Source organism: Engraulis encrasicolus, chromosome 5, assembly GCF_034702125.1.
Source record: "Engraulis encrasicolus isolate BLACKSEA-1 chromosome 5, IST_EnEncr_1.0, whole genome shotgun sequence".
Taxonomy (NCBI): domain Eukaryota; kingdom Metazoa; phylum Chordata; class Actinopteri; order Clupeiformes; family Engraulidae; genus Engraulis; species Engraulis encrasicolus.
In genome coordinates this window covers 36285103-36405102 of record NC_085861.1, presented here as the reverse complement: position 1 = coordinate 36405102, position 120000 = coordinate 36285103, and the positions used below count along the sequence as shown (strand labels likewise).

The 120000-nt window shown below is 43.0% G+C and overlaps 1 protein-coding gene and 2 long non-coding RNA genes across 4 annotated transcripts; 1 reads left to right on the top strand and 2 right to left on the bottom strand.

Moving 5' to 3' along the window:
* Positions 1 to 20950: 20950 nt before the first annotated feature.
* On the bottom strand, positions 20951 to 24085 carry LOC134448516 (uncharacterized). Its single transcript, XR_010034781.1, has 3 exons — positions 23928 to 24085; positions 21632 to 21712; positions 20951 to 21388 (listed from the first exon to the last, which is right to left on the bottom strand). It is a non-coding gene; the product is annotated as an uncharacterized LOC134448516 (long non-coding RNA).
* Positions 24086 to 44608: 20523 nt separating this feature from the next.
* On the bottom strand, positions 44609 to 45968 carry LOC134449337 (uncharacterized). Its single transcript, XR_010034941.1, has 5 exons — positions 45958 to 45968; positions 45507 to 45659; positions 45136 to 45352; positions 44941 to 44985; positions 44609 to 44707 (listed from the first exon to the last, which is right to left on the bottom strand). It is a non-coding gene; the product is annotated as an uncharacterized LOC134449337 (long non-coding RNA).
* On the top strand, positions 44670 to 48492 carry LOC134449336 (sodium/potassium/calcium exchanger 1-like). 2 transcript variants are annotated; one of them, XM_063199223.1, is made up of 5 exons: positions 44670 to 44742; positions 46959 to 47112; positions 47398 to 47790; positions 47994 to 48032; positions 48179 to 48492. In XM_063199223.1, the coding sequence occupies exons 2-5, from the start codon at positions 47031 to 47033 to the stop codon at positions 48265 to 48267; spliced, it is 603 nt and encodes a 200-aa protein (XP_063055293.1). In that variant the 5' UTR covers positions 44670 to 44742; positions 46959 to 47030; the 3' UTR covers positions 48268 to 48492. The 2 variants fall into 2 exon arrangements, with proteins under 2 accessions (XP_063055293.1, XP_063055292.1); XM_063199222.1 differs by lacking the exon at positions 44670 to 44742 and having other exon boundaries at positions 46696 to 47112.
* Positions 48493 to 120000: the final 71508 nt, after the last annotated feature.

Below are 120000 nucleotides of genomic sequence, written 5' to 3'. Positions count from 1 at the left end.
AACTGACAGACATTAAAGTGCAAGACAGGACCAGTAACAGTATTCAAGTATTGAGAAATAATAAAGTGATGAACAAATAAATAGAGCTTTGTCAATGTGGGGGCGTAGCAATGGTGTGATGCATGTTACAGGGCCCAGGCAGTTATTGTGAGATACTGCAGGTAAAGGTGCAGTCACATTGTGTTTGTGTGTGTGTGTGTGTGTGTGTGTGTGTGTGTGTGTGTGTGTGTGTGTGTGTGTGTGTGTGTGTGTCAGTGGTGTAGTCTACTGTTTAGAAGTGGGTATACTGTATATTCGGCCAGACATAGGCTCGGTGGTTACCAAGCTAGGGCTCGGGACGCCACCCCCTCGCGACCAATCTAAGTGACAAAAATGTTTGCGTCCATGTATCAGAGTTGTTGTACAAGGCACTTGAGCAAAGAGGCTATATGGTACGAAAATGTATTGCATCTCAATATCTCAATTTCCAACTCTCCATCGGAAAGATGTTCAATAGTCATGCCCTAATGCCCTAGTAAAATCTATTCTATCTATCTATAACAGTTCTTCGTCATTCATTTTACTTTTTAGATTAAGCACCTTGAGTAAAATGTGACAGTGCTTATAATATAATATAATATAATATAATATAATATAATACATTAGAATACAATACATAATATAATATAAAATAATATAATACAGTATAATGCATAGGCCTATACCTGCTCTTGGATGTCAATAGATTCCTGGAGTATTTCCCTAGTGTATACTGCCATCTAGTGGTCAGATTTCGGAACTGATCCTGGTCACGAATGATGGCTTACCCACTGGTGTTTACATTCACCTGAATTGGTTGGATAAAAAATCCAACAAAGTTTTGTTGTGCAAATCTGAAGTTTGTACTTTCTGTGAAGTAAAGGTCATGAACTTGGGAAACAATTAAGGTAAGCGTACCCATTAAGCCCATGTACCCTTTAAGCCCACTTTCAACTTTGAGGTCAATTTAAAGAAAGGGAAAAGGTGAATTTTGTTGTTCATCACCCTATCCAATTAAAGGGTTTAGTAACTGACAAAATGTTTTTTATTGCAAACAAATCACATTTTTTATCGTCGAGTTACCCCCGTCCAAGTGAACCCAGTCTCAGGACTACTGACAAGAAGTTGCCTCAAAACTTTGCTGTTTTGGGACATGTCAGAAATCATAGAATTTCAGCTAGTTTAAGTAAAATATTTTGAAAATACTTTCATATTTAGTGAACTAAGAGGTAAATGTAATGATTTTTATATATATACATGCAGTGTTTCACTAAATTATAGCATTTCCCTTCAAATGGAAAGATGTGTTTTATGAGCGAGCAAACGCCGATATTCTCTTGATACAACCACACACCATCTTTATCTTACTCTACCGTAAGACTTAAGGTGGTTAGGTATGAATTCTAAGCATATTCCAGTTTGTTTGGCATTGATCTTTAAAGAAATGCATCATGAAATGTTTTTGTGGAGTTGATTATTTCCATAAAATAGCTTTTTGTATAGGCGGGCTTAATGGGTACAAGGTGGGCTTACAGTCGGTCCCCCTACAATGCACACCCTTTACCGAGGTAATGCCACGTCATCCACCTCGGTACGTACCGGGCCTAGCTGCAGTGTACCCAAACAACCGCCGGGTGGCACTTGGGAGCGCTCGCTATACGCTTTACCACGTGGTAGTCTCTCTCTCTCTCTCTCTCTCTCTCTCTCTCTCTGGCCTACAGCTTACCTATTGCAGCGCTCCCGTGTGAGCTTGGACGTCCAAAATGTTTATTACCATATGGAATATTTTACGATGCTGACGGCATATTAATATACAAGTGAGGAGTTCGTTGACAGTTTCCAATTCCCCTCATGTGGCGCACAGTGCTCCGCATGTAGCAGGATCGATAATGATGGTCAGGGCGCACAGCAGTGCTTGGGTTGCTATGTTTTTTTTCCCTGGAATACTGTCGCCGATTAGATAGAAATATTCCTGTTATGAACCCGAGTTTAGTAGGCTAGATATCGCGCAGTGAACGAGGCAGCCTGCAAACAGTTTGAAGCGCAAGGTGGCTGTAACAAGTTAGAAAGTAGCCAAACTCTGTTGCTTGGTAACCTTTTTAAATTATGAGCGTTCCACGAACTATCTTTCTTTGCGCACGCTATAAAATGGCAATAAACATGTTATTTTAAACTACTGGTTAACTATTTATGCTTTCTAATGTTGGTAAAAGCCGTATAATAAGCGGGATAATGTATTGTCCACACGTGACTATCGGAAAATATTTCCCTTCGAAGCGTAATAACACCCCTCCGCCTTCGGCGTCGGGGGTGTTATTCGCCTCGTCGGGAAAATATTTTCCTATAGTCACGTGTGGACAATACATTATCCCTTACATATTCACCAGCACGCACCGATTCAGCGGATAGCCTAACAACATGCCTATAAATTGTGTGAGAACACCTCCAGGAAGTAGAGTCATAAAAAGAATAGCCTAAATAATGTAATGAATTTTCTTTTTCTTTTTTTTTTTTTTTAAAATGATGATCGGATGAATTGCATTAATGTGCAAGCTCTGACAAAATGCAAATTGAGTGTAGCCAGAAGCCATACCGATTATCGCATGGCAAGATTTGAAACGTCTAATATTGCAACTTCAGACTTGTTGTCTGGCTGTGGATACTTTTTTTCGTTTGGTAAAAATTACTGAGAGTGCAATACACCTCACCGCAGTAGGCCCTAACCTAACAGCGCTTCGTTTGAGCGTGTAAGCGTTGGCTATTTATCACACATCGCCAACAGCTGGGGCGATAACCTAACCTACACTTCCCTAATGAATTTAATGTTGTCACATTGGCAAAAATTAGCAAGCGACTGATATTGCTGTTTTCGTGCTCAAATTAAGTGTAACCAACTGTCGGGTTATGTGTCGCAGGTGAGAAAGTGCGCATTTTTCCAGCGACACCTCTCCTTGTTACCAAATACCCTGGAGAGTACTGTACACCACAAATAGGCCTACGCCAAGACACAAATATTGAGTTTTAAAATAATATTTATTAACTAACAGAAATCTAAAAGAGTCCCGGGGCACCCCAAATCTATACAAGTCCGAAATTCCAAATTTCATTGGAGATCCCCCCCACAGTCACCCGTTCCGAAGGAGGCGGAGGAGCGGTGGCCAGATGTCCATCCATTGCGAGGCTGGGGAGACAGGAAGAGCTTGGTGACAGTAGGCTTGATTCCATAGGCAGTCCAAATGACACTCACTTCCATAATTAAGTAGGCTACGCAGGTAATCGCTGCACTTATTCCATACTCATACTCCACTCTCCATATAGAGAGAGAGGGGAAATATATGCTGGGAAATATATGCAATGTCATCTCATAATCATGCACACACACACACACACACACACACACACACACACACACACACACACACACACACACACACACACACACACACACACACACACACACACACACACACACACACACACACTGTTTGGAGAGGACGCATTTAAACTGTAACAGTTTAGGCAGTAGGGGAGAGCAGGGACTCATGAAACTCGGGACGAATGAAACACTGCGATTTACTCGAAAACTTTAACATCGCCTATCCGAAAGTATGAAAAGTCAAAGTTGTCAGGTTTACAGGCAAAAGGGATTTAAGTGTCAGTAGACACTGTCGGGACGAATGAAACACCCGTTTCATCCGTCCCTCTCGCCCATTGACTTAAAGCAGGATCAAAATAAAATGGGAGCACTTGAGATGACTATGTTCCAACTTGTCTTGAGCACCGTCGTAGCGCAACAAATCATTATCGTAAACATAGCCTAGATAATTGGAAATTACAAAAAATAGGCTACATTTTATAGACTTTGGCTATAGGCTAAGCCGACTCCTCTACCTGTTTGAATTAGTGCAGCCTTACAGGGAGGACGTTAATTTGGCATAGGTCAACTGCAAGAGACTACTAATTTGTGACTTGACGTGATGTGTGAATAATTAGGCTACGATATGCAACAGGCATATTTAGCCGCACTCAGTCATTCATTGGGTGAATGTCCCGACCCTGTGTGTCCGCGTGCATGCATGGGGTGGGGAAAAAACACATCAAGCGTGCCATCACCACCCATCCCCCCGGACGCACGAAACCCATTGAAGATCCAAGCAATTGTAGTCTGTCAGTATTTTAGTGTGGGCCCAGGTAGTTGAATTCCTGCATGGCCTGGTTATCTCAATAGTGCCAAGAAGATGTTTGCCCTCAGGCTAGTGTGTTCATAAAGCGCATGTTCGATTTGCTGTAATAGGCTACGATCAGTAAGCCTCAACTTGTCTGTCGTGTCTTTTCCTTCTTTCGATATTTTGTAAAATAGGCCCACGTTAAAGGCTAAATACGATAATAGGCCTAAATAAGGCTAATAAAGTGAGCTAAATAAGTCAGGCCTAAATAAAGTTGTTTTAGCCTATGAACTCAGGCAATGCAGAAATTTGCGGAGGGATTTTGGATAACTTGGCCTATAGGCTACCGATGGCTTTATGAACTTCATGACTGGGCTACAAGATAGTCGGGTAAGCATATTGACTTGTAGACCACCAACATCTGATGCTGAAGTGGGGGAGGGTGTTTTTTTCCACTTCAAATGTTCCCCGACACACACACACACACACACACACACACACACACACACACACACACACACACACACACACACACACACACACACACACACACACACACACACACACACACACACACACACGCACACAGATACGCGCTAATCGCTCTCTCTCTCCGTCTCTCCCTCTCTTTCTCGTTGTTGCTATACGTGCATCTGGATAGGCATAGGCAGTGTGGTCACCCAGCACATTTTCATAGAAATGCTGTGTTTTTTTTTAAATGAAATCTTTATTCAGTTAGGTTGTGAACAGCGTTTCTCTTTCGATGTTGCGTCACCGTGGACAAGTGTCTGCTCGAAAACTTAATGCAAAGCGGCTAAAATGTTCAGAACGTGTTGAACTTTTCAGAACATGAATGTTTGTCTGTGGGGGAGGGGTGGGTTACAGCAGTGCAGTGCAGTGCAGTGCACGGGACTGCACAGCCTTTTGTGACATGTCGTGGCGCGACAGGTTATCCAGCCTCCGAAGGAGTCATAGTTCCCCAGTCATACTGTTGGTTCGCATCTCCACCGAAGCAACTGAATTTGCAGTCCTAATCACAGATGATTAGCCACACCTGGTGTAACAGATGTATTGTCATGTGTGCATCACATCCCCAGTTAACCGGAATCCCGTCGATCGCGCACAACAGCGCATTGAAAGGATGAAATGTTCACAAGCACCAATACAAAAAAACCGTCTTCAACCTATTAGTCCGTAGGCTATCCTGAGGATATCCGTTCCTGACTTGAATAGGTAGTGCAGAAATAATTAACAGACATCACTTAGCCTATAAGTTAGGAGCGGAATTGAGACGGTGAATGCAGGACAGAATTATGAAAACAAAACACCGTCGACTGGCGGTCTTGTTTAGGGATCACGCTTGTGTTATTATCACCCAACGTTACGTGCAACGCGCAATTGGCTGACTCTTTCCACTTGTAGCCTAAAACTGAGGGAGGGATCAACATACAATGAGCTACACTGAAGCAGATTACTCTGCTTCGCTAAAAAAAAAAAAATCAGTGCACCAATAATACCCCAGTCTTCAACCTACTATTTAGGCTACCAGATATATAGGCTAGTAATAGTATTAAGTTGTGCTACCTTGTTTTTTGTGGTAACGACAGTGTAGATCAGGTAATAACCTGCAATAGGGGAAGCGGCATGCGCCAGTTTTAAAGACGGAATGTCGTCGCCAAATGTAAAATCACCCCTCTCATGCTGACATGACGGGGCACTACTTCATTAGGCTACAATGTTGTTCATGTCTGTTTGACTCACACTATACGAGTGGTTCAATTTGTGTTTTTGTGCTCATCGCACAAATGAGACAGACAGGCTTGCTTGATAGGGCTACACAAAGCAAGCGACATCGGTCCACTCAAAATGGTCCGAACTCCGCCGCTTGATTTCATGTCTCCTCAGTCTCTCCATTACGGTTTATTAGTATACTCTGTTTTGCTATTTTCGTTATTCTTAGCCCTGGCATTACAGATGAAGCAACTGTGATCAGTGAGGTTGTGGAAACGGTTGAATAGGCCTATGGTCCTAAATTGGAAGCGGCCGATGCCAGTTTTGAAGACAGAATGTCGTCGCCAAATTTAAAATTCGATCTCTCTCATGCTGGCGTCACGGGACACACTTAATTACAATGGTGTTCCTGTCTGATTGACTCGGTTTTAATTGTCTTTACCGGTTCAAATTGTAGTAGGTATGCAAACTCTGTATCCTGAGGATACCCGTTCCTGGCTTGAATAGTGCTGAAATAAGTGAGGGACGGATTGGGAGACGGTGAATGCAAGACAGAAAAAAGTCGAGTTTAAATTCACATTGTGGTCTTGTTTAGGGCTCACACTTGTGTTATTATCAAATGCCCTATCAAATGCCCAATGCTAAATAAAACATGCAATTTGCTGACTGTATTTCTACTACTACTAAAACTGGGGGACGGGCAAGGACGGAAGCACAAACAGACACAGGCAGACGCTGCTCTGCAAAAGCGGTGCTATACTGCCCCCCGCATTCCGAATGGCCACAGGGTGTAATGATCACGGTACGCTGCCGCGGCCCGGCACGGTAGTGAGCAGATTGAAGTTACACCATCTGTAAATGGTACACCCCATTGAAATGCATGCAAGTTGGCATGCATGCTAATGAAAAATGCCTTTGAGGGACATAAAAAGTGCTGTACAATCTGAAGTAGTAGGTTTAAAAGGCGTAATGTAATGAACTAACAATAATCAATAAGAAAAAATAAATTTCTCTGTTTGGATGAAGAATTTTATGAAGTATATGAAGTAAGAGATGCTGTAATGTTTAATTAGGTTTTATGCATTATTTTTTTTAGCAAATCTTACATTTTGGAAGAATATTTTGATCTGAAACCATTTATGCCATGTAGGCTACACTGTTTAAACTCAACTCACACACCTCACCAGGTATTTTGATAGAGAAATAACAAGTGGGCTTAAATGGTACCAAAGGTACCATTTAAGCCCATTCAGACTTTTCACTTTTCTCGTAAAAAATCTTCATATTGTACTTTGAAATATTCATCAATTCAGTGATAAACATTGAGAAGAGAGGTAAATCTTACTATTTACGAAATCATTTCACAAAAAAATTGTGTGAAGATGATTGAAAAATAAAGAAATTTAGATTTTGGTGGGCTTAATGGGTACGCTTACCTTACTGATCCAAATTGGAAGTCACTATAAAAATGATTATGTTATAAATAGTGTGAAAGGTTACAGTTTGATAATGCAAATTTCAACCAGAATTGAACATAATAATGTAGGCTAATAAAAATTGTAATAATACATTAGTACACAAAGTGATTGAAAAAAGAATGCACAATATATAGAACCGTTCAAGGGCACACACATGTGACAATATACAGTGTAGCCTTGGCTATATTTATTTATATATTTATTTAAATGTTTTTGGTATGGGGCCAGCTTTGGCAAAATTGGCCCGGTGGAGAAATTCTTCCCAATCCACCCCTGATCTTTGTAGCCTACTCATCGGTCATAAAGCAAGGCCTAACAGAGTGATTGTTTTAAAGTAGCAGAACACCATCACATCATGAAACAGGTTGTGTGTCTTCGACATGTCCATTTATGTCATAAATGAAAATTAAAATCATTAACAATTGGGCAGAACACTTAATATTTAAGCTTGAACTAAACTTGAATGTTCGTGAAAGTTAGACGAGGGGTTAAGTCATAATGTTATTAAACACCTTAGCCTACCTGTCACAGCCCTGGAAAGTCTACCCTGCAAACGCGAACCCACGGATGTTGAGATGATAGTTGTATAATCCGATCCAAATGGTGAGAACATGAGAACGTATCAGTCCACTCCAGATGTACAAGGACATTTCGTAGATGCCTCGAGTTTACAATTTAGCAACCTTTAGCAACTACCGATACACACTCCATGCTAGATTTTTGTTTTGATGGATGAGAGGCAGAATGGCCGCGTCTGATTGGTTGGTCGCAATGAAACCATAGATAAATGGGACACCTATTCAGCCTTTCGGCATAGCCTAACCCCGGGCGCCGCCATCTTTGACCTGCATCATTACATTTTGCATTGATGTTACCACCACCTACAGGATAATGTGCGTATAGCCAGGAACTGATTGATGCTGGCCATATAATTATGATACCGGTTAAATATGGCGCCGCTGTGACAGCAGCCCAGTGGTCAACTGAAAGGCGTTCATATCTGGAAATACCTACCGTCTGAGAATGATTGACGCAATCTCCGAATTAATCAAGTCTAATATATCGCTGTGTTGTTAAATTAGGCCTACAATGCTTCCATGAGAAGTGGCCGTTGATGAAACGGATATTCTAAATATTGAACATTATTTTTAAGTGGGTATACTGAACATTAGAAGTGGGTATACGGCACATTAGAAGTGGGTATACGGAAATTACCAAAATTAAGAAGTGGGTATACGGCGTATACCTGCGTTCTACGTAGACTACACCACTGGTGTGTTTTGCAGGGCCCAAGCAGTTCTGGTGAGGTAAGTTATGCAGGTAAAGCTGCAGTCACATAGTACAGTTCCATAGGTATAGCTGTGTATGTAGGCCTATCTGTGCAAACAAATAATATATCCTTACAGTAAGTACACAACAAAGATCATGTCAAACTACAGCAGCCATACATACATACTAGAGCCCATACATTATCAACAGCAGTAATAAAAGTAGTAGATATATCTGGGAGAACAGAGTGGGTTTCATGCACATAGCAAACAGTGCAAAGACTTGATGCAGTTGTTTTAGGGGGATGATTTGTGTTCTGGGTCAATCCCATTCCTACACAGCTGTTGTATCCCGCTGCTGGATTGTAAACTCTCCTATGGCCTCCTCCATGTCCATTGGTGTACTGGCATGTCTCCTGGCATCCCATCCATGTGTGGACTCTGGTAGGGGACCCAGCAAACGTACTTGCCACAGAGCACATTATGGGCCAACTTGAATGAGTGGCACTAGCTAAACAAATGTTCATGATGGATGGAAGGTGGAATTGCCCACTCAACTTTACCCAGGAAGCAGTGGCATTGGTGGGCTTAATCAATGATGAAGGGTTGTTCCAGTAGATGTCCTCCCTAAGAATTTTGTGTAGTTCACTCTCTATACACCAGTAACAAAGTCAGTGATGGGTGCTGTGTGGATGGTCAGTGACCCAGCTTGCACATTCTGTACATGAAATATACTATTATGGTGTTGAATGCTGAATTGAAGTCTATGCCCAGCATCCTCACATATCAGAGCATTCTCTCATATTACTCATTTTGTCCAGGTAAGGGCTGGGTGGATGGCAGAAATTGCTTCCTCTGTGGAACATTTGACTGAGAGTATACAATATCAACAAGAAGAGGCCCTGGGTGGGTGGATGAATTTGTTATTGGATTGGATGTCTGACATACACGCACACGCCAATGGAACTGCACATGTGCATGCTATACCTCACAGCAACGGCCTGAACACCTGCAATATGCAACACAACCTGCTGCTGTGTATGCCTATGTTAAGAATTTTGATACTAAATCTTCAGAGCTACTGGAAAGTGGGAATTTCAAATTGCTGTTAACATAAGGCAAGGCAAGGCAAGGCAAGGCAAGTTTATTTATATAGCGCATTTCATACACAGGTGCAACTCAATGTGCTTCACAAAGTTCACAAATGTAAATGAAAGGAAACAGGGAAGAAAGAAGGAAATGAATTAGAGTCAAAAAGCATTTAAAAACATTAAGATAAAACATAAGGTAAAAATAATAATAAAATAAAATAAAATAAAACAAATTAAATAAAAAATAAAAATAATAAGAATAAGTAATTTAAGCTAGGGGAAAGCATCTGAGAACAGCTTTGTCTTGAGTCTAGATTTAAAGCTATCAATAGTGGGTGCATTTTTTATGTCATCTGGAAGCTGGTTCCAAAGCTTTGAAGCATAGAAGCTAAAGGCTGCCTCTCCACACTTTGTTTTGACTTTTGGAATCACCAGCAAATTCTTCTCCGTTGACCTTAGTGACCTAGTTGGTGCATACAGCTGAAACATATCCAGTAGATATGTGGGTCCCATTCCATTTAGTGATTTAAACACAAGTAGCATAGCCTTAAAATCAATTCTGTAGCTTACTGGGAGCCAATGCAGCGATCTTAAAATTGGAGTAATGTGGTCGAACTTCCTTGTCTTTGTAAGAACCCTTGCAGCTGCGTTTTGTACAAGTTGAAGCTGTTTAATGGTTTTATTGGGGAGGCCAGTAAAAAGACTGTTACAGTAATCAACTTTACTAGAAATAAAGGCATGTATTAGCTTCTCCAGATCATGTTTAGACATCAGGCCCCTAAATTTAGAGACGTTTTTTATGTGATAAAATGCAGACTTAGTAATAGCTTTCATGTGACTGTTGAAGTTTAGGTCACTGTCAATGAGGACCCCAAGATTTTTAACTGTTTCCCTTGCTTTCAGTCCCTTCGTTTCAAGGATAGTAGCAATCTTTTGTCTCTCCTCTCTTTTCCCAAATATAATTACTTCAGTTTTATCTGTGTTCAGCTGGAGGAAATTGTGAGACATCCATTTGTTAATTTGGTCCATGCAATGATAGAGTGATTCAAGGGGGGTATAGTCATTTGGGGACATAGATAAGTAGAGCTGGGTATCATCCGCATAGCTATGGTAATTTATGGAGTTATTCTCGATAATGTGTCCCAGTGGCAACATATACAGATTGAACAGTAGTGGTCCCAGAATTGAGCCCTGGGGGACCCCACAATCCAGAGACATTGGTGGTGAAGTATGTCTTCCAATGGCAACAAAAAAACTTCTTTGTTGTAAGTACGATTTTAACCAGTCGATCACTATGCCCGTAAAGCCAACCCAGTGTTCCAGTCTATGTAGTAATATAGAATGATTAACTGTGTCGAAAGCAGCACTCAAATCAAGAAGTACCAAGACGGATGATTTGCCAGCATCAGAATTCAATCTTATGTCATTCATAACTTTAATAAGAGCTGTTTCAGTGCTGTGGTAGGCACGGAAACCTGATTGAAACTTATCAAAATAGCTATTAGACATTAGAAAAGCAGTTAATTGGTTAAAAACAATTTTCTCTATTATTTTACCCATGAATGGTAAATTGGATATGGGCCTATAGTTGTTTAGTACCAGTGCATCCAGGTTGTTCTTTTTCAGTAAGGGTTTCACAACTGCTTCTTTCAGACAGCCTGGGAATATGCCTGTTTGTAGTGAGGTGTTGATGATCTGAAGTACATCTGATGATATTAGATTTAAGATGGATTTGAAGAAGGCTGTTGGTAAAATATCTAAGTCAGATGTGGAGGAGCTAAGACTTTGTACCGTTCTATTAAGAATGTCCACATCAACTAAATGAAAATTTCTCATGAGGTTAGGATTTAACTTCACCATAGCAAGCTGGTCTGAATCTTGGGTCGGTTGCACATGTGTGAGTATGTTTGCACGTATTTTTTCAATCTTTCCTTTGAAAAAGGATGCGAACTCATTGCATTTGCTGACTGAGAGGAACTCAGAGGGCATTAGATTTGGGGGCCTTGCTAGCTTTTTCCACAGTGCCAAACAGGACACGTGCATTATTAATATTTCTGTTAATTATGTCAGAGAAAAAAGATTGTCTAGCTTTAGAAATTTCTTGGTTGTATTTCGAGAGTGTGTGTTTATAGATTTGGTAGTGGACTTCAAGTTTGGATTTACGCCACTGTCTTTCAGCCCTCCTGCATTCTTGCTTTAGCAATATAACTGTGGGATTCTTTCTCCAAGGTGCTTTTTCACGTCCCACTGTTTTGATTTTTTCGGGGGCAATAACATCCATAATACGGGTCATCCTTGAATTAAAATTAACCATGAGATCATCTGCACTCTCTGAGGTTTGACTTTGGATCTCTGAAAGTGCTTGCTGAAAGAGTGAGGCTGTCTCACAGTTGATTATACGTTTTTTGACTGTAACAGATTCCCTTTGAACATGAGGGTACATAGAAACATCAGAAAAAATGCAGTAATGGTCAGAAAAGCCATAGTCTTTGACACTAGCACAAGCATTAAGGCCTTTTGTTATTATTAGGTCTAAAGTGTGACCTTGGTTGTGTGTTGGTCCTGTTACATGCTGTGTGAGGCTAAAAATGTCAATAAGACTTAAAAATTCCTTAGCATAGACATTCTCTAAGTCGTCCACGTAAAAATTAAAATCGCCTGCTATAAACAAGCTATCATAGTCCACACAAACATTCGACAACAGCTCACCAAATTCCTCTAAGAAGAGTGGTGCAGAAAGTCTTGGAGGTCTGTAAATAGTCAATAACAGTATGTCAGAAGAACATTTTAGAACTGCAGCTAAGTATTCAAAAGATGAAAATTCACCTAGTGATGTCTTTTGACATTGAAACAGTGCCTTGAAAATAATTGCTATCCCCCCTCCCTGTTTATTCTGCCTTTCTGTACTAATGAAATTAAAGTGTGACGGAGTTGCTTCTATAAGTGTGATAGAGCTAGTGGATTTTTCCAGCCATGTTTCAGTTAAAAATAAAAAATCAAGGTTGTGGGTACAGATAAACTCGTTGACAACAAAAGGCTTGTTCCTTAGAGATCTACTATTCTGTAAAGCTAATTTAGCATTGAGCATTGGAGGCATTTCCACTGTGGTAGTGAGTTTTTTTGGGACAAGTCTGAGGTTTCCCATGCTTGCCGTCTTGGGGGAATGTATGCGTGTCCTCAAGAGACCTCGTTTTGTTGTTCGAACTGGAATAAGATTGTCCACGGGTCCCCTTATCTGCTTATTTTCAAAACAACTGTTACTATGTGGGTAGGGACCCAGTTGATATCAGACTGTGCTTTCAACCATGTCATCCTCACTGATACTACTGTACTCCAGAGCACAGACAGGTGGTTGTGGGGCCTTGCCTTTTTTGGGTGCAAACATACAATGGTGCAGTAGTGCATGTAGTAGTGCAATTTCTTTGTAAAATTCACAGGCCTTCAATATCAGCGCAATTTGTCCACGAATTGCTTTAAAGTGCTCTGTGGAATATTTAATTAAGTATTTAAGTATTCATTATGACTAGGAAAATTGCAATTTCCATACATGAAAAGGGAGATGGTCCGTGTACTTTTTCGTTCATTCATTATTCTATTTTGGAAGTCGCACGAGAAATCAAAAAGGACTAATTTGTGATGTTTTACGCTTGAAAATCACTTGTGAATTGAATCCTACGCCATGTTTTGATATCAGTTACGTACTGAAAATGAAACACTGAATCGTGGAAAAAATAAAAAAGCTATGAAGAAAAATGCCCTTCGAATTGCGACTTTGATTTATTTAGGACCCTGAAGTTGGGTGACCTGGAAGTAATCCAGCCTGGAAGCAGTGGCGTAACAACTCGGTCACGGGCCCCAGTGCGAGTATCCAGCACGGGCCCTCAGAGGTTGTGCTAATTCTAGGATATTTTATCTAGCCTAATACATTACGAGTGAAAGGGTGGGGTAGGCCTATATTCTTTGCAATTGCAATAGCATCATGAATTCTGCAATGATGTGCACATTAACATCATAGAGTATTTAAGTTATCTGTCCCAAAAAAAAGAGGACAAACGCAAAGAAAGGCTTTCGGAATATGTGTCTAGAGACCGGCTGAGACAGGGACAGGGGGCTGGAGACAGTAGCAGTGTGTGCGTGTGTGCTTGAGAGCGCACAGTGCCTGCCCAGCTGACAGCAGGTTACACAGACGAGGGAGACAACCCTGCTGATCTTAAGCACCCCAGTTTAAACTTCATAGATAAAAAATAACACTAAGGACTTAAAAGATAGATAATACAATCAACAGGATATGCCTTCATAATGATTTCAATCTTCCACTACCCCACATACACAAGGTGCCACTGCAAAGTAGGCCTAGTTTTGCGTCCTTTGGCATCATCAAATAACGGCACAATATGCAATGCTGGTTATGGAAGACGGTCCCGGCTACCATAAACATGGGAAAAGATGGAGACGGTGCACTTTGAATGGAAACACAACATCCAAGACAACCATGACAACACATTGGTGACAGCCCACCACTAAAACATACACAGATAGAGCTCTACACACGCACACAGAATCGTCCACTTATTTAGATTTCTTTCTCCCCTCCCTAGCTGACGACTCAAGAGTCAACTTCGTAACATAGCCAAGCTAACAGAAGAACTTAACTTATATTATGCCAACAGGAGAAACACTAGATGATAAAATCAACATGGAGTGGAGATGCTGTTAGTAAGTCAGCACAACTAGTTGTCAATTGGAGAACACAACTAATAACGCTGGGAATAACTACAGCAATACCGCTGTCACAGATTACAAACTAGAATGGACATCTTTAAAAATGTGCCTCGTCTCTTTCGTTTAGCCAGACCCTGCCGAACCCAGACTACTGGACTAGAAATGTGACAACAATTGGAAAATACCTGAAGGAGATGAGTGATATGAAATCAATATAATGCCACGGCGGACATTATTATAGGGAAACCTGTCCTTACCTTCTTCGTAGAGTCTTTGAAATCTTCTTAGATAATATCCAAGGAGGTCTAATATCCATAGGATGTTCTTGCTAGCCAGTAGCCATCTCTATTCTTGGCGAATGAAGTGCGTCTCATCTTTTTGACTGTCCTAATGTCATTTAACATTGCCATGGAGAATGTTTTGAAAGAACGCACATCACCAAGACTGATTTTGGTTACGGACGATGTCATTGCTTATTGGTGTGGAGAAATAGATTTTTTACATGGCAGGGAGAGTTTTTACCCCAAGGCAGTGCAACTGCTGAACAGTGATCTTTTTAATTAATCGGTTTTTTTTATTACTTATTTCTTATTGTCTTTTTTTCCCCTTTTTTGTTTCTTACTTTAGGCCTTCTTCGTTTGGACGCAGAGCAGATGACCCCATCATCATTTCACTACAAATAATATGTATGTGACAAATAAAATAACTTGGACTTGAACTTGATCACACACAAACCCAATTCTAAGTATTCATTATGACTGGGAAAATTACACTTTTCATACATGAAAAAGGCAATCTTCTCCATGGTCCCCCATTTTGAATTTCAAGAAATATCAATTTTTAGCTACGAAAATTGCTGTTCTTTCATCATACTAGTAAATATTGGTTTATTACTTAGTAAATATTCATGAAAAGATCATATTTGGCAATAAGCAGCACAGTTTCAATGAGCAGGGTAGTTGCAATACCTACTCTGGCCAGATCCTACACAGTGCACCTTTAAAGGGAATTCCCTTTAGTGAATGGGCAGCATGAATTCTGGAAATAAACAACTAAAAATCTCACACAGTGTCCCTTTAATGTTACCTTTTTCATGAATACTTACCACCAGCATCAAATTGTAAGTATTCATCATATCTGGAAAATGCACTTTTCATACATGAAAAGGGGGACCCTCTCCATGGTCCGCCATTTTGAATTTCCAAAAATAGCCATTTTTAGCTGCAAAAATGACTCTACTTGGACCATACTAAAAATATTTGTTTATTACTCAGTAAACTTTCATGTAAATATCAAATTTGGCAATAGGCAGCCCAGTTTCAATGAGCAGCATAGTTGCAGTACCTTTTTGGACCATTTCCTGCACAGTGTCCCTTTAAAGGGAATTTTCACCAATTTCCTTGTGCTTCCTTCCTTGGATCAATGCGGTGGATGATGGCTGGTAGCCTACTAAGCAAGAGATAGAAGTCATGGAGGATGATATTCATGAAAAAGAAACATTACATTTGTGTGTGCGTTCCAATATCTGACCTTGCATCCTCCACTTGTGCTTGTGGCCTTGTACCAGGAAGTAATACGTCATGATGACATTACTGACAACAGCATTATATTTCAATAGCTCGCAAAAGCTCAATTGTAAAGTCATTTTCTCATTTGCAAACTGGATGGTGAATGAAGAATAGTCCCCCAAAAATTGTTGTGGGGAAACTTAATTGTTTTCTCCATGGAGGTAGGGCATCGGCAAAACGTGAGGCCACAAGCACAAGTGGAGGACGCAAGTTCGCATATTGGAATGCACACTGTGAGAGGAGGCCCTCCCGTGGCCAACGGTAGACGAGTGCCCTACCCATGCGGCTGACTCGGGTTTGATTCCCGACCCAGGTCCTTTGCCAGCCCTTCCCCGTCTCTCTCTCCCCGTCACCACCTTCTCTGTTCTATCATAAATAAAGTCAAAAAGACAAAAAAACATCTTTAAAAAAGAGTGTGAGAGGAAAGCTAATTAAAGGTTATTACGTCCTTTTACTCAAATTATATTTGAAGTGAAATACTTTTTGATTTTACTTGAGTACATTTTCAGACGGGTACTTTTACTTTTACTTGATTTATGCAAAGTAAAGATACTTTTTAGCCTACTTGAGTGCAATTGTTCTGTGGTTTTTCCACCACTGATGTGTGCAGTGAGGAATGATGCTTTGGAAAGTCTGTCAGGAGAAGCTTTTATTAAAAGTTTGAATGGCTTGTGGATAAAATCACCTGAGTCTCAGTCAGTCCAATGTGAAAAAGGAGATTTGATTCATGTCCTTGAAGTAAACAAACAGAAAGTAAAACCGTGCTGTTCTCATTTCCACCACAATACATGCATCTGTGTTGGACTAAAGTAGCCTGTGGGTGCAATTTAGCCAACCTAGCTCAGTACCAGAGCTCAGTACCTAGTCTGAAGTTTGAGTTCCATTTCTGTGCCAAAGCAAACCTTCCAGTGAGGCAGGGGAGCAGTGTTGTCTCTCTGTTCACTCTCAGGGAACAGGCCCACATTTATCACCTGGCAACCTTGCATATCTTAAAAGGTGCACTGTGTAGTATTTTAGTAGTTTATTTCCAGAATCCATGATGCCCATTCACAAATGCTACCTTTCATGAATAGTTACCACCACCATTCAATTCTAAGTATTCATTATGATTGGGAAAATTGCAGTTTTCATACATGAAAAGGTGGATCTTCTCAATTTCCGCCATTTTGAATTTACATAAATATAAATCGTAGCTGCTAAACTTGCTGTACTTTGGTCATAATAGTAAATATTAATTTATTAATTAGTAAATATTCATGAAAAGATCATATTTGGCAACAGCCAGTTTCAATTAGCATGGGTGACCAGACGTCCCGGTTTGGAGTTGGGTGTCCCGAGCAAACTCTGTTGGGACACAAATATGTCCCGGTTTTGTCCACTCGCTACATTGCGCTACATGTCTATCAGGGTAAATATATAGAAAAGATTGCATGTTTACCTGCCACAATTAATGGCAGCCAGCTCTTGTATAGAAAGTTTGAAGGAGTAAGTGGCGATTTGTCATTCCTTCCCCTAAATTTGATTAGAATGAAGGAAAATGCATCTATATATATAAAAAAAAAAAATCCTGGGGGAGGGCCCCCAGGCCCGCCTGCCAAATAGTCCTTTCTAAGTCACGAGAAGTGTCCCGGTTTCAGACTACAAAAATCTGATCACCCTAAATTAGCAGCATAGTAGCAATACCTACTCTGGCCATACTGTGACTTCATGCATGTTTATCTTGTGTCTACAGGAACCACTCAAGAAGGACTGCTTTTCCAAGGAGACAGAAGAAGTCTGAATCCTCAAACATGAATATGCAACACCAAAGGAAATAAAGCCAACTTGACAGATCCTTTCTTTGTCCCTCTACGGTTATAAACAATGTCTAGTTCTTTGGTCAAGCCAGTGTAGTGGGAAAAAATGCCTTGGCCTGTTCCTCCCAAAACAACCACTAGATTGAGCAAATACATTTTACCCTTTGCCATGCAGTACATTAATGACTGGAGTGAGACATTCTAATTAAACCAGGGAAGAGATGTACTGAAAGATGAGACACGGTAAGTGATCTAATATGCACTGGATGCAATTTGCCACTGAGCGTCACCAGAGATGGTAGCAACAATCTGTGGCGTCACTACCTTTTTTAACTCCAGGTGGTGCAGTCAGACCCTAAGTATGCTTAAAGTTATTGGATTTTTTGAATTACATAAATATTGACCTACTAAGCGTGTGTGTGTGTGTGTTTTCTGCTATGCCAAGTTTTGATTTGCTACAACGCTTAAACTTGCTGACATGGTTCAACTACTTCAGGAAAAAAAGAAGTTTTAGTGTTCTGTGTCCAGAAATTGATTTTCATCTTTCCCCTTCAAATGTATGTAATTTTTAAAATGGAAATAATTACGTTATGTCAGTCTGTGGTGTTTGGACTAGCTGAGATTCACCCTTCAGCCCAGTTGTCTTTGAAAACTTTTATCTGCGTTTCTGTACCACAAAAAAAGACCCATCAAAAAGTCAAAGCCAATTTAATATCATAGGCTAGCAAATAATACAGTTGGGGGGGGCAAAACAAATGTAATACAAATTGGACAAAAGGTCATCTGCATGACACCAACACATGCATTCTTTGGTATTTGATAGTGACATTAAATAAAAGCTGCAGTGAAAATGCAGTCTCAGTCAGACACACACACGCACACGCACAGACACACACACGCGCAAAGACACACAGGCAAAGACACACACATACACGCAAAGACACACACATACACGCTAAGAGACACACACACAGGCAAAGAGACACACACACAGGCAAAGACACATACACACGCAAGTAAAGACACACGCACGCAAAGACAAACACACATGTGCTATACACACATTCTCGCACACACAAACCACTTACACAGGCCCACAACCTCTCTCAAACACGCTGAACACTGCCACTGCTGGCAGCGGAGCCCATGATCCAGACCATGCGCCGTCCCAGACCACAACCAGGTGCAGTGGACCCAGCTGAGCCCGGGTGAGCACTGCAGTGAACGCCTTCCTCTGCACTCCAGCGACACTGCCTCACGCCTGCGCAGTAAGGCATTCCACTGACCCTGTTGGCCAGAAGGAACCGCGCACGCAACTGCCATTAGGAACGCCCAGCCAGGACATCAGGACTGGCCCCCCGGGGTGACTACGTCCGCCATGCCCACAGTACCCAGAGTTCACCACCAATCTCAGACATCAGCGGAGATCAAGTTCTCCAAGAAGGAAGAAAGAAATGTGCCTCGGCCAGAACTTGCTGGGAGACAGAGTGAAGGAACAAACATCAAAAGAGCGCTGTTAAGCCAAGCTTCTACTCTACACTACTCTACCCTACCCTACACATGCAGTGGAGCTGCAGCCATGGTGTCGTCGTGAGGATGGTTGAGGCCAAGGCCAAGGCCAAGCTGAACCCTCTTGACCACAACGGTGACCGTGTCAAGGTGAAGATGGCAGTGCTTGCAGTTCGAATGAAGAACTACTTCCACAAGCACTGCCGAATAAAGATCAAGAAGTGGCATCACCAAGTAGACAGCCAGACCATCTCTGGTTCAATACAGTGTGAAAGTTATGGATGCCAAACCTTCTATGCAAACGGGAGCTGGCAATATCTAGAGCAGCACGACTGAGATTGGTGATGGATTTCAGGTGCTGTGAATATAACAGGCCAGCATCAGGCCAGTCCTGAAGACCTAACTGAAAGTTCCAAATGACAGTGTGGTGCACAGCTCCTTCAGTGACCAAGGAAGTCAGTAAAATACGTTGCTAAACAAGCAAGAGACAATGTAACAAGAATGCAGGAGGAAACATTCAATGCAGTACTCACCCGAAGTCAGCTGAAGGCACAACACTCAATTGCAGTCCAGAACAATGCACAGTCCAAGTCTAGAACACCACCACCAACAGTGGCAGCAGTCCACACACGTTCTACACACCACACATATTCTATACACAAACACACTTTGCACTGCACCACACTCTCTCTCTCAAACACACACATACATACTTTGCACTGGCCCACACACACACACACACACTCCAAAAATAAAAAGCTGCAGTGAACATTCAGTCCTTCACACACACAAACACGTGTATCCACATCTTGTATTGCAGAAAATAAAAATGAATTGAAAAACAAAATTATTGAGATCATGCCAGTAAGCAAATGTAATGTAAAAAAATATGTATGTCCAAGTTGAATGTTGTAGCTCACCTCTATGATTAGTTTAGATTCTGACCCCCCCGTCTTGTGTTAGTTGGTTTGTTCGTAGGTCTGGTTTTTGCCATTTCAGTGCACACGTGCCCTCAGTGGCCATGGTTAGAATTAGTATTAGCGAAGTACACAGATACATACATGCATACTAGGGCTGCACGATTATGAAAAAAGTCATAATCACGATTATTTGGGTAATCACGATTACCGGTATTGATCTTTTGCAGAATATTCTTTTAGATTATAACAAAATGAAATATAACCAAGAATGACATATACGGGATGGACAAAATAAAACTCAATTGTAATAATTATACAAGATGCAGCCTGTCAGTATGTTCAACACCAGCCTGTCAGCATGTTCTGGCTTCAAGGACGCTCGAAGGCAGGTCACTATTGCCATCATTACGGTGTATATCACAATTGAAATCACAATTTCGATATCACGAGTAAATCACGGTTTTCGATTATTTTTCGATTAATTGTGCAGCCCTAATGCATACATACACACACAAACTATGTACATGATGGTGGTGGTGGGTGGGGGGGTAGTCTGATTGTTGGGGGTTGCTGGGTGACTGAGCGGAGGGGAGGTTGGAGGAGAAGAGCAGGGTTGTTGAGAGGGGAAGAGCTGGATTGTTGGGAGGAGAACAGCAGGGTTGTTGGGAGGAGAAATGCAGGGTTGTTGGGAGGAGAAATGCAGGGTTGTTGGGAGGAGAACAGCAGGGTTGTTGGGAGGAGAAGATCTGGGTTGTTGGGAGGAGAAGAGCTGGGTTGCTGTGAGAAGAGCAGGGTCGCTGTGAGGAGAAGAGCTGGGTTGTTGGGAGGAGAAGAGCTGGGTTGTTGGGAGGAGAAGAGCTGAGTTGTTGGGAGGAGAAGAGCTGGATTGCTGGAAGTAAGGGGCTACTATAACAATACTGGCTGGCCCCTGCTTCCCCTGGCTTGGTGACAGGGTTACGGTATAGGGCCTGGGTCTTGAACTTGATGGGCTCCCCTCAGGTGTCCTGCTCCAGAGGCTGGCTGACTTTCAGGGTGGCCAGGTCACAAATACTGGGGAAGAGCATGAAGTCATACATGACTGCGCACATACCACCACAGATCATGGGACCCACCCAGTGCACCTACAGGAGGAGGGAAGAACATATACCATATTCAGAGACATTGGTGCAAGACAGAACAATCTTAAGACATGCAGTGCACGGCACATTCTGCAAAACACCAATACACAATGTAATACCTAATGTAATTGAATTCTTCTTTACACACAAACAGTGCAGACCACATACATCTACATATGACCTGAAAGTAGTTTACAAACAATGAGAGGGTATAAGCATGTTTTGAAGGAACATATATTTTTTTACCCAGTGATTCATGATTTTCGTCTTGAACATAGCAGGGGTGAAGGCTCTGGCAGGGTTCATTGCAGCTCCAGTGTAGAACATCTGAAACAAACGTAAAAAAGTAAGGAAGCAAGATATTGTCACACTCTAGATGTGTTGAGAAATCAGCACGTGTGGCCCCAAATAGAACAGTTCAAGGGTGAGAGCAGGTTCTCACATTGAAAAGGATACTAAGGTCAAGCAAAAGGAGTTTTGTCTGACAGCAGAGCAGACGTTTCAGGGTTCTACCTGCGCAGGTATCACAGAAATCAAGCTAAATCGCACTAAAGTAAATTCTTGTGAAGGTATGTTCTTGTTCAAGGGTGGAGCACAACATTCCCTATGTTTAAACAGCTCTAATGGAGCCCTTTATATTATTAACAGGCTTACGTAAAACCAAATCCCTTAGCAGAGCAGATAAGGCCAAAATAGTTCACTTAGGTATGCAAGCATAAAAATTGGCACACATGTTCATTAATATGCAGTCTTTCAACAGAGGGCGTTGTCCAAGCAAAAATCCAAGATGGCCGCCATTTTTTCAAGATGGCCACCTCTCCAATTGAAAATCAGGCCAAAAATAGTTCACTTTGGTATGCAAGCATAGAAATTGGCACACATGATCATTAGAAAAAATGGCGGCCATCTTGGATTTTTGCTTGGACAACGCCCTCTGTTGAAAGAGAGCATATTAGTGAACATGTGTGCCAATTTTCATGCTTGCATACCAAAGTGAACTATTCTGGGGTATTTGGGCAGTTATCTGCTCCACTACCTGTGGGGGGCCCCTCCACAGTGAGAATAATACAGTTGACAAACCACCAAAGTGAGCAAGGGATCAAATAAAGGCATGATCAGAATACACTTACTATTAAAGTTATGGACTAACAGAGAGACAGAATATCAATAAGAACCCCTGGAAAATAAGAGTAAAGAATATCAAATAATATATAAATAACATTTGTCTTCTTTGTATTTCATTGAGGGAAAGAAGTATTCGACCCCTGTAGCCAAAGTACTAGTTGGAAAAGCCCTTGCTCTCTAGGACAGAGGTCAGACGTTTTGTTTAGTCGATGACAACATTTGCGCACATATCGGAAAGGAATTTTGTCTTTTCTTTGCAGATCATCTGTAAATCATTAAGATGTAGTGGCTGTAGCTTGGCAAATGGGTGCTTTAGTTCCCAACACACAATTACTGTAGGGTACATCATGTCTGGAGACCGTCTAGGCCACTTCATGACCTTAATGTGCTTCCCATAGAGATAGAACATTAGATATGAGGTGACCACATCCCCTTTTCATTACAATCCTGGCAGCCATTATTTGGAGGCAGGCCTGAGCAATGTAAATGAATGGAGAAGGCGGCTCATCGCTGTCAAAGAATTGCTTAATAATGTGAAAATTCCCATCAACACACTACACAAGGACAATGGTTGAAGTGTGTTGCTAAATATGCTAAATATCTACACTATTAATATAAACTGATCTTAATATGTACTTTATCGACTCACATTAATCAAGGACCAGATTTGAAATGTCAGGCTACATATCTACTTAAATCATGTGTCACTTCATGTTCACACAGTTTTAGTCCCGTTTTGGACAGAGGTGGGAGTGTTCTCCATTGATTTACATGGACTGAAGGTACCAACACTAGTTTGGAGTCTGATTGATATGGTGCTGGTGACCATTTACAGGAGTCTTTAATTCAGATGACAAGTTGTTGGAAGTGCCCATCAGGTCTGTGGGACCAGAACTCTTAACACATTGACTACCAAATCACGGGAAAACCCGTTTTTACTTCCCATGCGGTGGCTTCCAAAACGGGAAAACCCGTATTTGAGTTTTTATTGTATTTTTCATAACTACACACTTCAATGCGTATTGTGTGTGATTTTGGGAGCTCTGATGAATAGAACAGGCATAGATGGCAGTCAAAAGTTTGTGTCGTCATCTGGACTAATCACAACGGCAGGATCGACGCCAACCCAAGAATATTTTTGATAACTGTACGCCTACTGTAAGGAACTGTTGCCCTCCGTCGGTGACGTCACTGTTGCACCCCTTTCCCGCTCTGCTGCCATCTTTTTAAACACAAGAATTGTGTTTGTATGTTGTTTACTTAGTGCTATAGTAGGCTACAGTCAGCGTCCACTCTATAGCGCTTTATAGTATGCTTCACACAATAATTAGGCTACAGAAGACGAAACTTTCACATCGAGTCCGGCTGAGCACACCACCTGGGGGACAATGCAATTGTCCTTGGCCATTACCCTTACCTCGGATTTGATCGGCAACCAGATAAGTTGGATTCTTCATTCTGTTCTTTTATCACCCCCATGATGAAATTGACGCTGTAGTGAACAGGAGAAGCTGGCTGATACTGTTGATGAAGCTAGCATTGCTATGTAAACAGTAGCATGCATGGATGCATGGCACAACCATGGCACAGCACTACAGCTGTTTCCCACACAAGGATCGGAGACATTAACGCATCCGATTAACGGATTTTGTTGTTGACGTTAGACTAAATGCCTTTAGGGACGTGTTTTGGGATAAGTTTTGCCTACTGCGTGTAACGAAGACCCGTTTCATGTGTTCAAAGATTAGTTGTGCAGGAACTTAGACTGTGCACAAGGAAGTAACTTGTACTTCTGGAGACGAAAAAAATGTGTTTGATTGGTTGATACAATTGCAGGGGAGGTGGCAGAGCAGGAGACTGTGCACAAGGAAGTAACTTGTACTTCTGGAGGCGAAAAAATGCATTTGATTGGTTGATACAACTGCAGCGGGAGGTGGCAGAGCAGGAGAGATGTGTCAAAGATATTGGTCCCCGTGAAAAAGCACAAGATTCTGAAATGGCGCATGATTCATAAAAGCCCCAATATCTCCATTCCATGTTGATTTTGGCCGATACCGGCCTTGGTTTAGCTTACGATAGCTCGGCAATGAAAGCACATAGACACACGGTTTTCACGCACTAACAGGTGAAAGTCTCACCTTTCAAACGAGCCATAACATGTTTTGGTGGCCCTATCACACAATATGCTGTGACTGTACAAAAAACACCTAAAAATGGTTTAGAACGCTGGGAGTCTACGACATAATTCTGAAAACGCCGCTGGTATTCAATGTGTTAATAGCTGGAAGGGGGTCAAATACTTCTTTCGCTCAATGAAATATGACTTAATATGTATTCTTTGAAGTTAATTTCCACATTTTCTTTTTAAGATTTTGTCTCTGCATGTTAGAATACACCTACCATGAAAATGACAGACTATTCAGGGCGCTGTGATGCACATTGAAAGCACATTGCAAGGGTTGTACCCAGGGTTCGAATCAGGCCTGGCTCATTTGCCATCCCTACCCCGTCTCTCTCAGTCTTCGCTTCCTGGCGCTCTTCACCGTCCTATCTGAAAGAAAGGCGAAAAAGCCCATAAAAAATACATTTTAAAAGAAAATGACAGACTATTCGTGTCTTTATTAGTACGCAAACCAACCAAATCAGAAAGGGATGAAATGCTTATTATTCTCACTGTACCTGGTGACTCAGTCCAATGTTGTCCCCCTATTATGACACACCTGATTATATGCTATGAGAGAGAGGGAGCGATGCAAGTGTATGTGTGTGACACTCACTCTCATGAGGTGTGCCATGGTGACAGAAGCCAATGGCCATGGGAGAGGAGCCCATGCATCCATTCCTCCTCTCATCGATCACAGAGAAGATGCAGATGACCAACTGTAGTGACCATGCCAAGCTGGAGCTATATAAAAACAGAGAGAGAGAGAGAGAGAGAGAGAGAGAGACTCTATTCATTTAAGGGTGTTCTCTTAGGTTAAAAACATTCCTGTTGTTAACATGAATGTTACATTGGCTTTTTACTCACCACGCAGAGAGAAACGATGGAGGCTGTCAATCAAAGCAAACCTGTGCCCAGCCATAAACCACCGCGACACCTCCCACTCGATCTTGGCATGATGCGACATGGGAAGATTGCACCCATCAGACAAGCTGGTTTCGGCTAACTTGTTCCTCTACTGGGAGGAGGATGATGATGAGCTGTCGTGCATCCCGATACAGTGTGGTACCTTGTGGGTCCCACGAGCACATCCACTTGGAGAGAATTTCATACGGACATCCCAGCCAATGCCTTTGGACTTGTCATGTTGACCACTCTTGCAAGCTTGAATTGCTCCTTCAATGAATTTTGGTCGGAGAGCCACATTACATCTCCAACAGCAACATTTCTTCTTCAAGTGTGCCATTTCATGTGTAGATTCTGAGCGCTGCCCCCCCTTCCACTGACAAGTGACACTGTGTGTATTTATGCCTTTGTCTATGTCAGTGCTGTTAGTCTGAATGTGTACTTCGCTCACACTGCACATCATTGCTAGGGGGGCACACACATACACAATCAGACTATGTCCATGATGGTGGCGGGGGGCTTGGATAGGGTAGATGCTAGTCTTTGATTGTTGAGGTTTGCTGGTTGTTGGTGACTGGGCCGGGGGGAAGTTTGAAGAGGAGAGCTGGATTGCTGAGAGGAGAAGAGCAGGGTTGCTGGAAGCAGGGGGCTACTATAACAATACTGGCTGGCCCCTGCTTCTCCTGGCTTGATGGCAGCCTTACGGTGTAGGGTCTTAGTCTTGAGCATGATGAGCTCCTCGCAGGTGTCCTGCTCCAGATGTCGGCTGCCTTTCAGGGTGGCTACCCACTCGGCCAAGCCGCACATGCAGAAGAAGAGCGTGAAGTCGTACATCACCTGCATGAGGAGGGAAGAACAAAGACCATGTTATAGTTACATGTGAGCTGCAGAGACATTGGAGCAAGACAGAACAATCTACAGACTTGCAGTGCATGACACATTCTGCAGAACACTAACACGCAATGTAATACCTAATTTAATTGAATATTTCTTGACACACAAACAGTGCTGCAGGCCACAATGAATACTTCTTGACACACAGTGCTGCAGACCACATTGCGTACTTCTTGATACACCAACAGTGCAGACCACATAATTCTATATCTGACCTGAAAGTAGTTTACAAACAATGGGAGGGTATACGCACATTTTTAAATGCCTAATTTGTATATATTTTTCTTACCCAGTGGTTCATGAAGTTCCTCTTGAACATATCAGGGTTGAAGGATTTGTCAGGGTTCATTTCAGCTCCAGTGTGGAACATCTGAAACAAAGTGTTCAGAGTTGAGCATTAGCTTCAATGTAAAAAAGTAAGGAAGCAAGATATTGTTGCAGCCTGGATGTGCAGAGAAAAAAGCATGTGTGTGGAGTGGACCCCAATAGAACAGTTCAAGGGTAAGCGTAGGTTCGCACATTGAAAACGTATTTGATCCCTAGCTGAATTTGTTGGTTTGTCAACTGATAAAGACATCAGTCTAATCTATAACTTTAACGGTAGGTGCATTCTAACAGAGACAGAATATCAAAAAGAAAATCCGGAAAATAACATGAAAAGGTGCACTGTGTAAAATGGTGGCCAGAGTAGGGATTGCAACTATGCTGGTCATTGAAACTGTACTGTCTGTCAAATTGGATCTTTTCATGAAAATGTACTAAATAATGAACTAATATTTACTAGTATGACCGAAGTACAGACGTTTTGCAGCTAAAAATGTCTTTCTGGGAATTCAAAATGTTGGACAATGGAGGGATCCCCTTTTCATGTATGAAATGTGCAATTTCCCCAGTCATAATGAATACTTAGAAATTGAAGCTAATGGTAAGTATTCCTGAAAAATGTAACATGTGTGAATGGGCAGCATGAATTAACTCCTTAAAATATAACACGGTGCACCTTTAAAGAATACAATATTAATTACATTTGTGTTTGGCTAAAGGGGTCAAATACTTATTTCCCCTCAATGAAATACAAAGTAGTAGTTGGAAAAGCCCTTGCTCACAGAGGTCAGACGTTTCGTTTAATTGATGACGTTTGTGCATATATCAGAAGGGATCTTTGCAGATCATCTGTCTATAAATCATTAAGATTTAGTGAATGTGGCTTGGCAAATGGGTGCTCGAGTTCCCTCCATATGATTACTGTAGGGTACATGTCTGGAGGCCGTCTAGGCCACTTCATGACCTTAATGTGCTTCCCATAGAGATAGAACATTAGACTGGTGACCCCACCACTTTTTTCATGACAATCCTGGCAGGTGTTATCGACTCGTATGATTTTAAGAAGAAATTTAGCCTGACATTTCAAATCTGGTCCTTGATTAATGTGTCTTCATATTTACACAGTTTTAGTCCAGCTTTGGACAGTGGTCGGAGTGTTCTCTATTGATTTGCATTGACTGAAGGTAACTACAGTACCTACACAAGATGGAGGCTGCACTTGTCATTTTCCAGTGCTGTTGCAAATTGCCAGTGACCTCTAGTCTAATGTTATATATGGGTTGGTCTGTCATGATGCGACCTGAATGCGCGCACACAGCCAGGGATTCCAAAATGCTAAGTGGCTAGGTGTTTAACATTGGAAGTTGCATTGGAGCAGTGTGGTGCATGGTTAGAACCTGTTTTCTAGACGGCTGGATGTAGTAGCAGTTTCGGTGGTTTCTGTACTCCTACGGACTCCATTCCGGGATAACATATCTTGACGTGAGTACATCAAAATCGATTCCTATGCTTTGTAAATTAAGTTTTATTGTATCACACCAATCACACGTGGGGAGGGCGTTTGAGTGACGGCAGCTTCCAAACAATCAGAGGCTGCCTTTGATCGCCAAACCCCACCTTGTCACACTTTGTCAACACTTTGGCATGCTCCCTAAATAAAGCTACATTGTGTTGCAAAGCATTACAAGTGACATGATAGTATTTTCTTCTAAACGGTGTCACCAACAGCATCCAGCATGCAATCAAGTGGATAAAACTGCCAGCCGAGAATAAAACAGGTTCTTGTCATACTCTAGAAGTGCCATTGGAGCCCTGCACAATGATAAACACCTAGCCACCTAGCCTTTTGGAATCCCTGGCTGCGCGCCCACTCAAAAGTATATAAATATTCAAAATGTATGTATACCTCTATGGTGCTTCCACTTAAGCCACTGCTTTGTTGCTTTGGTTGTATGTTGTGGATTATTGTCTGGTTGGGACCCATCCATGGCAAACTTTCAGTCTACTGGTGGAGGGAAGGAAAGGATCTTTGGATCAGGATTTTATTATACATGTTTCCCTTCATCTTATTGTTGACGCCATGTAGTTGTACTGTGCCTTGGCAAGACAAACACCCTCAGACCATAATGTTTCCACTTCCATGCATAATGGTGAGGAGGGTGTTCTTGGGATCATAGGCAGTAAGGCTCTTCCTCCAAACAGTGAGATGTGTTCATGCCAAACAGTTTGATTTTGGCTTCATCTGCACCTCATAATCATATCCCATATCAGTCTGCTTGAGAAGGAACCTGTGCAGGGCCACCTGAGGTTTGCCAATGAACATCAAAGTTACCATATGTGTACAGCCTGGTCACGGCCTGGTCATTGCAGGGTTCCACAAGGACACTAGGATGTCTCAAATCACGCACTTGTGTCAGTGCACTGACAGTCAGTGCACAGTGCGCACAGTGCACTGAGGTCTTTAGTGCATAGTGTCGTGGAAAAATTTGAGCACTATGCACTGTGCCCTCGCTGGAAGTGACGGCTGGGCATGGCATTAGCTCGCCAAAATATGAGTTGGCCACTGTTTACAATGCACAGCGTCTGGTGCTTGTATTTCCATGTCCTTCACCCCAAAGGTCAACAATCACACATACAATACTTTGGTTTGCATGAAAAGGTTGGTGTCCCATCAACATTACTTACAGAATTAGGAGACTGTTGACCAAACTCTTCTACTGAACTGAATGCCACATTTCCTCCGTGTCATAGTCAACATGGCCGCCGTTTAGTGCGTGCAGTGTCCATCATTCAAGCACTGCATTTTTCCGCCATTGTTAGGGGATCATCCTGGCACTTTAAGTGCACTGGCTCAAATGAAATTTTCAGCGTGAGCGCTATAGGCACTGAAAAACAGTGCCCGAAGTGCACAAGTGCGGCATTTGAGACACAGCCTAGGTGTCTTTGTCTCTCTGTCTGTCTGTGCCTCTGTCTCTGCTTTTCTGTTTGCATTACAGGTGCTGCTGATTGTAGCTGATAATGATGACTGATCTGGAGCAGGTGGAGGACAGCCCTTAAGGGGCACCTGGGCCTCTCTTTCACTCGCTCTGCCTCTCTGTCTGTCCGTCAGTTGGTCTTCCTGTGAGAGCTAGCCAGGGCCTGCGCTGTAATAGCAGGCTAGGTTGGCTGAGGCGACTCCGCTCTCTCTCCCTCTACCTGTCTGGGCTCTAGGTTGAAACAGGGATTATAGAAAATAAAAGATCTGTAAACGGTTACCCTCTTGTCTGTCCCCATTCTGTGTCATGGCACTTGAGCCAGGTTGTGACAAGAAATTTAATAATTTGTGTCAAGTGTTACCAATAGTTTTGCTTAGTGGCTGAGATACCGGTGGTAAAGGTTCCAGCTGCATTGAGATCATTGCCTAGCTCCTCCAGTGCAGTTCCAGGGTGCTTTCTCATCATTATATTGATTCCCCACAAAGTCAAATCTTGTGTGAAACCCAGGCAGGCAGATTGAAAAAGTTGATCCAAAGGATTGTAAGAAATACAAAATGACCAACATATGACCGCCTCTTGCTTGTGGTTTTGTTGCACCCTTCAGCATTGTTCAGGTCTAAAGTTTTGTCCCCGACATCCTTCAGTCTTACGTTTCCAAGATTTGGTGCTGGTGACCATTTACAGGAGTCTTTAATTCAGATGACAAGTTGATTGGAGGTGCCTAGCTGGTCTTCGTGACCAGAACGCTCAACAGTTGGCAGGGGATCAAATACCTCTTTCCCTCAATGAAATGACAAAATCAATATATATTCTTTTAAGTTACTTTCTACATTTTCTTTTTGATATTCTGTCTCTCCGTGTTAGAATGCACCTACCATTAAAATTAGACTATTCATGTCTTTATTAGTACGCAAACCAGCAAAGTCAGCAAGGGATGAATTGCTTACTGCACCTGGTGACTCAGTTCAGCGCTGTCCCCATATTTTGATGCACCCATTTATGTGCTATTAGAATGAGGGAGCAATGTGAGTGTATGTGTTTGAGACTCACCCTCATGGGGTGTGCCATGGTGACAGAAGCCAATGGCCATGGGATCATGCATCAATTCTTCCTGCCATCCATCACAGAGGAGATGCAGATGACCAGCTGCATGGTCAGGGAGACCTCCACCGTGGTGGCCATGCCAAGCTGGAGTTATATAGACAGAGCGAGAGAGAGATTTATCTGACAACAATGTGACACTGAAAGTAGTCTTTGGTTAAAAACATTAATGTTAACATAAAAGTTACATTGACTTTTTACTCACACCACGCAGCGAGGAACAATGGAGGCTGGCTGGCTCTTGCTTCCCTTGGCAGGGCAGCAGGCTTATAGGGCCTGGGTATTGAGCTTGATGGGCTGCCCGCAGGTGTCCTGCTGGTTCACCTCCAGGGGCCGGCTGCCTTTCAGGGTGGCTAGCCTCTCGGCCAGGCCACACGTACGGGCGAAGAGCAAGAAGTCGTACATGATGGCGCCCATAGCGCCACAGATCATGAAACCTGCCTAGTACACATGCACAAGGAGGGAAGAACAGAAAACCATATTATAGTTACATGTAAGCTGCAGAGACATTGGAGCAAGACAAAACAATCTTAAGACATACAGTGCATGGCACCTTCTGCAAAACACCAAGACAAACTGTAATGACTGATTTAATTGAATACTTCTTGACACACCAACAGCCCCCAACACTGCATAACTTTAATGCATAAATTGTAGGTATTTTTTCTAACCCAGTGGTTCATGAAGTTCCTCTTGAACACAGCAAATTCAGCTCCTGTGTAGAACATCTGAAAAAAGCAAATCGTGTTCAGACCTGAATATTAGACTGAATGATGCATTTGAATGCAAACCTGCTCTCTCGCTTGAACTTTTTTTTACACACTAAAAAAGACAGTAATGTCAACCACAAGGAGTTTTTTTCTTCCTGAAAGCAGAGCAGACGTTTCAGGGTTCTGCCTTCATCAGTGCACAAGTGAGAGCACACAGCACCAATGAAGGCAAAACCCTGAAACATCTGCTCTACTCTCCAACTTCAACGCAAGTGAATAATATGATGACTTGACAAAATGTCAAATGACTTGTGACTCGACTTAGACTTGATCAATAGACTTGACTTGGACCTCTTGACATTGCACAAAGACCTGCCCCTTCCCATGATTCTTCCCGTTATAAATATTTTATCTATCCAGTTCCAAAAATTGGAGCATTTTCTACAGTTGATTTCATAAAGCAGACAGCACAAGCTGCCAGCAGCAGCTACATTTCAACGCTCAGTCTTTGAATGCCCAGAGCACTTTAGCATGACATAGTAGAGTAGAGTATCATTTATTGATCGCGAGGGAAATTAAGGTGTCAAGTAGCATACATACATAAATACAGACACAAGGACATTACACATACTGTATATTCACAAATATTCACCATACATATATTCACAGGGTCAGATCTCCCTATCCCACACACATACACAAAAACTAGAAGTGTCCAAAGTGCCCATGTGCTCATTTTAGCACAGTTTAAGAGTTAAGCTACATTCGAGCACGGTTGCTAACATGTGCAGCACTTTGAGCTTTCTTTAAGTAGATAGATCAAAATAATTTTAAGGTCACATATCTTCCAGATCTTTGAATCATTTTATGGTTTCATTGGGGTTTTATTTCTGGTGAGTCCATAACAAAGCAACAAAACCAGCAAGGTTTGAAATAATTATTCTCACTAACTGGTGGGCCCTGCTGACTCAGTCCAACATTCTCCCCCTATTTTGACACACTTGTTTGTAAACTGTGAAAAGGAGGGAGCAATGTGGGTATGTGTGTAACTGTATGATACTCACTCCCATGAGGTGTGCTATGGTGACAGAAGCCGATGTGACTGTTCCTCTGCTCATCCATAACGGAGAGGATGCATATGCCCATGCCAAGCTGGAGCAATACAGGAGCACACACACACAGGAGAGAGAGAGAGAGAGAGAGAGAGAGAGAGAGAGAGAGAGAGAGAGAGAGAGAGAGAGAGAGAGAGAGAGAGAGAGAGAGAGAGAGAGAGAGAGAGAGAGACAGAGACAGAGAGGTTTAGTCTTCATCCGACACCAACGTGACACTAACAGTACACAATTTAAGGGCATTCTCTAAGTTAAAAAAACAAGTGTTACATTGACTTTTTACTCACCCCACACATGGTAGCGAGGACCTGTGGAGGTTGTCAATTAGCGAGTCTGTGCCCAGACACCACCTGCCGCGACACTTCCCACTTGATCTTGGCATGGCGTGACACAGGAAGATCGCACCCATCAGGCCAGCTGGTTTCTGTTAACTTGGAAGAAGAGCGGTCGCACATCCCGATGCAGTGTGGTACCTTGCGGGTCCCAGGACTTTTTGGTTTGCTTTGGAATTTTCACTTGAGCACATCCACTTGAAGGGAATTTCACATGGACATCCTGGACAATGCCTTTGGACTTTGCACTCTTGCGAGCATGAATTGCCCCCGTAACGCATTTTGGTCGCAGAGCCACACTTCATCTCCAACAGCAACATTTCTTCTTGTAGTGTGCCACTTGCTGTAGATGAACAGGTTCGGGCCTGTAAGTTCGCTCAGGACTTCAAAACAGGCTGACATGTGTTTGCATTTCTTGCAGTCTTTTGAGGGGGTACATGTTGCTGTCGACTGTTTTGAAATCTCCACTGTCCTCTTCAAAGGCCCCTGCACACTAGCCTGGCGAGCCAGACCCGTACAGCAAAAAGCTGTAATTCAATTTGCGGTCACTAGGGGCATCTAGATTTCTAGGCTACCTGCACACCATTCCCCCCCATTTCCCTTCCCAACACTCAGGAATCCGACAGTCGCTCCCCATGTCCATGCAACTGCCCTGACCAACTGACCCAGACCGCCAAAGTGCCCTTCATCCAACAGCTCCTGGACTGCTGCCACTGCTGGCGGAGCAACCCCCACACCTGTACCACACACCGTTCCGGACAGCAACTGGGTGCCGTGGCCTCAGCTGAGCTCAGACGAGCCCTGCAGTGAATGTCTCCTCTACACTCCAGCAACACCAATTCCTGGCTGCACAGTAAGGTATTTCACTGACCCTGCTGGCCACCCACCCCAAGGAGGCCGAAGGAACCGCAGACCAGACCGCCACTGAACCCCCAGCCAAACCATCAGGACCAGCCCCCCGGGGACTACGCCCACAGTACCCAGAATTCACCACTTATCTCAGACATCAGCGGAGATCAACTTCTCCAAGAAGAAAAAAGAAATGTGCTTTGGCCAGAACCAGACAGTGAGAGAACCACTCACCAGAAGAGAGCTGTTAAGCCAAGCAGCTACCTCCCTACTCTATTCTCCTCTACCCTACTGGTACTGTGCTGTACCTGAGGTGCAGCTGTAGGCACGGTGTCAACGTGAAGCTAGTTGAGGCCAAGGCCAAGCTGAACCCTCTTGACCACAAGTCAAGTTGAAGGGGTGCACAGCAGTCTTTGCAGCACGGATGAAGAACTACTTCCAAAAGCACTGCCGAATCGAGGTCAAGAAGTGGCATCACCTAGTTGACAGCCAGACCATCTTGTGTGCCATACAGCATGGAAGTTATGGATGCCAAACACTTGAAGGAAACGGAGCTGGCAAAATCCAGAGCAGCATTGACTGAGATTGGTGATTCATTCCAAGTGCTGTGAACATAGCAGATGTCAGGCCAGTCCTGAAGACCTAACTGAAACTTCTAAGTGGCAATGTGGTGCGCAATTCATTCAGTAGCAAGCACAGACAGTAAAAGACATTACTGCACAAGCAAGATACAATGTCACTTGAAATGCCAAAGAAAACATTCACTACGGTACTCACCCGAAGTCAGCTGAAGGCACAACACCAAACTGCAGCCCAGGACAACACACAGTCCAAGTTCAGAACTCCCCCACCCACAATAGCAGCAGTACAAGAGCTAATGGACAAAAGGTGCTTCAGCAGTCTGAGACGGCTGGTCAAGACAGTTGCATGGACATAAAGAGTGGCTAGGCTCCTGAATGTCAACAGGGGAGATGAAGTAAAGTGGGAAGCAGAGCCTTTTTTCCTGTTTTTTTTTCTTCTTAAAGCTTTATCCTCCAGGCCCCTATGTGAAGTGTTTTCTCTCTTTGTTGTGTTTTGTTGTGAGTGGAGTCTTTGCATTAGTCACTGGCAGCAGAGGGTTGTCCACTGGTCAGCGGTGATCCGCTGGCAGATGGCTCACTGGTGCAGCCGGTATGCACTGGCAGTCATTGGTTTCCAGTGGTGCTTTGGTTTTTCACTGTCAAGTGTATATCAGCACTGGGTTTTCCACACGTGAAAGACTATGCACAGACACAGGATTCCATTCGTCTTGTCTTTTTCATTGATTTCAATGGTGTGGATGTCCTGAATAGTCTTATTTTTTATTGTATTATTATTTATTATACTAGTTTTATTTTAGTTTGAGTTTTTTCTTTGGTTGGCCTCTGTGCATTTTCCACAACTTGTAAAAAGGATGGAGACTTCTGGTGGAGGTTTAAGACACTATTCCACTGGAAAGGATTTCCTTTTTGATTTGGTTGAGTTGTGGTTCTGTCTTTTCCTTAAGTGAAAAACCTGGAGGGAAACATGCAGACAGACAAAGAAAAGAAATGAGTTATACCGAAATTTGCAAAAATGCTCATGTGCAAACATACAGGAAATGTGCAACCATGTCTACAATAATTCAAAAATAAACTTTGCAATGTTAGACTACAAACCAGATTGAATAACCACAAACCCTCGTGATTTACGAGATTGTAGGAGCAGACCCCATCGCGGTAGTAGCCATCATCAATGGAGCAGAACGCAAGTCAGAACCATAGCCTACAGAGATAGTCTATCTCCTGAGATAGGCTACATTCTCTGACCACCCATCGTGCTAAAAGTTCCGAAATGAATAAAACAAGCGCTTACCGGCCGTTTCAGAAATCACGTTTGTACAATAAGTCGTCTTGGCTTGGTTCAAAGGTAAGAACAACAAAGTCTATCTAGCTTCCAGTAGTCCTTCAAACGGCCAAACTGGTCTAGAAAGCCTAATTATAAACCTGCACTCCAGTTTGCTGCGCAAACCAAAGTGAAATCAGCTGACACGACACAGCTGACGGTGATCAACCGACTCATTCCGTCATTAGGCCTGATTCCCTTCTACTAAATCAGTTTGCGGTTCTCAGTCATCACCACCCATTCTTTTGCCTATGTTTCCTCCCGTGAATTTTCCCAGTGAGACTACTTGTAAGGGTCTCTCTCAAAGCCTAGGCCAGTGTCCTTCCAAGTGTATCAGCCTAATTAGGTTAATTAGTAGCCTAGCCTAGGCCTAAGCCTAAGGGCAAATATATGCCTACAGTTAAATGTAGCCTATTTTCGAATAGCCTACCCTACAAAATACCCAGCGCTAAAATGTTACAAATATAAGAAACAAAATACATAACTAACAGTATCAAACATTGAAACACAGCAGGCCTATTTTGTTGGCCCATTTTCAACGTATAAAATAGGCCTAGGCCTACACAACAAAATACAACAAAAACCATTGAGTACAAAAACTATCAATTTGACATACAATGACATTAATTGAACAATTAAATTCCGCGAAATGAAATGAGAAAACAAAAAAGCACAAACAAGAAAGAAAGAAAGAGGCTCTGCTCTCTGTATGACACTGACACGGTGGTGTTACTTTAGATTAGATGATCCCTTTCATCATTACTATTTTTGAACAGCTTTGCATTCAAATGTTGCCGATGGAGCCAGTTTATAAGGCCTGCAAATGAGAGCAATAAGGCTGACATTGCATGAAAATGAGCATAGGCTCCACAGAAGTCCACAATATAAATGTACCCCAAAACTCCACTGTAGGATGGTGGCCAGAGGAGGTAGTGCAACGATGCTGCTAATTGAAACGGCTAGAAAGTGTATGTTGTAAATCTTGTCCATGCATCTTGCAAAGCTTCACTAGCGCACAATTTGTGGCCTTAGAGCGCCATCTTGTGGACAATGTGTGGTGCAGCATTAGTAATGATATCAGTTGCACCTTTGGTGCTTAGGAGTATGGCCAGCCTCGAGCGTGCAGGCCTATTTTGTAGGCCCATTTTCAACGTATAAAATACACAACAAAATACAACAAAAAACATTGAGTACAAAAACTATCAATTTGACGTATTCAATGACATTAATTGAACAATTCAAATCTGAGAAATGAAATGAGAAACCAAAAAAGCACAAACAAGAAAGAAAGGAAGAGGCTCTGCTCTCTGTATGACACTGACATGGTGGTGATACTTTAGATTAGATGATCTCTTTCATCATTACTATTTTCGAACAGCTTTGCATTCAAATGTTGCCAATGGGGCCGGTTTATAAGGGCTGCAAATGAGAGCAATAAGGCTGACATCGCATAAAAATGAGCATAGGCTCCACAGAAGTCCACAATATAAAGGTACCCCAAAACTCCATCAGCTGTTCAGCAGGTCTGGGCAGGGGAGTCTTATTTATCTTTTTTTTATTATTTTTTTTATTCTTTTTTTTAAATTATTATTATTTAATGCCATTCTATTTAACCCTGTGAAACCTGAACCATGAAAGCAATGAGAGAAAATTCTAATTTTTTGGAATTTGCTTCAATATTGGTCCCTTATAAGAAATGTAAAAAAAAATTTCAAAATTTTGTTAAGGTCGCTGAGATATTTAATGCATCATATATGATGCATCAGGCTTTTAATGAATGAAAATTCCAATTTCATGACCATTGAAAAATGACTTTTAATGCATTTACAACTTTTTTTTAAATTTAAAAAAGTTGTCAGACTATTTAATTTGAGGACTATCTTTAAATATTTAGTGAGATCCTGCCATTTTTTTAAGCCTATCCTTGTTTTAGCAGGACCATATTTTACATTTCCCACAGCCTGATTGGGTAATTTTTTAAAATCTATGTAAAAACATAGCTGATTGGATGCTCAACAACCTATTTATGAGTGTAATATAGATCATTATTCATTTTTGATGTGTAATTTGAATATATGGGTCCATTACTACAATTGGACCATTTCTCCATTCACTTCAATGCATTTTTTACGAGATCATAATTTCAACATTTTGCATTACATTTTCAAAATTGCAAGTAAAACCTGTTTCTTAAGGCAATATCTTTGTCTTGAAGTAAAACAACTTGTGTGTTTTGTTAAACGATCGTCGTGGTGTGCTTTGTAAGTTTCCCTATGGAGCAAATGCATTGATGGCTGACTTCCTGCCACCGCCGGATGGTGCTTTTATGTCTCATCAGTTTTAGCACGATCTCTCTGCAACACGGTGTAAAAATATAAACTCTTCCTTGCTTAATTGCACAAAGCAAGTGTTCAAATTAAAGGATGTAGAGTTATATTTCGGAAATTTGTACACAAACCTTATGCAATTTGACGAAATCTCAGCGTCGGTCAGGGAAACCGCTTCCACCCCATTTTCCTGTTTTTCGCCGAGCTGTGGTCAACTTGTTGTCGACCGCTGCTCTCTTGTGGCGGTTTCCGCGTACTGCAGGACGTTTGGAAATGACACGCAGGATGTTTTTCAGATCGATTTTTTTTTGTGTCAGCGTGGAGAGGGCTTTGAATTTGATGAGACATATATGATGCATCCGGCGCGATAGGGTTAATGAGTGAATACTTTTTAAAACTTTATGTATCTTTTTGACCTTTTCTTATTTTTTTTTGTTCTTTTACAGGGTGCACTGTAGGATGGTGGCCAGAGGAGGTAGTGCAACGATGCTGCTCATTGAAACTGCTAGAAAGTGTATGTTTTAATCTTGTCCATGCATCTTGCAAAGCTTCACTAACGCACCATTTGTGGCCTTAGATCGCCATCTTGTGGAAAATGTGTGGTGCAGCATTAGTAATAATATCAGTTGCACCTTTGGTGCTTAGGAGGCTATGGCCAGCCTCAAGCGTGCAAAACGCCCGTCTTGAATGAGCAACATTATGGACATAATTTCATCAATCTTAAGGTTACTTAAATGGATAGCCTTTGTAGCTTATTGTAGGCTGCATTTCCAAACGTAGGATATACGCCTTAGGGAACAAATAGTCCAGACCAGTGGTGTAATGCGGCAGGCATGGTTATTGTAAGATGCGCTATGTCTTGCATTATTATTTTGCCACCATTTGCTTATTAGACATCCAGCAGGTTAAACATTTATCTCTGTGAACGGATGCGAAGAATATCCTATAGCAAAGTTGAGCGGGCCTCTATTTTTATTTCCCTCTTTGCCGAGCACTTAGAAAAATACCACTGTTTATGTAGGCTATGCACGCTTACCGCACAAATACATCTACCGCGACAAGAGCGAGGTGAGCGACGGAAGTAATTGACTTTGTATTGAGTCGCGCGACAAAAGCGATTCTGGAGACTAGAGCGAATTGCGCGACGAGCGCGACAGTTTGAAGTTGAAATCGAATTGAATGTGTTTGAATTGAATCGTTGCTGCACTGCAAGGACGTGGCTGCTCTGTGATGAGTGTGCGAAGAATATTTAGAGTTCTAGTGATGTTCACAACCTCGTGGATGGATGCGTAGGCTATAGATATCCCAAGCGCAAGGGCGCATGCACGGTACACCACTATATCGAGCACGGCGCCCTATGTGAGGAGTTGAAGATACATTTAGCCTACTGTTTATGTGCCGCAATTTAACATAAACCGATTCAACATTTGCAACGAGTCGACATTTCATGTGATTATTTTTGCCTATCCTTCACACTTATTGCATTTGCATGCCCTAATAAAAGATGTGTATTTGAAGGTTTAAACGTGATACGCATGAACCACAAACATTTCCCCTTCTTCAACCAAGATTTGCAGATGCTGTTATTTGTTCAGACATCTTTTCACATGTTATGAAAATACATGCAGGCAAGCAGTGAGGGACAGCTGCTCAATGGAGCCATTGACGGGAACGTTGACAGCTCTGGTGATCAGCAACCTTCGCCGTTTTCCCAGGTCATCTCTGGCTTGTAGATGTAGTCTAACTGGAAGCACCCAATGATGCCACTAATGCCCCAATTACACCATAGTGAAACGTGTGTTACCGCACAAATACACCTAGCGCGACGCGATTGAAGCAACAGAGAATCGCTTCTGTGCAGCAAGAGCGATAGGAGCGATTGAAGCGACTACAGTATGTCCGTTACAAGTAGAAGGCAAAGCATTCAAGCATTCCCATTGGCTGTGGTCACTGACCTCTATACAGTCATTGGCTGTCGCGGCTGGTCGCCGAACCACGTCATAGAAAGTTGAAAGGATTTCAACTTCAAACTGTTGCTCTCAGCGTGCGAATCGCCTCTAGTCTCCAGAATCACTTTTGTCGCGCGACTCAATACAAAGTCAATTACTTCCGTCGCTCACCTCGCTCTTGTCGCGGTAGGTGTATTTGTGCGGTTAACCGCGCGAATAGACCAGGCGCGATGCGATTCAAGCGACAGAGCGATACGCGCGATTCAAGCGACTACAGTATGTCCATTACAAGCAGAAGGCAAAGCATTCCCATTGGCTGTGGTCACTGACCTCTATACAGTCATTGGCTGTCGCGGCTTGTCGCCGAACCACATCATAGAAAGTTGAAAGGATTTCAACTTCAAACTGTCGCGCTCGTCGCGCAATTCGCTCTAGTCTCCAGAATCGCTTTTTGTCGCGCGACTCAATACAAAGTCAATTACTTCCGTCGCTCACCTCGCTCTTGTCGCGGTAGATGTATTTGTGCGGTAAGCGTGCATAGCCTACATAAACAGTGGTATTTTTCTAAGCGCTCGGCAAAGAGGGAAATAAAAATAGAGGCCCACTCAACTTTGCTGTAGGCTATTCTTCGCGTCCGTTCACAGAGATAAATGTTTAACCTGCTGGATATCTAATAAGCAAATGGTTGCAAAATAATAATGCAAGACATAACGCATCTTACAATAACCATGCCTGTCGCATTACACCACTGGTTTGGACTATTTGTTCCCTAAGGCGTATATCATACGTGTGGAAATGTAGCCTACAATAAGCTACGAAGGGTATCCATTTAAGTAACCTTAAGATTGATGAAATTTTGTCCATAATGTTGCTCATTCAAGACGGGCGTTTTGCACGGCTGGCCATACTCCCAAGCACCAAAGGTGCAACTGATATTATTACTAATGCTGCACCACACATTTTCCACAAGATGGCGCTCTAAGGCCACAAATGTGCGTTAGTGAAGCTTTGCAAGATGCATGGACAAGATTACAACATACACTTTCTAGCAGTTTCAATGAGCAGCATCGTTGCACTACCTCCTCTGGCCACCATCCTACAGTGCACCCTGTAAAAGAATTTAAAAACAATAAGAAAAGTTCAAAAAATGAAATAAAGTTTTAAAAAGTATTCTCTCATTAAATAGAATGGCATTAAATAAAAAAATAACTAAATGAAAAAATAAAAAAATAAATCGATAAATAAGATTCCCCTGCCCAGACCTGCTGAACAGCTGCTGGAGTTTTGGGGTACCTTTATATTGTGGACTTCTGTGGAGCCTATGCTCATTTTCATGCAATGTCAGCCTTATTGCTCTCATTTGCAGGACTTGTAAACCGGCCCCATCGGCAACATTTGAATGCAAAGCTGTTCGAAAACAGTAATGATGAAAGGGATCATCTAATCTAAAGTAACGCCACTGTGTCAGTGTCATACAGAGAGCAGAGCCTCTTTCTTTCTTTCTTTCTTGTTTGTGCTTTTTTGGTTTCTCATTTCATTTCTCGGATTTGAATTGTTCAATTAATGTCATTGAATACGTCAAATTGATAGTTTTTGTACTCAATGTTTTTTGTTGTATTTTGTTGTGTATTTTATACGTTGAAAATGGGCCTACAAAATAGGCCTGCACGCTCGAGGCTGGCCATACTCCTAAGCACCAAAGGTGCAACTGATATCATTACTTACCGCAGAGATACAGCAGCGGCGACGCGATTCAAGCGACAGAGTGTAGCAGCAAGCGATACGAGAGATTGAGGAGACTAGAGTATGTCCGTACAGGCAGAAGGCAAAGTATTCAAGCATTCCCATTGGCTGTGGTCACTGACCTCTATACAGTCATTGGCTGTCGCGGCTTGTCGCCGAACCGCGTCATAGAAAGTTGAAAAGATTTCAACTTCAAATTGTCGCGCTCGTCGCGCAAATCTCTCTAGTCTCCAGAATCGCTTTTGTCTCTCGACTCAATACAAAGTCAATTACTTCCGTCGCTCGACTCGCTCAGATCGCCGCTGGTGTATCTCTGCGGTAATGCTCCACCACACATTGTCCACAAGATGGCGCTCTAAAGGGTGGTTTATGCCTCCAGTCCAGCGTCCCTGCGTCGTAATGCAGTGAGCCGCGCAGTTAACGTAGTGAAGCCCCCCCCCATCACGCAGGTACTCTGGGGCACCTCCCCAAAATTGTGTCTCGACGCAGGGAGCGACGGCGTGAAAGGGCGAAAATAGGTCTCTGATTGGTCCTATCGACCAGCCTGCTCTGTCCTCGAGTCGAGAACAAGCGCTACTTCCTTGTTCTAACCTTCGTCGGTCTACGGACTGTGAGCTCTTCATTAAATAAGTTGCCCGTGCTTTGTTGTTTGATTTATTTACACGAACCAAAGACAACACATGCGCTTGCAAGTTACGACGCTGAAGTTATTTGGACAGTTGAACGAGCCCTATCTCGCGCCAGTCGTAAAGTCTTCACGAAAAAAATGGGGGAATTTCTGGGGGAAATTGTGTACAAGGACGTGGTGAATTCACGATATTGCCCGTGTTTCGTGGTTGATTTACGGTTTCAGTCTCGTGGTTGATTTACGATATGCATTGAAAACTACGTGGTTGATTTACGATATGCATGCGTTGGCATTTGCGCATCGCTTGAATTCCGGTGCATATAACAAAAGCTGCCACACCGGCCGCCTCCCGATTTAAAACACAGCTGATAGCCTGATTACACTCATGCCCGTAGCCCTACTCCACACCGCTGATAGCCTGATTACACTTCATTTTATTATTGCCCGTGTTTCGTGGTTGATTTAAGATTTAAGATTTGGCATTTGAAAACTACGTGGTTGATTTACGATATGCATGCATGTAGTCTACAACTTCTGTTTAAAATGACACGGGGAGACTCATGCCCGTAGCCCTACTCCACACCGCTGATAGCCACACCGGCCGCCTCCCGATTTAAAACACAGCTGATAGCCTGATTACACTCATGCCCGTAGCCCTACTCCACACCGCTGATAGCCTGATTACACTTCATTTTATTATTGCCCGTGTTTCGTGGTTGATTTAAGATTTAAGATTTGGCATTTGAAAACTACGTGGTTGATTTACGATATGCATGCATGTAGTCTACAACTTCTGTTTAAAATGACACGGGGAGACTCATGCCCGTAGCCCTACTCCACACCGCTGATAGCCTGATTACACTTCATTTTATTATTGCCCGTGTTTCGTGGTTGATTTAAGATTTAAGATTTGGCATTTGAAAACTACGTGGTTGATTTACGATATGCATGCATGTAGTCTACAACTTCTGTTTAAAATGACACGGGGAGGGAGTGACATAAGCCGCCTCCGGATTTAAAACACCGCTGGTAATTACACTCCTGCCCGTAGGCTATCTTTGAATTTACATGAAGCCGCCCACCGGCGATTTGAAGCCACGGGTAGGACTACTGCGACAGAAGATTTGAGTCTCGTGGTTGATTTACGATAGGCCTATGCATGCGTTGGCATTTGAAAACTACGTGGTTGATTTACGATATGCATGTAGTCTACAACTTCTGTTTAAAAATTACACGGGGAGGGAGTGACATAAGCCGCCTCCGGATTTAAAACACCGCTGGTAATTACACTCCTGCCCGTAGGCTATCTTTGAATTTACATGAAGCCGCCCACCGGCGATTTGAAGCCACGGGTAGGACTACTGCGACAGGGCGGTGGGTTAGGGTGCGGGGTTGTCCACCCGAAGTCCGGACAGATGGTCACCCTATGATCATGCCCAGACGTTGATGCTCCACTGATGGTGATGCACGCACCACTCCTATTCACCTTTTCTCTGAAAGATGCTGATGCTGATGTAGGCCTAGTCACCACATTGACCAGTGGTTTTCAAAGTGTGTGTGTGTGTGTGTGTGTGTGTGTGTGTGGGGGGGGGGGGGTCACAAAGTGTTGATTACTGTATTATTTTATGTGTTCTTTCTATCTATGGGGTTGTAGGTTTTAATCCCACCCTAACCTCTCCCTACACCTCCATCCATGGCTGAAGTGCCGTTGAGCAGGACACCTAACCCCAAGCATTGCTAGAGGGACTTTAACCTTGAAAAGTAATACCGGCAATTCATAATGTAATGTTTAAGCCTTTAAATGGGATAGAAGAATTGACTATGAATATTAGGCTATTAAAGACACACTATACATTTCATATGCAAGAACCTACCAAGTAAAGAAACTCACACGAGAGGCATGTTCAAACATTCAAGTATTTATTTACAACACAAACATACACATGCAGCAGTGGAACAAAACAAAAAAAAGTCCCCCCCCCCCCACACACACACACACACATACACACACACAGCACATTCCACTGGCTGAATAACTCACAGCAATCACTTAGTTCTTGGTGGAATGGCAATAGCTTAACAGAGTTTTTTAACAGTTTAATTTAAATGTTGTGTTTTCTGTCCTGGGTGCTACTGAGGGCATGAATGCCAGTGCTGCTGCTGGGGGTGACATGGATGGCACTGCTGCTGCACTGGAGATCAGGATGGAGGAGACAGAGGAGAGCAGGACAGAGAGAGGCTGTTGGTGTGTTGGAGAAAGCAGGAGAAAGGAGACAGCTGCGGGTGTCTTGGAGGAGATGATGGAGGGAATAGGGATAATAAGTAAATATACAGCAGTTATAACTTCATGCTGTCTAATGTTCCTTGTGTCAATATCATTTTAAGAAATGTCCCATTTAAAGAAACACTTACAAAAATGCAGACAAGTGAGAAATGTACTCACTTCTTTTATATACATACTACAGTAATTACAGAAGATATCAAACATTGGTATTCAAAGTATTCTTTCAAAACACTTACCAAGGAATGATGATTGATGATTCCAAACCGTCTCAGATTAAAGAACTAGAAAGATGACAAAGACAGAAAATGGATTAGGGAAAGATTAGTAGCTAAGGGATACATTAGCATGCCCCTTCACACTCTGTGAGGTAAAACAAAGTAAGTTGGACATTGTGTTTTTTCCCATGCAATGTTTGTTTCTCTACACCGTACCTACACTCCGTTTCTTCCTCATCACTGGTGTATGAGAAATCACTGCTGTGTACATCGTCCTCATTCCCGTCATCTCCCTGCCCTTCCTCACAAGATGGCCTATTGGTCCCCTGTGGGCTTAAAACAGCCCTGTAGCTTGCCACAGCAGAAAGATGGACGATTGTCAGGTCATGAAGCCGTCTTCGACAGAAGGCAGAAAGGCCCTCATTTTGTGACTCTGCAGATGCAACATCAAAAATACGACGACAAACACATGGCATGTCAGAATACAACCTCCAAGTTGAACAGTGCAGATAAATGTCAAAGAAAGCAAAATTCTCATTTTTTTATTTGATGGTACATATACAGTAGGTTTGACAATTGCAACTTACCTGCCGATGACATCTTTGCTTCTAGACAAGACATCAATCTTTTCAGTGATGTAGTGTGCTGTTCCATCTCCTTCACGAGGATGCCTTTCTCTTCTTCCAAGCGCTTCCTGCGCATCGAGGCCACAAAGTAGGCATGCTTGTCCTCAAGTCTGACTGAAAGGCAAAGAGTAGAGTAGAGTAGAGTACAGACATATTAACAGCATTGTTGTTTCCTTACAAGTGTGAAAAAGTACTAGTAAATTAATCCAGTTTCTGTTGTTTGAATACTAATTAGATGGGCCTGTAACACCCTTGATGGCCCCCACCCCCTGTCACTTTTCCATGTGGTAATTGTCAGTATGTAATTGAAAACTGGCAGTTTCAAGATTTGTAATGGTGTCACTTAAATGTTTGAATGACAAAAAAAAACACTTGAGTAGCCTAAAACAGAATAAATGAACAATTCTCTTACCACTCCCCTGCTTATAACATTTTTTGGGAAGTCATGAGTGCTCAGTCCCTTTAGAAAGACAGAAAAGTGTTGTCGTGGGGGGTCAGCTCTATGTTCCTACAGCCCATTGGTCCCACAGCTCATTCTAACTGCAAGATCTTCCCACATTTTGAAGAAATTATTCCAAAACTCCATGTTCCCACATTTCCGAGTAAACTAAGAGAACTAACTTTATTTTAGGGCCTGCATTTGGATAAATTCCTAGAATGTGGGAGCATTGGCCAGTAGGTATAAGCTGTGGGACCAATGGGCCTAAAAATAATGTTAAAAGTCTTAGTGATGTGGGACCAATGGGCTGTGGGAACATAGACATGCTCCCGTTGTGTGTTCCATTTGGTTCAAGGCTAATTGTTTGTAGTTAGTTGAAAATACAAACATTTTTCTTCACCAAGGCACTCCAAAATGTCTTAAAAGAGTTTGAAATGGCCAGTGTGACTGAAACAGAGAAATCACACACTTACAGGTGTAATGTTTGTTTAACAAAAGACATCACTGTTCGGGGTGTGTGCGTGTGTGTGTGTGGGGGGGGGGGGGGGGGGGGGGGGGGGGGGGGGGGGGGGGGGGGGGGGGGGGGGGTGTTAATGACACATTCCATTAACACAGGAGGGTGTTAACAACAGTTGAAGAATTCAGATGCAAAACCCCCTAACTCCATTTCTGAAGACATGCACTTCTATATTTTTAGGGAACCCTGTTGTTGGTTTGGTTTACATTCATATACTTGATAATACATATCAATAGTTATATTACATAAATAAAATTTTAAAAATAGCAAATTTGATAGCTTTGTATTAAATAAAAATGAATTAAGATTATTTTCTGAAAAGGCACTTAGGGGGTTTTGCATCTGAACTCTTCAGTTGCAAGTCTGACTCAGGGAATGGTAAAATGATGGTTTAAATGTTGCAGTTCCTCTGTTCACATATTTGACGAAATTGTAATCAAGATTCATGTCCTTGCAGCTGGAGAAGCTCTATGCAGTGGGGTTCAAGGTATGTCTGCTGGTACAGAGGGGCCAAAAGCCAGCCACAATTATGACCCCCAGGTCTGTCATTGGCGCAGCAGGGAGAAAAGGCATGGATTTGATCACCTCAATGTTTAGCTCCGTTTGCCAAGGTGAGAAGAGTTACACTGTGACACATGGTGTGTGCACTATCCCAAATCAGAGACAGTTTGGATAGCTGCACTGATTCTAAATAAGTAGAGTAGCCTTATTGATCCTGAAAGAAATTAAGTTATACAGAAGCTTACACAGACATGGTATTAACAAACATACAATGACAAATGACAACCTGCAACATGTTCCATACTGACATATTTTCAGTGCCTGTTGGATGATGAATGTACTATGTTTAACACTTTATCACATAGTAAACATTGTTGTCTATCTAACATCTACAGACTGGCAGAAGGACGATGTGGTCACCCTCAACCTCGAAGAGGTACCGCAGCAGGCCCCAGAGCAGGTGCTCGGGGAAGAGGTGATGGCCGAGGAAGAGCAGGTGGCAGAGGGAGAGGAGGTGATGGCCGAGGAAGAGCAGGTGGCAGAGGGAGAGGAGGTGATGGCCGAGGAAGAGCAGGTGGCAGAGGGAGAGGAGGTGATGGCCGAGGAAGAGCAGGTGGCAGAGGGAGAGGAGGTGGTGACCGAGGAAGAGCAGGTGGCAGAGGGAGAGGAGGTGGTGACCGAGGAAGAGCAGGTGGCAGAGGAAGTGGAAGAGGCGGTGGTTGAAGTTGAAGAAGGGGAGCAGGAGAAGGAAGTGGTGCAGATGCAGGAGAAAGCAGAGGAGAGACAAGGTATCTAGCTATTATAGTGCAGTAACGTATCAATGTAGGAATTGTAAGCTAGCATATACGTATTTTACTGTGTTAACCCCACTGTAGGCCTGGAGAAGGCAACAGTCGCATACATTTCATATGTTGTATGTTATCTGTGAAATCTAATTGTGTTGACATATGCTACAATTTGAGTAAATACTTGTTTATATCAAATCATGTAGGCAAAAGAAGAGTTGCCGGCCTGGTGAGAAAACAACGAGGTAAGCGCAAATGACTACATAATAAATCACTTAAGTGTGCATGTGTTAACCAGTAGTGAACCAGTGGTCTCTCAAACCAGTGGTCTCTCAATTAAATATTGTTACCGGAGTAATAAGTAACTTATTTGTCCCTTTTCTGTTATCAGCGTGCCAGTACCACCAGGCCGAAACATACCCCATTGCTGGGGTTTTGAAAGAAAGAACAAGGAGGGTAAGACATGCTTATTGCATATGAAAAGTACAGTAGAAATAATAAACTGGTGTTAACGTTAGGGGAAAATATAATTGGTACGGGGTTGCCTCTCACTTATTAACAAGTAAATCATTCAAAATTATACCATGTTTGAACAATGTATGGATCTATACAAGTGAATGGTGCATTTTACGGAATAAAGACAAGTCATGTAATGGTAATTGCAGTGTATACACACTTTTACAAACTACAAATTACATAATTGTATTCCCTTCACAGGAAGTGTTCCAAAGACTTCTGAAATGGGAACCATGCCCAGAATGGTAAGTACTACACAGCAAATTACTGTTACGATAGCACTTGTACCCTACTTGTGACCTAGTTAATGAACTGTTAACAAACTCTTTTTCAGCGGGAAGGATTTCGCTCCAACCTGGCAGACAGTTTAAGGTAATTATGTTGCATGTTTCATTGATGTTACATCTACAGTATCCAAGGCTTTGAACCAGATTTTTTTTCTTTACTACTTACACTATGTATGTACATGTCACTATGTATGTACGAGTACAACTTGAAAACTAAACTAAAAATAAACCTCAACATCAATCACAGTCATTTAAAGGGACATAATTAACCATTATCAACTGGTCACAATTAATTTTGTTTACAGTTTTGTTTCAAATGTTGAGAAATGAAACTGGTGCTCCTCTTCCTGCAAAATGGCAACGTTTAAAATGTGTGAAATAGTAGCAGTGTGTTGAGTAACAGCTCTAAGTGCACTTAATGGCTGAAAGCGACCGGGTGTCATAACAACCTTACTTGCAAATGGGTGAGCGACTTGCAAATTACTGTGTTGACATGAATGGCCCAGCTACACCAGTATTTTCCAGCGGAAAAGGCCAGATTCCCTGCTGTCATGTTGCTGTCTCCACATATATATTCACATGCAATTGTGGTACAAATTAACAATTATAGATTTGGTAGAAATGAAAAACTACAGAGCTGTCTAATGTTTACAATTCTCTCTCTCAGTGACCTCAAAGCTCCCCAGCACTCGCCATGAAGGGAGGCACCATGACGCTGGCCTGATTATCATCGACATTCAAATCTATTTCCAGAATTCATGCTGCCCTTTCACTAATGTTACCTTTTTCATGAGTACACAACCACCATCAAATTCTAAGTATTCATTATGACTGGAAAAATTGCACTTTTCATACATGAAAAAGGGATCTTCAACATAGTCCGCCATTTTGAATTTCCAAAAATAGCCACTTTCAGCTGCAAAAATGACTGCACTCGGACCATACTAGAAAATATTTGTTTATTACTTAGTACACTTTCATGTAAAGACCAAATTTGGCAATATGCAGCCCAGTTTCAATGAGCAGCATAGTTGCAGTACCTTTTTTTGACCATTTCCTGCACAGTGTCCCTTTAACATTTACCAAGTACTTTACTCCAGACCTGATTCACAAGGAGGGCTCAGTCTGGCTACCGTGAGGCACATTTTAGTTGTTTTTGTGTTGATTTCTTTTGTTTTTATTACTATCATTATAGTGTTATTATTATTATTATTCAAAGCTTATTTGTTTTTTTGTGTGTGATTTTTTTAAACAATGCACCTGCCCCCCAAAATCTGTGCACGCGCATGTGTGTGTGTGTGTGTGTGTGTGTGTGTGTGTGTGTGTGTGTGTGTGTGTGTGTGTGTAAGGCACATTTTAGTTGTTTTTGTGTTGATTTCTTTTGTTTTTATTACTATCATTATAGTATTATTATTATTATTATTCAAAGCTTATTTGTTTTTTTTGTGTGTTTTTTTTAAACAATGCACCTGCCCCCCAAAATCTGTGCACGCGCATGTGTGTGTGTGTGTGTGTGTGTGTGTGTGTGTGTGTGTGTGTGTGTGTGTGTGTGTGTGTGTAAGGCACATTTTAGTTGTTTTTGTGTTGATTTCTTTTGTTTTTATTACTATCATTATAGTGTTATTATTATTATTATTCAAAGCTTATTTGTTTTTTTTGTGTGTGTTTTTTTTAAACAATGCACCTGCCCCCCAAAATCTGTGCACGCGCATGTGTGTGTGTGTGTGTGTGTGTGTGTGTGTGTGTGTAAATAAATACTGTAAATAAATACTTGAAATCGTGTGAGTTTCTTCTATAATATCAGTGGTAAATGCACATTAAATGTTAGTGTATACCGTGTCTGTAATAATCCTGGTCAATTCTTCTGGATGGAGATGTAGTGAGGTATCAAACCTACCTATACAATAATAGTCCCATTGAAAATACCGCCCATTGAAAATGAATGGGAGCTCTTGCACCATTCTAGAGTGCCTTATAATAATACAGTAAGAGTAGTGTTAAGAGAGACCATTTAATCAACACTTTGTGACACACACACTTTGAAAACCACTGGGCAAGGTGGTGACTAGGCCTACATCAGCATCTTTCAGAGAAAAGGTGAGTAGGAGTGGTGCATCAGCATCAGTAGCATCAGCGTCTGGGACCCACCGCCCTGACGCAGTAGGCTACATATGCATGTGGATACGGATACGGGCAGGAGTGTAAATTCAAAGATAGCCTACGGGCAGGAGTGTAGCCTAATCACCAGCGGTGTTTTAAATCGGTGGGCGGCTTCATGTCACTCCCCGTGTCATTTTAAACAGAAGGTGGAAATCAGGAAGATGCGCCAAAACACGTTTTAGTTGTAGACTACATGCATGCATATCGTAAATCAACCACGTAGTTTTCAAATGCCAACGCATTCATATCGTAAATCCACCACGAGACTCAAATCTTAAATCAACCACGAAACACGGGCAATAATAAAATGTTTTCGCTTTTCATTGCACCTAACTCCTCACTCCGATATTTTCATTGCACCTACCTCCGCATTCCAATAAAGAAGGCACGAGGGGCTACTTATTTATTCAATCGTTATTTTATTTTATTTTTACTGGGAAGGAGTAGGCCTACGGGCATGAGTGTAATCAGGCTATCAGCGGTGTTTTAAATCGGGAGGCGGCCGGTTCTGTCATGGCTACAGTGCATTTGATGTAGGCTACTTTGATCAAAGGAATGTATCTGCAGTGTTCTGTCGCGGCCGGTGTGGCAGCTTTTGTGATATGCACCGGAATTCTCATCAAGCGATGTGGGACAAATGTATGGCAGGAACCGATATCGATATGCACCGGAATTCGGCTATATTTGATTTACCCCACTGTACGGCAGGAACCGAATTGTTACACAGGTAGGCTATATTTGATTTACCCCACTGTACGGCAGGAACCGAATTGTTACACAGGTAGGCTATATTTGATTTACCCCACTGTACCCTGTACAAGGCGGATGAGAATTCCGGTGCATATCACAAAATTGTTACACAGGTAGGCCATATTTGATTTACCCCACTGTACGGCAGGAACCGAATTGTTACACAGGTAGGCTATATTTGATTTACCCCACTGTACCCTGTACAAGGCGGATGAGAATTCCGGTGCATATCACAAAAGCTGCCGTTCCCTGGTTCTGGTTCTGTCGCGGCCGGTCCCCGCCCCTGTGCAAAAATGCCAACGCAAATGCCAACGCATGCATATCGTAAATCAACCACGTAGTTTTCAATGCATATATCGTAAATCAACCACGTAGTTTTCAATGCATATCGTAAATCAACCACGAGACTGAAACCGTAAATCAACCACGAAACACGGGCAATATCGTGAATTCACCACGTCCTTGTACACAATTTCCCCCAGAAATTCCCCCATTTTTTTCGTGAAGACTTTACGACTGGTGCGTGATACGGTTGGTTTCACAGTGGTTCCGAGGTCGAGGAAACATTCTGCTTCGTCCTCGACAAATGAGCCACTTCTTTGTTCCAAACTACCACTGTGGCCGCCAGTGCGATCAAACATGCACGTGATTTAAAGATTTAATGTTTCATTTTCATTCTCGTCGAGTCTGTGATGCTAAAAAACAACCGACACGTCTAGTTTACTCTTTGTATTGAAGGCAGTTTCAGCGTGGAATGACATCGCGCAGACCGTGCTTCAAAACAGGGCATAAACCAAAATTAACTGCATCATGGCTGCGACAAGCTCACTCTGTGGCACAAGTAGGAAGCATAACCCGCCCTTAAGGCCACAAATGGTGCCCTAGTGAAGCTTTGCAAGATGCATGGATAAGATTTACAACCTACACTTTCTAGCAGTTTCAATTAGCAGCATCGTTGCACTACCTCCTCTGGCCACCATCCTACAGTGGAGTTTTGGGGTACATTTATATTGTGGACTTCTGTGGAGCCTATGCTCATTTTCATGCAATGTCAGCCTTATTGCTCTCATTTGCAGGCCTTATAAACTGGCTCCATCGGCAACATTTGAATGCAAAGCTGTTCGAAAATAGTAATGATGAAAGGGATCATCTAATCTAAAGTAACACCACCGTGTCAGTGTCATACAGAGAGCAGAGCCTCTTTCTTTATTTCTTGTTTGTGCTTTTTTGTTTTCTCATTTCATTTCTCGGAATTTAATTGTTCAATTAATGTCATTGTATGTCAAATTGATAGTTTTTGTACTCAATGGTTTTTGTTGTATTTTGTTGTGTAGGCCTAGGCCTATTTTATACGTTGAAAATGGGCCAACAAAATAGGCCTGCTGTGTTTCAATGTTTGATACTGTTAGTTATGTATTTTGTTTCTTATATTTGTAACATTTTAGCGCTGGGTATTTTGTATTGTAGGCTATTCGAAAATAGGCTACATTTAACTGTAGGCATATATTTGCCCTTAGACTTAGGCCTAGGCTACTAGGTTAGGCTACTAATTAACCTAATTACGCTGATACACTTGGAAGGACACTGGCCTAGGCTTTGAGAAAAAGTCTTACTGGGAAAATTCATGGGAGGAAACATAGGCAAAAGAATGGGTGGTGATGACTGAGAACTGATTCAGTGGAAGGGAATTAGGCCTAATGACGGCATGAGTCGGTTGATCACCGTCAGCTGTGTCGTGTCAGCTCAGCTGATTTCACTTTGGTTTGCGCGGCAAACTGGAGTGCAGGTTTATAATTAGGCTTTCTAGACCAGTTTGGCCGTTTGGAGGACTACTGGAAGCAAGACAGACTTTGTTGTGCTTACCTTTGAAGCAAGCCAAGACGACTTATTGTACAAACGTGATTTCTGAAACGAGGCAGCCGGTAAGCGCTTGTTTTATTCATTTCGGAACGTTTAGCACGATGGGTGGTCAGAGAATGTAGCCTATCTCAGGAGATAGACTATCTCTGTAGGCTATGGTTCTGACTTGCGTTCTGCTCCATTGATGATGGCTACTACCGCGATGGGGTCTGCTCCTACAATCTCGTAAATCACGAGGGCTTGTGGTTATTCAATCTGGTTTGTTGTCTAACATTGCAAAGTTTATTTTTGAATTATTGTAGACTTGGTTGCACATTTCCTGCATGTTTGCACATGAGCATTTTTGCACATTTCGGTATAACTCATTTCTTTTCATTGTCTGTCTGCGTGTTTCCCTCAAGGTTTTTCACTTAAGGAAAAGACAGAACCACAACTCAACCAAATCAAAAAGGAAATCCTTTACAGTGGAATAGTGCCTTAAACCTCCACCAGAAGTCTCCATCCTTTTTACAAGTTGGGGAAAATGCACAGAGGCCAACCAAAGAAAAAACTCAAACTAAAATAAAACTATTGTAATGAATAATAACACAATAAAAAAGAAGACTATTCAGGACATCCACACCACTGAAATCAATGAAAAAGACAAGACGAATGGAATCATGTGTCTGTGCATAGTCTTTCACGTGTGGAAAACCTTCTGCTGCCAGTGACTAATGCAAAGACTCCACTCACAACAAAACACAACAAAGAGAGAAAACACTTCACATAGGGGCCTGGAGGATAAAGCTTGAAGATAAAAACAGGAAAAAAACAGGAAAAAAGGTTCTGCCTCCCACTTTACTTCATCTCCCCTGTTGACATTCAGGAGCCTAGCCACTCTTTATGTCCATGCAACTGTCTTGACCAGCCGTCTCAGACTGCTGAAGCACCTTTTGTCCATTAGCTCTTGGACTGCTGCTATTGTGGGTGGGGTAGTTCTGAACTTGGACTGTGTGTTGTCCTGGGCTGCAGTTTGGTGTTGTGTCTTCAGCTGACTTCGGGTGAGTACTGCAGTGAATGTTTTCTTTGGCATTTCTAGTGACATTGTATCTTGCTTGTGCAGTAATGTCTTTTACTGACTGTGCTTGCTACTGAATGAATTGCGCACCACATTGCCACTTCGAAGTTTCAGTTAGGTCTTCAGGACTGGCCTGACATCTGCTATGTTCACAGCACTTGGAATGCATCACCAATCTCAGTCAATGCTGCTCTGGATTTTGCCAGCTCCGTTTCCTTCAAGTGTTTGGCATCCATAACTTCCATGCTGTATGGCACACAAGATGGTCTGACTGTCAACTAGGTGATGCCACTTCTTGACCTCGATTCGACAGTGCTTTTGGAAGTAGTTCTTCATCCGTGCTGCAAAGACTGCTGTGCACCCCTTCAACTTGACTTGTGGTCAAGAGGGTTCAGCTTGGCCTTGGCCTTGGCCTCAACTAGCTTCACGATGACACCGTGCCTACAGCTGCACCTCAGGTACAGCACAGTACCAGTAGGGTAGAGGAGAATAGAGTAGGGAGGTAGCTGCTTGGCTTAACAGCTCTCTTCTGGTGAGTGGTTCTCTCACTGTCTGGTTCTGGCCAAAGCACATTTCTTTTTTCTTCTTGGAGAAGTTGATCTCCGCTGATGTCTGAGATAATTGGTGAATTCTGGGTACTGTGGGCGTAGTCCCCGGGGGGCTGGTCCTGATGGCTTGGCTGGGGGTTTAGAGTGGCGGTCTGGTCTGCGGTTCCTTCGGCCTCCTTGGGGTGGGTGGCCAGCAGGGTCAGTGGAATACCTTACTGTGCAGCCAGGAAATGGTGTTGCTGGAGTGTAGAGGAGACATTCACTACAGTGCTCGTCTGAGCTCAGCTGAGGCCACGGCACCCAGTTGCTGTCCGGAACGGCGTGTGGTACAGGTCTGGGGATTTCTCCGCCAGCGGTGGCAGCAGTCCAGGAGCTGTTGGATGAAGGGCACTTTGGCGGTCTGGGTCAGTTGGTCAGGGCAGTTGCATGGACATGAGGAGCGGCTGTCGGATTCCTGAGTGTTGGGAAGGGAAATGGGGGAGAATGGTGTGCAGGGGCCTTTGAAGAGGACAGTGGAGATTTCAAAACAGTCGACAGCAACATGTACCCCCTCAAAAGACCGCAAGAAATGCAAACACGAGTCAGCCTCTTTTGAAGTCCTGGAGCCAACTTACAGGCCCGAACCTGTTCATCTACAGCAAGTGGCACACTACAAGAAGAAATGTTGCTGTTGGAGATGAAGTGTGGCTCTGCGACCAAAATGCGTTACGGGGGCAATTCATGCTCGCAAGAGTGCAAAGTCCAAAGGCATTGTCCAGGATGTCCATGTGAAATTCCCTCCAAGTGGATGTGCTCAAGTGAAAATTCCAAAGCAAACCAAAAAGTCCTGGGACCCGCAAGGTACCACACTGCATCGGGATGTGCGACCGCTCTTCTTCCAAGTTAACAGAAACCAGCTTGCCTGATGGGTGCGATCTTCCTGTGTCACGCCATGCCAAGATCGAGTGGGAAGTGTCGCGGCAGGTGGTGTCTGGGCACAGACTCGCTAATTGACAACCTCCACAGGTCCTCGCTACCATGTGTGGGGTGAGTAAAAAGTCAATGTAACACTTGTTTTTTTAACTTAGAGAATGCCCTTAAATTGTGTACTTTTAGTGTCACGTTGGTGTCGGATGAAGACTAAACCTCTCTGTCTCTGTCTCTGTCTCTGTCTCTCTCTGTCTCTCTCTCTGTCTCTGTCTCTGTCTCTCTCTGTCTCTCTCTCTCTCTCTCGCTCTCGCTCTCTCCTGTGTGTCTGTGTGCTCGTGTATTGCTCCAGCTTGGCATGGGCATATGCATCCTCTCCGTGATGGATGAGCGGAGGAACAGACACATCGGCTTCTGTCACCATAGCCCACCTCATGGGAGTGAGTATCATACAGTTACACACATACCCACATTGCTCCCTCTTTTTCACAGTTTACAAACAAGTGCGTCAAAATAGGGGGAGAATGTTGGACTGAGTCAGCAGGGCCCACCAGTTAGTGAGAATAATTATTTCAAACCTTGCTGATTTTGTTGCTTTGTTATGGACTCACCAGAAATAAAACCCCAATGAAACCATAAAATGATTCAAAGGTCTGGAAGATATGTGACCTTAAAATTATTTTGATCTATCTACTTAAAGAAAGCTCAAAGTGCTGCACATGTTAGCAACAGTGCTTGAATGTAGCTTAACTCTTAAACTGTGCTAAAATGTGCACATAGACACTTTGGACACTTCTAGTTTGTGTGTGTGTGTGTGTGTGTGTGTGTGTGTGTGGGATAGGGAGATCTGACCCTGTGAATATATATATGGTGAATATTTGTGAATATACAGTATGTGTAATGTCCTTGTGTCTGTATTTATGTATGTATGCTACTTGACACCTTAATTTCCCTCGGGATCAGTAAATGATACTCTACTCTACTACGTCATGCTAAAGTAGACAGAGCGTTGAAATGTAGCTGCTGCTGGCAGCTTGTGCTGTCTGCTTTATGAAATCAACTGTAGAAAATATATGGATATATAAAATATTTATAACGGGAAGAATCATGGGAAGGGGCAGGTCTTTGTGCAATGTCAAGAGGTCCAAGTCAAGTCTATTGATCAAGTCTAAGTCAAGTCACAAGTCATTTGACATTTTGTCAAGTCATCATATTATTCACTTGAGTTGAAGTTGGAGAGTAGAGCAGACGTTTCAGGGTTTTGCCTTCATTGGTGCTGTGTGCTCTCACTTGTGCACTGATGAAGGCAGAACCCTGAAACGTCTGCTCTGCTTTCAGGAAGGAAAAAACTCCTTGTGGTTGACATTACTGTCTTTTTTTAGTGTGTAGAAAAAAAGTTCAAGCGAGAGAGAAGGTTTGCATTCAAATGCATCATTCAGTCTAATATTCAGCTCTGAACACGATTTGCTTTTTTCAGATGTTCTACACAGGAGCTGAAATGAACCCTGCCAGATCCTTCGTCCCTGTTGTGTTCAAGAGGAACTTCATGAACCACTGGGTTAGAAAAAATACCTACAATTTATGCATTAAAGTTATGCAGTGTTGGGGGCTGTTGGTGTGTCAAGACGTATTAAATTAAATCAGTCATTACATTTTGTCTTGGTGTTTTGCAGAAGGTGCCATGCACTGTATGTCTTAAGATTGTTTTGTCTTGCTCCAATGTCTCTGCAGCTTACATGTACCTATAATATGGTTTTCTGTTCTTCCCTCCTTGTGCATGTGTACTAGGCAGGTTTCATTATCTGTGGCACTATGGGCGCCATCATGTACGACTTCTTGCTCTTCGTCCGTACGTGTGGCCTGGCTGAGAGGCTAGCCACCTTGAAAGGCAGCCGGCCCCTGGAGGTGGACCAGCAGGACACCTGCGGGCAGCCCATCAAGCTCAACACCCAGGCCCTATAAGCCTGCTGCCCTGCCAAGGGAAGCAAGAGCCAGCCAGCCTCCATTGTTCCTCGCTGCGTGGTGTGAGTAAAAAGTCAATGTAACTTTTATGTTAACATTAATGTTTTTAACCAAAGACTACTTTCAGTGTCACATTGTTGTCAGATAAATCTCTCTCTCACTCTGTCTATATAACTCCAGCTTGGCATGGCCACCACAGTGGAGGTCTCCCTGACCATGCAGCTGGTCATTTGCATCTCCTCTGTGATGGATGGCAGGAAGAATTGATGGCTTCTGTCACCATGGCACACCCCATGAGGGTGAGTCTCAAACACATACACTCACATTGCTCCCTCATTCTAATAGCACATAAATGGGTGCATCAAAATAGGGGGACAGCGCTGGACTGAGTCACCAGGTACAGTAAGCATTTCATCCCTTGCTGATTTTGCTGGTTTGCGTACTAATAAAGACATGAATAGTCTAATTTTAATGGTAGGTGCATTCTAACATGGAGAGACAGAATATCAAAATGAAAATGTAGAAAGTAACTTAAAAGAATATATATTGATTTTGTCATTTCATTGAGGGAAAGAAGTATTTGATCCCCTGCCAACTGTTGAGAGTTCTGGTCCCGAAGACCAGCTAGGCACCTCCAATCATTTTGTCATCTGAATTAAAGACCCCTGTAAATGGTCACCAGCACCAAATCTTGGAAACATAAGACCAAAGGATGTCAGGGACAGAACTTTAGACCTGAACAATGCTGAAGGGTGCAACAAAACCACAAGCAAGAGGCGGTCAACTGTTGTATTTCTTATCCTTTGGATCAACTTTTTCAATCTGCCTGCCTGGGATTCACACAAGATTTGACTTTGTGGGAAATCAATATAATGATGAGAAAGCACCCTGGAACTGCACTGGAGGAGCTAGGCAATGATCTCAATGCAGCTGGAACCTTTACCACTGGTATCTCAGCCACTAAGCAAAACTATTGGTAACACTTGGCACAAATGATTACATTTCTTGTCACAACCTGGCTCAAGTGCCATGACACAGAATGGGGACAGACAAGAGGGTAACCGTTTACAGATCTTTTATTTTCTATAATCCCCATTTCAACCCAGAGCCCAGACAGGTAGAGGGAGAGAGAGCGGAGTCGCCTCAGCCAACCTAGCCTGCTATTACAGCGCAGGCCCTGGCTAGCTCTCACAGGAAGACCAACTGACGGACAGACAGAGAGGCAGAGCGAGTGAAAGAGAGGCCCAGGTGCCCCTTAAGGGCTGTCCTCCACCTGCTCCAGATCAGTCATCATTATCAGCTACAATCAGCAGCACCTGTAATGCAAACAGAAAAGCAGAGACAGAGGCACAGACAGACAGAGAGACGGAGACACCTAGTGTCCTGGTGGAACCCTGCAATGACCAGGCCGTGACCAGGCTGTACACATATGGTAACTTTGATGTTCATTGGCAAACCTCAGGTGGCCCTGCACAGGTTCCTTCTCAAGCAGACTGATATGGGATATGATTATGAGGTGCAGATGAAGCCAAAATCAAACTGTTTGGCATGAACACATCTCACTGTTTGGAGGAAGAGCCTTACCGCAGAGATACACCAGCGGCGACGCGATTCAAGCGACAGAATGTAGCAGCAAGCGATACGAGAGATTGAGGAGACTAGAGTATGTCCGTACAGGCAGAAGGCAAAGCATTCAAGCATTCCCATTGGCTGTGGTCACTGACCTCTATACAGTCATTGGCTGTCGCGGCTTGTCGCCGAACCGCGTCATAGAAAGTTGAAAAGATTTCAACTTCAAATTGTCGCGCTCGTCGCGCAAATCGCTCTAGTCTCCAGAATCGCTTTTGTCTCTCGACTCAATACAAAGTCAATTACTTCCGTCGCTCGACTCGCTCAGATCGCCGCTGGTGTATCTCTGCGGTTACTGCCTATGATCCCAAGAACACCCTCCTCACCATTATGCATGGAAGTGGAAACATTATGGTCTGAGGGTGTTTGTCTTGCCAAGGCACAGCACAACTACATGGCGTCAACAATAAGATGAAGGGAAACATGTATCATAAAATCCTGATCCAAAGATCCTTTCCTTCCCTCCACCAGTAGACTGAAAGTTTGCCATGGATGGGTCCCAACCAGACAATAATCCACAACATACAGCCAAAGCAACAAAGCAGTGGCTTAAGTGGAAGCACCATAGAGGTATACATACATTTTGAATATTTATATACTTTTGAGTGGGCGCGCAGCCAGGGATTCCAAAAGGCTAGGCGGCTAGGTGTTTATCATTGTGCAGGGCTCTAATGGCACTTCCAGAGTATGACAAGAACCTGTTGTCTTCTCGGCTGGCAGTTTTATCCACTTGATTGCATGCTGCATGCTGTTGGTGACACCGTTTAGAAGAAAATACTATCATGTCACTTGTAATGCTTTGCAACACAATATAGCTTTATTTAGAGAGCATGCCAAAGTGTTAACCACGGCTGACAAGGTGGGGTTTGGCGATCAAAGGCAGTCTCTGATTGTTTGGAAGCTGCCGTCACTCAAACGCCCTCCCCACGTGTGATTGGTGCGATACAATAAAACTTAATTTACAAAGCATAGGAATCGATTTTGATGTACTCACGTCAAGATATGTTATCCCAGAATGGAGTCCGTAGGAGTACAGAAACCACCGAAACGCTACACCAGCCGTCTAGAAAACAGGTTCTAACCACACACCACACTGGTCCAATGCAACTTCCAATGTTAAACACCTATCCACTTAGCATTTTGGAATCCCTGGCTGTGTGCGCATTCAGGTCGCATCATAACAGACCAACCCATGTATAACATTAGACTAGAGGTCACTGGCAATTTGCAACAGCACTGGAAAATTACAAGTGCAGCCTCCATCTTGTGTAGTAGGTAGTGAAGTTACCTTCAGTCAATGCAAATCAATAGAGAACACTCCGACCACTGTCCAAAGCTGGACTAAAACTGTGTGAATATGAAGACACATTAACTCATTGGCTGCCTTGGCCGTCGAATGACGTCATTTCAAATAGTGACGCCCCCTACCTTCGACGTCGTTCGCCGACAATTGCGTTTTTTTACAGCCAGGCCTCGAGGACGGTCTGACCTATCTTCTGTATGAATTTCAAGCCTCAAGGCATTTTCTAACTGTTCCTGTAGGTGGCAGAAGTGTCCTTAGGAACAGTCAAGGCAGGGCTTTAGCTCAGAGCAAGATGAAATGTCAAGACAAAAACACCCCTTTTTTACTATTATAATATAATCTCAAAAGTAGCATAGCAAAATCATTTTTGAAAGTAAAGCACCTGTGACAGTAGTCTACTTTCTTGCCCTCTGATTTTAACACAGGTAGGCTACTGATTTTAGTGTCAGAGCCTGGCCAAAAAAAAACCTTCCTCTCATGACCAAAATACAATCCCCTGTTGCTATCTAGCTAGAAGGCATTGTAGCTAACTTGCCCAAAATACACCATGAGATGATCTGTGTGACAACCTTTCATTTTGGATAATGTGATCAGCCTACACAACATCAGGATGTTGCTTACAAAATATCATCTAACAGGAGAATGCACGTGACTAGTGGTGATGTGTCCCAACTGAGGTAACTTGGGTATAAAGTTTGCTACGCTAGCTAGCTAGCTAGCACGAAATCGCTAACAACTTACAACTAAGCCTAAATAAAGGAGCCTTGGTAAGTCAACTATTTTTTACTCAATCCACAGTTATTTTTATGGATCTGTATAGTATGATCAGCTTACTGTATCATCAAAAAAGACAGGGGGGTTGCAGATTCTTGGAACAGAGTAGCCTTTGTGTCTGGTCAGATGCATTCAGCTCACATTAGAAAGCATTGCACTTAGCCTCAGACCAGCTAGCATTCACCACTCCAATCGGCTTGTGAAATGTTGGATGTGTGATCAGTACTTTATCAAAAGAAAATTCATTGAACAATATATGACAAGATCACTATAGCAGAACCATGATGACAGTAATCATAAATCTGCAAATTGTCCGCTCTGCCAAAGAAGCTGCAGTAAGCTACGCTAAGCGGTGCTGCCTGCCTACCTGCCTCCCTCCCCACAAGACACAACACGGTACTATTTCTGGAGGAAATAAACCAGCTGTGATTCGTTCTCCAACGAGGGGAGAGAGAGAGGGAGAGGGAGAGGGAGAGGTAGGGAGTTACCGGAGTTAGGGGCAACTGCTGTCATGATCCATGCTGCGCGCCAGCAACTAAACCAAAACACCCTTGTTTTCGAGTCCCCCCGTTATATTTCAGTATATTAGGTTGAAAAGGTCATACAAATGATCTTTTTGTTCAGGCTACAGATGACAGAAGACTGTGTAATAGCAGCTGATAGGTTTGGAGTTGTTAGGACGATGCCATTACGGGCAAAAACGTTTGCAGTTATAGTTCTACTTCAAATGGCGTTTTCTCAGCTTTTTGGCTAGAAAGCAGCATTTTGGCGAATTCCACTTAATTTCAACAGATGATTATGAAAGAACGGAAAGGGGTAGAGAGACACCGTTTTTTTCTGATGACAGATGAGCGTCTAATCTGTGTTTTGATAGGTATGGTGTTGACATAGACACAGAACTCAATTTTCTGTGAGCCTCCAAAAAACACCCAAAATGCTGAAAAATGGCTGGCACTCCGAGGTACTCTTTTATGAAAATGGCTGGCAGCCAATGAGTTAATCAAGGACCAGATTTGAAATGTCAGGCTAAATTTCTTCTTAAAATCATACGAGTCGATAACACCTGCCAGGATTGTCATGAAAAAGGGGGTGGGGTCACCAGTCTAATGTTCTATCTCTATGGGAAGCACATTAAGGTCATGAAGTGGCCTAGACGGCCTCCAGACATGTACCCTACAGCAGTGTTTCCCAACCAGGGGTACGTGTACCACTAGGGGTACGCGAGCACACCTCAGGGGGTACGCGGAAAAATGTAATAATAGCAAATATATTGAGTGTAGTCACATTGGGATAGAGGAACAGAGCATGTGTGAGGGCGAGGGGGTACTCCTCATATGACAAAATGGCTTAGGGGGTACGCAGGACAAAAAAGGTTGGGAAACACTGCCCTACAGTAATCATATGGAGGGAACTCGAGCACCCATTTGCCAAGCCACATTCACTAAATCTTAATGATTTACACAAAGGTGATCTGCAAAGAAAATTGGACAAAATTCCCTTCTGATATATGCACAAACGTCATCAATTAAACGAAACGTCTGACCTCTGTGAGCAAGGGCTTTTCCAACTACTACTTTGTATTTCATTGAGGGGAAATAAGTATTTGACCCCTTTAGCCAAACACAAATGTAATTAATATTGTATTCTTTAAAGGTGCACCGTGTTATATTTTAAGGAGTTAATTCATGCTGCCCATTCACACGTTACATTTTTCAGGAATACTTACCATTAGCTTCAATTTCTAAGTATTCATTATGACTGGGGAAATTGCACTTTTCATACATGAAAAGGGGATCCCTCCATTGTCCAACATTTTGAATTCCCAGAAAGACATTTTTAGCTGCAAAACGTCTGTACTTTGGTCATACTAGTAAATATTAGTTCATTATTTAGTACATTTTCATGAAAAGATCCAATTTGACAGACAGCACAGTTTCAATGACCAGCATAGTTGCAATCCCTACTCTGGCCACCATCTTACACAGTGCACCTTTTCATGTTATTTTCCGAATTTTCTTTTTGATATTCTGTCTCTGTTAGAATGCACCTACCGTTAAAGTTATAGATTAGACTGATGTCTTTATCAGTTGACAAACCAACAAATTCAGCTAGGGATCAAATACGTTTTCAATGTGTGAACCTACGCTTACCCTTGAACTGTTCTATTGGGGTCCACTCCACACACATGCTTTTTTCTCTGCACATCCAGGCTGCAACAATATCTTGCTTCCTTACTTTTTTACATTAAAGCTAATGCTCAACTCTGAACACTATTTGTTTCAGATGTTCCACACTGGAGCTGTAATGAACCCCAATAAATCCTTCACCCCTGCTATGCTCAAGAGGAACTTCATGAACCACTGGGTAAGAAAAATGTTTACAAATTAGGCATTTAAAAATGTGCGTATACCCTCCCATTGTTTGTAAACTACTTTCAGGTCAGATATAGAATTACAGTATATCACGAAAGTGAATACACCCCTCACAGTTTTGCAGATTTTTGAGTATATCTTTTCATAGGAAAGCATTACAGAAATGTAACTTTGACACAATGATTAGTGACCTTTTAACAACATATTTAACCGCTTAAATTTCTTGTTCACTCAGAAAAAAACAAAATACAGCCAGTAATGTTTGAACATGTACTCACAAAAGTGAGTACACCCCAGATTAAAATCCGGTAGAGAAGGGGCTATGTTGGCTCGAATCGTCTCGAAATGAAAAGGGATGACAAGGGAGGTCATCAGTGTGCGTTTCAACCTTTCTTTGCATTGAACTTTTAAATTTTGAGTCTGCATCTGGCTTAAATAGATTGGTGTGAGATTTGAATACAATCCTATGGAGAACATCATGATCTGCTTCAGTAGTCACAGTGCATGTTGACATGCATGTTTCTTTTAGGTGTATTTCAGATTGCCAATGTTGACAGCATTCATGCATCCCCAAACCATGTCAGTCCCACTACCATGCTTGGCTTATGAGAGGATACACCTTTTTTGTAAAGCTCACTTGTTTACCACCACACATGCTTGACACCATCTAAAGCAAATTTGTTTATCTTGGTCTCTTCAGATCACACAACATGGTTCCAGTGATCCATATCCTTGGTCTGTTCATCTCTCTTGAGACCAAGATTAAAAAAAATGCTTTAGATGATGTCAAGCATGTGTGGTGGTAAACAAGTGAGTTGTACAAAAAAGGTGTATCCTCTCATAAGCCAAGCACGGTAGTGGGACTGACATGGTTTGGGGATGCATGAATGCTGTCAACATTGGCAATCTGAAATACACCTAAAAGAAACATACATGTCAACATGCACTGTGACTACTGAAGCAGATCATGATATTCTCCATAGGATTGCATTCAAATCTCACACCAATCTATTTAAGCCAGATGCAGACTCAAAATTTAAAAGTTCAATGCAAAGAAAGGTTGAAACGCACACTGATGACCTCCCTTGTCATCCCTTTTCATTTCGTTTCATTTCGAGACGATTCAAGCCAACATAGCCCCTTCTCTACCGGATTTTAATCTGGGGTGTACTCACTTTTGTGAGTACATGTTCAAACATTAATGGCTGTATTTTGTTTTTTTCTGAGTGAACAAGAAATTTAAGCGGTTAAATATGTTGTTAAAAGGTCACTAATCATTGTGTCAAAGTTACATTTCTGTAATGCTTTCCTATGAAAAGATATACTCAAATATCTGCAAAACTGTGAGGGGTGTATTCACTTTCGTGATATACTGTATGTGGTCTGCACTGTTGGTGTATCAAGAAGTATGCAATGTGGTCTGCAGCACTGTGTGTGTGTCAAGAAGTATTCAATGTGGTCTGCAGCACTGTTTGTGTGTCAAGAAGTATTCAATTAAATTAGGTATTACATTGCATATTAGTGTTTTGCAGAATGTGTCATGCACTGCAAGTCTGTAGATTGTTCTCTCTTGCTCCAATGTCTCTGCAGCTCACATGTAACTATAACATGGTCTTTGTTCTTCCCTCCTCATGCAGGTGATGTACGACTTCACGCTCTTCTTCTGCATGTGCGGCTTGGCCGAGTGAGTAGCCACCCTGAAATGCAGCCGACATCTGGAGCAGGACACCTGCGAGGAGCTCATCATGCTCAAGACTAAGACCCTACACCGTAAGGCTGCCATCAAGCCAGGAACCCAGTTCTTCTCTCAGCAATCCAGCTCTCCTCTTCAAACTTCCCCCCGGCCCAGTCACCAACAACCAGTAAACCTCAACAATCAAAGACCTAGCATCTACCCTATCCAAGCCCCCCGCCACCATCATGGACATAGTCTGATTGTGTATGTGTGTGCCCCCCTAGCAATGATGTGCAGTGTGAGCGAAGTACACATTCAGACTAACAGCACTGACATAGACAAAGGCATAAATACACACAGTGTCACTTGTCAGTGGAAGGGGGGGCAGCGCTCAGAATCTACACATGAAATGGCACACTTGAAGAAGAAATGTTGCTGTTGGAGATGTAATGTGGCTCTCCGACCAAAATTCATTGAAGGAGCAATTCAAGCTTGCAAGAGTGGTCAACATGACAAGTCCAAAGGCATTGGCTGGGATGTCCGTATGAAATTCCCTCTAACTGGATGTGCTCATGAGACCCACAAGGTACCACACTGTATCGGGATGCACGACAGCTCATCATCCTCCTCCCAGTAGAGGAACAAGTTAGCCGAAACCAGCTCGTCTGATGGGTGCAATCTTCCCATGTCGCATCATGCCAAGATCGAGTGGGAGGTGTCGCGGTGGTTTATGGCTGGGCACAGGTTTGCTTTGATTGACAGCCTCCATCGTTTCTCGCTGCGTGGTGAGTAAAAAGCCAATGTAACATTCATGTTAACAACATTAATGTTTTTAACCTAAGAGAACACCCTTAAATACTGTACTTTCAGTGTCACATTGTCATATGAATACGGAGTCTCTCTCTCTCTCTGTCTCTGTCTCTGTCTCTGTCTCTCTCTCTCTCTCTTTCTCTCTCTCTCTCTCTCTCTCTCTCTCTCTCTCTCTCTCTCTCTCTCTCTCTCTCTCTCTCTCTCTCTCTATCTATCTATCTATCTATCTATCTATCTATCTATCTCTCGCTCGCTCTCTCTCTCTCTGTGTTTTTATATAGCTCCAGCGGGGCATGGTCACTACAGTGGTCTTCCTGACCATGCAGTTGGTCATCTGCATCTTCTCTGTGATGGATGAGAGGAGGAATGGATGCATGGGCTCCTCTCCCATGGCCATTGGCTTCTGTCACCATGGCACACCTCATGAGAGTGAGTGTCACACACATACACTTGCATTGCTCCCTCTCTCTCATAGCATATAAACAGGTGTTATAATTGGGGGACAACATTGGACTGAGTCACCAGGTACAGTGAGAATAATAAGCATTTTATCCCTTTCTGATTTTGTTGGTTTGCGTACTAATAAAGACTTGAATAGTCTGTCATTTTCTTTTAAAATGTATTTTTTATGGGCTTTTTTGCCTTTCTTTCAGATAGAACGGTGAAGAGCGTCAGGAAGCGAAGACTGAGGGACGGGGTAGGGCAAATGAGCCAGGCTGGATTCGAACCCTGGGTGCAACCCTTGCAATGTGCATCACAGCGCCCTGAATAGTCTGTCATTTTCATGGTAGGTGTATTCTAACATGCAGAGACAAAATCTCAAAAAGAAAATGCAGAAATTAACTTGAAAGAATACATATTAAGTCATATTTCATTGAGGGAAAGAAGTATTTGACCCCCTTCCAGCTATTAACACATTGAATACCAGCAGCGTTTTCAGAATTATGTCGTAGACTCCCAGCGTGTTTTTTGTGTGATAGGGCCACCAAAACATGTTATAGCTCGTTTGAAAGGTGAGACTTTCACCTGTTAGTGCGTGAAAACCGCGTTTCTGTATGTGCTTTCATTGCCGAGCTATCGTAAGCTAAACCAAGGCCGGTATCGGCCAAAATCAACATGGAATGGAGATATTGGGGCTTTTATGAATCATGCGCCATTTCAGAATCTCGTGCTTTTTCACGGGAACCAATATTTTTGACACATCTCTCCTGCTCTGCCACCTCCCCCTGCAATTGTATCAACCAATCAAACACATTTTCTCGCCTCCAGAAGTACAAGTTACTTCCTTGTGCACAGTCTCCTGCTCTGCCACCTCCCCCTGCAATTGTATCAACCAATCAAACACATTTTTTCGCCTCCAGAAGTACAAGTTACTTCCTTGTGCACAGTCTAAGTTCCTGCACAACTAATCTTTGCACACACGAAACGGGTCTTCGTCACACGCAGTAGGCAAAACATATCCCAAAACACGTCCCTAAAGGCATTTAGTCCAACGTCAACAACAAAATCCGTTAATCGGATGCGTTAATGTCTCCGATCCTTGTGTGGGAAACAGCTGTAGTGCTGTGCCATGGTTGTGCCATGCATCCATCCATGCATGCTACTGTTTACATAGCTTCATCAACAGTAGCAGCCAGCTTCTCCTGTTCACTACAGCGTCAATTTCAGTTGAATGAAGAATCCAACTTATCTGGTTGCCGATCAAATCCGAGGTAAGGGTAATGGCCAAGGACAATTGCATTGTCCCCCAGAAGGTGTGCTCAGCCGGACTCGATGTGAAAGTGTTGTCTTCTGTAGCCTAATTATTGTGTGAAGCATACTATAAAGCGCTATAGAGTGGACACTGACTGTAGCCTACTATAGCACTAAGTAAACAACATACAAACACGATTCTTGTGTTTAAAAAGATGGCAGCAGAGCGGGAAAGGGGCGCAACAGTGACGTCACCGACGGAGGGCAACAGTTCCTGACAGTAGGCGTACAGTTATCAAAAATATTCTTGGGTTGGCGCCGATCCTGCCGTTGTGATTAAAATGTCCAGATGATGACACAAACTTTTGACTGCCATCTATGCCTGTTCTACTCATCACAGAGCTCCCAAAATCACACACAATACGCATTGAAGTGTGTAGTTATGAAAAATACAATAAAAACTCAAAAACGGGTTTTCCCGTTTTGGAAGCCACCGTATGGGAAGTAAAAACTGGTTTTCCCGTGATTTGGTAGTCAATGTGTTAAGAGTTCTGGTCCCACAGACCTGATGGGCACTTCCAACAACTTGTCATCTGAATTAAAGACCCCTGTAAATGGTCACTAGCACCATATCAATCAGACTCCAAACTAGTATAGGTACCTTCAGTCCATGTAAATCAATGGAGAACACTCCCAACTCTGTCCAAAACGGGACTAAAACTGTGTGAATATGAAGTGTCACATTAATCAAGGACCAGATTTGAAATGTCATGCTAAATATCTACTTAAATCATGTGAGTCGATAAAGTACATTTTAAGATCAGTTTATATTAATAGTGTAGATATTTAGCATATTTAGCAACCCACATCAACCATTGTCCTTGTGTAGTGTGTTGATGGGAATTTTCACATTATTAAGCAATTCTTTGACAGCGATGAGCCGCCTTCTCCATTCATTCATTTCTCAGGTCTGCCTCAAAATAATGGCTGCCAGGATTGTCATGAAAAAGGGGATGGGGTCACCTCAAATCTAATGTTCTATCTCTATGGGAAGCACATTAAGGTCATGAAGTGGCCTAGACGGTCTCCAGACATGATGTACCCTACAGTAATTGTGTGTTGGGAACTAAAGCACCCATTTGCCAAGCTACAGCCACTACATCTTAATGATTTACAGATGATCTGCAAAGAAAAGACAAAATTCCTTTCCGATATGTGCGCAAATGTTGTCATGAACTTTAATAGTAAGTGTTAGTTCATAACTTTAATAGTAAGTGTATTCTGATCATGCCTTTATTTGATCCCTTGCTCACTTTGGTGGTTTGTCAACTGTATTATTCTCACTGTGGAAGGCCCCCCCACAGGGATTTGGTTTTACGTATGCCTGTTAATAATATAAAGGGCTCCATTAGAGCTGTTTGAACATGTTGTGTTGAATGTTTGAATGTTGTGCTCCACCCTTGTACAAGAACATACCTTCACAAGAATTTACTTTAGTGTGATTTACCTTGATTTCTGTGATACCTGCGCAGGTAGAACCCTGAAACGTCTGCTCTGCTGTCAGACAAAACTCCTTTTGCTTAACCTTAGTATCCTTTTCAATGTGAGAACCTGCTCTCACCCTTGAACTGTTCTATTTGGGGCCACACGCGCTGATTTCTCAACACATCTAGAGTGTGACAATATCTTGCTTCCTTACTTTTTTACGTTTGTTTCAGATGTTCTACACTGGAGCTGCAATGAACCCTGCAATGAACCCTGCCAGAGCCTTCACCCACAAGACGAATTCATGAATCACTAGGTAAGAAAAAATATATACATTCAAAACATGCTTATACACTCTCATTGTTTGTAAACTACTTTCAGGTCATATGTAGATGTATGTGGTGAAAGCGAAAGCCCATTGGGAAACTCCAACTCCCATTGTCATTGTGACACAGCACACAAGTGAACTCTGCACACTGCACACAACGAAATTGCATTTATGCCTCACCCGTGCAAGGGGGCAGCCCTCAGTGGCGCCCCATGGGAAGCAGTGCGGTGGGACGGTACCATGCTCAGGGTACCTCAGTCATGGAGGAGGATGGGGGAGAGCACTGGTTGACTACTCCCCCCACCAACCTGGCGGGTCGGGAGTCGAACCGGCAACCTCTGGGATGCAAGTCTGACGCCCTAACCGCTCACCCATCTGCACTGTTTGTGTGTAAAGAAGAATTCAATTAAATTAGGTATTACATTGTGTATTGGTGTTTTGCAGAATGTGTCGTGCACTGCATGTCTTAAGATTGTTCTGTCTTGCACCGATGCCCCTGAATATGGTATATGTTCTTCCCTCCTCCTGTAGGTGCACTGGGTGGGTCCCATGATCTGTGGTGGTATGTGCACAGTCATGTATGACTTCATGCTCTTCCCCAGTATTTGTGACCTGGCCACCCTGAAAGTCAGCCAGCCTATGGAGCAGGACACCTGAGGGGAGCCCATCAAGTTCAAGACCCAGGCCCTATACCGTAGCCCTGTCACCAAGCCAGGGGAAGCAGGGGCCAGCCAGTATTGTTTTAGTAGCGCCTTACTTCCAACAACCCAGCTCTTCTCCTCCCAACAACCCAGCTCTTCTCCTCCCAACGACCCAGCTCTTCTCCTCCCAACAACCCAGCTCTTCTCCTCCCAACAACCCAGCTCTTCTCCTCCCAACGACCCAGCTCTTCTCCTCCCAACGACCCAGCTCTTCTCCTCCCAACGACCCAGCTCTTCTCCTCCCAACAACCCAGCTCTTCTCCTCCCAACAACCCAGCTCTTCTCCTCCCAACGACCCAGCTCTTCTCCTCCCAACAACCCAGCTCTTCTCCTCCCAGCAACCCAGCTCTTCTCCTCACAGGAACCCAGCTCTTCTCCTCACAGCAACCCAGCTCTTCTCCTCACAGCAACCCAGCTCTTCTCCTCCCAACAACCCAGCTCTTCTCCTCCCAACAACCCAGCTCTTCTCCTCCCAACAACCCAGCTCTTCTCCTCCCAACAACCCAGCTCTTCTCCTCCCAACAACCCAGCTCTTCTCCTCACAGCAACCCAGCTCTTCTCCTCCCAACAACCCAGCTCTTCTCCTCCCAACAACCCAGCTCTTCTCCTCCCAACAACCCAGCTCTTCTCCTCCCAACAACCCAGCTCTTCTCCTCCCAACAACCCAGCTCTTCTCCTCCCAACAACCCAGCTCTTCTCCTCCCAACAACCCAGCTCTTCCCCTCCCAACAACCCTGCTCTTCTCCTCCAACCTCCCCTCCGCTCAGTCACCCAGCAACCCCCAACAATCAGACTAACATCTGCCCTATCCAAGCCCCCCACCACCATCATGTACATAGTTTGTGTGTGTATGTATGCATTAGGGCTGCACAATTAATCGAAAAATAATCGAAAACCATGATTTAATCGTGATATCGAAATTGTGATTTCAATTGTGATTTACACTGTAATGATGGCAATAGTGACCAGCCTTCGAGCGTCCTTGAAGCCAGAACATGCTGACAGGCTGGTGTTGAACATACTGACAGACTGCATCTTGTATAATTATTACAATTCAGTTTTATTTTGTCCATCCCGTATATAAGTCATTCTTGGTTATATTTCATTTGTTATAATTTAAAAGAATATTCTGCAGAAAATCAATACCGGTAATCGTGATTACCCAAATAATCGTGATAATGACTTTTTCCATAATCATGCAGCCCTAGTATGCATGTATGTATCTGTGTACTTCGCTAATACTAATTCTAACCATGGCCACAGAGGGCACGTGTGCACTGAAATGGCAAAAACCAGACCTACGAACAAACCAACTAACACAAGACAGGGGGGTCAGAATCTAAACTAATGATAGGGGTGAGCTAGAACATTCAACTTGGGACATACATATTTTTTTACGTTACATTTGCTTACTGGCACGATCTCAACAGTTTTGTTTTTCAATTCATTTTTATTTTCTACAATACAAGATGTGGATACACATCTGTTTGTGTGTGTAAAGGACTGAATGTTCACTGCAGCTTTTTATTTTGGGTTTACATCATTACAAAGCGTGTGTGTGTGTGTGTGTTTGAGAGTGTGGGCCAGTGCAAGGTGTGTGTGAGTGTGAGTGTGAGTGTGAGTGTGAGTGTGAGTGTGAGTGTGAGTGTGGAATATGTGTGGTGTGTAGAATGTGTGTGAGTGTGGAATATGTGTGGTGTGTAGAATGTGTGTGGACTGCTGCCACTGTTGGTGGTGGTGTTCTGGACTGCAATTGAGTGTTGTGCCTTCAGCTGACTTTGGGTGAGTACTGCATTGAATGTTTCGTCCTGCATTCTTGTTACAATGTCTCTTGCTTGTTTAGCAACGTATTTTACTGACTTCCTTGGTCACTGAAGGAACTGTGCGCCACACTGTCATTTGGAACTTTCAGTTAGGTCTTCAGGACTGGCCTGATGCTGGCCTGTTATATTCACAGCACCTGGAATCCATCACCAATCTCAGTCGTGCTGCTCTACTGTAGCTGTTGCCAACTCCCGTTTGCATAGAAGGTTTGGCATCCATAACTTTCACGCTGTATTGCACCAGAGATGGTCTGGCTGTCTACTTGGTGATGCCACTTCTTGACCTTTATTCGGCAGTGCTTGTGGAAGTAGTTCTTCATTCGAACTGCAAGCACTGCCATGTACATCTTCACCTTGACTCGGTCACCGTTGTGGTCAAGAGGGTTCAGCTTGGTCTTGGCCTCAACCATCCTCACGACGACACCATGGCTGCAGCGCCACTGCATGTGTAGGGTAGGGTAGAGTAGTGTAGAGTAGAAGTTTGGCTTAACAGCGCTCTTTTGATGTTTGTTCCTTCACTCTGTCTCCCAGCAAGTTCTGGCCGAGGCACATTTCTTTCTTCCTTCTTGGAGAACTTGATCTCCGCTGATGTCTGAGATTGGTGGTGAACTCTGGGTACTGTGGGCATGGCGGACGTAGTCACCCCGGGGGGCCAGTCCTGATGTCCTGGCTGGGCGTTCCTAATGGCAGTTGCGTGCACGGTTCCTTCTGGCCAACCGGGTCAGTGGAATGCCTTTCTGCGCAGGTGTGAGGCAGTGTCGCTGGAGTGCAGAGGAAGGCATTCACTGCAGTGCTCACCCGGGCTCAGCTGGGTCCACTGCACCCGGTTGTGGTCTGGGACGGCGCATGGTCTGGATCATTGGCTCCGCTGCCAGCAGTGGCAGTGTTCAGCGTGTTTGAGAGAGGTTGTGGGCCTGTGTAAGTGGTTTGTGTGTGCGAGAATGTGTGTATAGCACGTGTGTGTGTCTTTACTTGCGTGCGTGTGTCTTTACTTGCGTGTGTATGTGTCTTTGCGTGCGTGTGTGTGTCTGTCTGTCTGTCTGTCTCTCTGTCTGTCTGTCTGTCTCTCTGTCTGTCTGTCTGTCTGTGTGTCTGACTGAGACTGCATTTTCACTGCAGCGTTTATTTAATGTCACTATCAAATACCAAAGAATGCATGTGTTGGTGTCATGCAGATGACCATTTGTCCAATTTGTATTACATTTGTTTTGCCCCCCCCCCCCCGCCAACTGTATTATTTGATATTAAATTGGCTTTGACTTTTTTGATGGGTAATGCTTTTTTTTCTTTTTTTGTGTACAGAAACGCAGATAAAAGTTTTCAAAGACAATTGGGCTGAAGGGTGAATCTCTCAGCTAGTCCAAACACCACAGACTTGCATACCGTAATTATTTCCATTTTAAAAATTACACACATTTGAAGGGGAAAGATGAAAATCAATTTCTGGACACAGAACACTAAAACTTTTTTTCCTGAAGTAGTTGAATCATGTCAGCAAGTTTAAGCGTTGTAGCAAATCAAAACTTGGCATAGCAGAGAACACACACACACACACAAACACACGCTTAGTAGGTCAATATTTATGTAATTCAAAAAAATCCAATAACTTTAAGCATACTTAGGGTCTGACTGCACCACCTGGAGTTAAAAAAGGTAGTGACGCCACAGATTGTTGCTACCATCTCTGGTGACGCTCAGTGGCAAATTGCATCCAGTGCATATTAGATCACTTACCGTGTCTCATCTTTCAGTACATCTCTTCCCTGGTTTAATTAGAATGTCTCACTCCAGTCATTAATGCACTGCATGGCAAAGGGTAAAATGTATTTGCTCAATCTAGTGGTTGTTTTGGGAGGAACAGGCCAAGGCGCTTTTTTTCCTTTGGTGTTGCATATTCATGTTTGAGGATTCAGATTTAGCTGCAGAACAAAGTGGTCTCTTTGGAAAAGCAGTCCTTCTTGAGTGGTTCCTGTAGACACAAGATAAACATGCATGAAGTCACAGTATGGCCAGTGTAGGTATTGCAACTATGCTGCTAATTTAGGGTGATCAGATTTTTGTAGTCTGAAACCGGGACACTTCGCGTGACTTAGAAAGGACTATCTGGCAGGCGGGCCTGGGGGCCCTCCCCCAGGAAAAAAAAAAAATTGTGTCCTAACAGAGTTTGCTCGGGACACCCAACTCCAAACCGGGACGTCTGGTCACCCATGCTAATTGAAACTGGCTGTTGCCAAATATGATCTTTTCATGAATATTTACTAAGTAATAAATTAATATTTACTATTATGACCAAAGTACAGCAAGTTTAGCAGCTACAATTTATATTTCTGGACATTCAAAATGGCGGAAATTGAGAAGATCCACCTTTTCATGCATGAAAACTGCAATTTTCCCAATCATAATGAATACTTAGAATTGGATGGTGGTGGTAACTATTCATGAAAGGTAGCTTTTGTGAATGGGCATCATGGATTCTGGAAATAAACTACTAAAATATTACACAGTGCACCTTTAAGATATGCAAGGTTGCCAGGTGTTAAATGTGGGCCTGTTCCCTGAGAGTGAACAGGGAGACAACACAATAACGGGTACTGCTCCCCTGCCTCACTGGAAGGTTTGCTTTGGCACAGAAATGGAACTCAAACTTCAGACTAGGTACTGAGCTCTGGTACTGAGCTAGGTTGGCTAAATTGCACCCACAGGCTACTTTAGTCCAACACAGATGCATGTATTGTGGTGGAAATGAGAACAGCACGGTTTTACTTTCTGTGTATTTGCTTCAAGGACATGAATCAAATCTCTTTTAGTTCCGGCGTAAAATGAAAGTTTCACCATCGATTTCCCGTGCCCCAAAATGTATCTTATGATGAGCCATTCCGGGCAATGCCGCGCCGTTGTAGAGTTAGCTTATTTTAAGCTTTTTGGCGAATAATGCAGCCAATGCATCACGACGGGGCCAATTTGTAAATATTATTTTTCTGATGTTTCCCCGCTATAAACAACCTCAAAAATGCTACACACTTCATCACAAAGGTCTCGTCAATCAAACCGAGGCACAGATAAGATCATCGGACCACACAGTCTTTCACTGGCCAGTGTTTACAGAGGTGTCCCACTGTTGCAACTCTCTAGTCTGACCCGGATGCAGGCTACTCCATCAGGTGGAGTGTGCAGGCCGTGTGTGCAGGCAGCTGATTTGAAGAGTTGTATGGAGAGTACAGGTAGGCCTAGACCAGTGATTCTCAAAGTGTGGTCCGGGGACCACTGGTGGTCCATGGCAGAGCTCAGGTGGTCCACAAGGGGATTTCTTCTTTTACCAAGACAAGCTAGCAGAAGACTATATTTGTAACATTATTACAAAGCCAAACATGTCTGAAGCCATATTTTCACCACAATAAGACGGCTTGTAAATGTGAATAAGTAAGTGATCTGCATCAAAACTAACAGTATCGAATTAGCACCCGTCAACTGTCAATTCAGTTGACCGGTGGTCCCTGAACATTTTTTGGGGGACAAAGTGGTCCTCGGCCTGAAAAAGTTTGAGAAACACTGGCCTAGACTACTGTAGCCCTGTGCTATATTTTGCATTTAATTAATGTGAAGGTTGATAAGTGTTAAAACGTTTGTAATGTATTTTCTAAGAGCTTGTAATAATTCTATGCCATTGTACTTTTGTTTCTGCAATATTGTATTTAATTTGCGTTTTCAATATGTGAACATTTATTTTCTTGAATTCTGATTGGCCAAGTACACTGACCTGTGAACTGTTGCGCAATGGGAAGTGTATCGCCATGCGGTTTCAGTTCGTCGGAGGATGGTGAAGGAGACAGGCAGCAATGTTTGTGCTCTCCTGCTAGCAGGGGATTAGCTCTAACTTTCCTAGGCAATGGGGAAGTTTATACTGCAAAGTGGCCGCCTGGGGTACTTTTAGAGTATTAGAGCTAAGACTTGTGCATCGGGACACCATTGGTTTTGTTTTATTTCTTTTGAGAAGTTGATCGCCGACTGTGGTAGCAGAATACCGCGGGGGACCAGTGTATTTGCGCACGTGATGTTCGAGGCTCAGTGAGACGGCTCGCGCTGTAGCTGTGCTTTTGGACTGTGTGCTCTGAGTCATCCGGAACACCGGGAAGTTGCGGAACCGTCTAGCTCAGACGACCGGGATCGACGACCTGGGTGGAGAGAGGAAGATTCGGCCGCGCTGCTGTCCAGGCGAGAGGCGCGTGTTCGAGGAGGAACAGTACTGCTGCGAGACCCACGCTGCTGGCGCGTGATCACATGCTGCTGCGTGATCGCGTGCAACTTCGCTTCTTTCACTGCAACAAGGTACAGGCCAGCCTTTCTTTTATTTTCTGCTCTCTGAGTGAAGCGGCCAGTGTATCATTTTCAAGGCCACAACGCACCCGAGCGTCGAAACAGGCCTGCACCAAGGGTATTTATTATTTAGTTATTAAGCCGGCATAGGAGGTTTACAATTCATTGTGCACTTGAACTGTGTATGTTTTTTCATTGTTATTGATGGACATTGAATGCTATGGACATTTGAGGTTTACCTTTTGAGGTGTATTTGAGTTTAAAGGGTACTTAACCAATTTAAAGGACATCTTTTATTGAAAAGGGTTTTGTGCTAAAGCACAAATATTACTGTGTTTACTTGGCTATAACAGCCATTTGTATTTCATTTTAAGCTTTGAACCCACTCTTTGGTGAGATTTTTGTTAATTTATCTAATTCATGTAATTTCATTTTGGAACATTTTTTAAGTAAAAACAAGAAAGATATTTCATTTGCAATTCATTATTCATTGTGACATTCTTATTACTTGATTAAAAAGGTATATTTACAGGGTATTTACCAGGTAATTAATCTCATAACCAACCGATTTAAACTACTGCTGTTTTATCACCAAAACTGATAAGAACTCAGGGCGCCCCATACTTATTTAGTTGTTTTACATATTTTTGAAGGTCTTTCCAGTAATTTAGGCAAGGGGGCGCTACACAAAATGGAGGCACTGCTGGGATGGTTATGAGAATTTTTTGAAGTATTTTATTTTGTCCTATTGCATTTTTGAACGTTTTTGCTGAAATTTAGAAACTTAAAATTTTCAGTCATGACTGATAGTAAGTTGCAGGCAGAGCTTAGGGAGTGGTGCGACACTGAAACTATTGATGTTACTCACGCCATACTAGTGGTAGGGGTGGGGGACGATCTTGAAGTGGCCAAAATCGAAGAAGAGCTACATACAGTCCGATGTTGGGGTCGAGTGAGAGTAAGGGGGACAAAGCCCTACAGTGATGGCGATGGCGTACTGGTTCTCTGTGAATGCAAAGAAGTCATTGATCCAAATGTAGTTCCTCCTGAAGTCCGACCAACAGATGGAGCTGTTTGGAAGATCATAACCCATGCTCAAAAACCCACTAATCCTACTCCTGCTCCTGCTGAGGACTTTTCAGCCAAGCTGCAACTCTTTCTAAAGTCAGAAGGTAAGACCCTTGCCGACATTCAAAGCATGTCTTCCACTGACGAGTCAGTCTTACGCGCCATGGTCGACGTGGTTAGCCGCACTACCAAAAGTCAAGCTGAGAGCCATGGATACCGCCGTCTGCGGATCTTCTCAGGAATCACTCCCACCCCGGCTGGGGAAGAATCTCTAGAATATTGGCTAGAACAGGCAACATTGATGGTTCAAGAGAGTGAGCTCACTGAACAAGAGAAGAGGCGACGAATCCTGGAGTGCTTAAGAGGGCCTGCTCTCGAAATTGTCAAGTCACTACGCCTCAGTAAGCAAGGAGCCACAGCCCAAGAGTTTCTTAATGCGCTGGACAGTGCATTTGGTTCCGCTGAGTCTGCCGAAGACCTGTACTTTTCCTTCCGGCTCATACAGCAGAAGTCCGGGGAGAAACTGTCGGACTACGTCCGCCGAATTGAACCTTTTCTGGCCAAAGTGGTGAAGAAAGGAGGGGTCTCGGCTAGTGACAAAGACAAAGTGCGCGTTGAACAGCTGCTTCGTGGTGCAATAGACTCAGACTTCATGTTGCTACAGCTACGCTTGAAAGAGAGACGTAGTAAACCCCCCAACTTTCTTGACTTACTGTCTGAAATCAGAACAGAAGAAGAATACCAGCAAACGCGAAAGAAGGTGAATGCACGTATTCAAAATGTTGCTGCTTGTAATGACTCAGTCGACGATGATGTAAGCATAGAAGTGCTAAAGGCTGATTTTAAAGCTTTGAAAACTCAAGTGTTTGAGATGAGTAAGAGTTCAGTAAATGAAGGAGCCAGTGCTCATGCATCTATGCCAAGTCCAAGTCACTCAGGCAATGACAAGTCAGAAGCTGCTGCTTTACGGAAGAAAGTTAAGAGATTAAGCAGAAAGTTGAAGTCCAACGGAGGAAATACAACTGAGCCTTCGGCTACTGTAGCTGCTGTTGGGACTAAGAGCCAAAGTCAAGGCTATAGGCAAGCACAAAGTCCTGGAGGTGGTGAACGCTTCTGCTACCGATGTGGAGAAGATGGCCATATCGCCACCCAGTGCTCATCTGCTGAAAATGAGAAACGAGTCATAAAGAGACTCATTGCATCGCTTAACAAAGCTAAAGGCAAGCAGTCAAACGATGGCAATCCAAACAGTGAGACCACCAACTGTCACTCTAAAAAACAGGAAGTATGCACAAACACAACTGCCCCGCTTCCCAAAGGTCTCATTGGTCCACCTTCTACAGTGCAAGTGAGAGTGAACGGTAACCCCTGTACAGCCATACTAGATAGTGGGTCCCAAGTAACCATCATTTTCCAGAAATTCTATGAGAAGCACTTGTCTGATATACCCATACAACCAGTGTCTGGCTTAGCCATTTGGGGACTAAGTGATACAAGCTATCCCTACTCAGGATACATTGTAGTGGACATGCAGTTTCCAAAGGAGCTAACTGGAAAGTCAGAGACACTGTCAGTGTTGGCATTGATTTGCCCTGGGCCCAACACACCAGATCAAGTTCCAGTGATCCTAGGCACAAACGCTAACTTGTTCCACAGACTCGTTGATCTGTGTGGTCCTCCAAAGAGTAAGGCCTTAGCCCGTGCCCTGAGAATCAGCAACACTGAACTAAAGAGAGAACTGGTGCTGCCTAACGCCAATGACACAAACACTGAAGATTCCTTGGGCTTAGTGAAGTTCATGGGCCCTGATGACTTGAAACTTACCCCTCAGGAGAGTCGCCGTGTTCCATGTCAACTGGACCTCAGCCAGCCAGCACCTAAAGGCATAATCGTGGTGGAGACGAGTGAAACTATAGCATTACCTCACGGAGTGATGTTCCAGCCCGTAGTTGCTCCCGCTTCTGCCATTGACCCCAACTGCTTCTCACTGTTGATTCAGAACGAAACCAAAAAGGAGATTACAATACCTCGAGGAACCCTCCTAGGAACAGTTCAATCAGCTGATTTGGCCAGTCCTATAGTGAAAAGTCAAAACACTGAAGAATTGGATCCAAACATGATAGACTTTGGAGATTCTCCTATCCCCAATGAATGGAAAGAGAGACTTAGGAGAAAACTCTGCAGCCGACGCAACGTGTTCTCACTCCATGAATGGGAAGTTGGCTTAGCTAAAGACGTTGAGCACAACATTCGTCTAACTGATCCCCGTCCGTTTCGTGAAAGATCCAGACGCCTAGCGCCTGCGGACATAGAGGACGTGCGTAAGCATCTCCGACAGCTGCTAGATGCTGGAGTGATAGAGGAGTCTAGGAGTCCATATGCTTCGCCTATCGTGGTAGCACGAAAGAAGAATGGAAATGTGCGAATGTGCATAGACTACAGGACTCTGAACAGCAAGACAATACCAGACCAATACACTACGCCACGCATCGATGACGCATTGGATTGTTTAGCAGGTAGCCGATGGTTCTCTGTCTTAGACCTTCGTAGCGGTTACTACCAAATCGCAATGGCGGAACAAGATAAAGACAAGACCGCGTTCATTTGTCCTCTCGGCTTCTACCAGTTCGAACGTATGCCCCAGGGAGTGATGGGAGCCCCTGCGACGTTTCAACGTCTAATGGAGAAGGCCGTTGGGGACATGAACTTGCTACAAGTCCTCGTTTACCTCGACGACTTAATTGTGTTTGGTGCTACGATGGAAGAACATGAGGAGAGACTCATGAAAGTCCTAGACCGTCTCGAGGAAGTCGGCCTAAAAGTGTCTTTGGACAAATGCCAGTTCTGTCAGCCCAGAGTCAAATATGTCGGCCACATCGTCTCTGCTGATGGGATTGCGACAGATCCAGCAAAGGTTGAAGCTGTAACCCAGTGGCCACAGCCTACTGACCTTAAGTCACTGAGGTCATTCCTCGGCTTCTGTGGTTATTACCGCAGATTTGTTGCGGGCTACTCCTCAATTGTTAAGCCCTTGACAGACCTAACCAAAGGATATCCCCCTGTGAGGAAAGGCAAGAAGCCTACTGTCACGAAAGATCAACAGTACTTCAAGGAGGCTGAACCTTTTGGCTCACGATGGACAGACGCATGCACAAAAGCTTTCCGTGAGATCATCAGACGCCTTACCAATGCGCCTGTGTTAGCGTTCGCAGATCCTAACAAGCACTATGTGTTGCACACTGACGCAAGTCTGAAAGGTTTAGGAGCAGTCTTACACCAGGTTCATCCTGAAGGTCTCCGTCCCGTCGCATTTGCCAGCAGAGGATTGACTGCTGCGGAACAGAAGTATCACATCCACCAGCTCGAGTTTCTAGCACTCAAGTGGGCCGTGGTAGACAAATTCCACGATTACCTCTATGGTGTGAAATTCACAGTAATGACTGACAATAATCCGCTCACATATGTGCTGACAACTGGGAAACTCAACGCAACAGGACACAGATGGCTTGCGGCACTTGCCACATATGACTTCGAAGTCAAATATCATCCTGGAAAGGTGAATATTGGCGCTGACCTACTCTCACGCAACTGGTCTGATGTTGAAGCAGAACCCTGGAAGAAACTGTGTCCAGGTGATGTGAAGACACTTTGCAGTCAAGTATGCGCACAAGATGTGTGCATGGCTGAAAGACTAGGAGTACCTGTAGAGGGCATTCCTGAGCTCTATTGCTTTGCAACTCACCTGAACATTGGGCAACTAGAACAGTTAACCCGAGAAGACTTGCAAAGAGCCCAGCTCAAAGACCCCGTCCTCAAAGTAGTAAGAGAGGCCTTGAACACAGGCCACTGGCCTTCTCACGCTGCTGATGGAGATGTTTCCTTGCTGAAACGAGAGACTGCGAAACTGAGAATTGAAGATGGATTACTCTACCGAGTGACAATCAAAGCTTCTGGTAAACAACGCCGCCAGTTGCTGCTGCCAAAAGAATTTCGAAAGCAGGTGTGTCGTGCATTGCATGATGACATGGGACACTTGGGAGTAGAGAGGATTGCAGAACTAATAAGAGAAAGGTTCTATTGGCCGAAGATGAGTCAGACTGTTGAGACATACATAGGAAACTGTGGGAAGTGTATCACGTGGAAGAGTCCATGTCCACGAGCCGCTCCGTTACATCAGATCACTTCTACAGGACCTATGGAACTCGTATGTATCGACTTTCTCTCACTAGAGCCAGACTCAAGTGGAGTTGCCAACATCCTCGTGGTGACCGATCATTTCAGTCGCTATGCGCAAGCATACCCAACTAGAGATCAACGAGCAGTCACTGTCGCCAAGGTATTGGTTGAAAAATTCTTTGTTCACTATGGTCTTCCAGCTCGAATTCATTCGGACCAAGGCCGTGACTTCGAGAGCCGGTTGATCCAGGAACTTCTGAGAACCTTGGGAATCCGTAAGTCACGGACGACACCCTATCATCCTCAGGGCGATCCGCAACCAGAGCGCTTTAACAGAACCCTGTTATCGATGCTGGGAACCTTGAGAGATACCCACAAACGCCAGTGGAGTCGTCATGTGAGTCAGTTAGTACACGCATACAACAGTACCAAAAATGATGCCACCGGGTATTCACCCTACTACATCATGTTTGGCAGAGAGGCCAGATTGCCGATCGACGTATGTTTCGGTACGGATGATCAAGAACCAGTAAGTCATTCACGTTACGTGGAAGATCTGAAAAGAGACTTAAAGAATGCTTACGAGTTAGCTACCAAGTCTGCAACTCAAGTTCATTTGAGAAACAAGAGGAACTATGAGAGAGTCCTACGCAACCAAGTCTTGGCCAAGGGTGATCGAGTGCTCTTGAAGAACTTGGGGTTGAAGGGGAAACATAAATTGCAGAGTAGGTGGAACTCTTTACCCTACGTGATAGTGGAAAAGCTCCCTGATTTGCCTGTATACAGGGTGAAGCCTGAAAGTGGGATGGGGAAGCTGAGAACTATTCACAGGGACAACATTTTGCCAATTGGAAGTTTGGTGAGAATTTCTGAGGAGTCAGATGTTCAAGAACAAACGACAAGACCCGTGACTAGGAGTCAGAGAAAGTCAATGACACGTCAATCACATGCTAAGAAGTCTCAAGACAATGCAGGTTATCCGCTGGATGAGGAATCTAGTGACTCTGAGTCTGAGTATCGGCCTATGTTCAGATGGAGGTCAGAACCTGAAGATCTTGAAGATCCTGTCTCTGATAGAGATCATGAGCCTGAAGTACATAACACTGCTGATGAGCAGGACAGTGTGTCTGATCATGATGAAGAGAATGAATGTGATGTGGTGCAGGCACGTGCACTCCAATACGGCAGGGGAGGCTGTGCCTCACCTGTCTCTTCTAGACTTCATGAGAATGATGAGATGCAGTAAATGTGAATAATAGTAACAATAATAACTACTGTTTTCGAGCATATTTACCATAACTACCATTTGTGCAGTATTTAAACAGTTTCAATCATTTTCAATCATTTTTGTGGCCAAAACCGCACTATTTTCCCACCTCCTGCTCCGAATACACTGAATTTGGGCCAACTCCCGAGTTGGCCTCACCGCAGATTGCGCAATCCCTCAGTAACAAGCTTCAGCGCATGCGCCATTTTGCTCGTTCTGTGTATGCAATTCGTAATATTGTATTAAACGTTTTTATACACTTAATAGAAATATGTATGGTGTGCCCTCATTTTCCTGATATTTGTTTTCACTATTTTCTACGTGTGATTATCATTTCTTTACTCTGCGCGCTTTGGCATAACCCCATTGAAAAATAGAGTAGTGCGGCGAGCAACACATTGGCCTCAACCTCATTCTGCCGTTGAGTCTAGCTTTGTCAGTGACGTCATAGCGCCACTATACAAGTTCAATACAGTCAGTCATTAGTGTTGGCTAGCTTGTTCACGTTGACTGCTACCATGGAAGTGGATTTCATAACGAAACTAAGATCATTCTCAAAGTTGGATTTCCAAGGGAAACAAGACGTGATAAAGAATGGACGACCGACACCAGAAATGAGGAAATTGATTCAGGAGATTGGACAGAATATTATTTGATTATTTCACAGTGAGTGGAACAACCGAAAAGACTGGCTATGTGGAATGGGAGGCAACAAGCAAAACAACGTTAGCAGTTTGCTAGCTGGGTTAGATATGTCAAACCGTGAGAATATTGTTGCGAGAAGCCCTGTAATGAAGACAGCATTTCAAGGTAAGGAAATTTGATTATTACATTTGCCCGCCGTGGCGTTGACTTGGGTCTAAGTTTTATTTGATTTTGTCAAGATGAAGGAAGAGTTGTTTGAAAAATAGTTCGGTTGCATTGGTTTTACAGTAGCTATGTTTCACTATGCATTTCAGGCGTAATCTTAACCTGCAACTAGTGAGAATGTTTTGAATGACATAGCAATGGCTACATGTCTCAAAGAATAATTCATCACGAGTGATTTTGGCAACAGAACGAACTAATAGCTAGGGGTTGTGGGTTCCTGGATTTTGGTTTGGTTTGGTTTGCGGCTGTGTGTTCACTTTGCCAGTCCCAGTATGCCCAAGTGATAACGCTGCTTGCTATCCTAACGAGGCAGTTTAAAATGATAGTTCTAATAATCAAACGCGGTTCGGCTCGTCTGACATTCTTTGAAATGTCCATCCTCAAGATGAACGACTGTGGAATATTTCAGCGTCATTATTGTTTAGCCTATTTAGGTTGAGTTTGGGTCCGCAGTGGTATGATGTGGATGAGGGGAATAGTTGACGGTTCTCAGGAGGAGTGTCCTCAAATGACGCACCACGTGCCTATTTTCTGTCTACTCTAGTCTTTTCTACCGGAGGTGGTAGCTGTCCATGATCACGGCCACGTCTGGCTTCATTATCTATTTCACAGGCTACCAGAAGGATCATCCCGGTGGGGTGATATTCTGTTGTTGAATGCATACTGTGAATTGTTGCTGTGTAAGCGGTAGCCTATTACAACGCAAGCATCGGATCTGTATTTTCGAGTGGTGGAGTGAAAGGAACGCTGATAAGCAGACCTCAAAATTCACCATAAGAGCATTTTTGTCCAAAATGCTCGTGTGGCTTGGGGTTATCAGCGTCCCCTCTTTCAAAGACCAGAAAACACTGAGAATGGCCTTGTATCTTGACGGCCTATAAAAATACAGTATAATCCTGGACACATATCGCGTCTGATCTGAATGTGGTGTCCACCTTTCTAACAGACATATTGGTGTAGGGAGGAGGAGTAGGCCTAGCAGGCCTAGTAGCGCAGCCTGTGCAGTAGGTAGCCTAGGTAGAACTAAACGTGACTCTGCCGCCAGTTATATGGTGAACTTGACTCAAACTTGTTAAATGGCACTGCCCCACCATTGTTTACCTACGCCCCCTGCGCCAACGCCGAGTCTGGACCACTGAATCCTGTGTGTGTGTGTGTGTGTGTGTGTGTGTGTGTGTGTGTGTGTGTGTGTGTGTGTGTGTGTGTGTGTGTGTGTGTGTGTGTGTGTGTGTGTGTGTGTGTGTGTGTGTGTGTGTGTGTGCACGAGAATCCAGTTCGTATCACAAAAGCCATCACACCGGTTTGTTCGCCGTGGTGCTCAGCGGTCTATATGACACCATGTTTTGAATCCTGTGTGTCTTGAGCATCCGCCGTGATGCTCAGTCCACATTGCTGCTGCTGTGTGGAATGTGAGATCACTGTTTGAATCCTGTGTGTGTGTGTGTGTGTGTGTGTGTGAGCAGTGGGCTGTGAAGGAGCTTACACTCTCCACTACTCTCCCCTCACCTCCCCTCCTCTTCTCCTCTCCTCTCCTCTCCTCTCCTCTCCCCCTCTCCTCTCTTCTCTCCTTTCCTCTCCCCCTCTCCTCTCTTTTCCCATCTCCTCTCCTGTCCTCTCTTTTCCCATCTACTCTCCTCTTCTCTCTTCTCCTCTCCCTCTCCTCTCCTCTCCTTGAGCTCCTCTCCACTCCTCCTCCTTTCTCCTCTCATCTCCTCTCCTCTCTCTTCTCCTCCCCTCTCCTCCTCTCTCATCTCCTCTCTCCCCTTCTCTCCTCCTCTCCTCTCCCCTCCCCTTCTCTCCTCTCCTCTCCTCTTCTCTCCTCTCCTCTCCTCTGCTCTGCTCTGCTCTGCTGTCCACATTGGTGCTGTGTAGTTTATGTGAGACCACTGTTTGAATCCTGTGTGTGTGTGTGTGTGTGTGTGTGTGTGTGTGTGTGTGTGTGTGTGTGTGTGTGTGTGTGTGTGTGTGTGTGTGTGAGAGAGAGAGAGATATAATAGCATTTTCTCTGCGGAAATGCAGTAAGCTTATGTCAAAATATGTAGGCCTACCTTATGTTAAGAAAGCTGCTATGACATATGGAACTTGTCGGTAGGCCTATTTGGCAATTATTTATTTGAAAATCTGATATTGAAAAAGTTGCCTCACCAGCCATAAATCCCAGCGCACGTCACTGATGTGATGTCAGAAGCCATTGCAGACTCTAGTGATGGTGAGATCGAAGCTGCCGATGAGGTACAAACGCCTGCAGAACCAACAGTTAGTGCAGAGCCTGAAAGACATTCTCCCGTAAGAGAGACTGAGGAAGCCCAACCTCAGAGAACTTCCCCAAGACGCGAGAAGAGGTCTATTAAGCCTGTTATCAGACTAACTTATGATGAGGCAGGGAAGTCTAAAGACCAGCCATTGACTATAGTACATAGGGGTGTAGTCATTAAGATAGGTTAAAGGGAATTTTATTTCACTTTCCTGTGCCACTTAGGTTTTTGTTTTCATTCATGTTTCATGGGAACTAGGTTTCATAGGGACATGTAAACCGTTTAAGTGGGGGAGAGTGTAGCCCTGTGCTATATTTTGCATTTAATTAATGTGAAGGTTGAAAGTGTTAAAACGTTTGTAATGTATTTTCTAAGAACTTGTAATAATTCTATGCCATTGTACTTTTGTTTCTGCAATATTGTATTTAATTTGCGTTTTCAATATGTGAACATTTATTTTCTTGAATTCTGATTGGCCAAGGACACTGACCTGTGAACTGTTGCGCAATGGGAAGTGACTCGCCATGCGGTTTCAGTTCGTCGGAGGATGGTGAATGAGACAGACAGCAATGTTTGTGCTCTCCTGCTAGCAGGGGATTAGCTCTAACTTTCCTAGGCAATGGGGAAGTTTATACTGCAAAGTGGCCGCCTGGGGTACTTTTAGAGTATTAGAGCTAAGACTTGTGCATCGGGACACCATTGGTTTTGTTTTATTTCTTTTGAGAAGTTGATCGCCGACTGTGGTAGCAGAATACCGCGGGGGACCAGTGTATTTGCGCACGTGATGTTCGAGGCTCAGTGAGACGGCTCGCGCTGTAGCTGTGCTTTTGGACTGTGTGCTCTGAGTCATCCGGAACACCGGGAAGTTGCGGAACCGTCTAGCTCAGACGACCGGGATCGACGACCTGGGTGGAGAGAGGAAGATTCGGCCGCGCTGCTGTCCAGGCGAGAGGCGCGTGTTCGAGGAGGAACAGTACTGCTGCGAGACCCACGCTGCTGGCGCGTGATCACATGCTGCTGCGTGATCGCGTGCAACTTCGCTTCTTTCACTGCAACAAGGTACAGGCCAGTCTTTCTTTTATTTTCTGCTCTCTGAGTGAAGCGGCCAGTGTATCATTTTCAAGGCCACAACGCACCCGAGCGTCGAAACAGGCCTGCACCAAGGGTAGTTATTATTTAGTTATTAAGCCGGCATAGGAGGTTTACAATTCATTGTGCACTTGAACTGTGTTTGGTTTTTCATTGTTATTGATGGACATTGAATGCTATGGACATTTGAGGTTTACCTTTTGAGGTGTATTTGAGTTTAAAGGGTACTTAACCAATTTAAAGGACATCTTTTATTGAAAAGGGTTTTGTGCTGAAGCACAAATATTACTGTGTTTACTTGGCTATAACAGCCATTTGTATTTCATTTTAAGCTTTGAACCCACTCTTTTGGGTGAGATTTTTGTCAATTTATCTAATTCATGTAATTTCATTTTGGAACATTTTTTAAGTAAAAACAAGAAAGATATTTCATTTGCAATTCATTATTCATTGTGACATTCTTATTACTTGATTAAAAAGGTATATTTACAGGGTATTTACCAGGTAATTAATCTCATAACCAACCGATTTAAACTACTGCTGTTTTATCACCAAAACTGATAAGAACTCAGGGCGCCCCATACTTATTTAGTTGTTTTACATATTTTTGAAGGTCTTTCCAGTAATTTAGGCAAGGGGGCGCTAGACTACTCTTACAAAGTAATTGCAACACGGTATGATATAACATGCTGAGTAAGGTTAAAAGTGTCAATGAGTTTAAGGAATTCCTTTGTGTAGGCTGTTCCTCTATCTGGGGACCATGCCAGACATCATAGTACCCATAAAAATTGGTAACCTTCCCAACTAGGTAGACCCCCCTGGGCTCCTGGACTAATACTGCACAATATTTGTAACTGACAGTCAGTTTGTGTATGCCAAAGAATACCAAAACTAATTTACAAGCAATTGTTTATTCCATTTATTAAACGAATCAGCTGAGCAGCTGAAAGAAACACTATGATTTAGATGTCTGACATGCTGATACTCATTAGGGCCCAGAATTGGGAACATATTGACTTTCATATTTTGTGTATTGTGAGGGGGGCCCTTTCAGATGACTTTGTCCCGGGCCTGCGCAAAAGCTGTCACCGGCCATGACAGGAAACATGCAGATATCACCACAATGCCTGGCATGTAACCAGCCAGCTACAGTATGAAGACAAAGAGAATTAGAGAGAGAGAGAAAGTGAAAAAGCAATAACAGATATTGGTAGGGAGTGAAACAGTAAGGCAATACTTGAGAGTGGTACTTTAGTCAGTAATGAAAAGCAAAAAAGTGAAATGTAAAAAAGGGAGAGAAATAAAGAAAAACAATGAGAGGTGGAGAAAGAGGAGGAAAAAATAATTAAGAGCCACATTATCGCTGAAATGTCAGGCCAGAAGGTTACAAATGAAGGTTGCAGAAATGTTGCATTTGCCGGCTCTAATTCCCTCTCTACCCCATTAAGCATTCTGTAATTGGTACTTTGGATCGCTTAGGCTCCCTCAAGCACAGTAAAAGAATGTGTGTGTGTGTGTGTGTGTGTGTGTGTGTGTGTGTGTGTGTGTGTGTGTGTGTGTGTGTGTGTGTGTGTGTGTGTGTTGTTTAGTGGGGGTACACCTTAGCAACAACATCAGAGCAACAGGATAGAACAGGACATTTTTAAATGAGTTACATTTTTAATGAGTTAATTTTCAAACTTCAAGAGTAGAAATGTACCTTAAATACTTCAAAACTAGAAATTGAATTAAACAGCTGCTTTGTACGTTAGAGACAGACAGAGAGAGAGAGAGAGAGAGAGAGAGAGCGAGAGCGAGAGAGAGAGAAAGAACTATGTGTGCGTGTGCACCACACTCACATCAGCATTCCTTGCATCAAGTCCTATGCGTGTGTAAAAGCACACACACACTATTGGTTTGGGTGGAACTTCCCGTAATAGCAAAACAAATACTAGTGGCATAATATAATTTAAAGGCAATCTGTTGACACCGGAAGGAAATAAATCAAGAGAATATTAGGCTGAAGCGTATAATTCAAAACATTGGATTTGGGTATTTTCATCCAATTATATCTGCTAGTGTTTCCATTGGATTCCATTTAGTTTTACGTAAATAAATGATAGCAATAGCCTTCACTTGCCCTTCAACACACCACATAAATTCATAACAGTATAGTAATATATTTGATAATATTATATACACAAGCTTGCCTTTCACAAACATTAAATGTTGGGCTTGCCCTTCACCAAACTGTGCAAACCAACAGTGGGGGTCTGTGAAGTTTGTTGCAAAGTAAAACACAAAACTGCTACAAAACTCCCCATATTGGGGAGATTGAGGTCGGTTTCCCATACAAACCATTCTCTTCCAAAGATATGGGTTGTCAAAGGGACCTTGCATAGATTGCGTGGTTGTGACAACCAACATCAAAGGGTGTGACAACCAATGTTATTCTAATGGGGGACATGAAAAATGCACAACATTAAAAATCTAAATGTAGTCTTTCACACACAACTTGAATATAAGACACCACAGGCTATGGCTATTTGTTTTATTATTATTTAAAATGCAACATAAAACTCATTTGTGATTCTAAAAATGACCAAATAAATTCCATTGGTTCATTTTTAAACTCTTTAAAACTAAAATAGATAAAACATCACAGGCAATTAGTGGTAAAAGTATTGTGACAACCAGCCCCAACTGACATGTTTAATTGGAGACCAGCTCCCACATATATAGCGAAGAAAAAAATGTAACAAAATTTTAGCTTACTCTTTATACTTTCAAATGGCCATACTGATTTTGATGTCAGTCCATAGTGCAATGAGTGGGAAGAAAAAAAATTGACTTATTCTTTTTCATCTTCTGTCACCTGAAGGGTGCAAGACTCCATGGTTTCAATAACGGATGACATACAGTAGGCCTACTATGTTCAACTCTGCAATCAGAGAACATTTATCTTGAATTATCATGTCAATGACCATTGTCATGACTAAGACAACTTCTGGTAACTTTGATTACTGGCAACTTGTCATAGTAAAGACAGCCGAAACATGTCAACATGTGAACTTGTCATGATCATAACCGAATGTTATTCAATAACAACAGTCATAAAAAATGTATGACATTGACATAATGTTTATGACACAACACTGTTATGACACTTTCATATCATGAGTATGACGCCAGCGTAAAGCAAAGTGTTGCCAAATACTTTGTCAACTGGCTACAAAAGCCAAGATTTGGCATGGAATGACCATTATGGATCCCTGGCCCAAAAAAGTTTGAAAGCCCCTGTCCTAGACGGAGGGGCACGCAGATACAGCCAAATAGCCTGCCCAGAACACTGTACTTGCATTCATTCAGTACAGAGGGGTTGGCTTCTGTTTACCCATGACCCCATCCTAACAATATTACTTCTGTCAGGACCATTCCAGTCGAGAAACATTAGAAAAGAAATTCAAAATGCAATTTCTTTATTGAATAGTTATGAACTACATTTGTCGGTATGGCTCTGTTCAGATGAGTCCCCTGGATTTCCATGACCATGGAAAGGAGGGATTCTGGGGACAGCAGCGTATGCTCACCCAATTTAATATTAGAAAAGCAAACAATTCTTCCATGAACAGAGCAGGCAATATGACAAGGAGTAGTCCATGCCATATCATAAACGACAAGGTGGAGTTGGGGAGGTGGTGGGTTGCGAAGAAGCGCATTAAAAGGCACCAAATTTGAAGCTGACCAATGAGGAGCAAGGAGAGTTGATTCGCTGATCCAGAACACCTGAGACAAATAGTAAGCAGCAACTCTTGACTACCATGGCCTAGCCAGAGCTAACACTAGAATGCTAGATTGTGTGTGGTAGGATGTGGTCTGGCAAGGTACAACTTTGTGGAATTTAGATTAGATGCAGAGGTCATTTGGCTTTACTGTCTGGACTGCTTTAATAACAACAGCAGCCACCATTCTCCATCAAGAGGTTTGGTGCACAACCGTGGATAGAATACTCAGCTTGGAGAGAACTTCTTTTTCTAGAATATAGAATTTATTTTGCCTCCTCCACTCTGAGCTGTGTGCTTCTATAGTTAAGTGCGTGCCGCGTTTTGCAGAGAATTCTTTGCACACAATAAACAAACCTCCTTTTCAGCCCTCTATCCCAAGGGGAATAGCCATATGGCAGGAGTGTGTGTGTGTGTGTGTGTGTGTGTGTGTGTGTGGGTGTGTGTGTGTGTGTGTGTGTGTGTGTGTGTGTGTGTGTGTGTGTGTGTGTGTGTGTGTGTGTGTGTGTGTGTGTGTGTGTGTGTGTGTGTGTGTGTGTGTGTGTGTGTGACCACACAGCAGTAAAATGTAAGCAAACATTTATGCCAGGTGCTTTACGGTGAGAAACAGCAAAGAGAGAGAGAGAGAGAAACAGAGAGGGAGAGAGATGGAGGCAGTGCGTGCGTGCGTGCGTGCGTGCGTGCGTGCGTGCGTGCGTGCGTGCGTGTGTGTGCGTGCGTGCGTGTGCGCTTGTTGGGTATGTATGTGCAGCCAATGCATGGTGGTGGTGTTGGCTAGGGTCCCCTTGGGGACTGCAGAAGTCATAATATTGTAGCTCTTATCTATGGCCACAGAAAGGAATGAGACGAAATGAAGCTGCAGAAGGGATGGTGAAAAGAAAACAGCTGAGGAAACCACTGTGGAATAGAAAGAAAAGGGTGAGGGAAACATGGTAGAAAAGAAAAATCTCAAGAGAAAGTGGTTGTCAAAACGTAAAAAGTTGAGAGAAATGGAAAGGTGGAAAACTGAAAAAGATGGTGATAAAAAAAGAAACTGTTGAGGAAAATGTGGTGAAATAGAAAATGCTGAGGGAAGGATGAGAGAAATTAGAAAGCGGGGAGGGGGGGGGGGGGGGGGTTAAACTCCAATGAACTTTGATATTTGCATCTTATTTCACCCAATGACCAACATTTGGAAATTACATTGAAGCTTGATTTCTGGTGAGAGGGTTGAACTCTGTTGAAGTTTGAGATGTGCCGCTCATCTCTCTTCCATTAACTAATTAGTCGGTTACCTGATAACAAGACAGAACAGCCACCCTAGATTTAACATGGAAGGAAACTGTTTTGAACTGAATGCAAGGCCAAGTTGTGATGAAGGGAGAGTAGCCTACAGTCTGATGCATGGGAAATGAGCAGGGCTATCAATGGCAGAAAGACAAAATAAAGGCACACTATATATTTTCCATGTTGACAGAGACCACTTTGAAATGTTCAGTTCTTCTGATTTTGCTATGGATAGGTATGTGTTTGAGTAAAACAAACATTGTTATTTCATTCTATAAACTCCCAAAAACGTTTCCACCGAATTTCGAAAGAAAATATTGTCATTTAGAGCATTTATTTGCAGAAAATCCCAAATGGTCAAAATAACACACAAGATACAATGTTTCCAAATCTCAAAAAAGGCAAAGAAAACCAGATGATATTAATTTAAAAACAACATTATATTAATGTATTAGCTTAGGAAGAGTTCAGAAATCAATATTTAGTGGAATAAGCCGGAATTGTAGTCACAGCATTCATGCGTTTCCATTAGTCCTTCACATTGTTCTTGAATGACTTTATTCCAGACTTGGTGCAAGAATTCAAGTTTCTGAGCTTTGGTTGATGGCTTGTGACCATCCAGCTTCCTCTTGATAAAATTTTGGGCAGACCATGTCAGGGTATTGATCTGGTGGTCCTCCATCCACACCTTGATTGGCCGAGCTGAGTGGCTGGAGTATTGTACTTCTCTAAAAAAAATAGTCCTCTGCATTCTGGAGCATTGTCAAAACATTAGGAAACAAGTTTTGCCCCAAGATAACTTTGTATGTGGCTTCAGAGAGGCACCGTTTGCAAACATAAATCTGAGTGATGTTAGTTCCCGCCCATTTCATCTATTTATTTTTTTCTGTACAGGACTGGCATCTTGTGTATATGACCTTCAAGCTAATAAAATTAATAAATAAGTGCTGCACAGTAAAAAAAAAATTACATAGCATTAACTCATCACTTAGTACTCTGGGACCAAATACGCTGTAGAAAATGTTAAATCAACCCTCTTAGTGTTGAATTAACACTGCATTTTTTACTGTGTAGAGACAAAACATGACTCACACCCACAAATCAGGACCCTTTTGGGTTACCTCTGTTTCTGTCCCCTGAGAATCTGTTGTATAAATAAATAAATATCTATTAGGCCAACATTTCACCTTGTTGGCACTTAACCATGTTTTTGCTGATGTAGCTGCTTTTATTCTCCGGCCCAGAGGCTGTTTATGCAGGACTCCATCACTGGAAAACCAAGGAAAATAAAGAACAAGAACCTTGCCACAGGTATCTTGTTGAGGTCTCTGGTTCAAAATTACATGTTTAGACGGTGCATTCTTCAGCGATCACTTCAAGGACTTATTTAATGCAATAGGATTGGTGTGGATGATATGAAATGTCATATCATGATATTTTTCTTCACAAAAAAAGGAGTTTAGCCCAACCCTTTTCAGATTTAATTCTTGACAATGTTATGAGGACCAGGGAGAACATCAGTTCACCTATTGGCCAACAACACCTAAGCAGGTGGAGACAGAGGTGGTCTTTAGACTTATGCAGATATTAATAATGTGTATATTTTTTTAGCCATTTACATGTAAACCATTTACATTTACATGTGAACCATTTACATGTTAAAATAAAACATTTTTATAACCAATTTTGGAATGCACTTTCTAAAACTCTGTTTACGTGCTTTAGGTACATTGGATTGGTTACAGTCTCAGAGAAACTGTCCATACCTGCAGCCCAGTATTAGCCCATCAGCGGGATATTTAACTTTTCATGTGTTTCCTTATGTGCTTACCACAATGTGTCTTGAAAATGTTTTTTAAAAGGTTATTTTCCTGCCTGCCTTTCTGTCACACTGTGAATGTGTGTGCATGTGTATGCATGCATGATGCGTGTGTGTACTGTATGCATATGTGCATGCCATGCACAAGTACTTGACCCCTGTTAGTGCCAGTTGTAAGGTACACTGATTGAATCTCAGTGTTCTATGCCTTGGCATGACTTCGTCTGTCAAAAAATGTGGCATTTCCTTTTTCCCGTTTTTGTTTTCCCCCAAGTTGCGTGCGTACGTGTGTGTTTGTAGTACGTGTGTGTTTGTAGTAAGTGTGTGTTTTGTACATGCTAATTTGTTTATGGCAATATAGTGCAGCAGCTCAGGTTCTCCTAATCAACAGCATAAATAGTCCTCTTTCTGACAGGCTGTAGGCCTATACATCAGAAAGCTGATTTCTAAGTCATTATATTGCAATTTTTGCTCATTGAAGTGTGAGTGGCCTGGTTGAAATATTTAATGTTCTCACAAAATCGAGTTAAATAGGAAAATGTGCTCGCTCTAAGGGAGTGGATTAAATAGGTCTACCTATTTGCATTGGCTATAATGTGATTAAGGTTGATGGGAACAGGTTTGCTCTTATTAAATCATCTTCATGTTGATGAAGACGGGCTCCGTTTCAATTCACAACTTAAGTATGTGTCCACGCTCGCGCACGCACACACACACACACACACACACACACACACACACACACACACACACGCACGCACACACCATTTGTTGAGGGCATGAAGGTGTGCACAGACCTCTGTAGGCCAATTCTTAGCAATCTACTTAAGGTAGAGTTTGGAAAGGAGAACCCACTACTGCTACTCACCTTCCTAACTTAACATGTGAACTAACTCTCTGCTCAAACACAAGAACTGCACATACAAACTGAGACACAGTAGAGCGAACAGCATTCCAAACAGAAAAGCAAGGTTTTTCAACAGTTTCTTCCCAGCAACAGTGAGGCTGATGGCAAAAAAGAACATTTGATCAACCTTTTTTATTATTAATATTCTTTTGATCTCTTTGATTTGTATCACTTTTTAATGTATTTTGTCTTCCTATTTTTCTATTTAATTCTAAGCTTATTTATCGACTCAGAGGGCCTGCACAAGAGTTCCTATGTGCTTGGACTACTAGTTTATGCACAAATGGCAAATAAAGTACTTTGAACTTTGAACTTTGAACTGCATCCATGACTTGTCTTGCTATGGCAGTACCAATTTGGCATATTTCCGTATTAACCATATTAGATATGATTCTTAAGAGCATACAGTAGTACAACAGTACAAGAAGCAAAGCATTATTGTGAAGTCGAAAAGATTTTGGCACCTTGCCTGAAAGAAAAAAAACTTTTTCTTGATATAAAATTCTAAGTCAATAAAAAGTCTTAAAGTTTTAAAATGAAAAGGTGATGAAAGGAAGTTACTCTGCCGGAGAAGTAAGTTTCTCCTCTCAACAGAGCGCTCTCAACATGGGTTCCCTTCTCCTCACGACATGGCTTCTCTCCTCACAACATGGATCCACAGCTTTAATGGATCTTTAATGGATGCTCTTGACATTCAATCCTACACACTGCACACACATGTGGTGTGCGTGTGCGTGTGCGTGTGTGTGTGTGTGTGTGTGTGTGTGTGTGTGTGTGTGTGTGTGTGTGTGTGTGTGTGTGTGTGTGTGTGTGTGTGTGTGTGTGTGTGTGATGGGGGAGAGTGCATATGCATACTTTTCTGCTTGTGTGTGTGTGTGTGTGTGTGTGTGTGTGTGTGAGAGTGAGTGAGTGAGTGTGATGGGGGAGAGTAATGTGCGTACTTTCCTGGGTGTGTGTGTGTGTGTGTGTGTGTGTGTGTGTGTGTGTGTGTGTGTGTGTGTGTGTGTGTGTGTGTGTGTGTGTGTGTGTGTGTGTGTGTGTGTGTGTATGTGTGTGTGTGTGTGTGTGTTTTGCACGCATGCCATGCACGAGTCCTGACCTGACCACTAAAAGTGCCAGTTCACTGATTGAAATTCAAGTGTGTTCAAACGGTACTTCAATCTTCCTTTTTCATTCTGGCGTCTGATCTAGAGAACATCTCTTTCATGTGCTGTCTTTCATTTCATGTGGATAATGGCAGGATATGGCACGTATGCAGTGTTACCAGATGTGTCTGATCAAATCCCGCCCAAAAGGCCAAAATGCCCAATTTCAACAAATCGACTTTTATGGGCCCAAAACGGCAGAAAAAAACGCCAAATGGCTAATTTGTCCCATTTTCAGACGCACAGCCCAAGTAGCCAAATTGGGTCCCCAATCTGGCAACACTGCACGTATCTTTTAAACTCACTGAATAAGTTATAAAATATTGCAAAGCTTAACGGTATGTAACATGACCTCTTCTGTTAATTAGGATGCTTCATTTTCTTTTTCATTTTATCTTTTTTCCCACGGTGTGTGGGTCGTGTGTGTGTGTGTGTGTGTGTGTGTGTGTGTGTGTGTGTGTGTGTGTGTGTGTGTGTGTGTGTGTGTGTGTGTGTGTGTGTGTGTGTGTGTGTGTGTGTGTGTGTGTGCAGCAGCTCAGTCTCTCTTAATTAACAGCATAAATATAGTCCTGTTGTCTTCTTCCTGACAGGCTGTATACGTACATCAGAAAGATCTGTGTGATCTCTGTCTCCATGATAATGTGATCTGTATCTCCTTGATGATCTAAACTTGGATTACCACACTGCACCCTAATATGAGACGTTCATATTTCAACTTTTTTGACAGCTAAGTGAATATACACACTATGTGTATGCAGATGTGTCCAGCATGCATTATATGCCACGGGACACTGGCTATATATAGATTAGATAGAGATATTTAGAGAGAATTATAGAGATTTACACATGTATAATACATATACAAATAAAAGCAGTGCCTTTAAAAGCAGTGCCTTTACAAAGGAGCAAAAATCTTCAAATAAATTGAACTAGAGAAGAGTTTAATAGGAAAACTCGCTCAAAGGGAGTGGATTGAATACCTATTTGCATCGGCTATGATGTGATTAAGGTTGATGGGAACAGGTTTGTTCTTATTAAATCACCAACATGTTGGATTTTATTAGAGGTCGTCTGCCCATAAAGTACCCCCTCAACCTCAGGTCTTCTATCCACAGCTGTTAAGCCCAACTCCCTTAATGAGGGCAGGTTCTGTTTCAATTTACAATTCTAACACACTCCAATCCTACACTACACACACAGGCGCGCGCACACACACACTCTCTCAATTTGTTGAGGGAATGGAGGTGTGCACAGACCTCAGGCATTAGCCAATTCTTAGCAATCTACTTAAGGTATGTTAATGAGTTTGGAGAGGAGAACCCCCTCCCCCCCCCTCTGTCTCTCTGTCTCTGTCCCTCTCCCTCTTTCTGCTTGCTATAAATAAAGGCAGCCAAAAATGTCAAAATATGATATACAAGTTTCTATTTCTTATAAAAATGGACCAAAGTATGACGCGTCTTCCTTTCGCCATGCTACATGTGACTGGTTTATCTCCAGTTGTTTCCTGAGTTTTAGATTACGTATGTTGCCTTCTCCCTCAGTCTGTTGTCCATATCAGATGGTGATTACAGTGATCTACTGCTTTCAACTGCACCACACGCCTTAGTTTCTGACATGGGGAAGTGCAAGGGTGAAGTGATGCTCTAAGACTGTGTTTCCCAACCTTTTTTGTCTTGTGTACCCCCTAAGCATTTTCGTTGTGCCCTGAGTACCCCCCAAGTCAAATGCTATATCACTTTCTCTGTCCCAATGTAACTAAGCCCGATACATTTGTTAAAATTATATTTATCCAAGTACCCCCTACAATGTGCTTGCGTACCCCTAGTGGTACACGTACGTACCCCTGGTTGGGAAACACTGCTCTAAGAGACGCCTCTCTGAAGTGAACAACAGGAAATGGCTCCTCAATGGGAGCTGTTTTAGGATCCTACATGGGTTCTAGCTGTTTGTACACAGTGGAATGCGCACGCAGCCATGAATTCCAAAATGCTAGGCGGCTAGGTGTTTATCATTGATAGGGTGACCAGCTGTCCGGACTTCGGCCGGACAACCCCGCCCCCTAACTTTCTAACCTAGCGTCCTCGCACCATACCCATTAAGTGCATTCGATTTCGCATCAACGCATGCATGCGCATGAAGACAGCAATGCACCCTGGATCAAAATGCTGCATGACGGTTAGATTTCCTGTCAAACTTCGAAATTTCGTCAACGTTGCGTTGACGAGGTGACATGTCACATGGTGTCAAATTATCGCGGGATGCATGCGACTGCAGTCAGATCTTGCAACCTCTGCAGTTGCTTATCCCCTTCAACGCTCGTCGGCGGACTGCCTCCGAGGTCACGCGCCCATGAACTGGTGACGTGGTGACGTGATGACGTGTGTATATGGGTCTTGTCTCACACCTCTACACAAGTTTGCGCAGGTCCCCACTTCAGCTCCTCCTCATTGCCTGTCCCCCCACTCCTCACACGTGGTGTGTTAGTAGAGCAAACTGGTGCGAGCTCATCGTCTCGTTCATATTTGTGGCCGACTTTAGATGCGCTGTATTTAATAACACCCACATCGTGACAACAAGTTCTCGCTCACGTGCCTTTCGCAACGTCGACGCTCGCAACAAAGTCGTATGCGCTTATTGCTTCGACTTGCTGACTCCCCGCCTCCGTGGAGAGGACAGTGAAGTAGGCATTCTAAACTGTAGGCAGAAATCAGGGAACAGCGCTGCCATCTTACCTCAGACTAACTCAGCTGCCAACAACAGTTTTACTTGTAAAACAAGATTTTCTTGGGAAGAATTTTCGCATTTCATTACCTCATTCCGATAAAGGAGTCATCAGTAGGCTGCCACTAACTTAATGTTGTATCAGAGACGGCAGGTTAGCCTACGATAGACAAATCCTTCAGTTGTTGTCTGTAGACCTAATATTTCATAAATATTTATTTCATGTATTTTGGGTAGTCATGCATGCGTAGGCCTATAATATCCAACAATTCATTTGATTTACTTTAATCAAAGTTGGTGTGTGTTCATAAGCGGTGTTTTAAAATGAGAGGCAAACCGCTTCTGTCAACCTTTTTTTCATGCAGACGCTGGCATAGCAACAACACGAGCTCAAAATAGCCTACAGACAGAGCGCCCGTGCAGAACGCGTTCTTTGCCCTGTTTTAAGTTGAGAGCCCTTGTTGAAGGCCTAAAGGCATTTAGCAGACAAACTTAGTTGCACTAAGCGTTGCCACCAATGCAGGAAAAAATAGGAAACAGACAGTAGACAATAATATAGATACTTTATTTAACTTTCATACAGTCAGCACTTCATAGGGCTATGGACCGCAATTAACACTAATTGCACGGAGATTTCCGCGACATAAGGCGACAGCAATACAGTTAATTCGCTTGCGAAGTGTGGAGTTAAATCTGGAGTAGGCCTAACATGGCGGCCGCAGATATCGGAAACGCGACCGACTGTCAAGGTCTAGTTTGCGTCAATGACGTTGCCTCGCATCTCGATAAGTAAAAGACTAGGAGGAGAGGAAAGACAAAGAGAGGGACACACGGACGTCGTGAACAGGTCGTAAAAACGGACCGATGGCCACCCTAATCATTGATGTCCCATTGGAGCCCTGCACAGGGTATGACAGAAATATGTTGTCTTATCGGCTGGCGGTTTTATCCACTTGCTCCCACGCTGTACAGTCGGTGAAAACGTTTAGAAGAAAATACTATTTTGTCGCTGGTAATGCTTTGGAATGCTCACTAAATAACACTGTATTGCATGGGGGCCGCTGGGGGGGGGGGGGGGGGGTGGTACAGATTCTAAGGGCCCAAGCACTGATAGGGGCCCTTAAGGGGGCCCAAAATTCAAATCTTTCATGGGGCCCAACATTTCTGGCAGCGCCCCTGCTGTATTGTATTGCAAAGTGTTAGCAAGGCGGTGTGACACAATTGGAGGCAGCCTCTGATTGTTTGGAAGCTGCCGTCACTCAAGCTTTGTCCTCATGTGTGATTGGTGTGATACAATATAACTTAATTTACAAAGCATAGGAATCAATTCTGATGTACTCACGTTAAGATATGCTATCCCAGAATGGAGTTGGTAGGAGTACAGAAACCACAGAAACAGCTACAACATCCAGCCGACTAGAAAACAGGTTCTAACCAAGGACTACACTGGTCCAATGGAACTTCCCATGTTAAACACCTAGCCACACAGCAGTTTGGGATTCCTGGCTGTGCACGCATTCAGTTAGAATAAAAACAGACAAACCCATGTATTGAGAGACAATTTTTTTTTTTTTGTCCTTCGATGCCTCATTGTATCTCCCCCTCTCTCTTGTTGCGAGTGTCCTCCACACATCTTGTCCAATCATAATCAGCTTTCAATTAAGAAGGTGGTGAGAAACTGCTGAAAAAAAAAAAACGTTTTCCCCACTTTTGTTCGTGAAAACATGTAATTGGCCTAGATCAATTTATTTTGGGTAATAAATAATTATTGATCGGTTCATAAAGCATTTTTACACAACATACTGATTAAATTGCATAACAATGTCAACAATAAAACAAAATGTTGTGCAATAAAATGCAAACTATTAATTAATTACTAATGTAAAAAACATATGGAGTGCGGTTTGGGAGCCGAAAGAGCCGGTTATACATTGTAAAAAGAGCCAAAAATCCCATTACTACAAGGGTGGGGGCTGTCCGCATGTGCCTTAATGGCAAGAACTTAACAGAGTAAACTGTGCTAGTGCTGAACTCAGCAATCACAAAGGTGTTCTTGGGAATTATGTAAAGCATAGGCTACACTAAACTAGTTATGAACAGGAAAAGGTTCTGTGTCCAAAGGTTCTGTGCCGTATAGAGATTAGAACATTCTCCAGTCTGCATTTTCAAAACTCGCTAATGTCATTACTTAACCACAGTCTTACTATCAACTGTAAGTTATACTGGTCAAATGTTGGCCTATGCGAGTGTGATATTTTTCAAGTTCTGGGATATACCCTTGGTTTCTGGAACATTCAGAATTGAGTTGCTGCCTATGTCCAATAGGACAACACAGCCTATGGTTGAAACAAACATAGCCCAATAAAAATAAATATTGGGCTTTATATAATAAAATAAAATAAATAATGTTAAAAGTTACAGCGTATGTTTCAAAGGAAATGCATTGTACAGTGGTTTTCACTGCATTGTCATATAGGCTACTAGCTGATGATCAGAGTAGGAGCCGGTATCTGGTTTTGAATCCGGCAGGATCTTGAGCAGTGGATCTGGTATCCAGCAGGACCTTAAAAATCAGGATTGCGTCTCTAGTGGGAACACATCTTCTGTTCATTAATGATTCATATGGTGGAAAGATTAATTTCAAATGTGTTCATTAATTAATAACCACTTATCCCAATGAAGTGAGTTTGTCAAGGATTAGCTGGAATTAGTGACATTATTAACAGAGGCTTTGTGTGATTTGGGATTTTGGCTTCAGGAGTCTGTGACAAAAGTATGTACCTGATCATGTTGTAATATGGCAACCACCCTATTGGAGGGGTGGGCAAACTCACACAAGCGCCCCGCTGAGCCATTTCATCTGGTCCACGTGTGCCTTTACAAGGAATACAACTCCAAAGTAGTACTCTGGCCTAACATACATACTTAAAAAGGATAGGGATCTTGCAAGTTTGAGATCAAAACTACATCTAAATATTATTATGTGTCAAAGTGAAATATCCAAAAAAAACTATGTCAGAGTACAAAATGTCTTATTATTAAGCCAGGCAAATTGCCTGTAACATCTGCACACACAGTGTTAATATATTCTCTACCTGCATTACCTGTACATAGGAAGTGAGTCTCATTCTTTTTTTTTCAGACATTACACTTGGTATTGAACTGTTGGGATTCACACTGACTGCATTCTCTTCCATATGGCATTTGTTTTGCATATGATACCTTCTATTCAACAACAGGTGATGAAAGTACATTACACTCCACAGCTTCCCATATTCCTGCTGAGGACTCTCTATAGCTATATCTCTTCGGTTCCCTGTAGTAATCAAATTGAGTGCCACAAAGCTGACCTTAACTGTGACAAATCCAGCTGGGTGCATATGAAAGCCTGTTTTGCAGACATGCTGCAGATTTTTTATTATTTTGTTTTGAAGTGTATCAGAGGGAAAGGAAATGTGGCGAGGAATTGTTTTTCTTTCTTTTCTGTGAAGTGTGCAAGTTTCTCTCAAGTGCCTTGAAAGTGCCTCTTGATATACAGTATCTGCACAACATCAGCTCCTTTTGTTTTTTCTCTGTGACAAATATCTGCAAGACATCCGCTTCTTTTGTTTGTGTCGAGTTCTTCAGTCATGAGAATTGCAGCATGCTCCATCACATTATGCACACATGCTTATTATCGATTCAGTCATGTGGCCCACATACCCAAAACATGTTTGATCTAAAATTCAAACTTCTAAACATGTTTTTTGTTCAGTTATTCTTTCTTATTCATTCAAACTTTCTTTCTTTCTTTCTTTCTTTCTTTCTTTCTTTCTTTCTTTCTTTCTTTCTTTCTTTCTTTCTTTCTTTCTTTCTTTCTTTTATTTCTGTCAGTGGCATCATCTCTTTCATTTTCCGCCTCTATGAACTCTCTGTTGTTTCCTTCTGGAGGTCTGTCTTCAGCAGGGAGGCTATATAGCGCCTCCTGCAGTGTGGTCCGTCTGAGCCTAGAGGAACTCTACTCTCCTGCTGTCTCCTGCTGGATCAGCTCAGACGCTATAGGGTGTCCTGCTGTCTTTGGGATTAGACTCCATTTCCCAGCTGCCTTGGTGACGGCTCTTCCGCAGGGGGTGAGACAGTTTGCTGGCGATGGGGTAGTGGAGGCCTGAGGGTGAAACTGCTTTTTAGGAGGCTGGGGGGTCAGACAGTGCTGTGGTGATAAGATGGTGGGGATACGGGTGGTGAGACAGCTTGTGATGGTGTGGTGGTGTGAGAGTGAGAGTGTTTTATTGTCAAGTACAGTATTACAGCAGGTGGGGGCTTAGGCAGTTCTACAATAGTGAAAGCCCAACTGGCTCCAACTCCCATTGCCATTGTGACACAGCACTCCATAGCACACAAGTGCACACTGCACACAACAAAATTGCTTTTATACCTCACCCATGCAAATGGGCAGCCTCCAATGGTGCCCGAAAGGGAGCAGTCATGGAGGAGAGCACTGGTTAATTACTCTCCCCACCAACCTGGCGGGTCGGGAGTCGAACCGGCCACCTGTAGGTTACAAGTCTGAGGCCCTAACCGCTAGGGCTGGTCAAATAATATTCGAAGTTCGAATATTATTCGAATATGGGAAAAATATGTATATTCGAACGTAAAAATTAATATTCGAATAATTTACAAAATATTGCGCAGGGCAGCGCGCGCATTGATTCTCCTCCCTTAAGTATCCATGGTGCATCCCTTACTGGCCTGTGTGTAGCTGCTGCAGTCACATGTCACAACAAGGAAGCAAGGACTGAGAGTTGCTTTGTTGATAGAGAGTAGCTTCGTGCAGATTGTTTTGACATTTGAGTTCTTATTGCTGTTCGAACCTCAGTGTAAGAAGTTGTCGTCTCTCATGAATGACTTACAACGTGGAGATCTACACCCCCACCCCAAACTATGCACGGAATAAAAGTGAGCCGAGCGATAAAGTGGTATGGAAGCTGGCGAGGTGTGAGCTAGCATCATGAAGTCGCAATATAGCTTTTTTGTAGCTACAGATAAGCGACTGGTCTTCACATTTTTTGCACAGTCCGCCACAAATGCTGGCTTAAGGCGACAAAAGGCAGTCACGAATTGCTTGAATTGGGCACAAGATGCACGAGACCAAAGCAGGCGGCATCAAGGAGTTTGTCAAAGCAGCAATGGAATCAAGCGAGGTACAGCCCAAATTTTAGTTGGAGAGGTTGGGTGACGCTAGTGTGTGTCTGTTCGTGCGTGTGTGGGTGAGTGAGAGAGAGGGAGCGCGCATCCGCGAAGGTGCCGTTGTGAAAGACTATCTGGGTCCCCCGTACCAACTCCAGGTGATAGCAACACAGCGTTTGGTCAAAACGAAAGTCTATCAATCCTGGTCTGAATGAATACGCCCTAAATTAAGAGTGACATTTACTTACGACTAGGGCTGTCATTTTAACGCGTTAATTCGATTAATTAATTACAAGGCGCATTAACGCGTTGTAAAAATTAATGGCATTAATTATTTATGGGTAGACATACGTTCTAAGCGCATGGCGTGGCAACTGAATTCACTCACTCATGCTGTGATAAATACAAGCCGTCCGTCAACTTCTAAAGCTAAAATACAATAAATACAACAAATACAGACACTTTTCTGTCTTTTTTCATGAACAAAAGCATATGTTTGTATTTAATTATTTTTAGATATTTTTGAATTATTACGAGATATGCCAGTTGACGCTGCATTGCTGCGAACAGCTGTTCAGTTAAAAAATAGCTGTGGACCAACGACGTTTTCCTTCAATTAACACAAGCAATCAGACAATCTCTACAGCTTAAATACAACTAATAACATGTCAGACAAAATGTGGTGTTTTTCCCATTATCGATTTGTCTATATTTGATAACTTTTAGAAAGCATTTTATCAGGAGATGTAAGCTACAAGTCTGCGCTCGGCAGCTGGTTCATCTGATGTGAATACAGGCACATTTCAAGACAGTTTATCATTTGATTTGGCCATGGCAGTTGTATAATAGTTGGACTTGTGGTAGGCCTACTTAAATCTTTCATACAACTATAGCCCAGCATACGAATGCATTGACTGTTCAGGCTTTGAAACACACGACGCAAATATTTGTGTCATGATGTGTGACCGTGGTAGCCAAGCTACATAGAGCCGACCGCAATTTCAGCAGAGGTTTCTGCTCATCGGCAGAACAACACTTGTATATTCACTACAACATCAAACCACTTGATAGATAATCGCTACCTTTTCCACGCTGCACATAAGAATCAAAATATTACAGGCTCCGAAATTACCCCATGACACAAGCTACAGTGCAAGTGTCAACAGCGCAGAGTAGCATAGGGATTTCAATTTGACAGCACAAAGTCATCGCAAGTGCTGGAAGATGATCTTCTCAAGTTGGGTTGTGATTACAGCGATTTGAGTGATACATGCCACGTTCAGAATAAAATAATACCACTGTGCCACAGATGTCAAGTTGACAACTTTGATCGCTAACTTCCACTGACACCTCAGACACTGACGTTTTCTAGCTTCAACCAATCGCTATAGCCTACAGAGATAGGATGTCTTCTTTCGTGCAGATAGTTTGGAGAAGTTTACATCAGTCAGTCTTTCTTGTCCTGTCTTATATCCATAGAATATTTTGGTGTAGAATCAATGTTTAGTCCAAGCAAGGGTTATTGGCTAGCTCAGTGCAGTATCATTCCTGGCTAATCCAGCTCCCCAAAATGTAAACAAAATGTGAATGAATGCACGTCATCTGTTTCATCAGGGGGTGTTCCCATTTCCTTGAACTCTGACCTTTTCTGATAGATAGATAGATAGATAGATAGATAGATAGATAGATAGATAGATAGATAGATAGATAGATAGATAGATAGATAAGATACTGTAGACTCATTTTTTGTGTTTGCTAATGTAGCCTATTTATTCACTAACTCTGTTTACCAGGCCTATTTTAACATAGTAGTACATCATAGGGCTTATAGGCCTATTGTAATTATTATTATTATTACTATTATTATTATTATTATTATTATTATTATTATTATTATTATTGTTTCACGTCATGAAAAGAACATACGAGTAAGTGCGATTAATTAGATTAATTAATTACAAATTCTGTAATTAATTAGATTAATTTTTTTAATCTACTGACAGCCCTACTTACGACCAAACAACATTGCTTCTAACATCTGCAGTTGCCAGTTACGGACCCCCCCCCTCCCCAACACTGTACTGTGATTGCACATTCTACTTCCACGCACACGCACACACACACACATAGTATGGGACTCAGATGGACAGCAAAAGTCAGGGGTGCAGGCCAATCATCATGCTGTAAGTACACAAACATCAACGAAGCATTATCATATCAGTAAGCATAGGTTTTATAACTCAACTTAAACATGAACACACACATGCACGCACGCGCACGCACACAAACACACACACACACACACACACACACACACACACACACACACACACACACACACACACACACACACACACACACACACACACACACACACACACACAGAGAGAGAGATGGAGACAGACAGACAGGGAGAGACAATGTTCCAGAGCTCCTACAACTTTATACTACCCTACAAGTGGTATAAGCTCTGCAAAGGATTCAAACCAGATTCACCTTGGGATGATAGTATTTTGAACAGCTACATGTTAGTCTGCCACTGTATTCCAATAGGGTCACTTGTCTGTGATGTCTGCCACTCTATTCCAATAGGGTCACTTGTCTGTGATGTCATTATGATGTGTCCTTGGAGATGGTTCTAAAACCTCACCTGAGTATACAGACACTCATTTAGCAGCAGGACACTGAATAGTACAGTTGGATTATTGTTTCCTCCTGGACATTTACTCACGCCTCACATATATGGGATTCAGATGGACAGCAAAAGTCAGGTGTGCAGGCTAATCATCATGCTGTAAATACATGAACATCAACACAACATTATCATATCAGTAAGCATAGGTTATACGTATAGCTCAACTTCAATATGAAGACACAAACACACACACACACACACACACACACACACACACACACACACACACACACACACACACACACACACACACACACACACACACAGAGTTTAGTGCCTTTATTTGGATCTCATCAGTAGAACAGCATTACAGATCCAAAAAGTGGTGGAAGCAAATTTCATAGCAGTCGGTAAGGACTGACCAGAATCATAAGGCCCATTTCCACCAAGCAGTACAGTACGGTACGGTGCAGTTCAGTTCGCTATTGTGTGCGTTTCCATGACAAAACTTACCGAACCGTACCCAATAAAGGGTACCAAACCGTACTGGAAAATGGTACCCTTCAGGAGGGGTACCAGTTTATGGTACGGTTCGACAATTATCTGCGTTTGTCCCTAAATATAAACATTGCTCCCGCGATTAACTTCAAAATAGCAACGGACATAACTGACAGGCTGATATAGGAAGGCATATCTGCATTTCTCTTGATTATTGTTTTTTTAAATGGAGAAAACAAACATCTGGATAATGACATTTGGATAATGAGGGAAGAGTACAGCTCTCAACAGGGAAGAGGCAATCCAATGGAAGTTGGGTGGATAAAAAAACAGAAATGTCCCTCCAGGAATTCTGATTTATTTTGCGATATGCAACTTTTACGCAACTTCAGCTAACCCCCGTGAATTCAGCGCAGTGTTGCACTTTTCACCAATTACTTCAACTGTTGCACATGGCTTTTCAAGTCTGTGATGGTGAAATTAAAGCATGGTACATCCACCTTCTTTGGTCTCGTCTCGGAAAGCGGGAAAGTAGGCTAAACGACAGACTGGTTGCCTAGCAACTCACACGCAGCTGTGAGCAGCGCAGAAAAAAAGGGATTTGACTGTGAATCTACCAGAGGTTACGCCAAGTTTGGTGTCATAAGCAGCCACTTACAAGAAGTGTGTAATACTAATATGAAAACAAAAAAGCCTCCATTGCTGTCGCAACCACAAAACTTAACAACCGCTGGCTGTCTGTGTTCGATGTGCCAGCCGAGCACTGTCACGCGCCTCTCGCTGATTATGGTCCCTTTTGCAGTGGAGACACAACTGTACCGAACCGCACCATTGCATTCCGTACCAAACTAGCAGATACTGAACCGTACTGTACCGTACTGCTTGGTGGAGACGTAGCTATAGAGTCCTATGCGGTACATTACACTTACGTAAAATAATAGGCCAAGGTCAGAATGGGCAGTTGGATTGAGGCCTCTTAGGGGTAAAGATGGCACCTCCTCCGCCAGATTGCTAAACTACCAATTATTGCAGAAATTGAGCAGTATTTGGCAAGGTGTTTTGAATTGTCCTTATTAAGTCCACAGAGCTGCAGCCCACGCAAGGTAAGTCTATGAATATGTCCTAGGCTGCCAAATACAAGAACAATAACTCTACAAATAAATCCTTGATTTGTCACCATCTCCATAAGTGGATGTTATTTGAGAATCTTGGAGTGGTAACAGGTGTCCATGTATAGGTCAAATGAGCAACCTATTTCCACAAAAGTAGCAGTCTTATTTTCAAGATCAATGATGGTGATGTCCGGTGTATTTGGAATATTACTGATGGGGGTGTTATCATTACTATTGCTGAACCAGTTCATTTTTACAGTGTGGTGAGTGTGCATCTTTATTGAAGGTCCCTGCTGTTCTTTAATACGCTGTGATATGATGTTTACTAATCTATCGTGACGTGCTATATAAAGTCCTTTGTAGGAGTTGCAACCATTTAGGGCAGGGGTGTCAAACTCATTTTGGTCCGGGGGCCACATACAACCCATGTGGACCTCAAGCGGGCCGCGTTAGTAACATCATCGCAAAAAAAAACGTAAAGCAGAGGATTAGTGTTCAGTACTATCACGTTTTAAGTGTGTTGAATATGTAGAAAGCAATGCAGTACTGATAATCCTATGCAAAATTTCTTTGACTTCATTCATCCATTGCCAACCGTCAATTAATTAAATATGGGACAGTTCATTTTGGCAGGGGTTCCGGGGGTTTCCCCCAGAAAATTTTGTATTTCTTAGATGTCATTTCCTGCATTTTCATGCATTCTAACATCCCGTTTCCAATTTCAGCTTAATAGGAACCAATACAAATCCACTTATATTTATTATTTAATTACAACCAATACCAATACAATACGAATAGGAAGTATTAAAATGTTATCTCTATATATGAGGTCTATAATATATGAGCTTTATCAAATGCCTGTTACAGTACAAATTCACCATTTATAATAGAAGTGTGATGTGAACTTTACTACATATATACAGTATAACAGAGGGACCATTGGGTTAATGTCATGCAGGTATCGATTTTGCCCCGAGGGGCGTAATTGCGCATTTCGGTTATTTCATTGAGAAAAAAAAAGTAAAAAAAAAAAAGTAAAAAAAAAATGTAAAAAAAAAAAAAAAAAATTTACATCCGGGCCTGATGGAACCCTCTGGCGGGCCGGATGCGGCCCGCGGGCCGTACGTTTGACACCCCTGATTTAGAGTGTGTGCAACGGTCTCATTATAATGATTTGAGGGGTGTGGAATGCAGTGTGGCTCATGGCTAGTAGGGTACCAGATGGCCAGGTTGGATTTGGTCGGTAAAACGTGGAGACGGGCTTTGACGGTGAAAGTCAGAATGTCCTCGCCGACAGCAGGGTTGGAATAAACGGAGTGCGACAAGGAATGGTGTAATGTTCCCGTAATAATGGCCTTCCAACAACTGCTGGTCCAAGTTCATGTGGTTTATTTCTCTTCAATATACATTAAACTGGTACCACCGTAAGGAATTGGTTGCATGCGGGTTCATTAAGCCTGGCTCAAACTACACGACTATCGCGCCGATTCTCGGCTGAAACCCCCCCTTACGACAATCGCTGGAACGTTACCCCCCAGGACCATCGCAAGCGATTGTCGGGAAAGATTTCCTCGTCGTGAGCGACGTTCTACGATAGAACTTTGGCAGCTCAAAAAGTCGCCGATCGCTAGTCGTAGAAATCAAACAGTGTTTGATATTTGCGACTGGAAATAGAACGTCGGGCATTGTCTCGGTTGCTGCGAGCAGCGACAAGATTGACAGTTGCGATTCTCTTCTAGTGTGCGGTGCACCCCGACGCCAAAATCGGACACACAATCGCTAGTCGTGTAGTTTGAGCCTGGCTTTAGGCTCTGACTGCTCTTCAGAATGTTGAAAACATAACAGCGGCAACAATCATAACAATAGAATTCTCATAACAAAACAATTATAGAACCATTGCTACTGGGTTCTTTACACTCCCACCAAATTATAAATTAATTAATATAAATTAATATAAAGGGTGAGAGACAAACTTTAAAACATAATTTCAATTAAAGCCGCAAGCGGCGATGACGGGCCCTCGCACCTACGTTGCAGGGCCGGGGCATGCCACCTAGCATGTTGCTATGTCCCCCCTCCAAAAAAATGGAATCTGTACGACGTTCGGTTCACGAGATATTGAAGAAAAACTAATTAGCATGAATTAGCATTAAAAATTAGCATTAGCATTGTCAAGATTAGCGTGTTGCTATGACCCCCTAAAACAAAAATGGAGTCTGTACGACGTTCAGCTCCCAAGATATTGAAGAATTACACTCTTCCTGCAGTTCCTTAGGCTACCACATGGTGGCCTTATATACATTTCAGGCTTATAGAAGAGTTAGTATTCATTATGTGCATATATGTGTGCATTTGCACTGTTTTAAAACACTCCAAACTGATATTGTGGCCAACTTCCTGTTTTAAAATGCCAAAAAAGTCAAAATATCTCACTTCCTGTTGGGCGTGGCCATATCGTTGTATGGACTTTATTGTTGGCCTTAGTGAGATACACAACTTAAAAAAACTCCCGAGTCTGTAGCTCAAAGTTGATGTTGGCCCCGCCCATAAACGTATTTGGGGGCGTGGCCTCAATTTCAGGCATATACAAAACTTAGTTTTCATTATATGCATACATGTGTGCATTTGCACCATTACAAAACACTCCAAACTGAAATGATGGCCAACTTCCTGTTAAGTCAAAATATCTCACTTCCTGTTGGGCGTGGCCATATCGTTGTATGGACTTTAGTATGCGCCTTCGTGAGATTCACATTTTAAAAAAACTCCCAAGTCTCTAGCTCAAAGTACATGTTGGCCCCGCCCCTAAACGCTTTTGGGGGCGTGGCCTCGTCCCCGTGTGCCACCAGGGGTTGATCCGATTGGTGTACCAAGTGGCGTAAGTGTCCGACCACCGGAAGTACCCGATTTAGATGCCTAAATTCATTGAGCCGCCATCTTGTAAAATTATGAGATATCAAAAATTCCTTTGCAATATATCATCGTCAATGCCAGGACCTCATGTCCACCGAATATGAAGTCAATACGATGTACGGTGTAGGACAAGTACGTAAAAGTCTGAAAAAAATGCCAAAAAATGCCAAAAAATGCCAAAAAAGTCAAAATATCTCACTTCCTGTTGGGCGTGGCCATATCGTTGTATTGGACTTTATTATGCGCCTTGGTGAGATACACATTTTAAAAAAACTCCCGAGTCTCTAGCTCAAAGTATATGTTGGCCCCGCCCCTAAACGCGTTTGGGGGCGTGGTGTCGTACCCGTGTTCCATCAGGGGTTCATATTCGGTGTCTGAGTAGCGGGCGCTATGTCTGATTTGTGTACCAAGTGGCGTAAGTGTGCGAGCACCGGAAGTACCTGAAAAATGCCCCAAGAGCGCTGAACAACAAAAAGAATAATAATAATTAAAGCCGCAAGCGGCGATGACGGGCCCTCGCACGTACATTGCAGGGGCGGGGCATGCCACCTAGCATGTTGCTATGCCCCCCCCTAAAAAATTGAGTGTGTACGACGTTCGGTTCACGAGATATTGAAGAAGAACTAATTAGCATGAATTAGCATTCAAAATTAGCATTAGCATTGTCATGATTAGCGTGTTGCTATGACCCCCTAAAACAAAAATGGAGTCTGTACGACGTTCAGTTCCCAAGATATTGAAGAATGACACTTTTCCTGCAGTTCCTTTGCCTACCACTTGGTGGCGCTATACCTTATGTACATTTCAGGTTTATAGAAGAGTTAGTGTTCATTATGTGCATACATGTGTGCTTTGCACTGTTTTAAAACACTCCAAACTGAAATGGTGGCCAACTTCCTGTTTTAAAATGCCAAAAAAGTCAAAATATCTCACTTCCTGTTGGGCGTGGCCATATCGTTGTATGGACTTTATTGTTCGCCTTAGTGAGATACACAACTTAAAAAAACTCCCGAGTCTGTAGCTCAAAGTAGATGTTGGCCCCGCCCCTAAAAGTGATTTGGGGCGTGGCCTCAATTTCAGGCATATACAGAAGTTAGTATTCATTTTATCCATACATTTGTGCATTTGCACTGTTACAAAACACTCCAAACTGAAATGGTGGCCAACTTCCTGTTTTAAAATGCCAAAAAAGTCAAAATATCTCACTTCCTGTTGGGCGTGGCCATATCGTTGTATGGACTTTATTGCTCACCTTATTGAGATACACAACTTAAAAAAACTCCCGAGTCTGTAGCTCAAAGTAGATGTTAGCCCCGCCCCTAAACGTATATGGGGGCGTGGCCTCCATTTCAGGCATATACAAAAGTTAATAGTCATTATATGCATACATGTGTGAGTTTGCACCGTTTGAAAACACTCCAAACTGAAATGGTGGCCAACTTCCTGTTTTAAAATTAGATGCCTAAATTCATTAAGCCGCCATCTTGTCAAATTACGAGATATCAAAAATTCCTTCGCAATTTGTGATCTTCAATGCCTTGAGCTCATGTACAACGAATATAAAGTGAGTGCGATGTACGGTTTAGGAGGAGTGTTTCAAATCCCATTACATGTAAATTTTGAAAAAGTCAAATTATCTCACTTCCTGTTGGGCGTGGCTAATGGGTTGGCATTGCAAATGTGCTTGGTTTAGTGAGATATATATGCATATTTTTTTTCGTGGCCAAACGACAAACTATATATCAGCCAGAAACTTCAACGCGATAGGGGGCGCTATTCTGTGCCCGTGGCCAATCCGGATCCGAGCTTCCGGTTCTGAGTAGCGGGAAGCATTTCCAATCACTGTGCAAAAGGGCGAGCCACCAAGTATTTCCCAGACAAAATGAGCAGCCCGAACACGGAGGACAAAGAAAAATTAAAGCCGCGAGCGGCGATGACGGGCCCTCGCACCTACGGTTCAAGGCATATCGCCCCAAATCCCGTCACATCCTGCCCAAAACAAAAATGGAGTCTCTACTACGTTCGGTTCAAGAGATAAAGATATTTAAGACATCCACTTTTACTGCAGTTCATTTGCCTACCATATGGTGGCGCTATATCAGGTTGCCATAGTAGACATATAGAAAAAGGTTTATACTCATTATATGCATGAACACGTGCATTTGCACTGTTTTAAAAACACTGCAAACTAAAATAGTGGCCAACTTCCTGTTTCAATAAGAGGTCCAATTATCTCACTTCCTGTTGGGCGTGGCCATGTCACTGCATGACGTTTTTTGTTCGTTTTAGTCAGATACACATCCATAAAAATGTTGAAGTCCGTAGCTTGAACTTAACGCTGAACTCGCCCCATAGGCCCATGACTTAAGGGGGCGCTACAGAGCCCATGTACCGAGTTAGTGGAGGGGCTTGTTTGGAGAGGTACGTGGTACCCTACCAAACAGCTGTGTGAAGTAACTTTGAAAGATATGCATGGCAACCCCCTCAGAAAGGGCACATTTTGTGTGATTTTTTCACCAGAATTCATCAAGCCGCCATCTTGTTTTCTTAAAATATATTGAAAATTCCTTCACAAAATATCATCTCCGATGTCTTAAGATCATTTGCAAATTGGAACAAAACCAAACAAGTGTACGGTTCAGGAGGAGTACTTCAAAGTACATGGTATGACAATTTGGGCATATGTGAAAAGTTCAACTTTAAGTCCAATTACCTCACTTCCTGTTGGGTGTGGCCATGGCCTCCTGTAGACTTTTTTGCTTGTACTAGTGAGATACACACCCCCAAAAAATTTGGAGTCCGTAGCTTCAAATTTATGCCGGTCGAGGCCCATAGGCCCAGGACTTAGGGGGGCGCTACAGAGCCAATGTGCTGAGTTAGGGGTGGAGCTTGTTTGGAGAGGTACGTGCTGCCTTACCAAACACCTGTGCGAAGCACTGTTGAAAGATATGCATGGCAACCCCCTCAGAAAGGGCACAGTAAAGCACATTTTCCGTGATTTTTTCATCAGACTTCAGCAAGCCGCCATCTTGTTTTCTTACAACCTATTAAAAAATCCTTCGCAATATATCATCTGCGATGTCTTAAGATCATTTACAAATTGAAACGAAACCGAACAAGTGTACCGTTCAGGAGGAGTACATCAAAGTTCATGGTATGACAATTTAGTTGTATGTCAAAAGTTGACAAAAGTTCAACTTTAAGCCCAATTACCTCACTTCCTGTTGGGTGTGGCCATGGCATCTCAAAGACTTTTTTGCTTGTCTTAGTGAGCTTTACCAGCGATACAATTTTGAAGTCCGTAGCTTCAAATTTTTGCCGGTCCTGCCCCATAGGCCCACGACTTAAGGGGGCGCTACTGAGCCCGTTGGCGGATTTGGGGTCTGAGCTTTATTTGAGTCCGTCTGGCACTCATATCCAACACCTGTGCCAAGTTTCGTTAAAATTTGAGCATGGCAACCACCTCGAAAATGGCCCGACAGGCGCGGAGAAGACAAATAATAATAAAAATTAAAGCCGCGAGCGGCGATGACGGGCCCTCGCACCTGCGGCTCAAGGCGGGGCATATCGCCCCATCACATCCTGCCCAAAACAAAAACGGAGTCTCTACGACGTTCGGTTTACGAGATAAAGATATTGAAGAACTCCACTTTTACTGCAGTTCATTTGCCTACCACATGGTGGCGCCATATCGGGTTGCCATAGTAGGCATATAGAAAAAGGTTTATATTCATTATATGCATGAACACGTGCATTTGCACTGTTTTAAAAACACTGCAAACTAAAATGGTGGCCAACTTCCTGTTTCAATAAGAGGTCCAATTATCTCACTTCCTGTTGGGCATGGCCATGTCACTGCATGACATTTTTTGTTCGTTTTAGTCAGATACACATCTATAAAAATTTTGAAGTCCGTAGCTTGAACTTTATTCTGAACCCGCCCCATAGGCCCATGACTTAAGGGGGCGCTACAGAGCCCATGTACCGCGTAAGTGGCGGGGCTTGTTTGGAGAGGTACGTGCTGTTGTACCAAAGACCTGTGCGAAGTAACTTTGAAAGATATGCATGGCAACCCCCTCAGAAAGGGCACATTTCCTGTGATTTTTTCATCAGAATTCATCAAGCCGCCATCTTGTTTTCTTACAACATATTGAAAATTCATTCACAAAATATCATCTCCGATGTCTTAAGATCATTTGCAAATTGGAACAAAACCAAACAAGTGTACGGTTCAGGAGGAGTACTTCAAAGTACATGGTATGACAATTTTGGCATATGTCAAAAGTTCAACTTCAAGTCCAATTACCTCACTTCCTGTTGGGTGTGGCCCAGGCCTCCTGTAGACTTTTTAGCTTCTCTTAGTGAGATACACACCCAAAAAAAATTTGGAGTCTGTAGCTTCAACTTTATGCCGGTCCAGGCCCATTGGCCCATTACTTAGGGGGGCGCTACGGAGCCCATGTTTTGAATTAGGGGTGGGGCTTATTTGGAGAGGTACGTGCTGCCTTACCAAACACCTGTGCTAAGCAATGTTGAAAAATATGCATGGCAACCCCTCAGAAAGGGCACAGTAGAAGCACATTTTCTGTGATTTTTTCATCAGACTTCAGCAAGCCGCCATCTTGTTTTCTTACAACATAATAAAAATTCCTTCGCAATATATCATCTGCGATGTCTTAAGATCATTTACGAATTGAAACGAAACCGAAAAAGTGTACCGTTCAGGAGGAGTACATCAAAGTTCATGGTATGGCAATTTTGTCGTATGTCAAAAGTTGCCAAAAGTTCAACTTTAAGTCCAATTACCTCACTTCCTGTTGGGTGTGGCCTTGGCATCCCAAAGACTTTTTTACTCGCCGCAGTGATATTTTTACCCCCCAAAAATTTGGAGTCTGTAGCTCCAACTTTATGCCGAGCCCGCTCCATAGGCATTTTTTTCAGGGGGCGCTACAGAGCCCTTGGGCCGATTTAGGGGCGGGGCTTTCTTGGAGTCCATCGTGCCCACATACCGAATACCTGTGCCGAGTTTCGTTCAAATTCACGCATGGCAACCCCCTCAAAATGGGCCCGACGTGCGGTAAGAAGACAAAAAATAATAATAATAATAATAATAAAAAACATTGCAAGAACAATAGGGCCTCGCACCCTCCGGTGCTCGGGCCCTAATAATAATAATAATAAAAAACATTGCAAGAACAATAGGGCCTCGCACCCTCCGGTGCTCGGGCCCTAATAATAATAATCCGAGCAAGAACAATAGGGCCTCGCGCCTTCGGTGCTCGGGCCCTAATAATAATCCTACGGAAAACAATAGGGCTTCGCACCGAGAGGGCGAAGGGCCACCGCGTGGCCCTTGCACTTCGGTGCTCGGGCCCTAATGATGCAAATATGATTTCAAAAATACAAAGATATAACAATAACATTAACACAAGTTGGTAGCCTTTCTTTCTTTTTGCTGGCTTCGTTGTGAGTTTTTTTTTTTTTTTGAAGCCTTTCTTTCCCTTTTTTGCTGGCTTCGTTGTTTTTTTTTTTTTTGCTTTTGGAAGCCCTTTTTTCCCTTTTTTTCTGCAATGATCAAAGTGTTTGAGTTCTTCTTTCTTATCAGTGTGTGAGTTTGTAAGGGCAGCGATCCGCCTCACCCTTGGTGCAAGTCCAGTAGTACATTTCTGGGCTTGCTCTCTCCTGTGTGTGTGGTAGGCAACAGGCCATTGCAGTCTGTGTGCTGTGTATTATCAGGTGCATGCCCGTGAGTGTGGCATCGTCTGAGAAGAAGTGACGCAGCTGAGCTTTAGCTAGGTCAGCTCGCCATCTCTCCCACCCTGGCTTCTCCCACCGTCTTGTTGGTTGATGTTTTGGTGCAACTTTGACAGTGAAGCAGTCATTCTTGATGTTCCAGTGCATTTCTAGCGGTCTCTCCAATGCTCCACCATTGACTGCGAGATTCTTGGCCCTGATGTTTGTGGCAAGCTCAGTTGCGGGAATGCTCTGCAGATCAGCGTGGTTGTCAGATACAAATTTGTGCAGATCCTCGTTCGCACACAGCTCACGAACCTCTCCTGTGAGACAAACGGCCCTGTCCTCACTGTCGACACTGGCCACCCCATCGTCCACGTAGTCTCTGGCGACGAAGTGTGATCCCAGTGGATGCGAAGCTGGCGCGATCTTGGAAGCTGCTCGCAGTTGTTGTAGCTTTTCTGACGCTTCTTTATACTTCTTGTTTGCCATTCTAATCTTTTCTCTCTGTATTTGTAACATCAGTTTGTATTCGTCGTCCGATAAGTCCTGTTCCAATAGTGCGTTGAATTTTTCTTGTTCTTTCCTTTGATCCTCTATTTTCTCCCTTCGTTTCTGTTCTTCCACCAGTCTCTCATTTAAGCTTTTCAGAAAATCCTTTGTTACACTTTCACAACATCCTGCTTTCAATTTTACTACATTGTTTATGTCTGTTTTCGTTTTCATTTCATCAAACATTTTCAGAATATCTGTTTTTCCTTTCTCTAGTTCTTCTGAGAGAGCTACCATACGTTTTTCAGTCATCTCAGTGATGTCATTATGATGTGTCCTCCTTGGACACAAAACTGATGATGGACATTTTGCTTTTGCCAAAAGCAGAATCGAATCGTAGAATCACTCATATGATTCCATGCTATTCTACAGACCAAGATAGAACCCAACAGAACATGTTCGTTAACATTTTGCCCACATCGGACTGATAGAATATAATAAAATTGGCCTTATGTGACAATGTTGGCCCAATTGTGTCATTAAATTGCCAATGTAATTCCTTTCCTAGTAATTTTTAAAGAAAGCTTGACAATGATTTACTTCATTAATTATTTTTCCTCTCTTCTCAAAAGTTAATTATCATGTGTCATATTTTAGACTAGACAGCTTGTGGTTGATTGCCGATCATTTGTCTGGATATGAGCGATTCGTCTAAAGTTTTTTGAGACTGAAGTTCAAAATCATTATTAGACCTACCCAAAGATTTTCACCGTTTCTGGCCCGAGAATAGAATATAATACAATACATTAGATTACAATGCAATACTAGAAGAGAACAGAACAAAATATTCCTTAATTTATTCATTCTAATCCCATTACTAAATGGCAGTGGAAGTCTCTTCTTCTAATTTCTTCTCTCCTGCATCCCCATCCCCATCTCCATCTCCCATTTCTGCCTGCTCTTTGCACCCCCTTCTGTGTGGGTTCAGACAAAGCTAAATATCACATCTGTCTTCATGAAGGCAGGTGGTAGTGTGGTATAAACCAGACACATTGTGAACATGAGCCAGCCCTCTTTCGTCTCCTTGCTGAATTCCTGCCACGCGGATGTGGTCTGTAAATGGTGCTCTCTCTCTCTCTCTCTCTCTCTCTCTCTCTCTCTCTCTCTCTCTCTCTCTCTCTCTCTCTCTCTCTCTCTCTCTCTCTCTCTCTCTCTCTCACACACACACACACACAGATACAGAGAGAGCATTGTGGCCTGTGTCCATCACCACAGTTTCCCCATCAGAGTGCATAGCAAGCAACAGAAAAGTACACACAAACTCACACACTTCTGGATTCTGGCAGTCCATCTATCTCCAAGTAGCTGACTGACGGTGTCACAGAAGATGACACCACACACACACACACACAGACACACACAGACACACACACACACTCATCCTTCACTCTCTGACATCATACGCATACTGACAAATTGTTTGCTGACGTACACACACACACACACACACACACACACACACACACACACACACACACACACACACACACACACACACACACACACACACACACACACACACACACACACACACACACAGACCAATTGCTCATTGACACTCTATCTCAGCGTCGAGGACAAAATCTGACACTTAAATTGCTTGTTTCTGTCATCGCTTTCAGACATGCTGGAAATTGAAGTCATGCAGTACAAACTCCTCTCTGACTTGCCATGACTAATGTAGGTAAACAACACCAAGGTCATTCAAGTTTTGTGTGTGTGTGTGTGTGTGTGTGTGTGTGTGTGTGTGTGTGTGTGTGTGTGTGTGTGTGTGTGTGTGTGTGTGTGTGTGTGTGTGTGTGTGTGTGTGTGTGTTTGGCCTTTGTTGGTAAAGTGAGGGATTGTTGCAAAAGATTTGAGTGATGTTTGCAAAAGCAGGCTGTGCAATGTTTGCTGCTCTGTGTGTGCGTGCGTGCGTGCGTGCGTGCGTGTGTGTTGGCCATTGTTGGTAAAGTGAGGGATTGTTGCAAAAGATTTGAGTGATGTTTGCAAAAGCTGGCTGAGCAATGCTTGTTGTTCTGTGTGTGTGTGTGTGTGTGTGTGTGTGTGTGTGTGTGTGTGTGTGTGTGTGTGTGTGTGTGTGTGTGTGTGTGTGTGTGTGTGTGTGTGTGTGTGTGTGTGTGTGTGTGTGTGTGTCAAGGAGTCATGAAAAGAAGGAAGGTCCGCACACTGTTGCTGCTCCCGGTTTATTAACACAACGTTTCGACCATGCAGTCTGGTCTTCATCAGGTGTAGGTGTGAGTTTGTGTAACTTTCTGACAGTTCTTTTAAAGACTCTGGTGCAATGCGCCATTGAATGACAGCTCCT

Coding starts and splice junctions, on each gene's coding strand:
- LOC134449336 (XM_063199222.1), top strand. CDS start 46,947: ATGTCCTTGCAGCTGGAGAAGCTCTATGCAGTGGGGTTCAAGGTATGT. Junction 47,113..47,397: donor GTTTAGCTCCGTTTGCCAAG/GTGAGAAGAGTT, acceptor TAACATCTACAG/ACTGGCAGAAGGACGATGTG. Junction 48,033..48,178: donor CCTGGTGAGAAAACAACGAG/GTAAGCGCAAAT, acceptor TTCTGTTATCAG/CGTGCCAGTACCACCAGGCC.